The sequence below is a fragment of the Ylistrum balloti genome, unplaced genomic scaffold, assembly GCF_031769215.1.
Source record: "Ylistrum balloti isolate Yb309-2 unplaced genomic scaffold, AGI_CSIRO_Ybal_v1 Utg370874, whole genome shotgun sequence".
NCBI lineage: Eukaryota > Metazoa > Mollusca > Bivalvia > Pectinida > Pectinidae > Ylistrum > Ylistrum balloti.
The window spans coordinates 23,222-161,955 of NW_026782499.1; the positions used below are offsets into that span (position 1 = coordinate 23,222).

General features: G+C 38.8%; 3 protein-coding genes across 4 annotated transcripts; 2 read left to right on the forward strand and 1 right to left on the reverse strand.

Moving 5' to 3' along the window:
* The first annotated feature begins 283 nt into the window (after positions 1–283).
* On the forward strand, positions 284–24,098 carry LOC132559205 (stimulator of interferon genes protein-like). The gene is made up of 6 exons (XM_060223824.1): positions 284–486; positions 1,112–1,344; positions 1,748–1,878; positions 2,451–2,654; positions 18,078–18,264; positions 23,606–24,098. The coding sequence occupies exons 1-6, from the start codon at positions 284–286 to the stop codon at positions 24,019–24,021; spliced, it is 1,374 nt and encodes a 457-aa protein (XP_060079807.1). The 3' UTR covers positions 24,022–24,098.
* Positions 24,099–42,281: 18,183 nt separating this feature from the next.
* On the forward strand, positions 42,282–110,154 carry LOC132559195 (uncharacterized). Of its 2 annotated transcripts, none has more exons than XM_060223811.1 (13): positions 42,282–42,352; positions 48,617–48,679; positions 64,764–68,414; positions 69,953–70,045; positions 75,627–75,693; positions 76,804–76,917; positions 77,195–77,739; positions 78,107–78,325; positions 78,694–78,860; positions 92,204–92,349; positions 93,923–93,994; positions 99,565–99,709; positions 106,797–110,154. In XM_060223811.1, the coding sequence occupies exons 2-13, from the start codon at positions 48,671–48,673 to the stop codon at positions 107,449–107,451; spliced, it is 5,883 nt and encodes a 1,960-aa protein (XP_060079794.1). In that variant the 5' UTR covers positions 42,282–42,352; positions 48,617–48,670; the 3' UTR covers positions 107,452–110,154. The 2 variants fall into 2 exon arrangements, with proteins under 2 accessions (XP_060079794.1, XP_060079795.1); XM_060223812.1 differs by lacking the exon at positions 42,282–42,352 and adding an exon at positions 43,183–43,249.
* An 8,769-nt stretch (positions 110,155–118,923) lies between these two features.
* LOC132559203 (dynactin subunit 1-like) lies at positions 118,924–128,302 on the reverse strand. The gene is made up of 6 exons (XM_060223822.1): positions 128,247–128,302; positions 124,444–124,653; positions 123,867–123,975; positions 122,540–122,610; positions 121,630–121,701; positions 118,924–119,294 (listed from the first exon to the last, which is right to left on the reverse strand). Exons 2-6 carry the CDS (start codon positions 124,583–124,585, stop codon positions 118,984–118,986), a joined length of 705 nt encoding a protein of 234 aa, XP_060079805.1. The 5' UTR covers positions 124,586–124,653; positions 128,247–128,302; the 3' UTR covers positions 118,924–118,983.
* Between the last annotated feature and the right edge of the window lie 10,432 nt (positions 128,303–138,734).

Sequence of the window (138,734 nt, forward strand, 5' to 3'; positions counted from 1 at the left end):
TCAGCACAATACACACTTCTCTGAGATAAATCAAAGTGACTTTCACTTTGGTATTCATTAATTATGTTTTTGTTGGGAGTCTGAAGTTCGTTCCCAGTTCCAATTTTCTGAATCGTGGTTATAAGGATCGGAAAATACAACGGACTGAGATGTCACGTCAAATTCACGTCTTATAAGAATATAGTTTCTTGACTTGTATTACAGTGTATATGTGTCATATTTTTGAATGAAAATCCTTATCTGTTTTAGCTTTACTTATTGGCAAAGAGGTAGGAACCTAGATATGGCAACAGAGAGTTATGACATTCCTGTCCTTAAAAATCACTTGATGTATCATGCCTTCATTACGCACTGTGAAAATGACCTCGGGTTTGCCAAGGACCTATTGGAAAAGATTGAGCAACATCACTTCCGGTGTATTTTTGCCAAGCGAGATTTCGACGTAGGTGCAGCCGTGGTGGACAACATAGCTAGCGCGATCCACAGGTAACGGTTCTTGTACCAGTCATCTGCCAAATTCTCGGGTATGCGCCTTTGGAATTTGTATCATACAGTATAAAAAGTATGTCTTACATATTGTTTCATTTACTTCCGGTCATCTATATTTCTTCAACTTTCTTCCGGTCATATATATTGTTACACTTACTTCCGGTCATATATATTGTTACTCTTACTTCCGGTCATATATATTGTTACTCTTACTTCCGGTCGTATATATAGTTACACTTTCGGTCATTTATATTGCTTCATGTGATTCCTTTGCCTATTGTTTATCTACGTTTATCACGTGACTTTTACAGATTTTGCTTTATCATATATGTTTTAAAAATAAGCACGGGTTTGATTAGTCCTTGTTTCTATTGAACTTGAGTTGGGGTTTATGTTGACACTTTGATATTTCCGTATTATCTAATTTATTATGTTTTCTTTAGTTATGAATTAACATATAAATTATGTTTTCTTTAGTTATGAATTAACATATAAATTATGTTTTCACATTTTTCATTTACTCAGCAAAAACATGTTCGTTAGAGTTTTTGAAAATCTCTGTATTGCTTTAATCTGTGAGAAGTAAGTTTTGCTAACGCTTTTATCTGTGTATTTTGTGCAGATCTAGGCGGACAGTGCTGGTGATATCTAAAACATCTCTTCAGAGTCAGTGGTGTAAATACGAGATGTTGGCGGCCATTGACGATACAAATCGACATAATCGTATTTCTTTCATTCCCGTCCTTCGTGATGACGTCAGTGATGACGATCTACCACATCCCCTCCGTTTTGTCACCTATATCCACACTGGACGGGACTCTGATTTCCTCCACAAACTGTTAAAGGCGCTAGCAGGTAACACTCACGTGTTGTGTTTTATGCCAGTATGATTGTTACACGAACACGTCGGCTATGATTCGGGTTGGACGTGTGATTCAGTACAATATGAATTTCAGCATAATATTTTTTTTTTTTTTTAATTTTTATAAACTTTGTCATATATGGTTTTATTTATTTGTAAGATGGGGTATATTTCTGTAAGTTTTTGGTTTATATCTTATTTTGTGACAGCGTTGTTTACGTCCTAATTCATAGTGTCAACAATATCATATCCCATTGCTGTGTGTGCCGAGACAGACGGAGTGCCACGGATAACATACATTATCGTATCATTAAGCTTATAACTCATATAATATGTAGAGGACATATATATGTACATACGATTCAGGAAATATTTTGAAATCTCTTGGTATTTCAGCCCCAGACGAAGACTGGGAGGACCACATACCTGTCGGAAATCTGGTCCATGGTCTTGCCTGGAATTATTACTTTGGTTATCTGAAGTTCCTGTTACCGGGTAGTCAAATTAATAAGTACACACTGTCCGCTGTTTAATTTTTGTGTTTGCTTGTTTTTTGTTTCGTTTTTATTTTCATTTTATATATAATTCAATAACTGAGGCCTTACGTATTTCATATCGCTGACATACACAATTTACGACCGTCTTGTTCTACAAATGAACACTACCTCCTATATTCCTATAACCAAACTTCTGTCTGTAGTAATCTCTACCACCCTGCCAGCTGGAACGTGTTTGGTAAAGTCTTCTACACCCTATTTTCCCTGTTACAACTTCCTGTCCATATTTCATCCATCATAGAGGTCTTTTTCTTGGCTCTACCCAAATTCAAACCATTTACCTAAATACTCAAGCCTTTACGAGACATTGAAAGAATAGAGTTATCTCCCTTTTGAAATACCTCTTTGGGTCCAGTTTCTGTAACATAAATGTGTCCCTAGTAGCATTGATTTGCGTTAAAGAAACATTTAGGATCACTTTATCTCTGTAATATTTTGAGGTGGAAATTAAAAAGTGTGAAGGAACATTTGTGGAGTCTGTATAAGCTCAGTCTATTTTTTTAGGTATGAACAAGCGTATAGCTGAGTGTAAATACTTAAAGGCTGATTACATGAACGGACAGATCTGCAGCAAGGTTTTACTGCTGTTCCCGGCCAGTTGTCAGTGTCGACTGAGACGCCTTGACGAGGATCCCTCCGGCCGTATTACGTACAGAGGGGAGATAGAGTTACTCCGCGACAGTGCCGGAGTGGTCGGCAGGGTCTACAAAAACACAGTTTACAGTGTGGTCAGCAAAGAAGGACGGGTATTTCACCTAAATATATTGTTAACTGAAATCAGACTCAATTGGAATTGCGAAAGTGTAGAGTATGTGGAGTGTAGAGAGATGTGGAGTGTAGAGATGTGGAGTGTAGAGATGTGGAGTGTAGAGATGTGGAGTGCAGAGGATGTGGAGTGTAGACGATGTGGAGTGTAGAGAGTGTGGAGTGTAGTGTAGAGATGTGGAGTGTAGAGTGTAGAGAGTAGATGTGGAGTGTAGAGTATGTGGAGTGTAGAGGATGTGGAGTGTAGAGATTGTGGAGTGTAGAGGATGTGGAGTGTAGAGTATGTGGAGTGTAGAGTATGTGGAGTGTAGAGTATGTGGGGTGTAGAGTATGTGGAGTGTAGAGATTGTGTAGTGTAGAGTTTGGAGTGTAGAGGATATGGAGTGTAGAGAATGTGGAGTGTAGAGATTGTGAGTGTAGAGATTGTGGAGTGTAGAGATGTGGAGTGTAGAGAGATGTGTAGAGATGTGTAGAGTATGTGGAGTGTAGAGTATGTGGAGTGTAGAGGATGTGGAGTGTAGAGATTGTGGAGTGTAGAGTATGTGGAGTGTAGAGTATGTGGAGTGTAGAGATTGTAGAGTGTAAAGATTGTGGAGTGTAGAGTTTGTTGAGTGTAGAGATTGTGGATTGTAGAGATTGTGGAGTTGAGAGTATGTGGAGTGTAGAGTATGTGGAGTGTAGAGATTGTGGAGTGTAGAGTTTGGAGAGGTGAGGATGTGGAGTGTAGAGATTGTGGAGTGTAGAACTATGTGGAGTGTAGAGGGTGTGGAGTGTAGAGGATGTGGAGTGTAGAGATTGTGGAGTGTAGAGTATGTGGAGTGTAGAGAATACGGAGTGTAGAGGATGTGGAGTGTAGAGATTATGAAGTGTAGAGTTTGGAGTGTAGAGGATGTGGAGTGTAGAGATTGTGGAGTGTAGAGGATGTGGAGTGTAGAGTATGTGGAGTGTAGAGATTGTGGAGTATAAAGATTGCGGAGTGTAGAGTGTGTTGAGTGTAGAGATTCTGGAGTGTAGAGTATGTGGAGTGTAGAGTATGTGGAGTGTAGAGATTGTGGAGTGTAGGGTATGTGGAGTTTAGAGTATGTGGATTGTAGAGATCGTGGAGTGTAGAGTGTAGAGATTGTGGAGTGTAGAGAATGTGGAGTGTAGAGATTGTGGAGTGTAGAGGATGTGGAGTGTAAAGGAAGTGGCGAAAAGAGGATATGGAGTGTAAAGATTGTGGAGTGTAGAGTATGTGGAGTGTAGAGTATGTGGAGTGTAGAGATTGTGGAGTGTAGAGTATGTGGAGTGTAGAGATTGTGGAGTGTAGAGATTGTGGAGTGTAGAGATTGTGGAGTGTAGAGTATGTGGAGTGTAGAGATGTGTAGAGATTGTGGAGTGTATTGTGGAGTGTAGATTGTGGAGTGTAGAGATTGTGGAGTGTAGAGATGTGGAGTGTAGAGATGTGGAGTAGAGATTGTGGAGTGTAGAGATATGTGGAGTGTAGAGATATGTGGAGTGTAGAGATTGTGTAGAGAGAGTGTAGAGGATGTGAGTGTAGAGATGTGTAGAGAAGTGTAGAGATTGTGGAGTGTAGAGATTGTGGAGTGTAGAGTATGTGGAGTGTAGAGTATGTGGAGTGTAGAGATTGTGGAGTGTACAGTATGTGGAGTGTAGAGATTGTAGAGTGTAAAGATTGTGGAGTGTAGAGTGTGTTGAGTGTAGAGATTGTGGAGTGTAGAGATTGTGGAGTGTAGAGTATGTGGAGTGTAGAGATTGTGGAGTGTAGAGATTGTGGAGTGTAGAGTTTGGAGTGGAGAGGCTGTGGAGTGTAGAGATTGTGGGGTGTAGAGATTGTGGAGCGTAGAGGATGCCGAGTGTAGAGTATGTGGAGTGTAGAGATTGTGGAGTGTAGAGATTGTGGAGTGTAGAGTATGTGGAGTGTAGAGATTGTGGAGTGTAGAGTATGTGGAGTGTAGAGGATGTGGATTTTACAGATTGTGGAGTGTAGAGATTGTGGAGTGTAGAGATTGTGGAGTGTAGAGATTGTGGAGTGTAGAGATTGTGGGGTGTAGAGATTGTGGAGTGTAGAGGATGTGGATTGTACAGATTGTGGAGTGTACAGATTGTGGAGTGTAGAGTATATGGAGTGTACAGATTGTGAAGTGTGGAATTTGTGGAGTATAGAGATTGTAGAGTGTAGAGATTGTGGAGTGTAGAGGATAGGGTGATTACAGTGGAGTGTAGAGTTTGGAGTGTAGAGGATGTTGAGTGTAGAGATTGTGGAGTGTAGAGATTGTGAAGTGTAGATTATGTGGAGTGTAGAGGTTGCTGAGTGTAGAGGATGTGGAGTGTAGAGGATGTGGAGTGTAGAGATTGTGGAGTGTAGAGTATGTGGAGTGTAGAGATTGTGGAGTGTAGAATATGTGGAGTGTAGAGATTGTGGAGTGTAGAGATTGTGGAGTGTAGAGTATGTGGAGTGTAGAGATTGTGGAGTGTAGAGATTGTGGAGTGTAGAGATTGTGGAGTGTAGAGATTGTGGAGTGTAGAGATTGTGGAGTGTAGAGATTGTGGAGTGTAGAGTATGTGGAGTGTAGAGTATGTGGAGTGTAGAGATTGTGGAGTGTAGAGATTGTGGAGTGTAGAGTATGTGGAGTGTAGAGATTGTGGAGTGTAGAGATTGTGGAGTGTAGAGAATATGGAGTGTAGAGATTGTGGAATGTAGAGATTGTGGAGTATAGATTATGTGGAGTGTAGAGATTGTGGAGTGTAGAGATTGTGGAGTGTAGAGATTGGAGTGTAGAGGATGTGGGGTATTGAGATTGTAGAGTGTAGAGATTGTGGAGTGTAGAGTATGTGGAGTGTAGAGATTGTGGAGTGTAGAGATTGTGGAGTGTAGAGATTGTGGAGTGTTTAGTGTAGAGATTGTGGAGTGTAGAGATTGTGGAGTGTAGAGAATGTGGAGTGTATAGATTGTGGAGTGTAGAGATTGTGGAGTGTAGAGATTGTGGAGTGTAGAGATTGTGGAGTGTAGAGTATGTGGAGTGTAGAGATTGTGGAGTGTAGAGATTGTGGAGTGTAGAGTATGTGGAGTGTAGAGATTGTGGAGTGTAGAGATTGTGGAGTGTAGAGTATGTGGAGTGTAGAGATTGTGGAGTGTAGAGATTGTGGAGTGTAGAGTGTGTGGAGTGTAGAAATTGTGGAGTGTAGAGGATGTTGAGTGTAGAGGATGTGGAATGTAGAGATTGTGGAGTGTAGAGATTGTGGAGTGTAGAGTATGTGGAGTGTAGAGATTGTAGAGTGTAAAGATTGTAGAGTGTAGAGATTGTGGAGTGTAGAGATTGTGGAGTGTAGAGATTGTGGAGTGTAGAGATTGTGGAGTGTAGAGATTGTGGAGTGTAGAGTTTGGAGTGTAGAGGATGTGGAGTGTAGAGATTGTGGAGTGTAGAGATGTGTGTAGAGTGGAGTGTAGAGATTGTGGAGTGTAGAGATTGTAGAGTGTAGAGATTGTAGAGTGTAGAGATTGTGGAGTGTAGAGATTGTGGAGTGTAGAGATTGTGGAGTGTAGAGATTGTACAGTATAGAGGATGTTGAGTGTAGAGGATGTGGAGTGTAGAGATTGTGGAGTGTAGAGTATGTGGAGTGTAGAGATTGTGGAGTGTAGAGATTGTGGAGTGTAGAGATTGTGGAGTGTAGAGGATGTGGAGTGTAGAGATTGTGGAGTGTAGAGTATGTGGAGTGTTGAGATTGTGGAGTGAAGAATATGTGGAGTGTAGAGATTGTGGAGTGTAGAGTATGTGGAGTGTAGAGATTGTGGAGTGTAGAGATTGTGGAGTGTAGAGATTGTGGATTGTAGAGTATGTGGAGTGTAAAGATTGTGGAGTGTGGAGTATGTGGAGTATAGAGATTGTGGAGTGTAGAGATTGTGGAGTGTAGAGTATGTGGAGTGTAGAGATTGTGGAGTGTAGAGATTGTGGAGTGTAGAGGTTGTGGAGTGTAGAGATTGTGGAGTGTAGAGGATAAGGAGTGTAGAGATTGTGGAGTGTAGAGATTGTGGAGTGTAGAGGATGTGGAGTGTAGATTGTGGAGTGTAGAGATTGTGGAGTGTAGAGATTGTGGAGTGTAGAGATTGTTGAGAGTAGAGATTGTGGGGTGTAGAGATTGTGGAGTGTAGAATATGTGAAGTGTATAGTATGTGGAGTGTAGAGATTGTGGAGTGTAGAGATTGTGGAGTGTAGAGTATGTGGAGTGTAGAGATTGTGGAGTGTGGAGTATGTGGAGTGTAGAGATTGTGGAGTGTAGAGGATGTGGAGTAGAGATGTGGAGTGTAGAGATTGTGGAGTGTAGAGATTGTGGAGTGTAGAGATGTGGAGTGTAGAGATTGTGGAGTGTAGAGATTATGGAGTGTAGAGTATGTGGAGTGTAGAGTATGTGGAGTGTAGAGGATGTTGATTGTAGAGATTGTGGAGTGTAGAGATTGTGGATTGTAGAGTATGTGGAGTGTAAAGATTGTGGAGTGTGGAGTAGGTGGAGTATAGAGATTGTGGAGTGTAGAGATTGTGGAGTGTAAAGATTGTGGAGTGTAGAGATTGTGGAGTGTAGAGATTGTGGAGTGTAGAGATTGTGGAGTGTAGAGAGTGTAGAGATATAGATATGTGGAGTGTAGAGATTGTGGAGTGTAGAATATGTGGAGTGTAGAGATTGTGGAGTGTAGAGATTGTGGAGTGTAGAGTATGTGGAGTGTAGAGATTGTGGAGTGTAGAGATTGTGGAGTGTAGAGTATGTGGAGTGTAGAGTGTAGAGATTGTGGAGTGTAGAGATTGTGGAGTGTAGAGATTGTGGAGTGTAGAGTATGTGGAGTGTAGAGATTGTAGAGTGTAGAGATTGTAGAGTGTAGTGTATGTGGAGTGTAGAGGATATGGAGTGTAGAGAATGTGGAGTGTAGAGATTGTGGAGTGTAGAGTATGTGGAGTGTAGAGGATGAGGAGTGTAGAGATTGTGGAGTGTAGAGATTGTGGAGTGTAGAGTATGTGGAGTGTAGAGATTGTGGAGTGTAGAGATTGTGAAGTGTAGAGTTTGGAGTGTAGAGGATGTTGAGTGTAGAGATTGTGGAGTGTAGAGTATGTGGAGTGTAGAGTATGTGGAGTGTAGAGGTTGTAGAGTGTAGAGATTGTGGAGTGTAGAGGATGAGGAGTGTAGAGATTGTGGAGTGTAGAGATTGTGGAGTGTAGAGATTGTGGAGTGTAGAGTATGTGGAGTGTAGAGATTGTGAAGTGTGGAGTATGTAAAGTGTAGAGATTGTTGATTGTAGAGTATACGGAGTGTAGAGGATGTGGTGTGTATAGATTGTGGAGTGTAGAGATTGTGGAGTGTAGAGTATGTGGAGTGTAGAGATTTGGAGTGTAGAGAGTAGAGTTGAGTTGTGGAGTGTTGAGTATGTGGAGTGTAGAGATTGTATTGTAGAGATTGTGGAGTGTATAGATTGTGGAGTGTAGAGTATGTGGAGTGTAGAGATTGTGGAGTGTAGAGATTGTGGAGTGTAGAGATGTGGAGTGTAGAGATGTGGAGTGTGGAGTGTAGAGATTGTGGAGTGTAGAGATGTGGAGTGTAGAGATTGTGGAGTGTAGAGATTGTGGAGTGTAGAGTATGTGGAGTGTAGAGATTGTGGAGTGTAGAGATGTGGAGTGTAGAGAGTAGAGTGATGTGTGGAGTGTAGAAATTGTGGAGTGTAGAGGATGTTGAGTGTAGAGGATGTGGAATGTAGAGATTGTGGAGTGTAGAGATCATGGAGTGTAAAGTATGTGGAGTGTAGAGATTGTAGAGTGTAGAGATTGTGGAGTGTAAAGATTGTAGAGTGTAGAGTATGTGGAGTGTAGAGATTATGGAGTGTAGAGATTGTGGAGTGTTAAGTGTAGAGATTGTGGAGTGTAGAGATTGTGGAGTGTAGAGTATGTGGAGTGTAGAGATCATGGAGTGTAGAGTATGTGGAGTGTAGAGTATGTGGAGTGTAGAGATGTGGAGTGTAGAGATGTGGAATGTAGAGTATGTGGAGTGTAGAGATTGTGTAGTGTAGAGTTTGGAGTGTAGAGGATATGGAGTGTAGAGAATGTGGAGTGTAGAGATTGTGGAGTGTAGAGATTGTGGAGTGTATGTGGAGTGTAGAGATTGTGGAGTGTAGAGTATGTGGAGTGTAGAGGATGTGGAGTGTAGAGGATGTGGAGTGTAGATATTCTGGAGTGTAGAGATTGTGGAGTGTTAAGTGTAGAGATTGTGGAGTGTAGAGATTATGGAGTGTAGAGATTATGGAGTGTAGAGATTATGGAGTGTAGAGTATGTGGAGTGTAGAGTATGTGGAGTGTAGAGTATGTGGAGTGTAGATTGTGGAGTGTAGAGATTGTGGAGTGTAGAGATTGTGGAGTGTAGAGATTGTGGAGTGTAGAGATTGTGGAGTGTAGAGTATGTGGAGTGTAGAGTATGTGGAATGTAGAGATTGTAGAGTGTAAAGATTGTGGAGTGTAGAGTGTGTTGAGTGTAGAGTATGTGGAGTAAAGAGGATGTGGAGTGTAGAGATTGTGGAGTGTAGAGTATGTGGAGTGTAGAGTATGTGGAGTGTAGAGATTGTGGAGTGTAGAGATTGTGGAGTGTAGAGTATGTGGAGTGTAGAGTATGTGGAGTGTAGAGATTGTGGAGTGTAGAGATTGTGGAGTGTAGAGATTGTGGAGTGTAGAGATTGTGGAGTGTAGAGATTGTGGAGTGTAGAGTATGTGGAGTGTAGAGGATGTGGAGTGTAGAGATTTTGGAGTGTAGAGATTGTGGAGTGTAGAGAGTGTAGAGATTGTGGAGTGTAGAGTATGTGGAGTGTAGAGATTGTGGAGTGTAGAGATTGTGGAGTGTAGAGATTGTGGAGTGTAGAGTATGTGGAGTTTATATATTTTGGAGTGTAGAGGATGTGGAGTGTAGAGTATGTGGAGTGTAGAGATTCTGGAGTGTAGAGATTGTGGAGTGTAGAGATTGTGGAGTGTAGAGTATGTGGAGTGTAGAGATTGTGGAGTGTAGAGATTGTGGAGTGTAGAGATTGTGGAGTGTAAAGATTGTGGAGTGTAGAGTGTGTTGAGTGTAGAGATTGTGGAGTGTAGAGATTGTGGAGTGTAGAGTATGTGGAGTGTAGAGTATGTGGAGTAAAGAGGATGTGGAGTGTAGAGATTGTGGAGTGTAGAGATTGTGGAGTGTAGAGATTGTGGGGTGTAGAGATTGTGGAGTGTAGAATATGTGGAGTGTAGAGTATGTGGAGTGTAGAGATTGTGGTGTGTAGAGATTGTGGAGTGTAGAGTATGTGGAGTGTAGAGATTGTGGAGTGTAGAGTTTGGTGTGTAGAGTTTTTGGAGTGTAGAGATTTTTTTGGTGTAGAGATTGTGGAGTGTAGAGATTGTGGAGTGTAGAGGATGTGGAGTGTAGAGTATGTGGAGTGTAGAGATTGTGGAGTGTAGAGTATGTTAAGTGTAGAGTATGTGGAGTGTAGAGGATGTGGATTGTACAGATTGTGGAGTGTAGAGATTGTGGAGTGTAGAGATTGTGGAGTGTAGAGATTGTGGAGTGTAGAGATTGTGGAGTGTAGAGTTTGTGGAGTGTAGAGATTGTGGAGTGTAGAGATTTTGAGTGTAGAGATTGTGGAGTGTAGAGTATATGGAGTGTAGAGTATGTGGAGTGTAGAGGATGTGGAGTGTAGAGTATGTGGAGTGTAGAGGATGTAGATTGTAGAGATGGATTGTAGAGATTGTGGAGTGTAGAGATTATGGAGTGTAGAGTATGTGGAGTGTAGAGGATGTGGAGTGTAGAGATTGTGGAGTGTAGAGATTGTGGAGTGTAGAGATTGTGGAGTGTAGAGATTGTGGAGTGTAGAGTATGTGGAGTGTAGAGATTGTGGAGTGTGGAATATGTGGAGTATAGAGATTGTGGAGTGTAGAGATTGTGGAGTGTAGAGTATGTGGAGTGTAGAGATTGTGGAGTGTAGAGTTTGGAGTGTAGAGAATGTGGAGTGTAGAGATTGTGGAGTGTAGAGTATGTGGAGTGTATAGATTTTGGAGTGTAGAGGATGTGGAGTGTAGAGATTGTGGAGTGTAGAGATTGTGGAGTGTAGAGATTGTGGAGTGTAGAGTATGTGGAGTGTAGAGATTGTGCAGTGTAGAGATTGTGGAGTGTAGAGTTTGGATTGTAGAGGATGTGGAGTATTGAGATTGTAGAGTGTAGAGATTGTGGAGTGTAAAGATTGTGGAGTGTGGAGTATGTGGAGTATAGAGATTGTGGAGTGTAGAGATTGTGGAGTGTAGAGATTGTGGAGTGTAGAGTATGTGGAGTGTAGAGATTGTGGAGTGTAGAGTATGTGGAGTGTAGAGATTGTGGAGTGTAGAGATTGTGGAGTGTAAAGATTGTGGAGTGTAGAGTTTATGGAGTGTAGAGATTGTGGAGTGTAGAGATTGTGGAGTGTAGAGTTTGTGGAGTGTAGAGTATGTGGAGTGGAGTGTAGAGATGTGGAGTGTAGAGATGTGGAGTGTAGAGATTGTGGAGTGTAGAGATTGTGGAGTGTAGAGTATGTGGAGTGTAGAGATTGTGGAGTGTGGAGTATGTGGAGTGTAGAGATTGTGGAGTGTAGAGGATGTGGAGTGTAGAGATTGTGGAGTGTAGAGATTGTGGAGTGTAGAGATTGTGGATTGTAGAGATTGTGGAGTGTAGAGATTGTGGAGTGTAGAGTATGTGGAGTGTAGAGATTGTGGAGTGTAGAGTTTGTGTAGTCTAGATTATGTTGAGTGTAGAGATTATGGAGTGTAGAGTTTGGAGTGTAGAGATTGTGGAGTGTAGAGATTGTGGAGTGTTGAGTGTAGAGATTGTGGAGTGTAGAGATTATGGAGTGTAGAGTATGTGGAGTGTAGAGATTGTGGAGTGTAGAGTATGTGGAGTGTAGAGATTGTGGAGTGTAGAGATTGTGGAGTGTAGAGATTGTGGAGTGTAGAGTATGTGGAGTGTAGAGATTGTGGAGTTTAGGGTGTAGAGATTGTGGAGTGTAGAATATGTGGAGTGTAGAGTATGTGGAGTGTAGAGATTGTGGAGTGTAGAGATTGTGGAGTGTAGAGTATGTGGAGTGTAGAGATTGTGGAGTGTAGAGATTGTGGAGTGTAGAGTATGTGGAGTGTAGAGATTGTGGAGTGTAGAGATTGTAGAGTGTAGAGATTGTAGAGTGTAGAGATTGTGGAGTGTAGAGTATGTGGAGTGTAGAGTATGTGGAATGTAGAGATTGTAGAGTGTAGAGATTGTGGAATGTAGAGATTGTGGAGTGTAAAGATTGTGGAGTGTAGAGTATGTGGAGTGTAGAGATTGTAGAGTGTAGAGATTGTAGAGTGTAGAGATTGTGGAGTGTAGAGTATGTGGAGTGTAGAGATTGTGGAGTGTAGAGATTGTGGAGTGTAGAGTTTAGAGTGTAGAGAATGTGGAGTGTAGAGATTGTGGAGTGTAGAGTATGTGGAGTGTAGAGATTGTGGATTGTAGAGATTGTGGAGTTGAGAGTATGTGGAGTGTAGAGTATGTGGAGTGTAGAGTACATGGAGTGTAGAGTATGTGGGGTGTAGAGTATGTGGAGTGTAGAGATTGTGTAGTGTAGAGATTGTGGAGTGTAGAGTATGTGGAGTGTAGAGAGTGGAGTGTAGAGTATGTGGAGTGTAGAGATTGTGGAGTGTAGAGATTGTGGAGTGTAGAGTATGTGGAGTGTAGATGATGTGGAGTGTAGAGGATGTGGAGTGTAGAGATTGTGGAGTGTAGAGTATGTGGAGTGTAGAGATTGTGGAGTGTAGAGATTGTGGAGTGTAGAGATTGTGGAGTGTAGAGATTGTGGAGTGTAGAGATTGTGGAGTGTAGAGATTGTGGAGTGTAGAGTATGTGGAGTGTAGAGATTGTGGAGTGTAGAGATTGTGGAGTGTAGAGTATGTGGAGTGTAGAGATTGTGGAGTGTAGAGATTGTGGAGTGTAGAGTTTGGAGTGTAGAGAATGTGGAGTGTAGAGATTGTGGAGTGTAGAGTATGTGGAGTGTAGAGATTGTGGAGTGTATGTGGAGTGTAGAGGTTGTAGAGTGTAGAGATTGTGGAGTGTAGAGGATGAGGAGTGTAGAGATTGTGGAGTGTAGAGATTGTGGAGTGTAGAGTATGTGGAGTGTAGAGATTGTGGAGTGTAGAGGATGTTTAGTGTAGAGGATGTGGAGAAAAGAGGATGTGGAGTGTAGAGATTGTACAGTGTAGAGATCATGGAGTGTAGAGTATGTGGAGTGTAGAGATTTTGCAGTGTAGAGATTGTGGAGTGTAAAGATTGTAGAGTGTAGAGTATGTGGAGTGTAGAGATTGTAAAGTGTAGAGATTGTGGAGTGTAGAGTATGTGGAGTGTAGAGATTGTGGAGTGTAGAGGATGTGGAGTGTAGAGATTGTGGAGTGTTGAGTGTAGAGATTGTGGAGTGTAGAGATTTGGAGTGTAGATATATGTGGAGTGTAGAGATTTGTGTAGTGTAGAGATTGTGGAGTGTAGAGTATGTGGAGTGTAGAGATTGTGGAGTGTAGAGATTGTGGAGTGTAGAGATTGTGGAGTGTAGAGTTTGTTGAGTGTAGAGTGGAGTGTGGAATATGTGGGGTATAGAGATAGTGGAGTGTACATGATGCGGAGTGTAGAGGGTTTGGAGTGTAGAGATTGTGCAGTGTAGAGGATGTTGAGTGTAGATGATGTGGAGTGTAGAGATTGTGGAGTATGTGGAGTATAGAGATTGTGGAGTGTAGAGATTGTGGAATGTAGAGTATGTGGAGTGTAGAGATTGTGGAGTGTAGAGGTTGTGGAGTGTAGAGGATTTGCAGTGTAGAGGATGTGGAGTGTAGAGATTGTGGAGTGTAGAGTTTGGAGTGTAGAGGAAGTGAAGTGTAGAGATTTTTTTGGTGTAGAGATTGTGGAGTGTAGAGATTGTGGAGTGTAGAGATTGTGGAGTGTAGAGATTGTGGAGTGTAGAGTATGTGGAGTGTAGAGATTGTGGAGTGTAGAGATTGTGGAGTGTAGAGATTGTGGAGTGTAGAGTATGTGGAGTGTAGAGTATGTGGAGTAAAGAGGATGTGGAGTGTAGAGATTGTGGAGTGTAGAGATTGTGGAGTGTAGAGATTGTGGAGTGTAGAGATTGTGGAGTGTAGAGATTGTGGAGTGTAGAGATTGTGGAGTGTAGAGTATGTGGAGTGTAGAGATTGTGGAGTGTAGAGATTGTGGAGTGTAGAGGATATGGAGTGTAGAGAATGTGGAGTGTAGAGATTGTGGAGTGTAGAGATTGTGGAGTGTAGAGTATGTGGATTGCACAGATTGTGAAGTGTACAGATTGTGGAGTGTAGAGTATGTGGAGTGTAGAGATTGTGTAGTGTAGAGTTTGGAGTGTAGAGGATATGGAGTGTAGAGAATGTGGAGTTTAGAGATTGTGGAGTGTAGAGATTGTGAAGTGTAGATTATGTGGAGTATAGAGATTGTGGAGTGTACAGGCTGTGGAGTGTAGAGTATGTGGAGTGTAGAGTATGTGGAGTGTAGAGATCGTGGAGTGTAGAGGATATGGAGTGTAGAGAATGTGGAGTGTAGAGATTGTGGAGTGTAGAGATTGTGGAGTGTAGAGATTGTGGAGTGTAGAGATTGTGGAGTGTAGAGGATGTTGAGTGTAGAGGATGTGGAGTGTAGAGATTGTGGAGTGTAGAGATCATGGAGTGTAAAGTATGTGGAGTGTAGAGATTGTGCAGTGTAGAGATTGTGGAGTGTAGAGTATGTGGAGTGTAGAGATTGTGGAGTGTGGAGTATGTGGAGTGTAGAGATTGTTGAGTGTAGAGATGTAGATTGTGGAGTGTAGAGATTTGGAGTAGAGGAGAGTACGTGGAGTGTAGAGTATGTGGGGTGTAGAGTATGTGGAGTGTAGAGATTGTGTAGTGTAGAGTTTGGAGTGTAGAGGATATGGAGTGTAGAGAATGTGGAGTTTAGAGATTGTGGAGTGTAGAGATTGTGAAGTGTGGAGTGTAGAGATTGTGGAGTGTACATGATGTGGAGTGTAGAGGATGTGGAGTGTAGAGGATATGGAATGTAGAGGATGTGGAGTGTAGAGGATGTGGATTGTAGAGATTGTGCAGTGTAGAGATTGTGGAGTGTAGAGATTGTGGAGTGTAGAGATTGTGGGGTGTAGAGATTGTGGAGTGTAGAATATGTGGAGTGTAGAGTATGTGGAGTGTAGAGATTGTGGAGTGTAGAGTATGTGGAGTGTAGAGGATGTTGAGTGTAGAGATTGTGGAGTGTAAAGATTGTGGAGTGTAGAGAATGTGGAGTGTAGAGATTGTAGAGTGTAGAGATTGTGGAGTGTAGAGTATGTGGAGTGTAGGGTATGTGGAGTGTAGAGGTTGTAGAGTGTAGAGATTGTGGAGTGTAGAGTGTGGAGTGTAGAGGATGTTGAGTGTAGAGATTGTGGAGTGTAGGGTATGTGGAGTTTAGAGTATGTGGATTGTAGAGATCGTGGAGTGTAGAGGATATGGAGTGTAGAGAATGTGGAGTGTAGAGAATGTGGAGTGTAGAGATTGTGGAGTGTAGAGATTGTGGAGTGTAGAGTATGTGGAGTGTAGAGATTGTGGAGTGTAGAGATTGTGGAGTGTAGAGATTGTGGAGTGTAGAGTATGTGGAGTGTAGAGATTGTGGAGTGTAGAGATTGTGGAGTGTAGAGTATGTGGAGTGTAGAGATTGTGCAGTGTAGAGATTGTGGAGTGTAGAGTTTGGATTGTAGAGGATGTGGAGTATTGAGAGTTTGGATTGTAGAGGAAGTGGAGTGTTGAGATTGTGGAGTGTAGAGAGAGTTTGAGATTGTAGAGTGTAGAGATTGTGGAGTGTAAAGATTGTAGAGTGTAGAGTATGTGGAGTGTAGAGATTGTAAAGTGTAGAGATTGTGGAGTGTAGAGTATGTGGATTGTAGAGTATGTGGAGTGTAAAGATTGTGGAGTGTGGAGTATGTGGAGTATAGAGATTGTGGAGTGTAGAGATTGTGGAGTGTAGAGTATGTGGAGTGTAGAGATTGTGGAGTGTAGAGTATGTGGAGTGTAGAGATTTTGGATTGTAGAGGATGTTGAGTGTAGAGGATGTGGAGTGTAGAGATTGTGGAGTGTAGAGATTGTGGAGTGTAGAGTATGTGGAGTGTAGAGATTGTGCAGTGTAGAGATTGTGGAGTGTAGAGATTGTGGATTGTAGAGTATGTGGAGTGTAAAGAGTGTGGAGTATGTGGAGTATAGAGATTGTGGAGTGTAGAGTTTGTGGAGTGTAGAATATGTGGAGTGTAGAGATTGTGCAGTGTAGAGGATGTTGAGTGTAGAGTATGTGGAGTGTAGAGATTGTGGAGTGTAGAGATTGTGGAGTGTAGAGATTGTGGAGTGTAGAGTATGTGGAGTGTAGAGTATGTGGAGTGTAGAGTATATGGAGTGTTGAGATTGTGGAGTGTAGAGGATGTAGAGTGTAGAGATTGTGGAGTGTAGAGATTGTGGAGTGTAGAGATTGTGGAGTGTAGAGTATGTGGAGTGTAGAGTATGTGGAGTGTAGAGATTGTGGAGTGTAGAGGATGTGGAGTGTAGAGGATGTGGATTGTACAGATTGTGGAGTGTACAGATTGTGGAGTATGTGGAGTGTAGAGGATGTGGAGTGTAGAGATTGTGCAGTGTAGAGATTGTGCAGTGTAGAAATTGTGGAGTGTAGAGATTGTGGGGTGTAGAGATTGTGGAGTGTAGAATATGTGGAGTGTAGAGTATGTGGAGTGTAGAGATTGTGGAGTGTAGAGATTGTGGAGTGTAGAGATTGTGGAGTGTAGAGGATGTGGAGTGTAGAGTATTGTGGAGTGTAGAGATATGTGGAGTGTGTAGAGATTGTGGAGTGTAGATATTGTGGAGTGTAGAGTTTGTGGTGGTGATGTTGAGTGTAGAGGATGTGGAGTGTAGAGATTGTGGAGTGTAGAGATCATGGAGTGTAGAGTATGTGGAGTGTAGAGATTGTGCAGTGTAGAGATTGTGGAGTGTAGAGTTTGGAGTGTAGAGGATGTGGAGTATTGAGATTGTAGAGTGTAGAGATTGTGGAGTGTAGAGATTGTGGAGTGTAGAGTATGTGGAGTGTAGAGTATGTGGAGTGTAGAGTATTTGGAGTGTAGAGATTGTGGAATGCAGAGTATGTGGAGTGTAGAGTATGTGGAGTGTTGAGATTGTGGAGTGTAGAGATTGTGGAGTGTAGGAGTGTAGAGTATGTGGAGTGTAGAGATTGTGGAGTGTAGAGATTGTGGAGTGTAGAGGATGTGGAGTGTAGAGATTGTGGAGTGTAGAGTATGTGGAGTGTAGAGTATGTGGAGTGTAGAGATTGTGGAGTGTAGAGTTTGGAGTGGTGAGGATGTGGAGTGTAGAGATTGTGGAGTGTAGAGATTGTGGAGTGTAGAGGATGTTGAGTGTAGAGGATGTGGAGTGTAGAGATTGTGGAGTGTAGAGATCATGGAGTGTAGAGTATTTGGAGTGTAGAGGATGTGGAGTGTAGAGATTGTGGAGTGTAGAGGATGTGGAGTGTAGAGTATGTGGAGTGTAGAGATTGTGGAGTGTAGAGATTGTGGAGTGTAGAGATTGTGGAGTGTAGAGTATGTGGAGTGTAGAGTATGTGGAGTGTAGAGTATGTGGAGTGTAGAGATTGTGGAGTGTAGAGTATGTGGAGTGTAGAGATTATGAAGTGTAGAGTTTGGAGTGTAGAGGATGTTGAGTGTAGAGATTGTGGAGTGTAGAGTATGTGGAGTGTAGAGTATGTGGAGTGTAGAGTTTGGAGTGGTGAGGATGTGGAGTGTAGAGATTGTGGAGTGTAGAGGATGTGGAGTGTAGAGGATGTGGAGTGTAGAGATTGTGGAGTGTAGAGATTGTGAAGTGTAGAGTTTGGAGTGTGGAGGATGTGGAGTGTACAGATTTTGGAGTGTAGAGTATGTGGAGTGTAGAGTATGTGGAGTGTAGAGATTGTAGAGTGTAGAGATTGTAGAGTGTAGTGTATGTGGAGTGTAGAGGATATGGAGTGTAGAGAATGTGGAGTGTAGAGATTGTGGAGTGTAGAGTATGTGGAGTGTATAGATTTTGGAGTGTAGAGGATGTGGAGTGTAGAGGATGTGGAGTGTAGAGATTCTGGAGTGTAGAGATTGTGGAGTGTAGAGATTGTGGAGTGTAGAGATTGTGGAGTGTAGAGTATGTGGAGTGTAGAGGATGTGGAGTGTAGAGATTGTGGAGTGTATAGTATGTGGAGTGTAGAGATTGTGGAGTGTAGAATAGTTTTCTTCCTTTTTATTATTTGATATCCTTATAGACGTACCCTGATTCGTGGTTCTGTTTCTCCATCAGGAATTCTTCTTTGTGGGAGAGTATGTGACGTGTATTCGAACTATGTATGAGATGGAACAGTCCGGGATCGCTGGCATGAAATATGACGACACAAGATTGCTCTCCACGAAATTCCTTATTACCATCAAGAGCATTTTGGACCGTGACAAAAACTGTACAAATATGTACAGAATTATATTTTACGAAGGTATCTATTCCTAATTTTTCTGCACATAATCACACTGAAAAGAAACCTATGACCTGAATGACCAACCCATATTTAAACACACCTTCTGAACTTGTATAATAGTTCTCAATATATTTATATACAAACATGGACATGTACGTATCTCAGGTATTGAACAATAGACTGTATGTGTCTCAGGTATTGAACAATAGACTGTATGTGTCTCAGGTATTAGAACAATAGACTGTATGTGTCTCAGGTATTGAACAAAAGACTATGTATCTCAGGTATTGAACAATAGACTATATGTATCTCAAGTATTAGAACAATAGACTATATGTATCTCAGGTATAAGTACAAAAGACTGTATGTATCTCAGGTATTAGAACAATAGACTATATGTATCTCAGGTATTAGAACAATAGACTGTAGGTATCTCAGGTATTAGAACAATAGACTGTATGTATCTCATGTATTGAACAATAGACTGTATGTGTCTCAGGTATTAGAACAATATCTGTATGTATCTCAGGTATTAGAACAATAGACTCTATGTATCTCAGGTATTAAAACCATAGACTGTATGTATCTCAGGTATTGAACAATAGACTGTATGTATCTCAGGTATTAGAACAATAGACTGTATGTGTCTCAGGTATTAGAACAATAGACTGTATGTGTCTCATGTATTGAACAATAGACTATATGTATCTCAGGTATTAGAACAATGGACTGTATGTATCTCATGTATAGAACACTAGACTGTATGTATCTCAGATATTAGAAAAATAGACTGTATTTAGCTCAGGTATTGAACAATAGACTATATGTATCTCAGGTATTAGAACAATAGACTGTATGTATCTCATGTATAGAACAATAGGCTGTATGTATCTAAGGTATTAGAACAAAAGACTGTATTTAGCTCAGGTATTGAACAATAGACTATATGTATCTCAGGTATTAGAACAATAGACTGTATGTATCTCAGGTATTAGAACAATAGACTGTAGGTATCTCAGGTATTAGAACAATAGACTGTATGTATCTCATGTATTGAACAATAGACTGTATGTGTCTCAGGTATTAGAACAATATCTGTATGTATCTCAGGTATTAGAACAATAGACTCTATGTATCTCAGGTATTAAAACCATAGACTGTATGTATCTCAGGTATTGAACAATAGACTGTATGTATCTCAGGTATTAGAACAATAGACTGTATGTGTCTCAGGTATTAGAACAATAGACTGTATGTGTCTCATGTATTGAACAATAGACTATATGTATCTCAGGTATTAGAACAATGGACTGTATGTATCTCATGTATAGAACACTAGACTGTATGTATCTCAGATATTAGAAAAATAGACTGTATTTAGCTCAGGTATTGAACAATAGACTATATGTATCTCAGGTATTAGAACAATAGACTGTATGTATCTCATGTATAGAACAATAGGCTGTATGTATCTAAGGTATTAGAACAAAAGACTGTATTTAGCTCAGGTATTGAACAATAGACTATATGTATCTCAGGTATTAGAACAATAGACTGTATGTATCTCAGGTATTAGAACAATAGACTGTATTTAGCTCAGGTATTGAACAATAGACTCTATGTATCTCAGGTATTAGAACAATAGAATGTATGTTTCTCAGGTATTAGAACAATATACTATATGTTTCTCAGGTATTAGAACAATAGACTGTATGTATCTCAGGTATTAGAACAATAGACTGTATGTATCTCAGGTATTAGAACAATAGACTGTATTTAGCTCAGGTATTGAACAATAGACTATATGTATCTCAGGTATGAGAACAATATCTGTATGTATTGAACAATAGACTGTATGTATCTCAGGTATTGAACAATGGATCATATGTATCTCAGATATTAGAACAATAGACTGTATGTATCTCAGGTATTAGAACAATAGACTGTATGTATGTCAGGCATTATAACAATATCTGTAGGTATTGAACAATAGACTGTATGTATCTCAGGTATTGGAAAATAGACTGTATTTGTCTCAGGTATTAGAACAATATCTGTATGTATCTCAGGTAGTGAACAATGGACCATATGTATCTCAGATATTAGAACAATAGACTGTATGTGTCTCAGGTATTAGAACAATAGACTGTATGTATCTCAGGTATTAGAACAATGGACCATATGTATCTCAGATATTAGAACAATAGACTGTATGTATCTCAGGTATTAGAACAATAGACTGTATGTATGTCAGGTATTAGAACAACAGACTGTATGTGTCTCAGGTATTAGAACAATAGACTGTATGTGTCTCAGGTATTAGAACAATAGACTGTATGTATCTCAGGTATTGAAGAATAGACTGTATGTGTCTCAGGTATTAGAACAATATCTGTATGTATCTCAGGTATTGAACAATAGACTGTATGTGTCTCAGGTATTAGAACAATAGACTGTGTGTGTCTCAGGTATTAGAACAATAGACTGTATGTATCTCAGGTATTAGAACAATAGACTGTATGTATCTCAGGTATTAGGACAATAGGCTGTATGTATCTCAGGTATTAGAACAATAGACTGTATGTATCTCAGGTATTAGAACAATAGACTGTAGGTATCTCAGGTATTAGAACAATAACCTCTATGTATCTCAGGTATTAGAACAATAGACTGTGTATGTCTCAGGTATTAGAACAATAGACTGTATGTATCTCAGGTATTAGAACAATAGACTGTATGTATCTCAGGTATTAGAACAATAGACTGTATGTATCTCAGGTAATAGAACAATAGACTGTATGTATCTCAGGTATTAGGACAATAGGCTGTATGTATCTCAGGTATTAGAACAATAGACTGTATGTATCTCAGGTATTAGAACAATAGACTGTATGTATCTCAGGTATTAGAACAATAACCTCTATGTATCTCAGGTATTAGAACAATAGACTGTGTATGTCTCAGGTATTAGAACAATAGACTGTATGTATCTCAGGTATTAGAACAATAGACTGTATGTATCTCAGGTATTAGAACAATAGACTGTAGGTATCTCAGGTATTAGAACAATAGGCTGTATGTATCTCAGGTATTAGAACAATAACCTCTATGTATCTCAGGTATAAGTACAAAAGACTGTATGTATCTCAGGTATTAGAACAATAGACTATATGTATCTCAGGTATTAGAACAATAGACTGTAGGTATCTCAGGTATTAGAACAATAGACTGTATGTATCTCATGTATTGAACAATAGACTGTATGTGTGTCAGGTATTAGAACAATATCTGTATGTATCTCAGGTATTAGAACAATAGACTCTATGTATCTCAGGTATTAAAACCATAGACTGTATGTATCTCAGGTATTGAACAATAGACTGTATGTATCTCAGGTATTAGAACAATAGACTGTATGTGTCTCAGGTATTAGAACAATAGACTGTATGTGTCTCATGTATTGAACAATAGACTATATGTATCTCAGGTATTAGAACAATGGACTGTATGTATCTCATGTATAGAACACTAGACTGTATGTATCTCAGATATTAGAACAATAGACTGTATTTAGCTCAGGTATTGAACAATAGACTATATGTATCTCAGGTATTAGAACAATAGACTGTATGTTTCTCATGTATAGAACAATAGGCTGTATGTATCTAAGGTATTAGAACAAAAGACTGTATTTAGCTCAGGTATTGAACAATAGACTATATGTATCTCAGGTATTAGAACAATAGACTGTATGTATCTCAGGTATTAGAACAATAGACTGTATTTAGCTCAGGTATTGAACAATAGACTCTATGTATCTCAGGTATTAGAACAATAGAATGTATGTTTCTCAGGTATTAGAACAATATACTATATGTTTCTCAGGTATTAGAACAATAGACTGTATGTATCTCAGGTATTAGAACAATAGACTGTATGTATCTCAGGTATTAGAACAATAGACTGTAGGTGTCTCAGGTATTAGAACAATATCTGTATGTATTGAACAATACACTGTATTTAGCTCAGGTATTGAACAATAGACTATATGTATCTCAGGTATGAGAACAATATCTGTATGTATTGAACAATAGACTGTATGTATCTCAGGTATTGAACAATGGACCATATGTATCTCAGATATTAGAACAATAGACTGTATGTGTCTCAGGTATTAGAACAATAGACTGTATGTATCTCAGGTATTAGAACAATGGACCATATGTATCTCAGATATTAGAACAATAGACTGTATGTATCTCAGGTATTAGAACAATAGACTGTATGTATGTCAGGCATTAGAACAATATCTGTAGGTATTGAACAATAGACTGTATGTATCTCAGGTATTGGAAAATAGACTGTATTTGTCTCAGGTATTAGAACAATATCTGTATGTATCTCAGGTAGTGAACAATGGACCATATGTATCTCAGATATTAGAACAATAGACTGTATGTGTCTCAGGTATTAGAACAATAGACTGTATGTATCTCAGGTATTAGAACAATGGACCATATGTATCTCAGATATTAGAACAATAGACTGTATGTATCTCAGGTATTAGAACAATAGACTGTATGTATGTCAGGTATTAGAACAACAGACTGTATGTGTCTCAGGTATTAGAACAATAGACTGTATGTGTCTCAGGTATTAGAACAATAGACTGTATGTATCTCAGGTATTGAAGAATAGACTGTATGTGTCTCAGGTATTAGAACAATATCTGTATGTATCTCAGGTATTGAACAATAGACTGTATGTGTCTCAGGTATTAGAACAATAGACTGTGTGTGTCTCAGGTATTAGAACAATAGACTGTATGTATCTCAGGTATTAGAACAATAGACTGTATGTATCTCAGGTAATAGAACAATAGACTGTATGTATCTCAGGTATTAGGACAATAGGCTGTATGTATCTCAGGTATTAGAACAATAGACTGTATGTATCTCAGGTATTAGAACAATAGACTGTATGTATCTCAGGTATTAGAACAATAACCTCTATGTATCTCAGGTATTAGAACAATAGACTGTGTATGTCTCAGGTATTAGAACAATAGACTGTATGTATCTCAGGTATTAGAACAATAGACTGTATGTATCTCAGGTATTAGAACAATAGACTGTATGTATCTCAGGTATTAGAACAATAGGCTGTATGTATCTCAGGTATTAGAACAATAGACTGTATGTATCTCAGGTATTAGAACAATAGACTGTATGTATCTCAGGTATTAGAACAATAACCTCTATGTATCTCAGGTATTAGAACAATAGACTGTATGTATCTCAGGTATTAGAACAATAGACATATATACTCGCAAAAGTCATTTACTGATGTGAACTTTCAGATATACAAGACAATAAAACAGAGACATTACCGGATCATATTGTTAAAGCCATACAAGAGGAAATGGTCTCGTCAGGAAAAAACGACTTAACATCGAATGATATTGTCTCGACGATCCACAATTCAAGGGAAACAACTCTGACTCCCTTCTCTGAAGCTAGACCGACTTCGGATGCTTCAATCGAAGGTATTTCAAATTGTGACACCAATGAACCAAATACAGAAGATTCAACGTCACAGACGACAGAACATCTTGTTTGTGCTAAAACATGCAATACGGACAGGGATGATGTATGTGATGATCATTCAAGCCATCTTCGGCAACAGACTAGAGATTCTAGGATCGGTGCGGAGAAGGATTTACACGGACAAACACGAACTTTACAAGTTGGAAATGAAGTGATCAACATTTTTTAGCCACGAGGAATCAAATTTTACACCAATATTACGTCTTTTAGACGCGTGACAATGTATCGTCTGAGACGAGAACAATATCTTTGGCCTGAATACGGTTAGAGCATGAATATTAAAAAAAGAACAATGCAATTTTCCATGGAATATCCTTTCTGTATTATAGTTTTCGCCTATTACTAAATTATACCAACATTTAGACACTTCGTGATTGTACCTCCGGCGTTGAGAGGACTTTTGTCTGCTCTAGACCGAATGAAGAACTGGTATCTGCTGCAGTGTCGTGAAGAACTTTTATAAGCTGTGGTATTAGGGGTACATGTTTCTACTACAGTGTCAAGAGATCTCGTGTCTTGCAGATTTAGCGAGGAAACTTCTATCTTTTGTTGATGAAACTACATATTTCAAATGTGTGACATAAAGTCATGTTGGCGGTCATTTGACATGAATATGGTTGACCTAGAATGTGATGTGCCAAATAAATATTGTATAAAAGGCACAACAGTGGCAAGTACCTAAGATGTTTCGTTCTTCCAGGACTCGTCAATGATGGGCCCGAAGTTTGAAACCTAAAAGGCAACTCAGGAGAATAAAAAGTGATCGAAAGAAATGTCAACATCTTGTTATGAAGGTGTGCTATCCCCATAAACAGATCAATTACACAGTTTACATTTTGTCATGAATACATTTATATGCAATAAGATTCCATCCTCTACTCCATGGATACGGGTGTAAAATAACTATATAAAGAAAACGTTTCTAGTTGTGCCAATGTCAACTGTTCGCCAAATGAACGGCTTTCGTATTGGTCTTCATTCCGTTGAGACACACGATGTTTAGACAGAAGACGCCAATTCAGGCAAGAATCTGTCGTATGTGACAAACATGCGTGCCTCTGGTGATATCAGTAGGATTCTAAAGAGTTTATCCAAGGTCATGACCGAGCTCTTTAACAACCAATCAGAGAGAATAAATAAAACCTGTCGTGAAAAACAAACAAAATTTGTCATCAACGATTGAATCTAACATGTCTACAAAATCTGCTTCAACACATGTACAGTGCAATGCTTAAAATTATATCACAAAGACCTCGAAATTTCCTGCGTTAAGGCCAAGTTGAAGAAAGCTGAGGAGGAAAAATGTATCACATAAGTCAAAGAGTTATATTTCGATAGGAATAAGTTGGCAATGAAAATATCGTTAAAGCCGTTTAGTTGAGCGTCTTCCTCTGTGAGATAGGTTTTGGGTTCTGCCCCCTGGTCGAGGCATACTAGAGTCTTTAAAATCAGTGTGGTAGTGTAACGACTAGTTCATCCGTTGTCAGTATAATGTGACCGGGTGGGGTGTCCTGCTGGGGACATTCGACAGTATGCTTCAGTGTGATTGCACTATAAAGTCGGTTTCAGTACCGCACTATCATAAGGAAGGTTACAAGATAAAATTAAAGCCTGTCAAATATACCAAACTCGAACCATGCATTCCCCTCAGCTATAATCAACAGACTGGAGACTCTACATATACTGAGAGGAAAAAGGAACGCAATTAGCAGATAGTTAATATTGTAAATTAAATCCTTGACGTACATCCTTGAAACTTGACAAATGTGCGCATTTGAGTTAGGACCCTATGGTACCGTATTAAAATCACTGATGCATAACTAAACTGCGCACGCCGCTTGTACAAAAGAATAAGAGACAAAAGCACGATATCTCGAACCAGCATAAAGGATTGGTTCAAAATCTGTGTGTGCGAATCTTCAGACACATTCGTCTTGATTTTCCCACATTTTAAGCATCAACAGTTCACCGTAAAAAATGCCACGACTGTCCGAAGTTGACAGGGGCCGTGTCATAACACTTCTTATGCAAGGTACCCCGAAAAATCAGGTCGCTAATCAATTTGGGGTCCATCCATTGACGACGCGTCGGCAGGATAGGGCAATGCGACTTTCGCACCTACGCAATCGCTTTCTGACGGCCACGGAAACAGCAAGGAACAAAATTGGGCGTCATCATATGTTGGACCATAGCTTAATGCGCAGCGACGTGCCAGACGAATGCAATGGCTGAACGCACATTCCGTAAGACGCTTCCCAATGCAACGTTGGAGAAGGGTCCTGTTATCAGATGAGTCCAGGTTTTCGCTTTACCGGGCAGACGGCCGATGTCGTGCCTATAGACGTACCCACGAGCGCTATGCAGATGCTTGCGTGATAGAGAATGACCGCTTTGGAGGAGGATCGGTCATGGTATGGGGAGGGATTGCGCATGGTATCAAGACTCCTCTGGTCGTTATTCAGGGAAATCTCACGGCTATAGAGATCAAGTCCTAGCGCCACATGTTGTTCCGCTAGTACAGCAGCGTCAACTGACGTTACAGCAGGACAACGCCCGGTTGCATGTAGCGAGGGTTTGCCGTGGTTATCTCGCAGCAAACAATGTCCCCACCCTAGACTGGCCCCCGTACAGCCCTGACTTCTCCCCAATGGAATATTATGGGACGAGTTGGACAGAAGGATAAGACGTAGGCCGAATCCTCCAATCAACGTCGCTCAGTTGGCGTTGGCGTTGGCGCTGGACGAGGAATGGAATCATATACCAATGAGGAGGGTTAATACCCCGATCAATTCAATGCACAAGAGTACGTGCAGTTGCTGCAGCTCACGGCGGGCACACACGATATTTATGGGTCCAGAACGCACTTCATTTTGAGTGGGGTACTCTTGAATCAACGTCAAATTTGAAAGGTTAACTTAACGTACACGAATGAAATTCTCGGAGATGACAGAGTGGTCAACTATCTTCCAGTTACACCAGTTACCGTGTTATTGTATCTACTATCCATAACTATCCTTTGTCAATCATAGTATGCATTGTCTTTTGTAACCCTGTCCCGCTTGTCAAGTTTATCGCTAGACCATTAGAGAGAGAGGGGAGAGAGAGAGAGAGAGAGAGAGAGAGAGAGAGAGAGAGAGAGAGAGAGAGAGAGAGAGAGAGAGAGAGAGAAACGAAGGGCAGTAACTCAGGGAGTACCAATAAAGCTAAGGGCGATAACTCTAATGACCTTAGTAATTATAACATAATATACCTTATGCATGTGATTTTGAACTTGAATCACATGTACATGGCTGGGACAAGATATTATCCGCTAAGACATTACAGATGCGTCCAAACGTTTATTTCACGCTCGACGAAACGTTTCCCCAAGCACAGATCACTGAACCATTAGTTTAATCAAATGTAAATTTTGACAATGGTGATATTGTAGACACAAATATTGATAAAAATGTTTTGTAAACGTTACGTAATCCCATTAGAGTTCAGATATGTTTTAATGGCGTGATAACTTTGAAACTTATATATATATAACCTGCGGGCTTTCTAACATTTGTAAAATTTTAACGATGTTTCAATCGTTTGTTCCTCGTACATAACATTACATGTGAACATCCTTAACACTCGAATATTACATGTACAATTATATTTCTTATTTTTATGTAAACATTTTGTTTCGGTATTTTTCCTCACTATATAAATCTCATTTTTAACGTTTATTGGGGTGTGTTGGCATTATCAATTTATGAAAAAATTGAAATTGAAAATATGGCTACACTGCTTGTCGTTGTCTTACCTGACAGTAATGATGAAGATGGGGTTTGTACTTTCCCGTACTAAGGTGGCGATCATTTTAACTTAATTCAAAAGCATATTATAGTTCCAACAAAACTACACCAGGGAAACTTTCATTAAATGCACGAAAGAACTTAGCCTTAAGTGTCAAAGCAATCCAGCTCATAACAGTCACAATAACCTAGAACATTTATTGTTTAATGTGTCGGACAAATTTAACAAAGGTGTTATTCGAGGGTGTCCCCTCCTTTCCCCCAACCCCCACAACATGTGGATTAAGATGTCTTCTGTTAAGAGGAGGACAACGGAGATCTTCAAACTAAAATTGAACCCCTGCATAATCGGGGTTGTCTTCATTGTGTGTTATCAAGAAGTTGATAAAGATACTAAAAAGGATCTGCTGTCACCATTGACACTTTACCTTCCTGTCTGCTCTTTCATTCTGTAGTTTCCCTCTCGTGCTGTCCTTGTTGTTACCCTTCCAATAGCTGTGGGAACACGCCATTCGAGAACTCGTTACAAGAAGAGACATATGTCATAAGTGTAACACAAAATGTTGAAGTGTAGACACAAGCAAGTTGGTCTAGCACAAAGTGTGTCAGATTTCAACTATTGGCAAATATCAAAGTCTGGGAGTTGCTGACATTCATTTCAGTTGGATAACCTACATGGTTTTTAACGCTCAAAGTAGACTTTAAAAAGAATACTAAATGTAATGAAAATCCCTTCCTCTTGATGCAGTTAACAGATTCTGAACAAATTTTTTTAAATATTTGGCGTGTAACCGCCTGATTCGAACGAAATGGGACCAGCAATAAAATCGAAAAATAAATTATTTTTTCCGGCAAATTCGGTTAGGTGAATTAATGACAGTGACAATGCTATACTATGGATGTGCGTCATCTGGTATTCTTTACATATTGTTAAAGTGTCTACATTTTAGAATATACACTGAAACAAAGGTTCAAGTGCAGTTTTGAAACACAGCGTACACACAGCATACACACACAGCGTACACACAGCATACACACAGAGTGTACACACACACCGTATACACATTATACACACACAGCGAACACACACATCGTACACACATACACACACAGCGTACACACAGCATACACACACAGCGTACACACATACACTCACAGTGTGTACACATCATACAAACACAGCGTACACACATCATACACATACAGCGTGCACACATCATACACACAGCGTGCACACATCATACACACACATACACACACAGCGTACACACACAGCAGGCACACATCATACAAACACATCATACACACTTCCTACACACAGCGTACACACACATCTTACACACATAAACACACAGCGTACACACAACATATACACACATCGTACACACATCATACACACACAGCGTGCACACATCATACACACACATCGTACACACATCATACATACACAGCATACACACAGCATACGCACACAGCATACACACACACATCGTACACACATCATACACACACAGCGTACACACACACACAGCGTACACACACAGCATACACACAATCTACACACTGGGTTCACACACAGTACACACAACGTACACACCACAGCGTTCACACAGCGTACACACACAGTGAACACACTGCGTAAACAGACAGCGTACGACCACAACATACACACAAAGCGTACACACACGTCGTACACAGCGTACACACCCGTCGTTCACACAGCGTACACACACATCATACACACACAGCATACACACAGCGTACGCACACAGCATACACACACATCGTACACACATCATACACACACAGCGTACACACATACACACACAGCATACACACAGCCTACACACTGGGTTCACACACAGTACACACAACGTACACACCACAGCGTTCACACAGCGTACACACACAGCGTACACACAGCGTACACACAGCGTAAACAGACAGCGTACAACCACAACATATACACAAAGCGTACACACCCGTCGTTCACACAGCGTACACACACAGCATACACACACAGGGTTCACACAGCGTACACACACAACGTACACACAGCGTACATAGTGTACGACCACAAAATACACACAAAGCGTACACACACAATGTACACACAGCGTACGCGCAACGTACACACCACAGAGTTCACACAGCGTAAACAGACAGCGTACGACCACAACATACAAACAAAGCGTACACACACAACGTACACACACATCGTACACAGAGCGTACACACCCGTCGTTCACACAGCTAACACACAACATATACACACAGCATACACACACAGCATACACACAAAACGTAAGCACATCGTACACACACAACGTACACACACATCGTACACACAGCATACACACACAGGGTTCACACAGCGTACACACACAACGTACACACACAACGTACACACAGCGTACGAGCACAAAATACAAACAAAACGTACACACCCAACGTACACACAACGTACGCACAACGTACACACCACAGCGTTCACACAGTATACACACACAACGATCACACAGCGTACACAGTGTACACACACAGCGTATACACAACTTACACACAGCTTACACAAAAAGTACACAATGTCCACACAGCATACAAATACAACATACACACACAACGTACACACAGCGTATACACAGCGTACAAACAACGTACACAATGTACACACAGCATACACACAACATACACACAGCGTACACACTCAGCGTACACACACATCGTACACAGAGCGTACACACCCGTCGTTCACACACCGTACACACACAGCATACACACACAGGTTTCACACAGCGTACACACACAACGTACACACCACAGCGTTCACACAGCATACACACACATCGTATACACAATGTACACACCACAGCGTACACACACAGCGTTAACACACAGCGGACACCTCGTACACACACACCGTATACACAACTTACACACAGCTTACACAAAAGGTACACAATGTTCACACACCATACAAATACAACATACACACACAACGTACACACATAGCGTACAAACAACTTACACAATGTACACACAGCATACACACACAACATACACACAGCGTACACACTCAGCGTACACACACATCGTACACAGAGCGTACCGACCCGTCGTTCATACAGCATACACACACAGCATACACACTTATCGGACACACAGCATACACCCACAGGTTTCACACAGCGTACACACACAACGTACGCACAGCGTACACACACAACGTACACACACAACGTACACACCACAACGTTCACACAGCATACACACACAGCGTACACACACAACGTACACACAGCGCACACAGTGTAAACACAGCGTACGACCACAAAATACACACAAAGCGTACACACACAACGTACACACACATCGTACACACAACATACACACACAGGGTTCACACAGCGTACACACACAACGTACGCACAGCGTACACACACAACGTACACACCACAGCGTTCACACAGCATACACACAGCGTACGCACACAACGTACACACATCGTACACAGTGTACACACAGCGTACGACCACAAAATACACACAAAACGTACACAATGTACACGCAGCGTACGCACAACGTACACACCACAGCGTTCACACAGTATACACACACAACGATCACATATCGTACACAGTGTACACACACAGCGTACGCACAACGTACACACCACAGCGTTCACACAGTATACACACACAACGATCACATATCGTACACAGCATACACACACAACATACACACAGCATACACACAATACCTGGTCTCAAAGGTCGTTATATATCCGTGTGCTCATACCATAAAAGAGAAAGATCAAACTGGATTAAACAATTGAAGCGCTTATGCTTTCAGTCTTTAATTTACGATTAAGTTGTCAATACTGCCAACTTCAGCATCTATACCATAGAGGTACTAAGTTACCATTATGTCATCCGTACTCATGAGGGTCGCACGTGTTATCTCAGTTACTCTGACATCAGGATATTGTTTCATTGTTACTTTCAACACATCTTTTTTATTTACTCAATCCTGGTAGCGAATGTTGTTTTAATTTAATTATTCAGATTCATCTGCATTACAGCAGTTACAGATCAAATCCCGCCCTATTATCTCAGGGCGTGACAGGAAAATCTTGTTGAGGATTATGTAACATTTGTTTCACCTCTGCCGGAATCCGAAGAATGTTGAACAAAAGACGAACAACTTAAAAAAACTTGGTAATGCAAATTTCGAAATAGGTGTAGTGTAGCCATTTGTTGAATTAAACTTGATCGTACAACTGTTTAGTCCTTCTAAATCTCCTCAATGATGCTACATCATACAGCTGTTTCGTCCCTCCAGGTCTCCTCAATGATACTACATCATACAGTTGTTTCGTCCCTCCAGGTCTCCTCAATGATACTACATCATACAGCTGTTTGGTCCCTCCAGGTCTCCTCAATGATACTACATCATACAGCTGTTTCGTCCCTCGAGGTCTCCTCAATGATACTACATCATACAGTTGTTTCGTCCCTCCAGATCTCCTCAATGATACTACATCATACAGCTGTTTGGTCGCTCCAGGTCTCCTCAGTGATACTACATCGTACAGTTGTTTGGTCCCTCCAGGTCTCCTCAGTGATACTACATCATACAGCTGTTTCGTCCCTCCAGGACTCGTCAGTGATACTACATCATACAGCTATTTCGTCCCTTCAGGTCTTCTCAGTGATACTACATCATACAGCTGTTTCGTCCCTCTGGGACTCCTTAGTGATACTACATCGTACAGTTGTTTGGTCCCTCCAGGTCTCCTAAGTGATACTACATCATACAGCTGTTTCGTCCCTCCAGGACTCGTCAGTGATACTACATCGTACAGCTATTTCGTCCCTTCAGGTCTCCTCAGTGATACTACATCATACAGCTGTTTCATCCCTCTGGGACTCGTCAGTGATACTACATCGTACAGCTGTTTCGTCCCTTCAGGTCTCCTCAGTTATACTACATCGTACAGCTGTTTGGTCCCTCCAGGTCTCCTCAATGATACTACATCATACAGCTGTTTGGTCCCTCCAGGTCTCCTCAGTGATACTACATCGAACAGCTGTTTGGTCTCTCCAGGTCTCCTCAGTGATACTACATCATACAGCTGTTTGGTCCCTCCAGGACTCGTCAGTGATACTACATCATACAGCTGTTTCGTCCCTCCAGGACTCCTCAATGATACTACATCGTACAGCTATTTCGTCCCTTCAGGTCTCCTCAGTAATACTACATCATACAGCTGTTTGGTGCCTCCAGGACTCCTCAATGATACTACATCATACAGCTGTTTGGTCCCTCCCGGACTCCACAATGATACTACTTCGTACAGCTGTTTGGTCCCTCCAGGACTCCTCAATGATACTACATCGTACAGCTGTTTGGTCCCTCCAGGACTCCTCAATGATACTACATCATACAGCTGTTTCGCCCCTCCAGGTCTCCTCAGTGATACTACATCATACAGCTGTTTGGTCCCTCCAGGTCTCCTCAGTGATACTACATCATACAGCTGTTTGGTCCATCCAGGTTTCCTAAATGATACTACATCATACAGCTGTTTCGTCCCTCCAGGTCTCCTCAGTGATACTACATCATACAGCTGTTTGGTCCATCCAGGTTTCCTAAACGATACTACATCATACAGCTGTTTCGTCCCTCCAGGACTTCGTCAGTGATACTACATCATACACCTGTTTGGTCCCTCCAGGTCTCCTCAGTTATACTACATCGTACATCTGTTTGGTCCCTCCAGGACTCGTCAGTGATACTACATCATACAGCTGTTTGGTCCTTCAAAATCTCCTCAATGATACTACATCATACAGCTGTTTCGTCCCTCCAGGTTTCCTCAATGATACTACACCATACAGCTGTTTCGTCCCTATAGGTCTCCTCAATGATACTACATCATACAACTGCTTCGTCCCTCCAGGTTTCCTCAATGATACTACACCATACAGCTGTTTCGTCCCTATAGGTCTCCTCAATGATACTACATCATACAGCTGTTTCGTCCCTCCAGGTCTCCTCAATGATACTACATCATACAGTTGTTTCGTCCCTCCAGGTCTCCTCAATGATACTACATCATACAGCTGTTTGGTCCCTCCAGGACTCCTCAATGATACTACATCATACAGTTGTTTCGTCCCTCCAGGTCTCCTCAGTGATACTACATCATACAGCTGTTTCGTCCCTCCAGGTCTCCTCAATGATACTACATCATACAGTTGTTTCGTCCCTCCAGGTCTCCTCAATGATACTACATCATACAGTTGTTTCGTCCCTCCAGGTCTCCTCAATGATACTACATCGTACTGCTGTTTGGTCCCTCCAGGTCTCCTTATTGATACTACATCGTACAGCTGTTTGGTCCCTCCAGGTCTCCTCCATGATATTACATCGTACAGCTATTTGGTCCCTGCAGGTCTCCTCAGTGATACTACATCATACAGCTGTTTCGTCCCTCTGGGACTCCTCAATGATACTATATCGTACAGCTGTTTGGTCCCTCCAGGTCTCCTCCATGATACTACATCGTACAGCTGTTTCATCCCTCTGGGACTCGTCAGTGATACTACATCGTACAGCTGTTTGGTCCCTCCAGGACTCGTCAGTGATACTACATCATACAGCTATTTCGTCCCTTCAGGTCTCCTCAGTGATACTACATCATACAGCTGTTTCATCCCTTTGGGACTCGTCAGTGATACTACATCGTACAGCTGTTTCGTCCCTTCAGGTCTCCTCAGTGATACTACATCATACAGCTGTTTGGTCCATCCAGGTTTCCTAAATGATACTACATCATACAGCTGTTTGGTCCCTCCAGGACTCCTCAATGATACTACATCATACAGCTGTTTCGTCCCTCCAGGTCTCCTCAGTGATACTACATCATACAGCTGTTTGGTCCTTCAAAATCTCCTCAATGATACTACATCATACAGCTGTTTCGTCCCTCCAGGTTTCCTCAATGATACTACATCATACACCTGTTTGGTCCCTCCAGGTCTCCTCAGTTATACTACATCGTACATCTGTTTGGTCCCTCCAGGACTCGTCAGTGATACTAAATCATACAGCTGTTTGGTCCTTCAAAATCTCCTCAATGATACTACATCATACAGCTGTTTCGTCCCTCCAGGTTTCCTCAATGATACTACACCATACAGCTGTTTCGTCCCTATAGGTCTCCTCAATGATACTACATCATACAACTGCTTCGTCCCTCCAGGTTTCCTCAATGATACTACACCATACAGCTGTTTCGTCCCTATAGGTCTCCTCAATGATACTACATCATACAGCTGTTTCGTCCCTCCAGGTCTCCTCAATGATACTACATCATACAGCTGTTTGGTCCCTCCAGGACTCCTCAATGATACTACATCATACAGCTGTTTGGTCCCTCCAGGACTCCTCAATGATACTACATCATACAGTTGTTTCGTCCCTCCAGGTCTCCTCAATGATACTACATCATACAGCTGTTTCGTCCCTCCAGGTCTCCTCAATGATACTACATCATACAGTTGTTTCGTCCCTCCAGGTCTCCTCAATGATACTACATCATACAGTTGTTTCGTCCCTCCAGGTCTCCTCAATGATACTACATCATACAGCTGTTTCGTCCCTCCAGGTCTCCTCAATGATACTACATCGTACTGCTGTTTGGTCCCTCCAGGTCTCCTTATTGATACTACATCGTACAGCTGTTTGGTCCCTCCAGGTCTCCTCCATGATACTACATCGTACAGCTATTTGATCCCTCCACAGTCTTCTCAGTGATACTACATCATACAGCTGTTTCGTCCCTCTGGGACTCCTCAATGATACTACATCGTACAGTTGTTTGGTCCCTCCAGGACTCGTCAGTGATACTACATCATACAGCTATTTCGTCCCTTCAGGTCTCCTCAGTGATACTACATCATACAGCTGTTTCATCCCTCTGGGACTCGTCAGTGTTACTACATCGTACAGCTGTTTCGTCCCTTCAGGTCTCCTCAGTTATACTACATCGTACAGCTGTTTGGTCCCTCCAGGTCTCCTCAATGATACTACATCATACAGCTGTTTGGTCCCTCCAGGTCTCCTCAGTGATACTACATCGTACAGCTGTTTGGTCCCTCCAGGACTCGTCAGTGATACTACATCATACAGCTGTTTGGTCCTTCAAAATCTCCTCAATGATACTACATCATACAGCTGTTTCGTCCCTCCAGGTCTCCTCAATGGTACTACATCATACAGTTGTTTCGTCCCTCCAGATCTCCTCCATGATACTACATCATACAGCTGTTTCGTCCCTCCAGGTCTCCTCAATGATACTACATCATACAGCTGTTTCGTCCCTTCAGGACTCCTCAATGATACTACATCATACAGCTGTTTGGTCCCTCCAGGTCTCCTCAGTGATACTACATCGAACAGCTGTTTGGTCTCTCCAGGTCTCCTCAGTGATACTACATCGTACAGCTCTTTGGTCCCTCCAGGACTCGTCAGTGATACTACATCATACAGCTGTTTGGTCCTTCCAGGTCTCCTCAATGATACTACATCATACAGCTGTTTGGGCACTCCAGGTCTCCTCATTGATGCTACATCGTACAGCTGTTTGGTCCCTCCAGGTCTCCTCAGTGATACTACATCGTACAGTTGTTTCGTCCCTCCAGGTCTCCTCAGTGATACTACATCATACAGCTGTTACGTCCTTCCAGGATTCGTCAGTGATACTACATCGTACAGCTATTTCGTCCCTCCAGGTCTCCTCAGTGATACTACATCATACAGCTGTTTCGTCCCTCCAGGACTCGTTAGTGATACTACATCGTACAGCTATTTCGTCCCTTCAGGTCTCCTCAGTGATACTACATCATACAGCTGTTTCGTCCCTCTAGGACTCGTCAGTGATACTATATCATACAGCTGTTTCGTCCCTTCAGGTCTCTTCAGTGATACTACATCGTACAACTGTTTCGTCCCTCTAGGACTCGTCAGTGATACTATATCATACAGCTGTTTCGTCCCTTCAGGTCTCTTCAGTGATACTACATCGTACAACTGTTTCGTCCCTCCAGAACTCGTCAGTGATACTACATCGTACAACTGTTTCGTCCCTCCAGAACTCGTCAGTGATACTACATCATACAGCTGTTTCGTCCCTCCAGGACTCGTCAGTGATACTACATCATACAGCTGTTTCGTCCATCCAGGACTCGGCAGTGAAGATGATAGCTAGGGGGCGACCGAGGAATGTAAAAATGAGTTAAAATCGAAACTTGGGGAGGTACATTATCCCCAAAACTCTATAAATGTTATAAGTTTCAATATTAAATTATTTCAACAGCACATGTGTATATTTTAAACAGTGCCAGTGTCTAACACCTGTAATCTCGAAGATTGTACAAATGGGGGAATAAAGTCAGTTTGCGAAAAATATTAAACAAACCGCGTCGCCATTTGTATGGAATCTACAGTAGATCTACAGTATGGAATCTACAGTATGGAATCTACAGTATGGAATCTCCAGTAGATCTACAGTATGGAATCTAAAGTATGGAATCTACAGTAGATCTACAGTATGGAATCTACAGTATGGAATCTACAGTAGATCTACAGTATGGAATCTACATTAGATTTACAGTATGGAATCTACAGTATGGAATCTACAGTATTGAATCTACAGTAGATCTACAGTATGGAATCTACAGTAGATCTACAGCATGGAATCTACAGTAGATCTACAGTATGGAATCTACAGTATGGAATCTACAGTATGTAATCTACAGTAGATCTACAGTATGGAATCTACAGTATGGAATCTACAGTATGGAATCTACAATAGATCTACAGTATGGAATCTACAGTATGGAATCTACATTAGATTTACAGTATGGAATCTACAGTAGATCTACAGTATGGAATCTACAGTATGGAATCTACAGTAGATCTACAGTATGGAATCTACAGTATGGAATCTACAATATGGAATCTACAGTAGATCTACAGTATGGAATCTACAGTATGGAATCTACAGTATGGAATCTACAGTATGGAATCTACAATATGGACTCTACAGTATGGAATCTACAGTATGAAATCTACAGTAGATCTACAGTATGGAATCTACAGTATGGAATCTACAGGAATTCTACAGTATAAAATCTACAGTATGGAATCTACAGTATATCTACAGTATGGAATCTACAGTATGGACCCTACAGTATGGAATCTACATTAGATCTACAGTATGTAATCTACAGTAGATCTCCAGTATGGAATCTACAGTATGGAATCTACAGTAGATCTACAGTATGGAAGATACAGTAGATCTACAATATGGAATCTACAATAGATCTACAGTATGGAATCTACAGTATGGAATCTACAGTAGATATACAGTATGGAATCTACAGTAGATCTACAGTATGGAAGATACAGTAGATCTACAATATGGAATCTACTTTAGATCTACAGTATGGACCCTACAGTATGGAATCTACATTAGATCTACAGTATGTAATCTACAGTAGATCTCCAGTATGGAATCTACAGTATGGAATCTACAGTAGATCTACAGTATGGAAGATACAGTAGATCTACAATATGGAATCTACAATAGATCTACAGTATGGAATCTACAGTAGATCTGCAGTATGGAATCTACAGTATTGAATCTACAGTAGATCTACGGTATGGAATCTACAGTATGGAATCTACATTAGATCTACAGTATGGAATCTACAGTATGGAATCTACAGTAGATCTACAGTATGGAATCTACAGCATGGAATCTACAGTATGGAATCTACAGTAGATCTGCAGTATGGAATCTACAGTATTGAATCTACAGTAGATCTACGGTATGGAATCTACAGTATGGAATCTACATTAGATCTACAGTATGGAATCTACAGTATGGAATCTACAGTAGATCTACAGTATGGAATCTACAGCATGGAATCTACAGTATGGAATCTACAGTAGATGAACAGTGTGGAATCAACAATAGATCTACAGTATGAAATCTAGAGTATGGAATCTACAGTATAGAATCTACAGTAGATCTACAGTATGGAATCTACAGTATGGACTCTACAGTATGGAATCTACAGTATGGAATCTACAGTATGGAATCTACAGTAGATCTACAGTATGGAATCTACAGTATGGAATCTACAGTATGGACTCTACATTATGGAATCTACAGTAGATCTACAGTATGGAATCTACAGTATGGACTCTACAGTATGGAATCTACAGTAGATCTACAGTATGGAATCTACAGTATGGAATCTACAGTATGGACTCTACAGTATGGAATCTACATTATGGAATCTACAGTAGATCTACAGTATGGAATCTACAGTAGATCTACAGTATGGAATCTACACTATGGAATCTACAGTATGGAATCTAGAGTAGATCTACAGTATGGACTTTACAGTAGATCTACAGTATGGAATCTACAATAGATCTACAGTATTTAATCTACAGTATGGAATCTACAGTATGGAATCTACAGTAGATCTACAGTATGGAATCTACAGTATGGAATCTACAGTAGATCTACAGTATTGAACCTACAGTATGGAATCTACAGTATGGAATCTACAGTATGGAATTTACAGTATGGAATCTACAATAGATCTACAGTTTTTAATCTACAGTAGATCTACAGTATGGAATCTACAGTATGGAATCTACAGTAGATCTACAGTATGGAATCTACAGTAGATCTACAGTATGGAATCTACAGTAGATCTACAGTATGGAATCCACAGTAGATCTACAGTATGGAATCTACAGTATGGAATCTACAGTATGTAATCTACAGTAGATCTACAGTATGGAATCTACAGTATGGAATCTACAGTATGGAATCTACAATAGATCTACAGTATGGAATCTACAGTATGGAATCTCTACAGTATGGAATCTACAGTATGGAATCTACTACAGTATGGGAATCTACAGTAGATCTACAGTATGGAACCTACAGTATGGAATCTACAGTATGGAATCTACAGTATGGAATCTACAATAGATCTACAGTTTTTAATCTACAGTATGGAATCTACTACAGTATGGAATCTACAGTATGGAATCTACAGTAATCTACAGTATGGAATCTACAGTATGGAATCTACAGTATGGAATCTACAGTAGATCTACAGTATGGAATCTACAGTAGATCTACAGTATGGAATGTACATTAGATCTACAGTATGGAATCTTCAGTATGAAATCTACAGTAGATCTACAGTATGGAATCTACAGTAGATCTACAGTATGGTACATTAGATCTACAGTATGGAATCTACAGTATTGAACTAAAGTATGGAATCTACAGTAGATCTACAGTATGGAAGTACAGTAGATCTACAGTATGGAATCTACAGTATGGAATCTACAGTATGGAAGTTACATTAGATCTACAGTATGGAATCTACAGTATTGAATCTAAAGTATGGAATCTACAATAGATCTACAGTATGGAATCTATAGTAGATCTACAGTATGGAATCTACAGTATGGAATCTACAGTATGGAATCTACAGTAGATCTACAGTATTGAACCTACAGTATGGAATCTACAGTATGGAATCTACAGTATGGAATCTACAATAGATCTACAGTTTTTAATCTACAGTATGGAATCTACAGTAGATCTACAGTATGGAATCTACAGTATGGAATCTACAGTAGATCTACAGTATGGAATCTACAGTAGATATACAGTATGGAATCTACAGTATGGAATCTACAGTATGGAATCTACAGTAGATCTACAGTATGGAATCTACAGTAGATCTACAGTATGGAATGTACATTAGATCTACAGTATGGAATCTTCAGTATGAAATCTACAGTAGATCTACAGTATGGAATCTACAGTAGATCTACAGTATGGAATGTACATTAGATCTACAGTATGGAATCTACAGTATTGAATCTAAAGTATGGAATCTACAGTAGATCTACAGTATGGAATGTACATTAGATCTACAGTATGGAATCTACAGTATGGAATCTACAGTAGATCTACAGTATGGAATCTACAGTAGATCTACAGTATGGAATCTACAGTATGGAATCTACAGTAGATCTACAGTATGGAATCTACAGTAGATCTACAATATGGAATCGTTATGGCAGATAATGAAATGTTGGAACAAGTTATCATTGATTTGTCTTCCCCGGTTGACCATTACAATGTAATCAATGTGACAAAGACGGCGACAGGCATCGTCAACATATAAGGGGATGTCATTAGACCCTAAAGTATCAGTTATAGCACCAGTTATGACCAGAAGGGGGAGGTTTGTACACATGGAAAGACAGTTTTATTCTTAATTATCATTATATTGGAAATGGAAAATTTCAAAACAGGTATTAAATATCAGCAATGTTCCAGCTTGTGGAAATGAATGGTAGAATGTGTTTTAGTATACTAAATAGTATTTTGTATACTAATGAAGTTTTACCCGAGTCTGTTTGGTCATTCCCCGTGCTCTGCCCGACGTGCGAAACGGGAATATCCTTTATAAATAGGCAGAAAACGATTTTCAAGTAAGGTATCTATTTTAAACGTTCCTTTCCTCCGTTTTCACCTTTTTCTCAGTCACTCTTTGTTAGCCAGTTCTCACTAGTTCATCAACCGATATGTTGTATCGCTATTTGTGTATTTCACATTTTGAAGAAATGATAAGTATATATGATAAAAACCCGTGCCTGATTTTGTTTCAATGACTGATGTAACCCGTGATTAAAGCGAAATATGTCGGTGACTGATGTTTGACACTGGGTTATTCCATTTATTTCCTTATTTTATCCCGCTAAGCGATGTCTTTGAGTGACACGCTTATAACAAAAAACACCATGCGAATAATCGAAAGAAAAAAATGTTTACTACATGATAGAGTTTCGCCTATGTCGTTCTGTCACTCCCGCAACATTAAAAAACGATGATCTTCGTTCTATCATCGCACAGGGCGAAATAACTGTATACAAGCACGAAATATTTCGCATCGCCACGGCGTTCCGTTATTTCGTATGGTTTGTGATGGTCCTTTGTTCTTTCGCAGTGATGAGACGATATTTGATAGATCGAAAATTGTTTGATAACGAACAGACAGGTATGATTTTAAAGGACACAATAATTGTATTTTTTTATCAGAATACGACCGTTGTCACGATAGCAATGTGAAATCATTGAACAAATGTATAATGTGGTTTGTCTTCCTGTTTTGTACTTACGAAATGATTAAGAGCTGAAGCGTCACGTGCATGGTTACATTAACGTGTAGGTTGAGTGTGAGAGATACGGGAAGTAAAACACATACACCTATAAATAAAGCAGGATTTCTATCTAATCGATAAGGCGGTTTACGCGGGAATTACGCTGCAAAACTTTCTCATTAAAATCGTCTGCTTCTCGCGACTCGCCAACGCGCGCCAGCCGTGACGAACGGGGCCACGTTATACAGTATACAAGGTATCATACGATCATACATCTACGTTCACGGAGGAGAGACGGTTGTATTCATGTCGCTGGATAGTCACAATGTTTCAACATTAGTGTATTACCGACCGTCTGCGTTCCATGGATCTTTTAATGTGTTGTTGTTCTGATCGGGATGGTTTGGTTGTTTATAAACTGACAAACGCCTGTGATGTGTAAGTACAAAGAGCCCGCCATGTGTATACAGCCTTCTGTAATGTAAAATATATATATATGTTTGTATATATCTAAGATACCATGTGTGTGTGTGTGTGTGTGTGTGTATAACGTGCGTCATCGTTGTTCGGTATGTACAAGTGAATGACCCGCTATCTGGCCTGGTCTCCACTTATAGTACACACATTTGGCTTGGCTATCGTTTATAAATCGAGCAGATATTTCAGAGACGTTGATGCCAAGACCAGTACAGTTGTAAATTAATAAACTGTCGTCTGCTTCCTTGTATAGTAAATATCTTAAGGAGTAAGCATCCATATTCACCGGAATTCTTTTTACGTGACGAACAAAATGTCAACAAATAGACCATTCTTGTCGACAACAATACTTAAGGTCGACAGTGGTCTCCCTATTAAAAAAGCATTGTCAGCTTCTTGTTAAAAATGATAAATCACACTTGGTCATTAACCGACATATTTTTTTATTATTCTGTGCGACGTCGTGATTTCGGAATTAAACTACTTACTGCAAAATCGGATCTGTAATAGTTCGTCAAGTAGGTCACCCATTATTAGGTCAAACGAACGTTTATATTACCGGAGTCTTTTTATCACGTCTGTAATTGGCTTGACAGTATCCGGGTATGAAATACCTCGACTGTTATGCAAATTTCATTTCAAAGAGGTTTATTTTTAGCCGAATTATTTCATGCGTAGTGGAAAGCCGAGGTTAATGTAATCTACAACGATATAACAGGTAAAAAAAAATAGCGCTATGACGTAAGCAATGTGCAGACTAGCCGTACAACCGGATGTTTGACTAGAGGTGATATTAATGCTTGGCCTAATGTTGCCGTTATAACGTGAACACATCACTGTCGACCACTTACGTCTCGGGTGAGTCTGCGTTACCTATTCACACTTTTTATCTCTAATCTTTGTTAGTTAATGAGTAGATTTTTATTGTGATCTTACATGTCTTAACAAACTCGGTCCTTCTACACCAAGTCATGGACATATACATTTGTCTCTATATAGATACATGTCCATCTGTTTTTCTCGGTATGGACAATTGTAACCAAATGGAAGGTTCAGAAGACTATCATGTAATACCCAGCGATTTGAAGTGCTGATAGGTGTGTGGGGGAGGGAGGCGAGGCCATAGTTCTCATGTTTGTCAACGTGTCGTCAGTTATATGTTATATGTCTTTAAGTGTGAATTGGGAATATATTGTACATACATGTATACCGTGTACATCTTTATACCGTATCTATATACTGTATCTATATGTTGTGTATCTGTATACTGCGTATCTATATACTATGTATCTATATACTTTGTATCTATATACTGTGTCTTTATACTTTGTATCTGTATACTGTATCTATATACTGTGTCTATATACTGTATCTTTATACTGTGTATCTATATACTGTATCTATATACTGTGTATCTATATACTGTGTCTATATATTGTGTCTATATACTGTATCTATATACTGTGTATATATATATATATATACTGTATCTATATACTGTATATATATACTGTGTCTATATACTATGTCTATATACTGTGTATATATATATACTGTATCTATATACTGTATATATATACTGTGTCTATATACTGTATCCATATACTGTATCTATATACTGTGTATATATATACCGTGTCTATATACTGTATCTATATACTGTATCTATATACTGTGTATATATATACTGTATCTATATGTTGTGTATCTATACACTGTATCTATATACTGTATCTATATATACTCTTTATCAGATGCACGCCGTATCCGTGTATACAATAATGACTTATACATATCAAGCGGTATCTTAATGGCAGATGTGTATCTATGTTTTTATTTTTGAATTAGGTTAATATAATGTTATAAAAAATATTTTGTCTTCAGACTCTCGGACCGTCTGGACTCCGAACATTTCTTGTTTCTCTTTTGTTAATTCTTATCAGTATATACACAAAACATCTCAACCATTCAACAGATATTTTCTAATTTACAATTGACTCGGGTTAATCATATCGGTGAGGGTGACACAGCTTTTAATTGTGTAATGGGATTATACTTTTGTAACGGGACATAAAACGTGCCAACATGTTTATCTGGGACCCGGTCACGTGTCAGGTAGACACCGCTCTAGTCGATAACTACAATTGTGTAAGCTTTACGCTAACGTGTGATGGTAGAAAAATGAGTGTGATTTGAATGGACACGTAGATTGATAACTAAAAAAAGATTACAAACGATCTTCCTGTTTGAAATAACCAGTCCACGTATATATGAAATCGATACTATTTAGAAATGTTTGATAGGCGGCGTGTATAGTCACAATAGATTGTGTAGAATGTTCCTGAACAGCACGAGTATCTGTCACGAGCGGAGAATTTACATTGTGGCTATAAAACGTACACATTATTATATGTATGAGAAGCAAGCGAAAGTGCTACATGTGTATTTGTATGTGAGATGATTCGATTGACTGAAGCGATTTGATGTTAGAAATAACAGGTATTTAAAATACAATATACAGGACATATAGCTGTGTATATCTCCAATATATTGAGTCCTACTACTTACGTTAAACACTCTGAATATTCCGGAATTATACTCGGACATTCGGAACTAATGCAATGAATTTTTTTTTTTTGCAAATTTTGGACAAGATTAGAATGTGTATGTGTAATTGATGAACATTTCTGTGATGCTGTGATCACTGTTTACTGTTAAGGACCAGTGTTGGTAGTCTGGGTAGCGAAAAGATATACTGTGTAAAGTTAATGTCGGGATGGAAATTAAAATTTACAGAGATTACAACTTAAATATATGCCGAAATTCATTGTTTAATTTGAAATGACAGAAATTGGGAGAGGGGTGGAGGTAAGTATGCCACTGTATCTTCGTGAAGGGATCTGATGTTAGATCAGATGTCCCACCCACCAACTAATGGGATCCAGACCCTAATATATGGAATAAGTAGGTCAGTGATTAATTTTTATTCGTTGACGATTATGAACGAATGTCTCGCTAGGATCACCCAACTGGTGTAGGAATACCTGGAGGTTCGTATCTCTGTTTTGGTGTCGGGATATCACCAAGTTTTTTCCGGGATCGGTTTAGGTAGACTGAAAAACAGCCTCCGGTCATTTACGCCTTTTGTAAATGACAGAACATTTAAACTATGTGTTTTAAATATAGTTCGGTAATCTACCACAGCATAAATAGATACGGACGATGATTAAGCAAGTTTGTCGCGGGTCGTTAAATGGGTTTGGAGTATTTCGGTGTATAGTTCCGGTGTACGTGTGCAAGCCTATAATCCCCCACCCCCCATGATTGTGCAGGTACACATGTAAAATAAAATCAAGAAATATAATAAATGTTAAAAAAATCTTCATTTATTAATATTGATTTATTTAAACATTTGAAATGTTATATGATAAAGTAGAAATTAACCTACGTCTGACTAGCTGGTCTAAAAGACCGATTCACTGACGTCGTAACGAAGGGACGTGGCATTAAGTCCGAATCCAAGAGCCATATGTACATAAATTAACATTTTGTATTTTGCCTTCCGTTAACTCTTCTTAACCTGGATTGTTTTCTCTGGAGTACGACAATGACACAATGTCATTTTGGCGTCACACTGGCCGACGTTACATCAACGCTTTGCACGTCGCCTCAGGTAACACACATTATTACGTAAATAATTCATATGACAACTATTTTCAGTAGATAAACATATACATTGGAATCACATAATCCCTTTAAAATACTTCCATGGAACATTCGTTAGATAAAATTTATTGTCAAGGCGAATGCAGTATCAGTCAAATTGCATTGCTATTGATATTGAAGAAAACACGCCCAGTAGAACGATTGTTTTCTTATTACATACACAGACGAAGAAAAAGACGATAATCGGTAGCACGGAAAAGAGAGAAAGAAAATTTAACAATTTTACCCCGAGATGACAGAATTTGTTTAATTCAGGGAACTACAAATACACCCCTACTTATAGATGTTTTTTTTCAGAATTGCACTTGAGTATGATGAAATCAGTCTGAGTTTGCTCGAATATTCTTGAGTGGGCGACGAAGTGAGAGTCAACTGTGTGTTTCCGTTTGATTAAGAATCAGTGTTTTGCTTTGTTTTCCTGTTGTCGACACATCCGACACCAGATAAGACGCCGTTCTTCCCATTGACTTGCTATGCAGTATAATTGTTGACAGGTACTGATACCACTAGATTCGTTATCCTACTTACGTAACGTGAAAACCTATCGGCGAGGAGATTTTTAAGTGTTTACGTAAAGAGACGGATTATCGTCATAGCTCGTTATTACAACAACGTTACACACACATTCAACAATATTTTGCTGTTGTTTATAATGGAGTGTCGGGTTTGACGTAATCTCCGCACATTATCCGTGTTGTACACACGGAAGGTTAAAACCCCAATTACTGCTTATAACATTACGTCATCAATTTTGTGTAAGTAGTCACGATACATAGCTGTCCAGAATCACCCAGCATCCGATACTACAGGGAAGGTAGAGCCATCAAAAGAATTATATATCTTGTATCTGTGCCCCCCCTTGTCTTTTGAAATGGGAGGTTCATTGTACCCCTAACAAATGTATCTATATAGGAGAGCAGGTACAAATATGGAATGTCACCAATTTGGGGGGGGGGGGGGTTGAAGCCTCATTCACGGGTATGGAGGAACACCTGTTTATGTAACGTGATTTTGTCTGATTGTATGATAGTAATGCTGTATTGTATAACTGCACGAGTGTATTAATATTACAATCCGTTATATATCAGTGCACGAGTGAATTAATATTACACGAGTGCACGAATTAATATTACAATCCGTTATATATCAGTGCACGAGTGAATTAATATTACAATCCGTTATATATCAGTGCACGAGTGTATTAATATTACAATCCGTTATATATCAGTGCACGAGTGAATTAATATTACAATCCGTTATATATCAGTGCACGAGTGTATTAATATTACAATCCGTTATATATCAGTGCACGAGTGAATTAATATTACAATCCGTTATATATCAGTGCACGAGTGTATTAATATTACAATCCGTTATATATCAGTGCACGAGTGAATTAATATTACAATCCGTTATATATCAGTGCACGAGTGTATTAATATTACAATCCGTTATATATCAGTGCACGAGTGAATTAATATTACAATCCGTTATATATCAGTGCACGAGTGTATTAATATTACAATCCGTTATATATCAGTGCACGAGTGAATTAATATTACAATCCGTTATATATCAGTGCACGAGTGTATTAATATTACAATCCGTTATATGACTGTACAAGTATATTACGATAATATCGTATCGTTGTAAGAATGTAACGGTGACAATGGTGTTATTGCACATTGTATAGCTACATTGTTTATGTGAATATCTAGTTGCACACGAAATTGTGTCTTAGTGGATAATTCTTGAAGATAATATTTTTATTAATCTCCTGTCGTCTTGGTATAACAGTTGATCACCGTGCGGTAGAGACCGTCATGTGAATCAGTCCCCAGCCATTTAGATGTCATTCTACTATTTAAATCATAACTTTGATATTTTCAATGCTTCTGTGAAACGTAACATACAGACCCTATGAACTGCGATCGTCTTTTGGAAATGTCAGTTTTGATGGTGCCTAGCAGCGATCCTTGACACACGTACAACTTGAGAGACACCGGGCCCTGTATTCAACCGATTAGAAAAAAAAAGAAGTTTTTTGGGTACTGCTATCGCGTATCCGTCTATATCTACGCGCAGTTCCATCAATACGTGTGGTTTCTGAGCAAGCGTTTGGAAACCAAATAATACATTGTCGATACGAAACCAAAGTGCTTGTACAAACTAATTTCTAGCTTTTTCATTTTCGTGGAAAATGACACAGGGCATTTTTCTATCGTAACTATACGTCCGGTCTTCAAGTGTTGACGGACTTCACGTACATATAACTAATTTGTCTGGTTTCAACATTAATTTCACTTCCTGTCTTTTCCCGACTATCGATCTTTTTGGATGTAGGTAAGGAGACCGTCGATCGCCATGATGTCTGTTGACCATTGGTCGCCCATCCATCGCCATGATGTCTGTTGACCATTGGTCGCCCATCCATCGCCATGATGTCTGTTGACCAGTATAGTTGTAATTCAACTTTTCTTTCTCCTCTTTTTTCTTCAGATTCTGAAATCGAGTTAAGAATGAGAGTACACGGATTTTCATCGCAAATTATGGATGTATAGGGTGAGTACTACGCGTGATGAATGAAATTAAGAAATTGGAAATTTCGACCTGAATGTTCTGAAGTTTAAAAAGAAAAAAAAAAGTACTTGTATTCCGATTAGTTGTATTAAATTGGTTTAAACAAGTTGGTGGTGCTTTTCTAAGGCAACCTATCTATCAAACACTAAAACGTCATAGTCCTGAATCTAACTCATGTAGTCTCACGGGTGTTCCTTTGATGTTCTAGTCACTTTTAAATCCTTCACATTAAAGTTAAAACTAAGATATTGTTCGTGTTTTGTGAACAGGAATCCCAAGACTGTGTTTAACAATGTGACGATATACAAAAACTTAAGCTATAAAGTGGTAAACAAACTCGCTCGGATTTATATGTCTACCTGAGAAGACAGACGATTTGAAGAAATAGACTCAGAATTGTCATGCTAGACGGTATTCTTGATTATATTATATTTTTGTCTATATGCAAAATCATTATAACTTATTGTGGTCGCTATGACGCCAGAGTTAATGAAATTCAAACATCGTAAAAATTCGCCGAAGCCTAACAAATGATCAGGGCGGTTCTGTTTATTTTGCGATATGAATATGACGTCACTAGATGATATATTCTTATATACATATCTATATATATATTAAACATACGGTCACGAGAGAGCCACTCCTACTTTGTGTAGACTCAGGTATTTCTATGCTTGACATTCACAGACAAGAACGACGTTCTCGGTTTTGGTACCGGAAGTACGACATTCCTGTGTCGTGTATTGATTAAAATTCGCGTTGTCAGTGAATAACGAGCCCCAGGAGAAACTTCTAATTTTAAGCATTTCTAGTGTAGAACGTCTCTCTGTCGACATTAAAGAGGTACGTTGTTGCAGTTTTAGTTTATTGAACAGGAAAGCATGATCAACATAAGATCACGATACAAGTTTGGACGACTGCCAAGAATGATACGTATAGCGTGTGTAAAATAGTAAAAACCGAGTTCATACACTGTTAATGCCGGGACACGTTGTGTTGTTACTCGCGCTGGTTATTCCAGTAGAGTGTACATAGAATACCCAGGTGACGGTTAATGAACTTGGCGTACTATATAGAGAGTTACACGGACATGTCGTTTTATGATTTATTTATAACGTAGTTTTTTGGTGCCGGTGTTTCTGAGCAGGTTCACGTGCGATGAAATACGTACATGTATGTGTTACTGTGCTGATAACTGGTGTTACACGCTACACCTGTTTGTATTGGGTTGTATGTCCTATCTTTACAGCGAATGATAATAACTTCACTATGTTTTGGAATTGTGGCGGTACATCGGCGTGATCTTACGACTGAAAAGTGTTAGTCCACTATCTAAAGGAAAGGCAGTTTTCCTCTGTCCGTCCGTCCGCCCGTCCCTTCGTCTGTTAAAGTTTGTCAGCACTCTGGTGTCTTCATTCCTAGAGGGATTCTTATTAAACTTCACACACTTATAAAATATCAAGTTATTTTACATACGTTCCTCTGTTAAAGTCACGGTCATTGCCAGCGCGATTGTTGGACAGGACCGGAAGGGGACTCGTATTGGCGTCAGGAATATTCGCCATGTTTAAATCAAATTGAAGTTGTGTGATATCTGACATGAATTAGAATACCAAGAATAATAATAAAAGTTATAATAAAATGTTTCGGACGTTTCATATGACAGCCTCAACCATCGAAATGTAAACTCTCAGGATATCGGCGACTATGAAATCGAGATTGTTGGGAAAACAAATGAGTGACTGTATTTAGCTAGCGACCGCTAATGGGTTTTACACGTTGCACGTGGATTGGTAGAAAAATGCTATATTCCTGTCGACGTAGCTGTTGATAAGACTTAACACCATGAGACTATAGAGCAAGCCACTGATGTATCGTTATATAAAACATCAGCTTAACGCTGGTACTCCCATACGTACATTGTTAAAATTTCCAGGACCAGGAACTTTAACTGTCAACAGCGACAACTTCAATCGCACATTGACAATCATCTATATTTTGAAATTGTGAAGATTTGATGTATAGATTAGTAATATCAAAAAAAATGTTGACTGTAATCTCTGTGAAATTATTTATTTTCGTTTTGTTTTTCGGCTGTCTAAATCCATCTAATTTATATGTTCACGATAAGGATTGTAGTACACGTATAAGTGAATTTTGTGACCAAAATTTACCACCGAAATCCAGAGTCAACGAAGACGTATATTTTTGGAAAACAACGAAATTTGATCCACACGAAAATAACATATCTTACAGTAGCTTATACATTTCAATTACAACTAATGTTACAGCCCGCTGGTAAAATGATCACCCAGTTAATACGTCACTGTAACAACTCGTGGTCGGAGTACATAGCGTGCGGTGCACGCATAGCACCACGCGAGCTCCATGGCAAACGACTATGCTTTCGTTTTCCGAACGATTAAATATGTGTAATGTAATCTTCCTTATAATTGTTGTTGATCACGTGATGCTGGTTTTGACGCCATTACGGCTAAAAGTGCACGAGCGAATGCCGTAAACGTGACACTATAGGATGTGTCCTCGGGGAGTTCATTAAGATTGTCAGTACTGACTTTTACATGTATATCTATATATATTTACGGAACACATTCAGACAAAGATTTTTAATTAACGTAAAAGCTGACAGTGTCCATCAATACACTTTCAAATCAAACATATTTATGGCCCTGTTCTGCTGAATTTTTGTGGCTTTCGCCACGAAGGTCAAGTCATGCATATTCCAGTGTCATTAACGGACATTGTAATACTTATTTATATAGGTTAGGGGAAGTATACATTATCCATTCGGAACATCACAAAAAACTCCCTTGATCTTTTCAAAGTCTCTATTCGAAGTCCACATTATCGAAAACCCCATAGATGATTTGAAAAGGTCAACGACGACTTTCTGTATCCAAACATTAAAGACATGACAAAACTTTTTTTTCATCGCATGTAACTTTCGTATTTCTCCAGACATGTTTTGGTGACGTCTTATACAAACGATATCTTTAAAAAAAAAATCGATAACAAACTTGAGTTTTTTGGCTCACTGTGGATGTTTGTTGTGATTAATATAAAGACACAATAACTAATGTTTCTTGTAAATTTCACGCAGGAGATGCGAAAAATTACCAGAAATTAAATTGAATGTCAGACTCGTATCTTATATATTTAAAAGTTGAACTCTGGTCAGTGTCGAAAGCAATACTTCCTTAAAGATATTTCATAAACGGTGATGTAGCGAGTGGCTCTTTCACTTTGACCAACCTTGACTAAACAAAGAATTCAATGTCCTCTGGACTTGTCGCGACATATTAAAACGAGTTCGATGTTCCCCTGAACTGACCTCGACATATTAAAACGAGTTCGACGTTCCCCTGAACTGACCTCGACATATTAAAACGAGTTCGACGTTCCCCTAACTGACCTCGACATATTAAAACGAGTTCGACGTTCCCCTGGACTGACCTCGACATATTAAAACGAGTTCGACGTTCCCCTGGACTGACCTCGACATATTAAAACGAGTTCGATGTTCCCCTAACTGACCTCGACATATTAAAACGAGTTCGATGTTCCCCTGGACTGACCTCGACATATTAAAACGAGTTCGATGTTCCCCTAACTGACCTCGACATATTAAAACGAGTTCGATGTTTCCCTGGACTGACCTCGACATATTAAAACGAGTTCGATGTTCCCCTGGACTGGTTGCGTCATGTTTTGTTAACGGCCGGCCTTCCGGATGGCGTTTGAACGAGTTTGGTTTCCCTTCGGCCGGCCTTCCGGATGGCGTTTGAACGAGTTTGGTTTCCCTTCGGCCGGCCATCCGGATGGCGTTTGAACGAGTTTGGTGTACCCTTCGGCTGGCCTTCAGGATGGCGTTTGAACGAGTTTGGTGTTCCCTTCGGCCGGCCTGTCAGATTGAGTTTGAACGAGTTTGGTGTTCCCTTCGGCCGGCCTCCCGGATTGAGTTTGAACGAGTTTGGTGTTCCCTTCGGCCGGCCTCTCGGATTGAGCTTAAACGAGTTTGGTGTTGCCTTCGGCCGGCCTGTCAGATTGAGTTTGAACGAGTTCAGTGTTCCCTTCGGCCGGCCTCTCGGATTGAGTTTGAACGAGTTTGGTGTTCCCTCCGACCGGCCTCTCAGATTGAGTTTGAACGAGTTTGGTGTTCCCTTCGGCCGGCCTCTCGGATTGAGTTTAAACGAGTTTGGTGTTCCCTCCGGCCGGCCTGTCAGATTGAGTTTGAACGAGTTCAGTGTTCCCTTCGGCCGGCCTCCCGGATTGAGTTTGAACGAGTTTGGTGTTCCCTCCGACCGGCCTCTCAGATTGAGTTTGAACGAGTTTGGTGTTCCCTTCGGCCGGCCTCTCGGATTGAGTTTAAACGAGTTTGGTGTTCCCTCCGGCCGGCCTCTCAGATTGAGTTTGAACGAGTTTGGTGTTCCCTTTGGCCGGCCTCCCGGACGATATGTGACACAATCGTGTTATGTTATACAAGAAATGTTAGGTTTTCGGCTATCGATTTCTACTTGTTTGGTCGCTTATCTAAAATCATTTCGGGATAAACTCCGATATTGCATGAGATCATATCCTGTTTGTATATTCAATACGTCTGTCTGTCAGTCTGGCTCTGTACACGTAAATCTCGTGCATTGATATTGGCGTTCGACCGTCATCCTATCTCCGCTCGCTGTCTGCCTTCCTGTTTCAAACCCTGTAATGCTGACGTTTCATGTTGGCTGTTGATGCAAACGCACTTCTACACTGAAATGTAGCGTTCGAGATCCTGTCGTTTTCTGTAATTGATGCATCTGGATAGTTATTACATGTATACTCAGATTTATGGCTGAATTTATTTTTTCGGCTCATATCATGAAGTGCACATTAAAATTTCGATTCAAGGAAGATAAGTTTTGAAGGTGTTATGAAGTCCTTCAGATAATTCTTAACAAAATTATGAGAATATCCAAAGTTTTCTTGATATTTTAAAGCAATTACAAAGATATCCCTAAATGTATGGTTGGACGCTTAGTGTCTGTTTACAAATGCATAATTGTAGATGCAAAATTATACTTAAAACGCGGTTGAAATTAACACTTAAGTCATCTTACTCAAATTAAATAAGTTTTCTTACTACAATTTATTTACTTCAGGAATAATTTGTCTTTTTCTGTTTGACATAAATATACTGTGTGTTCTATGATCACAAGTACATTTTTGCGTTGGCTACCAAGGTGCAAAAATGTACGATTCTCCTTGTTGGAAGACCCTAAAACTGTTGTGTAGTAACCCATCGGGTACAGTGACTTGACAAATAGAAACTCGTTTATTCAAATAGGAATTTAATGACATTTATGTCAGTACATAGTAATATAATAGTAATTACCTAATGTATATCTATAGAAACGCGATACATTTAACTACATCTTACACATATATGAACGACATAGACATACACGCGTCGTATTAGGTTTAGGCTGCACGCACCAGTCAGCCTCACGATCGTGACAGCTGTGTCTTTCCTCGCTAGATTTAATGAACCTGTGTCTCATTAGTGTGAACTTTCCATAAATGACATCCATATATTACTATGTCTCCAGGAAGAGTTGTTTAAAATTCACAGTGATACTTTATATATATATTGACTGGAACGGAGGTTTGGTTACATATTGCAAGATATTGAATTCGATAGAAACAATGATAAAGATCTACATAGGAAAGCGCCATGTTGAGAATAAGAAATATTTAACTGCCCATTAAACAAATAAATTATTTTTCAGTGTTTGCAAAATGTTGAAATATCTCGCTGAATCTCATTACATTCTGTAATCAAGTTTTGTATTATTATTTTTTTTCATTTTTATGGGATTCATTGAAATCTTTGACACATTGGTTAATTGACAAATTTCCGTTGTAAATGTAGTGGGTTTTGTCAGTTATGGTACAGTCAGTGACTTCCTCACTGAACATATTGCGAGAAGCTCGTCGCTTGTTATTTAGAGCAGATAGGGTTAAAGTGTCGTGCTGAAGAACATAGCTTCATGAGAAGACAATAGTAGGACCAAACCACACCGGCACAAATGACTTAAAAGTCTCATCATTCTGAAAACGTGACCTGAGGAGTGTACACTTTCTTGCATGCACGTGGTTAGTTTACATTCTCGAGAAATAGAACACATCCGGTAAGGTAGTTGCCTATGTCTTTAGGGAACACAATGTTGACATTGGTCTTACCGGTGGAGCTACATCATTACCAGTGAAATCTCGATCATTATCTTAAAACACAGAATAACGATTTTCTAACTTAGAAATCTGACCAAATGAGTATGATTGTTAGAAGGATGACAGCATAGAGGCTACTGGAAAGTTGGGAAGTGGTGAGATGGTCAAGGAGTATTACCGAGAAATAAACGTCATAGAAATATATATATACATTTATAAATACTTTAAGTCGATCATGTTTGTGTCATGAACAAATGTATATTTATTTATAAGGCAGCGTCATTAATAATTGGAGATTATTTATCACTTACGGTCACAACTAAGTGTGAAACAAAGGTCACACATTTAGCATACGTCAGACATGGTATAAATTAAACAGAATGAAATGTCATCCAGCGTGTGACCATTGCAACGTCATCAATGTTGTCATGGAAACGGTGACAGCTCGTCGTCAAAATGGTTGTTTTAACCTGTCAATAATGGAGAACCTTTCTTAGTTGATTTCATCACTATGGGACAGCAACTTGTACAGGTGGCATGTAGATTCAAAATGTATAAGCATTAGGTCGTCTTGTGAGATATTTATGGCTGGTAAATGTACTATATTTTGTTAATGCACAATAAACGATGTTTACCTTCAAATCTTTCATTTATATCGGCCGTAAATGCTATATCAGGATCTTTCAGTGCTCAATGACCGACTTACATGTACAAGCAATGGTCAATTGAAGTCACGTTTGTTTTGTGTTTGGGTGGTAGTAAACTATGTTCGATTATTATGAAATTTAGCAGGATTATTGTCCGGAAATGTCTAGGGATCGTCTGATTGGTTCCTACTAGGTGGTTAGAGAAAAGAAATTAGACGAAAAAGTCTTCTCCGAAAAGTCTCCAACTGTACAACAAACATGGTTTCTAGACTTTTTCATTATTCTGTCAAAACATCACCTTTTCTTTTTACGCAGTGTCTTCCAATTCACTCGTCATTGACATCGGAAACATGTATTATGTCATAACTACGTTTTATATTTCATAATATACCAGAAATATAACGGAGCTTTCTAGATGATTAACAGACACAGCTGACGTACTAGGCGCGTAGTCCGTGGCTTTGTTTATCCAGAGACAATGGCCGTTCTAGGGTTTGAATAAATGATCTAACTGCATGCTAATAAAACCGATGTATACATGTGATCATTTTACGACCATTAAATGCTTTCCTAGAAATAATTGCTACGTCGCCGATGAATACATTCGCTCATGCGCAGTCCGTTGTGTTATTTTTTGTCATTAGGTTTTTCAAGGCTGTGACGGTTTGTTGCGTGCATTTTATTCTCATTAATCATTTTTCTAGTTTGTACAATATGGAAATACGTCACATGGATAAGTTAGATAAAATGACCTGTTAAGTGTTATCGTGTTTCTTATGGTTACGGTAAGGATTCGGTGTGTATTGACACGGAATTTAGACCTTCTTTAGATGAAGAAATGATACAGAACATTTGCCATACTTAGTAACTGGGTGTCAGATTTTACATATATACAGAACATTTGCCATACTTAGTAACTGGGTGTCAGATTTTACATATATACAGAACATTTGCCATACTTAGTATCTGGGTGTCAGATTTTACATATATACAGAACATTTGCCATATTTAGTATCTGGGTGTCAGATTTTACATATATACAGAACATTTGCCATACTTAGTAACTGGGTGTCAGATTTTACATATATACAGAACATTTGCCATACTTAGTACAAACAAGAATGCTTTAGATCATGATCACAAAAGTTTTTCGAGGCAAGTGATTGAATACCATCAATAATTTTGTGTAAAACTGAAACCATGACGAAAATTTGAAATTGGTTCCCAATGGGCATTTATGACATGGAAACATTACAACTATGTAATTCTCGCACAAAATGTCAGCTCTGGATTTGATATCACAGAAAAAATCGTCATATATTATGAAAAGTCAGGCTGTAAGTGTAGCAGTGAATAGAATGTCGTATACGTAATCAAATTAACCACACAATTAGTGACGTAATCCGCGTACTTCTGTTAGATGTTATTCAATAATAGTTAACATATTCTGATGACATGAACCACACAATTAGTGACGTAATCCGCGTACTTCTGTTAGATGTTATTAAATAATAGTTAACATATTCTGATGACATTAACCACAAAATTCCTGATTTGATCTGGATGTACTCTACATAAACTTATATTGACGTAGTTTGCATGCTCTTACACGTAATAATACATACCATTCTGGACAACATAGGCGATAGACACCGAATAAAGTGTTGAATTAGCGACAAAGAACTCCCCAAGGATTGGGCGCGCACCGTGCTGTAGAGAATGGAGAAAAATCTATGTACTGGGTACAGTGTCCTAGATATCACGGTACATTCACTAGAAATCACGGTACATACACTTAATATCACGGTACAAACACTAGATATCTCGGTACATAAACTAGGTATCACGGTACAAACACTAGATATCTCGGTACATACACAAGGTATCACGGTACAAACACTAGATATCACGATACATACACTAGATATCACGATACAAACACTAGATATTTCGGTATATACACTAGATATCAAGATACATACACTAGATATCACGGTTCATACACTAGATATCACGGTACATACACTAGATATCTCGATACATAACACTAGATATCACGGTACATACATTAGATATCACGGTACGTACACTAGATATCACGGTACATACACTAGATATCTCGGTTCATACACTAGATATCTCGGTTCATACACTAGATATCACGATACATACACTAGATATCTCAGTACATAACTAGATATCTCGGTACATAACTAGATATCACGATACATACACTAGATATCACGATACATACACTAGATATCACGGTACATACACTAGATATCAGGATACATACACTAGATATCTCGGTACATAACTAGATATCTCGGTACATAACTAGATATCACGATACATACACTAGATATCTCGGTACATACACTAAATATCACGGTACATACACTAAATATCACGATACATACACTAGATATCTCGGTATATAACTAGATATCTCGGTACATTCACTAGATATCTCGGTACATAACTAGATATCACGATACATACACTAGATATCACGGTACATACACTAGATATCACGGTACGCACACTAGATATCACGGTTCATACACTAAATATCACGATACATACACTAGATATCTCAGTACATAACTAGATATCTCGGTACATAACTAGATATCACGATACATACACTAGATATCACGATACATACACTAGATATCACGATACATACACTAGATATCACGGTACATACACTAGATATCACGATACATACACTAGATATCTCGGTACATAACTAGATATCTCGGTACATAACTAGATATCACGATACATACACTAGATATCTCGGTACATACACTAAATATCACGGTACATACACTAAATATCACGATACATACACTAGATATCTCGGTATATAACTAGATATCTCGGAACATTCACTAGATATCTCGGTACATAACTAGATATCACGATACATACACTAGATATCACGATACATACACTAGATATCACGGTACGTACACTAGATATCACGGTACGTACACTAGATATTATGGTACATACACTAGATATCTCGGTACATAACTAGATATCACGATACATACACTAGATATCACTGTACATACATTAGATATCACGATACATACACTAGATATCACGGTACATACACTAGATAGCTCGGTACATAACTAGATATCACGGTACATACACTAGATATCACGATACATACACTAGATATCACGGTACATACACTAGATATCACGATACATACACTAGATATCACGGTACATACACTAGATATCACGATACATACACTAGATATCTCGATACATACACTAGATATCTCGGTACATAACTAGATATCACGGTACATACACTAGATATCGCGGTATATACACTAGATATCACGATACATACACTAGATATCTCGGTACATAACTAGATATCACGGTACATACACTAGATATCGCGGTATATACACTAGATATCACGATACATACACTAGATATCTCGGTACATAACTAGATATCACGGTACATACACTAGATATCGCGGTATATACACTAGATATCACGATACATACACTAGATATCTCGGTACATAACTAGATATCACGATACATATACTAGATATCTCGGTACATACACTAGATATCACGGTACATACACTAGATATCGCGGTATATACACTAGATATCACGATACATACACTAGATATCTCGGTACATAACTAGATATCACGATACATATACTAGTTATCTCGGTACATACACTAGATATCACGGTACATACACTAGATATGTCGGTACATACACTAGATATCACGATACATACACTAGATATCACGGTTCATACACTAGATATATCGGTACATAACTAGATATCTTTCTACATTCACTAGATATCACGATACATAACTAGATATCACGATACATACACTAGATATCACGGTACATACACTAGATATCTCGGTACATAACTAGATATCTCGGTACATTCACTAGATATCTCGGTACATAACTAGATATCACGATTCATACACTAGATATCACGGTACATACACTCGATATCACGATACATACACTAGATATCACGATACATACACTAGATATCACGGTACATACACTAGATATCACGGTTCATACACTAGATATCTCGATATATACAATGTTTAAAGCGTACCAGAGAACATGGTTACGTAATGTGTACAATATATCACGGGTACATAGATAGAAATTGTTGGTATTTTATGGAATTCACGGTGGACTGGTAGTTTAAGACGTGGTCATGCTCTTTTTTTTCTTTTTTTCACCGAGTGAAGTGATGTGAAGTCGTGTTTGTGTATTGTGTTAATCGGCTATCGAGTGCACGCTACACGGAGTCCTCATGCACTCAGTACGGACATTATAGTGTGTACCCACACATACTTCATTAGTATTCAGAAATGTAGGTCGGGTTGAATTACCTCGGGCTTTTCATATTGGTGTTACTTGTGTCATCGACAGGTATAATAAATTGGCTGTCTTACGGACAAATTCTGAATTTTATCATTTTCGGACAGTTCGCTTAGCGAAAATGTATGGGGATTGTAGTGTAGTGAACTCTATAGAACTCTGTAGCTACGCAGATGTTGTAGGTCGTTGACCGGAAGTGACTACTTTTATCCTGGGTGATTGACCACTTGAGTTGAACTTGACCTTTAGCTGGCGATTGTCCAGCAAGCGCCACAATGGGACCGCACCTGTCTTACTTCAGGTAACGTATATGTCCCTGTATTGTTTTCTTGACTACCTTCTCATGGCGAGAGTGTTTTGATTCGTTATTGTAACACGTATGATATTTGTTGTACACGAATAAACCGGATTCGGTGCCGTAATCCGGAAATTCTACGTGTTTGGCAGTAAAAACTCGAGAACGTTGTTGAGATTAGGATTTCTACTGTTGAAGAAGTCGTAACTATTAATGTTTAAAAATTCATTTAAAACTTTCCTGTGGCTTCGTTATGAAAAAGCTCGTATTGATTATCTTGGTCGTTTCAGTGGGATTGCACTATAATTCGACATTTATCTTCTCTCTGGGCAGACAATATTGACGTAAACAGTTGGTATTTATCACCAGATTCCAATAGATAAATCGACACACTAAACTGATTCACCTGTCACAGTAGTCTAAGTTAAGTAACACTATGGGTACCAAAACCAGAGGGAGGTAAAGTTGCTTGTTTCGATGTTGTCACCAAATATTGTCATTCGCTAAATGTTTACTGGTTATTTTTATACAAAAGTTATACGTTTTGTAGGAATAGTGATGACCTAATCGGCTTGTACACTGATTTGTTTGTTTATTTGTTGACATTTGTATTGCAAGAAATAATGTTAAAAACATGGGAATGGGTTTATTTTCAATTTTGTCTTGTTTTTGTTTTCTTTTAGTGAGACGGCGTAAACATTAAAGATTAATGTCGTATTTGTGTATTGGAATAAAGATCAATGCCGTTTAGCTCCACACAATGGTTTAACGTGATGGAGCGATCCGTTTATCGATTGTGTGCTGTTTTAAACGTGTGCTCAAGTTACACATCGGCTGCTCGGGATGTACGTTGTTGCTTTACTCTAATCGCACGTCGACACGACATGCTGAAGATTAATTGAAATATTCTGAAACTCGGTGAAGTTGAGGATTAAAAGGCTATCATCTACTTATTTGAAGATGTAACGTTTTTACGATCCGGACCAATTAATATTGGGTTGAAATGGGCATTCTGGAAGCTTTACGCTCACCCGTGTAATCACAAACGTAAAAAATAGATCGTTTTGTTTGTGATATGAGATATGTCTGAGCGATGGATAGCCGAGTTACTGTTTATAACGATACAACGAAGCACGGCAGTTTTTTTTTATATGTTCACGTGCGAAAAATACATGCGCTGTATCCCACTTTTCAGTTTTGTCATTTTGTCATGACAATGAGCAGCCATTTTCGCTGAAACAGTGCAGTAATTGCATCCTACATTCCAACCTGAAACTCTAGCGTGCCGTTATATAAACTGAATTTTCTGTGATGTCGTGATACACATTTTGTTACTAAGGAAGACTAGATCACATGATGTCAATAGTGGCTGTGTAATTTGGTAAGAAACTTGCCCCAAATTGGTATGGATGGTTTGTCGCGAGCCTCCTGCATTTTGTTCAGTGAGGTAGCCGTCAGCAATTCCAGTTTGTCTCAAAATCTAATGACGGGGCGATACACCTCACGAACAAACGGGAAACAAAACGTTTTCATTAATTGGAAACGAAACGAAATTTAGGGAAATTATCTCAATTGCTTTGTTGAAGTGGCCAGGTCCATGTTACTCTGACACCTTGTATTCATTACCTTTTCTTTGATATTTAGAAATACCATGTAAAATATGTCATTGTTATACTTTTCCCTACCATAAAATTAAATATTAGATGATATATAGATATGTGGATTATTGGCACGAGGGAGAAAGCTTAATATCTTACTGAAATTTGACAGTTTGCATCCAAATTTGAATTGGTTCTTACGCTCCGCTTGACTTCGCCGTGAAAAAAACATCAACGACTGAAGCCAAGCGGACAGGAACGATAGCAGGTTAATGTATGAAAGTCTTGTATCTAATTCTGGGGAGCGTAAAAAGAACCGAAATATAGGATTAGTAATATCATATCAAAAGTTATTTATTGAAGACCCCGTATACACCGCGACCAACTAAGGGAATTAGGGCTGGTCCGATGAAGAGCACGTTAGGGGACGTAAATAATTTTGGAGATTTATTGCCCGCGGCGGGAGGTTTATAGTTTACGCTAGTGTACGAGTTCCGGTTTAGAAATCAAAACAGATATTACACTTTCAGACTTGGCAGTTTAACATATAACCACCAACACATATGGTCTCCTTCCGTTGTAGGAAAGAAATGAGCGTAGGAGCGAGTCGTATACACAAACAACTTCCCAGACTTTTTTTAGTGATGTCACTTATCCGGATACAACATTAAAATGTAAAGGTGACATGAATGCCTATTTGTGTTGGACAAGTTCCGTTGTTTATATTCCTGCACTGGTATGTTTGAACGTCTCGTGCGCCCCGACTTCCATCATGTACGATGAAATTGTGATCGGTTTTGTATAGTTCAAGGATTACTATTACGCAAGTAAACGTGTCAAGCATGGAATTCGATCGTTCACGATTTCGTGGTGTTTCGTCGTAACAGGTGCGACATGTTATATGACTTCAGCTGATTATAGTTATCACGTATTGTATGAGCTGTGTTACGTAATCCCATAACGCATTAAAGCTGAATGGGCATGAAAAATCGTCTAGAACATAGTTTGCGTGGGCATAGTAAATTCTAATGGTGAGCGGAGTAGTTCTTGAAGATGTTGTTCATGACCGACATAGACCTGTAAACATCTATTATTTATGATCGCCGATATTTCTGTATTCGTTGATATTGTAGCTTCTCGTTTACCTAAAGAAAGAGTATGATAGATTTAAATTACAAATAATAATCCTATACGGATTTTTCCATTACGGGATGAGTTTTTTCGCCAGTTGACTGACATTCATTCTAAACTTTACACCAAATCACTGTGAATTTCTCATATTACTCACATGTAAAATACTACAGGAACCTAGGCGTTATTCTCTCCTGTATATAGTGTTGAATAAAAAACATGGATGTCATAATTGATTTTTCGCTGAAACATTGAACCAGTAACGAATCGTGGGGAAGTTTTTTGGTGGATGATCTTAGCTTATCAGTCATGCTTGCCCGAATGGGGGTGAGAAAAAGGGGTTTTATGCAGCAGGAATACTCGGCGCTACATGTCTTACACTAAAGTGCAACATCATTCTTTCCCGCAGCGGTTTGTGTTCATAGGAGAAATGAATCTGTCTGTGTTGTCGTGGTTGTGCCTTGGACAAGACACTTAACCTAAATACGCTTTAGATGACATGCGACGGGACTTCCGTATGGTGTTAAATGAGGCAGCAACCTAATACTGTTTCTAAGAGATCTCGTCTCAAAATGACCCTTTCTGTTCATTGTACGATTAAGTTACAATATACACTTTGATGAAAAACATGGCAACGAAACTGACGAGATCGCCAGAATATTCACAAAACTTAAAAGTCAACAATAAGATATTTCGAAATTACATACTGAACGTACGTAGAATGTATATATATGATATCGTGAATGAAATGTTATATCGATATACAGGTAAGTTGATAAAGCGATGTCAATACGAAATTTGATCCAAACCAAGACAACCGAGACTTTTTCATGTGCAAATTTCCCCTGAATACAACAATAATATTACCGAACTAACTTGGTGAGAGGAGACATGAAATGTAATATCTTAGACAGTGTTTGAGAAGAAAGTTTCTGGACAATTTTGAAAAACACGAGAACGTAATTTATCCTTCGGGAGATCTGCTTGTGTTGCGTCACCAGCGACTGTATTAGTTAAATGCCGATAGAAGATACAGCACCCAGTTAACAAGTATATTCATGATGTTATATATCATTAAATTCACACTTTATTGTACTTTGCAATTTAAACAACGTTATACATATTGATTTCTTGCCACAATATATGTATTATGAAATATAAAATTTGGTATCTGTTACAGTGTACATGTAAACAAACGTGAACAACAGACAGCAAGGACAAGCGTGTTTATTCAGACCTGCTAACAATTGATATTACCGGCCATACTGGCGTGCGTCAGGTTCGATCTAAACCGAGGCTCTGAGCCTGGTTAACTTCCCTTTTTGTATAACATTTCCTCAATCAATATTGAAAATATATATTTTATTAAAGGAAGCTGTTCTGCATGATTAATTTAGCGATATCAATGACAATCTTTCACGACTGTGACCGAAATTTAATAAATTACTTGCCGCTCGTCAAGGCGTGAAGTAAACTAATACAGTGGTCTTACGTTGACGAAAATTATCGACTGCGTGTATACGTATATATATATATCTACCGTGGTACACCAGACACACAGCTGAGCGTCAGGAAGCAAGTTCTGTAAGGCTCGCGGACTCGTGTCATTCAGGGCAAGTTTGTGTATTTCTGTGTTCGTTTTGTAATTACATTTGGTGAGTTGTCAGCTGCGTAAACCTCGTTCACGACTTAGGATGATTAAGGTGAATTCGCTGTAAATTCACGCATACTAATGTTGGATTTTCCCCTTTTTTAGATGTTTAAAGAAATAAAAACAAACAGTATGCCTGGTGGTGGAGAGTGGGCCTCTTCCGGAACTCCTCGGCCTGGACAGAAATCTCCGAGGACGTTTGTAATTCCGGAACACCTGAACGGGGAGCAGCTGGAGGAAATGATTGCAACGGCCCCTCTTGATTTATCGGTGTTCAGTGTGCAATCAAAGCCGACTCGTAATGCCGAAAGTCCTCTAGATTTATCGTTAAAAACTAGGAAAAGAACAGCGGATTCTACGGATGAAAACCATATACAAATGTGTGTCTTGTCTGGTTCTAAGAGGGTTTGCCAAGGGGTTGCGGGAACACCCGAAACACCGGATAGATCCTTCGGTTTCCGCCAAAGTCTATCTAGATACGAGGATACAAGTAACTCGTGTAAGGGGGACACTTATAAAAGACAGCTAAGTACCGACTTTGAAGGAAAGCCAACCGTGATCAAAAATGGATTTCCATTGGACAAATCTCCTGCTACTTCACAAATTCAGGAACATCAGTATCATTTTTTCCAACAAAAGCAACATCAGCCACAACAACATCAGCATCAGCAACATTTGCAACAGTTGAAAATCCGTCAACAAGCCATGCAGTCCCCACAGCCGGATCTAACTCCACAACAGCTCTTGTCTCAGAAACATCAACTCATACAACAAAGACAACAAGCTTCCACACAACAGATACAACATTTAACGAAACATCAGTTGTCTTCACAGCAACAGATGTCAAAGCATCAGTTTCCACAACAACCACCGTTGTCAACACAGCAACAACATTCATCATTGCAACAGCATATAAGCAAACACCAACTTTCACCTCAACAACAACAGCAGCAGAAGTTGAATCAACAGCAACTACAACAGCAGCAACAGCAGCAGCAACAACAGCAACAACAAAAGCTCCAACAACAACTTCACGGATTCCAAAATCATTCCCAATATATCAAACAGGAACAGAAGGCGATAGGTCAGACCACATCACATGAGCAAATTCATTCCAATACTTTATTTCAACATGAGCTGAAACGCCAAATCATGCGACAACATCACCATCAACAACAACAACATCACCATCAACAACATCAACAACAGCAGCAACGTCATCTCCGTGACGATATAGTTCCAGAGAGATGTATTCAATCTAAACTATCTGAAAAAGCCTCTCCTGTACTTCAAGGTTACACTCCACAGCGACCCAGAAAACAGGAACCATCAAGTCAGCAGGGTCTCCAAGGCTGTGCATTACGTGACAACACAAGGACAGATAACTCTTCCCAAAACACGGACAACAGTCGACATTTCAGTAAACAGATGGAATCACGTGGTTCTCATGGACAAACATTCACTATCAAGCAAAATTCGATAGATGCTACGGGGTTTACAAATGAACTTACAAGAACTTCAATTGAGAAACAAACAAATGCGACATATTCCACAAGTGTTGATAATTCTGGATACACGTGTCTCTCCGTTACTTCCGGTAATCATTCGGGCGGTATTGTGCACGCTGGTCCAATTGGTCCTGCTGGTTATTCGAGCTACACCGGCCAGTCCAGCCGGACAAATGTTCCTGGGTTCAGTCCGTCCACTAATCTTCAGTATTACAATATGAGCGGGGGTAGTATGTCCAGACGACAGTCCCCGCACTTTGAAGCCATTCAGCGATGTAGTCCTGATAGTACAATATCTGCAAATTCTCCAAAGCATTTCCATAGCGACGCGGAGATTTACAACGACAGAATAAAGCAGCATAGGGCCATGATGGCGACGGATCCATCGCGACGACTGGAACAGGGTTCAGGGTTCAATTCTCACCTCACCCCTGCTACACATACATTCACCGAACCTCATTCGCCGGCTGGTACTAATAATGGACATATATACACACGCGAAAACTCTCCTGGAGTTCTTTCACGGGGCTCGGCTTCATCGTATAGAGGACATTCGCCCTCCGCCATTCGCCAACTTTCTGTGCAGTCAAAGACTGGATCACGTGGTAGTTCGCCATCAGGTGGGCGTAATATATTACCTTATCTATCGCACTCACTGAGTCCCCTTGTACACAGTGCCATGTCTTCTCCCGTGGTTCCCGTGTCTCGTGTCGAGAGATCTATCATCAGGGGCACGAGTGGTGTGTGTAAAACTCCGTCTAGCGACAATCAAGATATTCATTCCAACACAAATGTCTGTGATACTAAAACGAATTTACAAAATTCGGTTTTGAAACATTCTTCAGTGCAGCGAACTATTCCAGACCGCCCTGGTACCGTTGCCTCTTCACCGTCCGATTCGTTAGATCCTGTTGTGTGTATTAAAGAAGAGAAAGCGTTCTCCGTACCCAAACAACTTCCGGTACATAGACCTGTCACCAATAGCGAGAAAACTCTACAATGTGATATAAAAAAGGAAAAAGACAACCAGTGCCAAACAGCTAGTGGTAGCGATGCTCGGAAGACGGAAGAGCCCGAAATTGAGAGATATACATACCCTCTCACGATAGCTATTCCAGGAAGTGTGGCTACAACCTCGGTAAATCAATCTGTCCAGTCGTGTGCAAAGGAAACCAAGTCAGAGACCGTCGTAGTAAAAGCTCCACGGCCATATTCCAAGAAGCAGATCATCATGAACGCTGTAAATAATGATGAATGTTTGAAAAAAATCGTGAACACAATTTCTACTCCTAAAACTAAACCTGTCCAATATGCAACAACGGACACTCATTTAAATCAGAGCAGTTTCCAGAATTCTTCCCCTACTTTCCCCGAGTCCCCAAAGATGCCAACTCTGAGTCCACAACAGAAGTTGTCGCCTGCCATGGTATCGCCACTTATAGGTGAACCCCCAACACTTGATCCACCAGACGTGTCTTCACAGCGCATGCGTCTAGAACAAGGCTCGAAAATATCATTGATACGGAAGTTTTCTGTGGGAGGATTAAATGATAAGTCGGAAAGTCGGTTAGAGGATAGTCCTGCTTTTAATGAAGGCGATAATCGTCAAAATCGTACAGACCACTCTATTATGGGAGGTAACTCGTTTAACAAATGGAATTCTTGTTATAGTAAAAATATCCCCGTGGCGAACGTATCACCAATGGTACACGGTCACAGTACTATGCGGGCAAAAACGAAAGCAGAAATTACTAGATCGCAGTCATGTGAAAGTCCTAAATGTGACGTCGATTCAAACAAATCTGTTGACCGGAAACCGTCCAGTATCAGTGTTAGTGAGACGTTTGGTGATCTGAAGTTTGATGAGCGTTTCATTGACGACGATGTGCTAGTGTTGGATAAAGACGACATCTCAAGTTTTTCAAGATCGCGCAACAAAGTCAAAAGTTTAAATCGACAGAAGCAAATATCAAGTGAAAATAAAGTGGAACGTAAAACATTGCTGTCCGACTGTCCTTTAAAGTCGGCCGATAACGAGGCTGATATATTCCGCGGACGGAAGTCGTCCGCATCTAGACCTGTATCGGCAGACAAATCTCGGTCGTCTTCGGCTGAGAAATCTCGATCCTTGCTAGCGGAAATCGCAAACTCAGAAGGTTACGTTGCAGAGACCAAAGTCAAGGCCAAGACCGATGACCTTTTGACCGATGACCCTGCAAATCTTGGTCGTGAAGAGAGGGCTTTGTTGGTAAGTATGTTATTTAAGATAACAAATTTTCTAATCCCAAGAGGTCAATGTCCGTGAAATTGCCTCCCTTTGGTCTTAACTTTTACGTTCGCATGACTGAGGACTTCTGATTTTGTCCCCGTGCCAAGACATACAAAAGTTGTTTTTTTTAAATGGTAGTTACTGTTCCGTGATTAGTGTGTAGTATCGTGGTAGTGTAGTGTCTAGGATGTCTCGATGAGTTCCGGCTCCAGTGGGAAGGATCTCTAGATTCGAGGAGACGTAAACACGCGCATTCGACACATACAATTACGTAGTTCTTAGCATACATAGGGAGGACGCCCAGACTCCTTATTAAGGTATTCACGTTTTAGAATTTAATTATTTAAAGAATAAATGTAACGTCATATGAGATATTCTTCATAAATAGTGATATACGTTACTTTTACAGATGAGACATTTCTGTGTAAGCGCGAGTTTGGATATTTCCGAGAATTTTATCATCGACGCGAAATGATTTCTACGAAGAATACTCGGAAGGATTTGTGTTGTGAATTTTGCTAACATTTGATCACGGAAACAGGTCAACAACAATTCTCCAGGTTTAAATGATCCTTAACACAACAATCGTCAGAAGTCCGGTTCAAAGAATAAATATAACTAGATGATTATTTTATAAGACGATGACTGTTTATTTGTAATGACGGGTCAGTTCGAGTTCTGATGGAACGAACTCTTGTGTTCGTCAGCCTGGAAAAATCATTACCATCCCCAAACTTTATGCCGGGGAAAGTCACCGCTTTACGAGATGAGCGCTGCGCGAGACGTGATCTCCAGCTCCTCGCATCAATCTTGAAATACGTGTAGGTGGAGCCTCTGAACAAATAACACACTGATTATTTTGTTGATAGAAGTATCAAGGCCGTAGAGCAAGTGATGCATAACAGTATTTCATGTTTTATCCACATCCCCACCCCAACCCAAAATCCCACCCCAACTCAAACCCTCATCCTCAGCCAAACCCTCATCCCCAACCAAACCCTCATCCCCACCCAAACCCCCACCCCAACCCAAAACCCCACCCCAATCCAAACTCTCATCCCACCCAAACCCCCACCGCACCCCAAAATCCCACCCCAACCCAAACCCTCATCCTCACCCAAACCCTCATCCCCACCCAAACCCTCATCCTCAGCCAAACCCTCATCCCCAACCAAACCCTCATCCCCACCCAAATCCCCACCCCAACCCAAACCCCCACCCAAACCCAAACATTCATCCCCACCTAAACCCTCATCCCCAGCCAAACCCCCACCCCAACCCAATCCCCCACCCCAACCCAAACCCTCATCCCCACCCAAACCCCCACCCCACTGTGAACAATATTAATATTATCATAGGCATCTAATATACCTTGAAAAACAAATTTCTCAAATAAAATTATTTTCGTCCTATCAATGTGTTATATATATCATCCTACTGAAAGCGTCGTTACATTTTCAATTTTAAAGAATATTTGTCCAAAATACTGAATACCATTTGTTGTGTTTCGATTTTAGAGAGCTATCAAACGTTTTGAAGAAATGGAAGAACGAACAGAACAATCCCCGTCATCACCAAAACCTGCCAAGCAATCAAACACTAAACTCAAGGTAAGTGTAACAAACACAATCTCGCTAATCACTTCACAATTCAAGTCTGGTCAATTGTGAAATTATCACCGACAGAGGAACAACTAGAAATACATCCAACTCGAGGTTAAATCTAGGTGTAACAAAACACCGACAAAGTCTTGTCATTTCATTTAACTCACCGATCAATCAATCATCAAATTGAAGATATGTATAACTAAATACCGACTAATCCACGCCATTCTCTTAAAACTGCAAATTAATCAAACACCAAACTCGAGACATGTATAAGTAAACACCAGTCAAACCACGCCATTCTCTTAAAACTGCAAATTAATCAAACACCAAACTCGAGACATGTATAAGTAAACACCAGTCAAACCACGCCATTCTCTTAAAACTGCAAATTAATCAAACACCAAACTCGAGACATGTATAAGTAAACACCAGTCAAACCACGCCATTCTCTTAAAACTGCAAATTAATCAAACACCAAACTCGAGACATGTATAAGTAAACACCAGTCAAACCACGCCATTCTCTTAAAACTGCAAATTAATCAAACACCAAACTCGAGACATGTATAAGTAAACACCAGTCAAACCACGCCATTCTCTTAAAACTGCAAATTAATCAAACACCAAACTCGAGACATGTATAAGTAAACACCAGTCAAACCACGCCAGTCACGTAAAAATGCAAATTAATCAAACACCAAACTCGAGACATGTATAAGTAAACACCAGTCAAACCACGCCATTCTCTTAAAACTGCAAATTAATCAAACACCAAACTCGAGACATGTATAAGTAAACACCAGTCAAACCACGCCATTCTCTTAAAACTGCAAATTAATCAAACACCAAACTCGAGACATGTATAAGTAAACACCAGTCAAACCACGCCATTCTCTTAAAACTGCAAATTAATCAAACACCAAACTCGAGACATGTATAAGTAAACACCAGTCAAACCACGCCATTCTCTTAAAACTGCAAATTAATCAAACACCAAACTCGAGACATGTATAAGTAAACACCAGTCAAACCACGCCATTCTCTTAAAACTGCAAATTAATCAAACACCAAACTCGAGACATGTATAAGTAAACACCAGTCAAACCACGCCATTCTCTTAAAACTGCAAATTAATCAAACACCAAACTCGAGACATGTATAAGTAAACACCAGTCAAACCACGCCATTCTCTTAAAACTGCAAATTAATCAAACACTCAAACCGAGACATGTATAAGTAAAACTCAAACCACGCCATTCTCTTAAAACTGCAAATTAATCAAACACCAAACTCGAGACATGTATAAGTAAACACCAGTCAAACCACGCCATTCTCTTAAAACTGCAAATTAATCAAACACCAAACTCGAGACATGTATAAGTAAACACCAGTCAAACCACGCCATTCTCTTAAAACTGCAAATTAATCAAACACCAAACTCGAGACATGTATAAGTAAACACCAGTCAAACCACGCCATTCTCTTAAAACTGCAAATTAATCAAACACCAAACTCGAGACATGTATAAGTAAACACCAGTCAAACCACGCCATTCTCTTAAAACTGCAAATTAATCAAACACCAAACTCGAGACATGTATAAGTAAACACCAGTCAAACCACGCCATTCTCTTAAAACTGCCAAGTAATCAAACTCTCTCCGGTAGGTATAACTAAACGCCACGCTATATGAAAGAATTATGGTCAAATACAGACGCCTGATAATATAACTGAACTGTTGTCGGTAACAGACATCTGATGATATAACAGAACTGTTGTCGGTAACAGACATCTGATGATATAACAGAACTGTTGTCGGTAACAGACATCTGATGATATAACAGAACTGTTGTCGGTAACAGACATCTGATGATATAACCGAACTGTTGTCGGTAACAGACATCTGATGATATAACAGAACTGTTGTCGGTAACAGACATCTGATGATATAACCGAACTGTTGTCGGTAACAGACATCTGATGATATAACAGAACTGTTGTCGGTAACAGACATCTGATGATATAACAGAACTGTTGTCGGTAACAGACATCTGATGATATAACAGAACTGTTGTCGGTAACAGACATCTGATGATATAACAGAACTGTTGTCGGTAACAGACATCTGATGATATAACAGAACTGTTGTCGGTAACAGACATCTGATGATATAACAGAACTGTTGTCGGTAACAGACATCTGATGATATAACAGAACTGTTGTCGGTAACAGACATCTGATGATATAACAGAACTGTTGTCGGTAACAGACATCTGATGATATAACAGAACTGTTGTCGGTAACAGACATCTGATGATATAACCGAACTGTTGTCGGTAACAGACATCTGATGATATAACAGAACTGCTGTCGGTGACAGACATCTGATGATATAACAGAACTGTTGTCGGTGACAGACATCTGATGATATAACAGAACTGTTGTCGGTAACAGACATCTGATGATATAACAGAACTGTTGTCGGTAACAGACATCTGATGATATAACCGAACTGTTGTCGGTAACAGACATCTGATGATATAACAGAACTGCTGTCGGTGACAGACATCTGATGATATAACAGAACTGTTGTCGGTGACAGACATCTGATGATATAACAGAACTGTTGTCGGTGACAGACATCTGATGATATAACAGAACTGTTGTCGGTGACAGACATCTGATGATATAACCGAACTGTTGTCGGTGACAGACATCTGATGATATAACAGAACTGTTGTCGGTGACAGACATCTGATGATATAACAGAACTGTTGTCGGTGACAGACATCTGATGATATAACCGAACTGTTGTCGGTGACAGACATCTGATGATATAACAGAACTGTTGTCGGTGACAGACATCTGATGATATAACAGAACTGTTGTCGGTAACAGACATCTGATGATATAACCGAACTGTTGTCGGTAACAGACATCTGATGATATAACAGAACTGTTGTCGGTAACAGACATCTGATGATATAACCGAACTGTTGTCGGTAACAGACATCTGATGATATAACAGAACTGTTGTCGGTAACAGACATCTGATGATATAACAGAACTGCTGTCGGTAACAGACATCTGATGATATAACAGAACTGTTGTCGGTAACAGACATCTGATGATATAACAGAACTGTTGTCAGTGACAGACATCTGATGATATCACCGTCTGGTATTATTTACACACGCTTGCGTAATTATGACACACAATTTCGCGTACAGGAGGTAGACGGGTTTGATCAATTTAATGTCATATACTGTTTAAATGGGATTCATATTTACAAAGCTACAGAATATATTTGCATTTTTAAAACTCGTTAGCCTAGCTTATAGTAATATTTGTCGAATAATTTTGATCCAGTTTTCTTAAGAGATGCCGTTTCGGAAACTGAATAAGATCACTAACGTTTGTCGTTACACGACACTGTTGTTGACTCAGCATCAGTTTCTTCCTAGTGTCGTCTCCACTTCGAGCAGTCTGAATCACCGGTAAAGCACGGAAGTGGCACTCACGCTTTCATCTTTAACTTCGACTTGCAAAAAAAATATTTCAAGGGAAAAAGATTTGCAAAAAAAAAAAAAAAATCATTTCAAGAAAAAAGAACAATTTGTAATTTTATTTGATTGAAACACTTTTTAAAAACTTATCGATCACATATACATACAATACAAATATAATACAATAGATATTTAGAAACACGTTTGTAGCTATCAATGTGTGACTAGAGTTTTGACAAGTGGGATGATTAACGATGGTTTGAAACCAAGGACAGGTGCTTGGTCAATAAGGAAAGCGACAGAATAAATTTAAATGTCATCTTTAGTAAATGTCATATATTCGTCCTATATAAATATGTTGATAAAGACCTCTTGAAATGTGAGTGACACGTTGGTATCGCTTTGACGTACGATGTGTTATACATTAATGTATCACCGCCATTGACGTGACAAATTCTGTGATGGATGAAGGTTGTCCTGTTATTTATTGTAAAACTACAGGAATATTTCGTTACAGTTTTTTAAACTAATTTAAACTAATGCAGAATTATTCCAGTTATGTTGCATTTGAATATTATTTATGAAAGCATTTTCATCTCGCTCGTAAGACATCTATACACACACGTGTATTATACTATAAGCTGTTTCGGCTTGTTTTCGGATACGCCGTCTTTTCTGTCCTAATGTTGGATAACCAATCTTATACGGGAATTTAACATAACCTTCTCCATAAAGGATTTCGTCTTTCGGAAATATCAAAGGCATGACAATGATTCTGAGTTGAATTAAAATATTTGATAATTGGGTTTAGACGAATTCACTGAACCGAAACTACAGAGAAATTAGTAAGTCCATGTCGTCATGCTTAAAAATGCCAACATATTAATATTTTTATGCAAAGTTAATGAGGGGTCTCTTTCTTGCATGCTATAGCTGAATAGTGAAAGCGTCTGTCAGCCTTTATCATGCGTCCTTCACCACTGGGTCGCGACGAGGCCTAGTTGGAACAGCTGACCGAAAGTCACTAGCCTTAGGTCGGTGATTTCCCCAGGAAGTTTCGGCTTTCCTCCAACACCCAAGCCTGGCTAAACTATTAACGACAGTAAAAGAACACGACTGAAGATTCTGTTTTATCCCATCCCGTCATTCCTTGATCTGTAAATGTTTTTTGATAAAAGAAAACTGGCTCTATAGTTAGGTTTTTATCTGAGGTTTTTTTCCCCGGAATCCATCAATGGCCTTACCGATGAAGCTTGCTCGTAGTTTTTCTCGAATCCACAACAACATGTCGACCAAGGACACCCGAAACCCCCGAACCGTTCCTATTCTGGCACCTAAACTACTGTAAACTGTAGAAAATGGTTTATATATCTTAATTATATGTAACAGATGATATTAAATAGGACAAACTACCTCTGTTAAAGCGATACTATGTTTAAATTCTGCATTAAAATCGGTGGAATGGAAATTGATATCAGGGTTGAATATATTTTTCGGTCCACTTTTGTGACAGGTACAATGTCTCTTATAGTATGTCGACGGTTACAGACAGTTGCACAAATATATTTTTCTGTAACTTTACGCCAGGTCTGTGCTATGTTGATAATACATTTGCATACTGCATGTATAATTGGGTTTGTATCTATATATACACGCGCCGTATCTACGGTACATGTAATGGGATAAATACAACACTTTATCTGACAGTTATTTACGGGAAACATGCTCCGTATCTAAAGGTAGATGACGCTATAAGTAGTATCGAAGGTCTGGGTAAGATAACTTTTAGTCCATAGTTCGAATAACCTCAAATCCTGTTCAGATATAGATTTACGGAGCAGACACCGTCATATTACCCCCCCCCCCCCCCCCCCCCCACACACACACACCATACTACGCTTCTCAATAATTATTACAAAACAGATGCAACTTCAGATTGATGAACCAAAAAGATAGTTACGCCCAGGAATCAATTTGATTTTGCCTGGGAATTTTTTGAAACTATCTTATTATGTTTGTAAAATATTCTGCAAATGAGAAAATAAAGAGAAGGATAATTCGTGGTTATTTGTTTTACTAGGCTGATGAAATACGGAGAAAAGCGAGAGGAAATAAACAGCGTATGAGCAGGACAGATCGCTTACTGGGTAAGTATACACAAGTTTACATATCAGGCCAGATAACAAAATAAAAGTCAACAACATCATTACTTCGGGTCCGACAAAAATGCAAATAGCTGATACCGTATCACGTACAAGTATATGTACCATGTTACAAATGAAGATGTAATGGGTTGTCCACACAACAGACATACACAATCTGATAACGCTGGTCACGTATGTATTTTCATGTAAATTATTCACATGATTTACATAACATTAAAATGTCGCGGAGGCGGCGAGTCGTGTAATCGGGACTCGAATTACACCGCAAACAGCTCATAATAAACCGGAAATGTAGCGACTTACGTCATCCTACCAGACAGGCGCTACATGGAATATGTCAATTTCGTATATCGCCTGTGTACAGTTTAAACAGAACGGAAATGACATTTTCCAATTTGATCAATTCTGTCACACAGGCTAAGCATTGACAAATTTTCGGGATGCCATGATATGCAGGCACCATAGCCGGAATTTCAGTCTCTTCTCAGTGTCAGCTGAATTATCTAGTCATTGTCACTTTATTTCAGGAAATGAATGTACAACGACAGGGCGATTGCTCCCAACAAATTCCTCATCCGACTCCCATTTTACATTATCAAAAACATAGTAGGATATTTTTTAGAAGTATTTAATTGAGGTTGCTGCTTTTAAATGAACGTCTTTGACGAGGACAAGAAGATGGAAAAAAAGATGACGTGACCCTGTGAACTGGTGAATTCATTTCAAAATCTCTTGCTTGATAACGCGTGCAAAGTTTTCGTCAGAGGAAAAGAGGCGCGTGCAATAGGTTATCATATCAGTTAAACATTGTCGGGGTTCTTGTTAAAAACTGTTTTTTTTCCGTTGGTAATGTTTCACTCGCAATTAGGCGTGACAATATGATTTTAATCACTAAACTGCTTTCGACATCTGGTCGTTTACGTTGTGTATAAACCGAGTTCTTGTACTTTACAGAATGTTCATATTGTACATATGACCCTGTTCTGAACGAAGCTTAATGTTTGATATTTTGTTTGTCGAACCACTTCTAAGATTTCTTTAAGTAAGTAGTATAATATTTCAATTCAATTGCTGTTTATTGGGTGATTGTAGGGAGACAAAAATGGATTGGAAGGAGAAAGAAGAAAAAGAAGATCGCCAAACCGAAAGGATTCATAGACTTCAAACCAAAGGTGCTTGAGCCTCGGACTCGAACCCAGGCAGCTGGTAAGTAGTGCGCTGTGATATAAAGCATATCTGTATTAAACTTCAGATTAAATATAATGTCTTGCGGGTAACCTGATCTTTCTGAACTTAACTAACGTATGTAGAAAAAAACCTACACCCACTGAAATTCCTAACTGTTTTATTCCTATTTCCAGAAATTTTACCTGAAAGAGTCCACAACAACATTACACAATAAAATACCACTATAATATATAGAAATAACGAACCTTCAGCGGTCAACATATTCAGGTTTATACGATTTTAACATTTTTTTCAGGTAAAAAGCCCATATACGATCGTAATGCCGCTTATGACAGAGAACTCTCGCGCGAGGAATGCCGAAAGGCGCTCAAACGACGGGAGCGATTGCGCCAGACGGCACGCCGAATTTGTCGTCGGATGAGTGAAAAACAAGAAAAGTTGGCACAAGAGCGACGTTTATCGACAGACTCTGTGACGGAGCATGATTCGACTGAACCCGGGAAGGATGAAAACGGAAATAAAGATTCGAAGACGGCTAATTCCGGGACGTGGGAGGTTGGAGACACCAGTTCTGCCCTTAAACAAACCCTTCGAAGTGGAAAAAGTAAAGGCGGGTTGATGATGACTTTGTTGTTCAAGCCGAAACATCTGAGGTTTGGGCGCAGACATAGTCCAAGGCGCGGCGGATACCAGTTGAGGACCACGACGCTGGTGGGCGCCACCGGCGCACGATCAAAGCGCCTAGAGCTGGGTAACAGGCTTGAAGGTGCCAGGCGGCGGGGACAGGCAGCTAGACGGAAACTGAACGACCAACGAAGACAGCATAGCATTGAGCAACAGGTGAGACAAAATTGATCTTGTTTTTAAGGTATGAGTTTGGAAACAACTCTTACGTCATCTTAAATTTTCATAATTAGGATTTAAAGTTGTAGTTCATCATTTTCGATCAATTGAATATTGAATGTTGTGGGCGTACTTTAGGTTTAATTTAGCGCTATTCAAGTTTAGCACATCATCGATCTTTTGACAGATTATCGATCTTTTGACAGATAAACACAACTAACAATTACTTTTTAAGCAGAATTAGCGCAATGTTATTTTAGCGCAACATTTTCAGTGCGGAGATCACTAAAATAGAATTACCAATAAATCAAGCAGGTTAACAGTATAATGATGATGAGGTTTAATAACCTTTCCTTTATGTCAGGAACAACAGGTTCCTCCTATAACCAGCGATATGGTGGAGGATGGTGTCAACGATTCTCTCTCATTCGACGAGAGGGATTTAGAAGACTCCTCGTTTTCTACTAAGACTGAATTCCCGTCCGATGGATCTTCTCAATTTCCTGTCGAAGTGAAGAAGCTAGCTGTGTGTCGAGACACAGGGGAAACCATTCTTCACAGGGCGGCTAGAATGGGGCACACGGTGAGTGATTTTGTTGCGCCCTCCGTCGATTTGTTCAGATCAGGTAGAATTCTAACTGAAATTTATCTGCGGTATAAAATGCTTGTGTTTTATGTGACATGACTAAATTGCGTGAAACTCGACTGTTCAGTATTCATAAATAGTGGTCTGAAGTTAATTGGAAGGATGAAGTGTTCGGGCAGACCTCGTGTCTTATCAGACTGAACTTAAAGTAGATGAATTACAACACTTTAACTCGCCAATGAACACATCACTCAAAAATGGAGTGAGAAACCTTATTTGGGTCTTGCAGTTATACGAGAAATTCAATATTGATGAACCGTTGGTTTTGTTACACTTGAATTATATGTAGATATTTTTGTTGTCAGGAGATCGCTCTTCATTGTGTGCAGTCAGGACGTGTTGACGTGAACGTGCGAGACAACGCCGGATACACGCCCCTACACGAGAGCTGTGTGAGCGGTCACAGGGGAATAGCTCATCTTCTTCTGTCTCATGGTGCAAGCGTCAACTGTTCCTCCCAGGACGGTATCAGGTAAAGAAAGATTATCCTTTATACATACAAAAATACAACGCTTTTGCCTTTCGTACTAAACACGCAAACTTGGTTGGTTGCCTACATCGGATTCTTCAAAGTACTTAGAACATGGATTCCAGACGCACTGGCTGCGTTGTATGATGCATGGAAGGATAACTTCCACACCGATGGTAAATTTTTACCTTCCTTTCCCCATAGCATTTACTCCGACATTCAAATTAAATTTTCCCTTAACGGCATCGAAATAAAATTTCTACAGAGCTCATGTTGATTGTTGAACTCGTGAACGACGTAAAATAAAAATTCCGATGATAAAACTCGGTTGAAAAAAATGGGATCTCGAAGCTGTAACTCCCACTAGGTACCTGGTACATGTTATACATTGATTACAATACTTGTTTTTCTGTCGCTGTATTGATTGCACCAGACCTTAAACCTGACAAGTGCCTTTTTTACCCCACAGCCCGAAAGGGTGTGGGGTATTGCGAACACGCACGGCATCCGTCCGTCTGTCTGTCCGCAATTGCATTCCGCTTATTATCTCAAAAACTACATCACCGGTCATCACCATTTTCACTGGGGATGTTGGGCCTTTGGACCTATACAACCCTATCGGTTTTCGTTGCCGCCCGATATCCAATATGGCGGTTACGGGCGCCATCTTGAATTTGCATTCCGCTTATTATCTCAAGAACGACAACACCGGTGGTCACCGTTTTCACTTGGGATGTTGGGCCTATTGACCAATACAACCCTATTGTTTTTCGTCGCCGCCCGATATCCAATATGGCGGTTACGGGCGCCATCTTGAATTTGCATTCCGCTTATTATCTCAAGAACGACAACACCGGTGGTCACCGTTTTCACTGAGGATGTTGGGCCTATTGACCTATACAACCCTATTGTTTTTCGTCGCCGCCCGATATCCAATATGGCGGTTACGGGCGCCATCTTGAATTTGCATTCCGCTTATTATCTCAAGAACGACAACACCGGTGGTCACCGTTTTCACTGAGGATGTTGGGCCTATTGACCTATACAACCCTATTGTTTTTCGTCGCCGCCCGATATCCAATATGGCGGTTATGGCCGCCATCTTTAATTTGCCTTCCACTCATTATCTCAAGAACGACATCACCGGTGACCACCATTTTCACTGAGGATGTTGGGCCTATGGATCTACACAACCCTATTGTTTTTTTCGTTGTCGCTCGATATCTAATATGGCGGATACGGGCGCCATCTTGAATTTGCATTCCGCGTATTATCTTAAGAACGACATCACCTGCGATCACCATTTTCGCTGGGCATGTTGGGTCTATGAACTTACACAACCCTATTGTTTTTCGTCGTCGCCCGATATCCAATATGGCGGTTACGGCCGCCATCTTGAATTTGCATTCCGCTCATTATATCAAGAACGACATCACCAGCGATCACCATTTTCACTGGGCATGTTGGGCCTATGGACCTACACAGTTTATTGAGGTTCTTCACAACCTCAGCTCTGCACCCAACTTTATAATAAGGCTGTAGGGTATTGCCCGGGTATGCGGAGCTATTTTTTGAAATCGTTACATTCCTCATGGATTTTCCAAACCTACCTTTTACAATTCAATTCAAAGTACAAAGATATCGCTCTACCAGTACAAACGTTTTACTGATTAAAGTCGTTTGTAAGACCGGAAGTCGTTATCAGTATTTCCGGATTTGATTTGTTAATCGAAGGTCAGGGACTACTTGTTATAACAGGTACATATAGCTAATTAATTGATAGATGAGGTTGATGACGAAGCCGATGTTCGATAAAGGCCCGTCATCGATCTTTCAGTTCAAAAGAGAGAGTTCAGGAAGATATCGAACTTGTCATAATTTGTAGGTTCTTCAACGCAAAGGTCTTGCGTCCTGCGAGAATTGAAAGGGATGCATTGTTTTGAATGCATCCCGTTGAAGAATTTGTAAACAGCAAATTACAACGTAAACACGAACGATAAACCTTTAGTTCGGAACTCATCAATCACCTCATAAAACCTCTATCTGTTATCGAACTAGGTTAACACTGCCAAATATTGATAATTTATTATCAGTTCGCGCAACGAACGGCACAGCCAGGGTAAAGTACAACAGGCCGAGGAGGCCACCTGTTAACAGGACTTGTAGATATACAATCCGTCAACTCCAGCACAAACACAGTTTACAAAGTTTGCTCGGCAATCGTAATATGTCGAACAACGGTTGTTCTCAAATTATTGAAGAAACGGAAAAAACATCTTTTATTGAACAAATCTCGTTATGATTGACCATTCACATACCGGGTTTTGCCTATAGGTTGGTATTTTTGATAACAACAGATGGTAGCCGTGGTTGACATGCTTTTGTATTGTATGAAGTGTTACCAGATCAATATTTTCACACCAGAAGTGTTATATGGTTTTTTTTTTCGGAACATTTAAAGATATATATCGCTGGCGGACTATATGGATTGTTAAATCAGATACGTAATCCGGCACACGTGATATGGATAGGTAGGAGTATACACCAAAGACGTGCCTCTGGTAGGGCACGTGATCGTGGAGGAAGTCTCTTAGGTGTAGCACGTGTAGCTTAACCGATATAGTGTACACGTGTTGATGTTAGGTTTTATCTAGTATAGTGTCTCGTTCAGGTGGAACTAGTCTTTATTGTTTTTAGACAAAAATGACCACCATCACATTTGGAGAAAACTCTACTCTTTTTTCTCTCTCATATATGCCACGCAATCGGATTATGTAGAAAGCATTTGAACCATGTGACATGACGTCAAGAAATTAATCAGCAATTGTTTCATTAAATTTGATTCGTCTAGAAAGCATCTCGAGACTTTTTACATTGAGGAAGTCTCTCGATGAAAACTGTACATCAATTTTGTTTTAACTAAAAACTGAACAACCCTCTAGAGGACAATTACTATAGGACAGACATGCTCGTATGTATATTTTATCGTCTACTGTTAAACAGACGTTAGGGTAACAACAGGATTATATACATATCGATCTTGGAGTCACCAGGTACCACCTTAATGTTTGCTTCTTACGATTATATTAAAGCGAGTGGAGAAGAATCGAAATGACGTAGACCAGACCGTGGTCTTAAATAACGTGTACGCCTAGAGGACTTTGGGTCGGAAAAGTTGGTCCCATGACGCTGATAAAAGGGCCATAGTGTGATAAGATATATCCGCTTTATAACATTTTCTGTCATGAAAAAAGTAACAACAAAAATTACTTCAATAGAATGTAAAGTATATTGTTCTAATTCATGGTTAGTAGTAAGGATTTGAGGTTAAGAATACGTGTGTTTAGTGTGTACAACTCGGTATTCCGGTGTGTTATATTAAGTGTGTACAACTCGGTATTCCGGTGTTTTATATTAAGTGTGTACAACTCGGTATTCCGGTGTTTTATATAAAGTGTGTACAACTCCGTATTCCGGTGTGTTATATTAAGTGTGTACAACTCGGTATTCCGGTGTTTTATATTAAGTGTGTACAACTCCGTATTCCGGTGTGTGATATTAAGTGTGTACAACTCGGTATTCCGGTGTTTTATATTTAGTGTGTACAACTCGGTATTCCGGTGTGTTATATTAAGTGTGTACAACTCGGTATTCCGGTGTTTTATATTAAGTGTGTACAACTCCGTATTCGGTGTGTTATATTTAGTGTGTACAACTCCGTATTCCGGTGTGTGATATTAAGTGTGTACAACTCGGTATTCCGGTGTTTTATATTTAGTGTGTACAACTCGGTATTCCGGTGTGTTATATTAAGTGTGTACAACTCGGTATTCCGGTGTTTTATATTAAGTGTGTACAACTCCGTATTCGGTGTGTTATATTTAGTGTGTACAACTCGGTATTCCGGTGTGTTATATTTAGTGTGTACAACACCGTATTCCGGTGTGTTATATTTAGTGTGTACAACTCCGTATTCCGGTGTTTTATATTAAGTGTGTACAACTCGGTATTCCGGTGTGTTATATTTAGTGTGTACAACTCCGTATTCCGGTGTTTTATATTTAGTGTGTACAACTCGGTATTCCGGTGTGTTATATTTAGTGTGTACAACTCCGTATTCCAGTGTGTTATATTTAGTGTGTACAACTCCGTATTCCGGTGTGTTATATTTAGTGTGTACAATTCCGTATTCGGTGTGTTATATTTAGTGTGTACAACTCCGTATTCCAGTGTGTCCGTATTCCAGTGTGTTATATTTAGTGTGTACAACTCGGTATTCCGGTGTGTTATATTTAGTGTGTACAACTCCGTATTCCAGTGTGTTATATTTAGTGTGTACAACTCGGTATTCCGGTGTGTTATATTTAGTGTGTACAACTCCGTATTCCAGTGTGTTATATTTAGTGTGTACAACTCCGTATTCCGGTGTGTTATATTTAGTGTGTACAATTCCGTATTCGGTGTGTTATATTTAGTGTGTACAACTCGGTATTCCGGTGTGTTATATTTAGTGTGTACTCGGTATTCCGGTGTGTTATATTAGTGTGTTCCGGTGTGTTATATTTAGTGTGTACAATTCCGTATTCGGTGTGTTATATTTAGTGTGTACAACTCGGTATTCCGGTGTGTTATATTTAGTGTGTACAACTCCGTATTCCGGTGTGTTATATTTAGTGTGTACAACTCCGTATTCCGGTGTGTTATATTTAGTGTGTACAACTCGGTATTCCGGTGTGTTATATTTAGTGTGTACAACTCCGTATTCCGGTGTGTTATATTAAGTGTGTACAATTCCGTATTCGGTGTGTTATATTTAGTGTGTACAACTCGGTATTCCGGTGTGTTATATTTAGTGTGTACAACTCGGTATTCCGGTGGTGTGTTATATTCCGGTGTTTTAGTGTGTACAATTCCGTATTCGGTGTGTTATATTAGTGTGTACAACTCGGTATTCCGGTGTGTTATATTTAGTGTGTACAACTCCGTATTCCAGTGTGTTATATTTAGTGTGTACAACTCGGTATTCCGGTGTGTTATATTTAGTGTGTACAACTCGGTATTCCGGTGTGTTATATTTAGTGTGTACAAGTCGGTATTCCGGTGTGTTCCAGTGTGTTATATTAGTGTGTACAACTCCGTATTCCGGTGTGTTATATTAAGTGTGTACAATTCCGTATTCGGTGTGTTATATTTAGTGTGTACAACTCGGTATTCTTGTGTGTTATATTAAGTGTGTACAACTCGGTATTCCGGTGTTTTATATTAAGTGTGTACAACTCGGTATTCCGGTGTTTTATATTAAGTGTGTACAACTCCGTATTCCGGTGTGTTATATTTAGTGTGTACAACTCCGTATTCCGGTGTTTTATATTTAGTGTGTACAACTCGGTATTCCGGTGTGTTATATTTAGTGTGTACAACTCGGTATTCCGGTGTGTTATATTTAGTGTGTACAATTCCGTATTCCGGTGTGTTATATTTAGTGTGTACAACTCGGTATTCCAGTGTGTTATATTAAGTGTGTACAACTCCGTACTCCGGTGTGTTATATTAAGTGTGTACAACTCGGTATTCGGTGTGTTATATTTAGTGTGTACAACTCGGTATTCCGGTGTGTTATATTTAGTGTGTACAACTCCGTATTCCGGTGTGTTATATTAAGTGTGTACAATTCCGTATTCGGTGTGTTATATTTAGTGTGTACAACGGTGTGTTATATTTAGTGTGTACAATTCCGTATTCGGTGTGTTATATTAGTGTGTACAACTCGGTATTCCGGTGTGTTATATTTAGTGTGTACAACTCCGTATTCCGGTGTGTTATATTTAGTGTGTACAATTCCGTATTCCGGTGTGTTATATTTAGTGTGTACAATTCCGTATTCGGTGTGTTATATTTAGTGTGTACAACTCCGTATTCCAGTGTATTATATTAAGTGTGTACAACTCGGTATTCCAGTGTGTTATATTTAGTGTGTACAACTCCGTATTCCGGTGTGTTATATTTAGTGTGTACAATTCCGTATTCGGTGTGTTATATTTAGTGTGTACAACTCGGTATTCCAGTGTGTTATATTAAGTGTGTACAACTCCGTATTCCGGTGTGTTATATTTAGTGTGTACAATTCCGTGTTCGGTGTGTTATATTTAGTGTGTACAACTCGGTATTCCGGTGTGTTATATTTAGTGTGTACAACTCGGTATTCCGGTGTGTTATATTAAGTGTGTACAATTCCGTATTCGGTGTGTTATATTTAGTGTGTACAACTCGGTATTCCGGTGTGTTATATTTAGTGTGTACAACTCCGTATTCCAGTGTGTTATATTTAGTGTGTACAACTCGGTATTCCGGTGTGTTATATTTAGTGTGTACAACTCCGTATTCCGGTGTGTTATATTAAGTGTGTACAATTCCGTATTCGGTGTGTTATATTTAGTGTGTACAACTCGGTATTCCGGTGTGTTATATTTAGTGTGTACAATTCCGTATTCCGGTGTGTTATATTTAGTGTGTACAACTCCGTATTCCATTTATCTGAATATGTTATGAGAATTGAAGATTTTGAAAAAGCTTAAATATATACCGTTTCAGTTTTCCCATGAACGTGTTGTTTATCTCCACATGCTATGTATCGCCGTGCCTCTGTTCACTTTTAGCCTGGACTGATTTCTGTTTACAAATACTTAACTGTGCCTTAGCACAGTACGATGATATTATGACTGGTACTATACGTGTTTCTGAGCCACACGGAGATGTTACGTCTTATGATAAATCCATTAATGTTCTTCCATACCATTGGCGAGGGTGACCTTTGTTACGCTAACACACAAAATGCAATTTAATCGCGGGTGTTGACGCACGAAGTGCCAATTTATGACGTCATAACTGTATGGGCTGATTAGTCACTTTATGGGCGGGTGTACGTCGATACAATATTGTTGGAGATTTATAAATACAATGACAAACATCATAATTTATGGAGTAACACCGTTTTTTTTTCGTGATGTTACGTAGACATCTGATGAAATGTGTAAAAACACAACTTACGAAATATAAGATATAACATTGTGTACGATATGTTTACAATCATATCGGGTTAGTTAATACTCAACTATTTTGTCGTCCGTCTCGGTTTTAACAACATTCAAGTGGGGCCCTAGCTTACTTACCATTGAAATATGTACGTATTGAACTTGGATGTGTAAGTATCGAACGGTTTACCACGCGTGGTTTTAATATAGCTGTTGTGAAGAAATAAAAAACACAGACAATAAAACACTTCTTTTCACAATTAAATTCCAAATCAATTTATTTTAGCATTGGAGACGGTGCTGTATTGATTGTTACTGGTAGTTAACAGTATGGCCACATTTCCGAGCTATAGTAATGATGATACGTCTCGTTCCTACCAAACTGTTTTAAGACTATAGAAAACTTGTCTGATGACTTTGAGCCAGCAGTATCCTGGATGTATCGTCGATACACAGACACTTTCATGTAAATATATGCAAATGTAAATGACGCGTGTTTACACGAAATTTAGTTAAGGAAATAAATTGCCAGTCATGCTGTTGGTATTGTAATATTCTCGTCGTATTTACACTATACAAATATTTCCCTGTTTCAATATATCAATGTTCTCAAACTAGGGTCTTCCGTCGGCAACCGATGTATGTTTAGTTTTATTTTCAATTAATATTAAACTTGAAACACATAGACTCCATAACAGGTTGTAAAACAGGCACGTATGTATTTTTTCTTTGGTATTGAAGTCACGTGTCTGTGACACTGTCATCATATATTCCGGTTTGCCAAGACCAACGAAGTGAAAGATGAGATAGGAATAACTGGATGGTTAACGATACACATTAAATATATGTTGACTCGTTTTCGCTATTTGACTGTAATCAGCTGTGTTAGATGTAATATCGATCCTTTTGTCTGTTGTATCAAATTACCATATTTCCATAAATCAGTTTTATTGTGGTACAACCGGGAGTTGGTTTTCAGTCTGTTTCGCCAGAAACATCCGTGTTGCCGGTTTGACTCCGTATACTATTCTGACTCTATTTTGTATATCCGTACCACTAGATGTGGTATGACGCAGGTAGTAGACCTTGCCATCTTCTCTCGAGATCTTCACGAACTGAACGATATTTTTTAACATTACGTGCACTGGGTAATTTTGAAGAGATGGTATTTTGTACCCCAGACGTTTCTGTACGTTGTCCTATTTGATTGTAATTCTAGTTGTGTGTTGTTGACTTGCATCTGTCACGTGACCATGTCAGAAACGTCACTGTTTATCAACATCTTCCTCTAAAAAAAGGCAGCTGACTGATATTGTGAAGTTTGAAATACAGATGATCTCCTATTTTAGTTGCTTGTGTAAAAGATACATCATATACCAATTAGCAGATTTAGTTCATATTATCACACCATCAACGTCTACACCTGTTTACATTGTTTATGGTCAGTCGTAACGTTAAAAGGCACAGTTGAAATAAAAGATGAAGTCGCTTGCGTGGTGTTGAGGCTTGTGTTGTGACATAACAAGTCTGTGTGGTGTGGAGGCTTGTGTTGTTACATAAAAAGACTGAGTTGTGTTGAGGCTTGTGTTGTGACATAACAAGTCTGTGTGGTGTGGAGGCTTGTGTTGTGACATAACAAGTCGGTGTGTGTTGAGGCTTGTGTTGTGACATAACAAGTCTGTGTGTGTTGAGGCTCGTGTTGTGAAATAAAAAGACTGAGTTGTGTTGAGGTTCGTGTTGTGACATAAAAAGACTGAGTTGTGTTGAGGTTCGTGTTGTGACATAACAAGTCTGTGTGGTGTGGAGGCTTGTGTTGTGACATAACAAGTCTGTGTGTTGAGGCTCGTGTTGTGACATAAAAAGACTGTGTTGTGTTGAGGTTCGTGTTGTGACATAACAAGTCTGTGTGGTGTGGAGGCTTGTGTTGTGACATAACAAGTCTGTGTGTGTTGAGGCTTGTGTTGTGACATAACAAGTCTGTGTGTGTTGAGGCTCGTGTTGTGACATAAAAAGACTGAGTTGTGTTGAGGTTCGTGTTGTGACATAAAAAGACTGAGTTGTGTTGAGGCTCGTGTTGTGACATAAAAAGACTGTGTTGTGGTTCGTGTTGTGACATAACAAGTCGGTGTGTTGAGGCTCGTGTTGTGACATAACAAGTCTGTGTGTGTTGAGATTCGTGTTGTGACATAAAAAGACTGTGTTGTGTTGAGGTTCGTGTTGTGACATAACAAGTCTGTGTGTGATGAGGTTCGTGTTGTGACATAAAAAGACTGTGTGTGTTGAGGCTCGTGTTGTGACATAACAAGTCTGTGTGGTGTTGAGGTTCATGTTGTGACATAACAAGTCTGTGTGTGTTGAGGTTCATGTTGTGACATAACAAGTCTGTGTTGTGTTGAGGTTCGTGTTGTGACATAACAAGTCTGTGTGTGTTGAGGTTCGTGTTGTGATATAACAAGTCTGTGTTGTGTTGAGGTTCGTGTTGTGACATAACAAGTCTGTGTGTGATGAGGTTCGTGTTGTGACATAAAAAGACTGTGTGTGTTGAGGCTCGTGTTGTGACATAACAAGTCTGTGTGGTGTTGAGGTTCATGTTGTGACATAACAAGTCTGTGTGTGTTGAGGTTCATGTTGTGACATAACAAGTCTGTGTTGTGTTGAGGTTCGTGTTGTGACATAACAAGTCTGTGTGTGTTGAGGTTCGTGTTGTGATATAACAAGTCTGTGTTGTGTTGAGGTTCGTTTTGTGACATAACAAGTCTGTGTTGTGTTGAGGTTCATGTTGTGACATAACAAGTCTGTGTGTGTTGAGGTTCATGTTGTGACATAACAAGTCTGTGTTGTGTTGAGGTTCGTGTTGTGACATAACAAGTCTGTGTGTGTTGAGGTTCGTGTTGTGATATAACAAGTCTGTGTTGTGTTGAGGTTCGTGTTGTGACATAACAAGTCTGTGTTGTGTTGAGGTTCATGTTGTGACATAACAAGTCTGTGTGTGTTGAGGTTTGTGTTGTGACATAACAAGTCTGTGTTGTGTTGAGGCTTTTGTTGTGACATAACAAGTCCGTGTTGTGTTGAGGTTCGTGTTGTGACATATATAACACTCTATGTCCAGGGTCTTGTCGCATAATAATTGTTACTGTTTATGTTCAGACTCGTGTCGTAAATACCACTGTTTATGTTCACACTCGTGTCATAAGTACTACTTTATGTTCAGACTCGTGTCATAAGTACCACTGTTTATGTTCAGACTCGTGTCATAAGTACCATTGTTTATGTTCAGACTCGTGTCATAAGTACTACTTTATGTTCAGACTCGTGTCATAAGTACCATTGTTTATGTTCAGACTCGTGTCATAAGTACTACTTTATGTTCAGACTCGTGTCATAAGTACCACTGTTTATGTTCACACTCGTGTCATAAGTACTACTTTATGTTCAGACTCGTGTCATAAGTACCATCGTTTATGTTCACACTCGTGTCATAAGTACCATTGTTAAGTACCACTGTTTATGTTCACACTCGTGTTATGTTCACACTCGTGTCATAAGTACCATTGTTTATGTTCACACTCGTGTCATAAGTACTACTTTATGTTCAGACTCGTGTCATAAGTACCATTGTTTATGTTCAGACTCGTGTCATAAGTACTACTTTATGTTCAGACTCGTGTCATAAGTACCATTGTTTATGTTCAGACTCGTGTCATAAGTACTACTTTATGTTCAGACTCGTGTCATAAGTACCATTGTTTATGTTCAGACTCGTGTCATAAGTACTACTTTATGTTCAGACTCGTGTCATAAGTACCATTGTTTATGTTCAGACTCGTGTCATAAGTACTACTTTATGTTCAGACTCGTGTCATAAGTACCACTGTTTATGTTCACACTCGTGTCATAAGTACTACTTTATGTTCAGACTCGTGTCATAAGTACCATTGTTTATGTTCAGACTCATGTCATAAGTACTACTTTATGTTCAGACTACCATTGTTTATGTGTCATAAGTACTACCACTGTCATTACCACTGTTTATGTTCACACTCGTGTCATAAGTACTACTTTATGTTCAGACTCGTGTCATAAGTACCATTGTTTATGTTCAGACTCGTGTCATAAGTACCATTGTTTATGTTCAGACTCGTGTCTTAAGTACCATTGTTTATGTGTCTTGACTTACATAACACTGTTTATATGGAGGCTAGCTGTATTTCACTTTGTACATGTTAATGACACTTCTGCACAGAAGGCTGAGTTTAAGACACTTATCTGTCAAGTATTAGGTACTCTGCTGGTGTGAAGATTAATTGGATATTATATATGGTAATTATTACATGTAACAGGGTCGGTGTACCGAATCCGAGGCGCGGTTGTCGCGAGACGAAGATATGCACCTCTTTATATATATTGAGACGCATTGTTACACAAATAGAACATGCTGGTACAATATATACACATTTAGTGGAATTGAGTCGCCAGCATTATCATACTCCTTCGACAGATTGTCGGCGATACATACATGTAGGTACAGATGTACTTTCTACTTATGTCGTCTGTAAACCTCTCGTATTGAATGTGTTCTAAAACCTTGTCATATGTTGCCAAAATAGGTCACTGCTACAAAAGTATATTTTTGGGGTCATCATGCAGCACAATTTAGTTTCTCATAAAAAATATCGTACAAAAGTTTAAAAACTCACTGTTTCAAAACTAGGTCAAGTTAACCATTTCTTCATTTTCCTACCTGATTATCCAGAAATTCACCTCTTGTACAAATTTGAGTAATGACTTTCCGTAGTCAAAATCAAGGTCAACGTCACAAGAGAGAATATTGATGTCATTGTTATACTGATTCGTGTCACGAAATTGCTCATTTCTGAATTTATGCATGGCGCACCATTAACCGTACATCTACATAAACATTTTAGAGGAATGTCGTCTGTAAACGTGCATTTCTTGGCACCAATGCACGAGGCATGCATATTAAAAGTATTGCTGTGGTCGACAGATCCCGTAATCCATCACTTCCTGGCCAGACACACTTCCTGTTTGCCGACGTCTTCGGAATGACGTGACATGAAGTGTTACTAGCACAGACAAACGATAAGTGCGATTCCTATGTATGCAGCTCCGTTCAGCAGCAATCTCCTTTTTGCTAGATAAATGAGTCTGCAAAAGTCGATGGATTTTTTTTTATTTACGTGTCTATTGTAAGTTAGTCAAACCAATTACACGGTGAGTCCCGCACGGGTTGTTTATACGTCGTACGATTCCGTAACTTGCGGTTGATGTTTAAAAGATCAGTCTTGTATATACAATTACAAATGTTTTCATGAAATATTCAGATTTCAGATTCCTTATCTCGATTTGTCGATTTGTTTTAAGCATCAAAACATGACCCTGTTTTAACGTTAGCGATATTTTTTTGTACACCGTGATTTTAGGGACCGGAGGACATTGCGGAGACTGGCCTGGTAGACACGTGGGCTAATTCTAAAGAACAGATGATCAAGCCCATTTCATTTTCAATACTCATTTAGAATACTATACATTAAAGTCAAACAATGAAAAAATCTACTGCTGTATTCGTCAGGATGACGTTGATTAATTTCAATATTATGCAATTCGGCGGAGCTCTCCATGTTGTTGGTGTAACAGTGTTGATGTTTCCTATCATTTAAAATTCCATTCTCAAAAAAAGAGTCTATACCAAGCTAAACAAAACGATTAATTATGAAAACCGTTCGTCGGTGACATTTCCAAGCATGTGATTTGTCGCTCTGTCGTTCACCCTTGATTAAAACTAGCGACACGTCAATCTGTTGGTCGAACTCAAACGTCACACACAATATGGCGATTACACAACAGATTGTCTCATTACTTTCGCGACTCTCAATAAATCTAACGTACATTAGATTGCGTAAAAATTACAACCATATATCATGCAATGTGAAATGTTTACCTCAATCAGAAACCCAACAGTAGTCTGTTTACTATCTCTTAAGAGTATGTTGACGTTGATAAAGAAACCTGTTATATGTATTTCATCACACTTTAGTTTCATGCTGATTGGACGATGTCATTGGTACATATACCGGCATGCATTCATATCTTTCTTCCGGCGTTCTTACGAAACCAAAACGAGGCATGACTTGTCTTAACGTCCGATTTGAATGAAATACTTTAGATAATTACTAGCTAAATAGTTTCCGAATTTTCACTAATAGAAATAAAATGAAATAACGTGAATAATAAAGTAAATAAATCAATAAGTATTTTCAATTTTTAAATGAAAAATGACCTTTTTTTAAATTTCAGGCCAATCCATGATGCTGTTGAAAATGACAATGTCGAACTTGTACGCATGTTGCTTGCTTTCGGTGCCGACCCGACGTTGTCGACCTATGGCGGTAAAACTCCGTTAACGATAGCCCGAACAGAAAGGATGAAACACCTCTTAGAAGGTAATATATACACAAACATGGTCAATATCACTCGGAATATTCTCGTTAGGTTGTTCTGTTTTAAAAGGAAACTCATAATTGTTAAAAGTATTGAATATAAGGCTAACCATCATTTCAAGGTCAAATGTTATGTTAAAAAGCGACGGAAAAGTCAAAAGTAACGTGTTACATAGAAATGCATTTCAAGCAGAATCAAAGCACAAGTAAAATTTGAGCGGAAGTTTAAGAGGAGTATGGACATTCATAGCTAGAACTGACAACACCAGACATATTGAAAAAGTCTTCAGACACGAGGGAAAATGGGATTTCACTGATGAATATCGTGACTTGAGAAAGGAAATGTAAATCCCTTCTGACGAGAAATAATGAGATTTCATTGGTGGATATCACATGACTTACGAAACGATGGTCAAACCTCTTGTGAGGAGAAGTATCGGTGGATATGATTACTTGCGATGACCAAGTAGGTTAAATAGGTTAAAGTCCGGATATTTGGTACATTTGTTTCTAAAATTACAATATCCGCCAATCCGGATGTGATGTTGGTTTTTTTTGTATGTTAGTCTTTAGAAAAAATAATAAAATGGAAGCACCTGGTCATGATCAACAAATGTATCTCCTGGATTATCTACAATATCAGTCTGTTGTGACGAGAACCAGAACATCTTATATGTTGGAATGATAACCTCTACATGTAAAACAAACTTATCATAATTTGTTTTCAAAATGGTTAGAAATCCATTAAAGATGCTCACCTGCATGTACGCTAAACTTGTTTTGAGTACTACAAACACTTATAGAGAACTTTCCCCCTGTGACACTAGCTGGTCCTGACATTTATCATCTTCTGTATGCATCTTGGCGTAAAGTCCACAGAACCTTTACCCGACACTCATTTCCAATGTTTTCTCAGCTGCCAAGTGCTGTGTTTATTTCGCCAACGTTAGATGACCTTTCGAATATTAGCGTGGAATTTTAGTCGACAATTTAATGTTTTTGGTATGCACAGCCACGATAGAGGTCGTAAGAAACATGAAGATAATTTCATAAAGAAAGTGCCTCCTCGAATTTATGTAAAAACAACGGAAACGTTTGATCTTAGAATGATTAAAGGTCAAGCCAGCGAAAGTTGTGACACGGAAGTGGAACTCACGATAATGCTTTATACTAATAGTGGGTAGCAACATGGCAGACATAGCAACACATAATCTAGATGACCCAGACGCTTCCTCACGCGTGAAAACAACATGAGTTTGGTTGACCGAAACTAAGCGAACTAAACTTTCCAAGATTGTCCGAAATAATAATAAGGCTCGAACTAACAAGGATAATCGAAACATCAAGCGTCTTCCGGATTTCGAAATATACTGAATGAAGCGTCTCCGTGACATGACCTGATACTGAATTAAACGGCTGCTTGATTTAGTTCGATACTGAAGGTAGCGTCTCCATTGTCTTAACTTATGTTGAAATTTGATCTCAAACGAAAGAAATATATACCTTTATGAATTATGCTTTGTCTATCGTCGATCTTGTGTTTCAAATATTACACTGTGTTGCTTTTCTCGTACAGGTCACCTTGGAGATTTAAATGGGTTTTCAAGCGACGCGGATCGAACCATATGGACGTGTCCAGCTTTTGGAGGTACGCGTCACAAAAGCCCCAACCTCTCATGCACACTCTCTCCAACACAAACTAGTGGTATAAACCCATGCACACTCTCTCCAACTCAAACTAGTTATATAAACCCATGCACACTCTCTCCAACACAAACTAGTTATATAAACCCATGCACACTCTCTCCAACACAAGCTTGTTATATAAACTCATGCACACTCTCTCCAACACAAACTAGTTATATAAACCCATACACACACTCTCCAACACAAACTTGTTATATAAACTCATGTACACTCTCTCCAACACAAACTTGTTATATAAACTCATTCTCACTCTTTCCAACACAAACTAGTTATATAAACCCATACACACACTCTCCAACACAAACTTGTTATATAAACTCATGTACACTCTCTCCAACACAAACTAGTGCTATAAACTCATGCACACTCTCTCCAACACAAACTTGTTATATAAACTCATGCACACTCTTTCCAACACAAACTAGTGCTATAAACTCATACACACTCTCTCCAACACAAACTTGTTATATAAACTCATGCACACTCTCTCCAACAAAAACTTGTTATATAAACTCATGCACACTCTCTCCAACACAAACTAGTGATATAAACTCATATACACTCTCTCCAACACAAACTAGTTATATAAACCCACGCACACACTCTCCAACACAAACTAGTGCTATAAACCCACGCACACTCTCTCCAACACAAACTAGTGATATAAACTCATGCACACTCTTTCCAACACAAACTAGTGCTATAAACTCATACACACTCTCTCCAACACAAACTAGTGCTATAAACTCATACACACTCTCTCCAACACAAACTTGTTATATAAACTCATGTACACTCTCTCCAACACAAACTTGTTATATAAACTCATGCACACTCTCTCCAACACAAACTTGTTATATAAACTCATGCACACTCTCTCCAACACAAACTAGTGATATAAACTCATGTACACTCTCTCCAACACAAACTTGTTATATAAACTCATGTACACTCTCTCCAACACAAACTTGTTATATAAACTCATGCACACTCTTTCCAACACAAACTAGTGCTATAAACTCATACACACTCTCTCCAACACAAACTAGTGCTATAAACTCATACACACTCTCTCCATCACAAACTTGTTATATAAACTCATGTACACTCTCTCCAACACAAACATGTTATATAAACTCATGCACACTCTCTCCAACACAAACTTGTTATATAAACTCATGCACACTCTCTCCAACACAAACTAGTGATATAAACTCATGTACACTCTCTCCAACACAAACTTGTTATATAAACTCATGTACACTCTCTCCAACACAAACTTGTTATATAAACTCATGCACACTCTTTCCAACACAAACTTGTTATATAAACCCACGCACACACTCTCCAACACAAACTAGTTATATAAACCCACGCACACACTCTCCAACACAAACTAGTGCTATAAACCCACGCACACTCTCTCCAACACAAACTAGTGATATAAACTCATACACACACTCTCCAACACAAACTAGTGATATAAACTCATGTACACTCTCTCCAACACAAACTAGTGCTATAAACTCATACACACTCTCTCCAACACAAACTAGTGATATAAACTCATGTACACTCTCTCCAACACAAACTAGTGCTATAAACTCATACACACTCTCTCCAACACAAACTAGTGATATAAACTCATGTACAATCTCTCCAACACAAACTAGTGCTATAAACTCATACACACTCTCTCCAACACAAACTAGTGCTATAAACTCATACACACACTCTCCAACACAAACTAGTTATATAAACCCATGTACACTCTCTCCAACACAAACTAGTGCTATAAACCCACGCACACTCTCTCCAACACAAACTAGTTATATAAACCCATGTACACTCTCTCCAACACAAACTAGTGCTATAAACTCATACACACTCTCTCCAACACAAATTAGTGCTATAAACCCACGCACACTCTCTCCAACACAAACTAGTGCTATAAACTCATACACACTCTCTCCAACACAAATTAGTGATATAAACTCATGTACACTCTCTCCAACACAAACTAGTGCTATAAACCCACGCACACTCTCTCCAACACAAACTAGTGCTATAAACTCATACACACTCTCTCCAACACAAACTAGTGCTATAAACTCATACACACACTCTCCAACACAAATTAGTGATATAAACTCATGTACACTCTCTCCAACACAAACTAGTTATATAAACCCACGCACACACTCTCCAACACAAACTAGTGCTATAAACCCTCCAACACAAACTAGTGCTATAAACTCATACACACTCTCTCCAACACAAACTAGTGCTATAAACTCATACACACTCTCTCCAACACAAACTAGTAATATAAACCCATGTACACTCTCTCCAACACAAACTAGTGATATAAAAATTCTACTGTTGGATGATGGCATTTTTGTTTTTCCGTCAAAATTGTAAAACTGAAAATGTGTTTTTCACAGAAATCACGGTACGGACTTTGAATTTCTCTTTAATATGTTTTAGTCTCAGTTTTTTGGTAGCAAGTTTCCACGATTTTACAAATAATTCTGAAATAAAGATAGCTAAAAAGAAACGTTATGAAGAACTGCGGTATATCTCATCATCACAATATATATACTCAAATCTCGCTATCTCGAAGTCTGAGGGACTGTCGTGAAACTTTGAGCTATGCGAGTATTCCAGTTAACCAAGTTTGAATGTTTGGTATGGAATTTAAAAAGAATGAGTAAAATTATGAGATATTATATATGATGAATTTGTACAGTGTAATTAACTGTCGCATATATTGTATAACTGGTCACGTGATAGCAAAATTGTATATATGCTGCCAACCAGTCATATGATCTACCACGTGGTGTATCATAAGTCACGTAATAAAAAAAGATACGATATTGCAAAGACATTTCATGGAGTCGCTTGAAGCCGTATTTCTGACACGACAAGAGACTGGTGTCGTCGAAATCGATAGTTCATCCGAGTTGTCAGTATTCTTTGTCGATAACGAGCTGTAATTGTATACCTTGTTCGTAATTAAATGGGATGTCATGTCGTCTTGTCTTGGTAATAATGCCATATTATCCGATATCACCGTTAGATCTACAAAACAACACGTATAGTTTTCTATACAAAAAACTTCATCCTTCATTCGCTCGAAAACAGTGAAAATCACAATAACGAGAGCATAATCCGAGTTGTCTAAATCCCCTCCCGTTTCAAAATAACGTGAAAACGGCTAGGATTTCTATAAACGGCAAAAATGATAAACAATAAATGGTCAGAATTGAAGAAAAGAGAATAAAACAGTATGTGACAGATATACAATGGCTTCTAGACATGCGATAAACACATAACACTTTTATGTTACGTCAGGACTCTCTCAGGAGTCATTATTCTATACAGATTCGATGACTAATTCATTTTGACAGGATTGGCGTGCAGTCAATGTTCTCCGCGTGAAAACCGCGCTATCTTCGTTGCAAATACGGTAGACCGTCATACATTACACCGCGTGCCTTTTACAATTCCAGCAATCCCTAGTGGCAGTTGGCGATCAATGTCTGATTTTTGTTGTTTTTTTTTTGTTTTTGTTTTTTCTCTCTCTTCGATTACTAATCTAAAATCTACGTATTTGTCACAGTTCGTTAGGTATTGAAGAAAACAAATTTACAATATTCAGTTTTATACATATGCAAGCACATATTTTATGTACTTTTTTGGTACATAACAGTGACAACTGATCAAACCTCCTCCCGTCACAGGCTGGGTGAAATGGAAAAAAAGTCTCGTTCCATAGACATCATATGGAAAAGAAAGTTATAAAGGATTCTCTTTTAACATGGTTCGTGACTTTCAAGCTCCACTTACAGGTCTGCAAGCTAAGAAATTTGTTCACTGAGAGTCCCCATAGTCCATTTAGAGCTAGGTCTAACAGAACTAACGAAAAAAACGACGTTAGTAAATGTCTGCAAATCCGGATCAGTCAGAAAATTCTGTCCTTGATCGGGTGCGAAAAGTTCCGTGGTTCTTTTTAGAATTTCCTCTTAAATTACATGTAATGTTAAAAACTGAAAAACAGAATGGAAATCATCTTGTCACGAAGACTTTATGTTTGCCCTCTATGCTTTCGTGTTTCTCACGAAATTTCCGGAGTTATGACTCTCTTTAAACTTAAATTCCGTATTCCCGTTGTAATAATTCAGGTTCGTGTAATGTTTTTTTTAACTTTACTTCTAACTATGCAGTCGAACCTTGCTATCTTGAACTGAATAAACTCGTTTAATTCGTCAGCTGCGGTCAAATTTCTAAACTCCCTCAAATCGAATACTTCGATAATTCAATGCCCCACCGACTTCGAGATAATAAGGTTTGACTGTATATTGTGATTGTGGTCTTGTATGATTTATGAAGTATACGTAAGATATAATAAGGAAAAATAAAAGGTCGTATGGATTTATTGATAGATAAATAAATAAATCAAGAAATAATTATATAACGATAAATAATGTAATATTAATTTTCTCCGCGCGTGCTTATCAGACCTATAGTAGACACAGGTGAACCACAATCTGTAAATACGTTTGTTTGTCTTAAAGCTGTGATAAACTTGAAACAGGTATCAGATGTTAATTTCCTTATCATGCCTCCTACATATACTATCCTCCACAACTTACATAAACCTACTGTACCCACACATCCTCGCACTCCCACATATCTAAACCGTGACCCAAACTCCCTCGTTTTCATACCATGTCCGAGTTCTATCATGTCCATTCTGTGACTCCCATTCCCTCTTGTCAATACCGTGGCCCCCGCCCTCTCGTGTCCATACCGTGAACCCCGTTTCCTCGTGTCCATACCGTGGCCCCCATTCCCTTGTGTCCGTACCGTGGCCCCCATTCCCTCGTGTCCATAACGTGGCCCCCATCATCTCGTGTCCATACCGTGGCCCCCATTCCCTTGTGTCCGTACCGTGGCCCCCATTCCCTCGTGTCCATACCGTGGCCCCCACCCTCTCGTGTCCATACCGTGAACCCCGTTCCCTCGTGTCCATACCGTGGCCCCCATTCCCTTGTGTCCGTACCGTGGCCCCCATTCCCTCATGTCCATACCGTGGCCCCCACCCTCTCGTGTCCATACCGTGAATCCCGTTCCCTCGTGTCCATACCGTGGCCCCCATTACCTCGTGTCCATACCGTGGCCCCCACCCTCTCGTGTCCATACCGTAAACCCCGTTCTCTCGTGTCCATACCGTGGACCCCATTCCCTCCTGTCCATACCGTGGCCCCCATTCCCTCCTGTCCATACCGTGGCCCCCACCTTCTCGTGTCCATACCGTGGCCCCTATTCTCACGTGTCCATACCCTAACTCCCATTCCCTCGTGTCCATGCCGTGGCCCCCGTTCCCTCTGTCCATACCGTGGCCCCAACCCTCTCATGTCCATACCGTGGCCCCTACTTCCCAAGACATTCCCTGTAATAGACATCTACATTTATGTATACACAAGCATGTTTTATTTCTGGTTACAGGAGATGATAAGACATTCCCTGTAATAGACATCTACGCTGACATTCCTGCTGATCCTACGGAGGAAGACGAAGGGGATTATATCGTCGACTCACGTGACCCCGAATTCACGTGTTTTAAACTCGCCAAAACAGAAAACAAAAACACGTAAGTGGTGAAGTGTACTTGGATGACAAAAATATTGAATCTCAATAGACATTTTATTAAAATTTAAGTGTACTAAACATTTTGAATATTTGAGTAGACTTTGAAATGTTCACACATACATTATTTGTATATAAGACGATGCCCTTATAGTTGTACCAGCTTTGAGTCTGATAACAATACGTATAGATATATATATGTAATAAGAAAAGGTTGCATATCTTGACTTTCTCTCTGTAAATCCGCCCCGCGAATATCGTTGAACGTCGGGTACTTTTGTACGTGCAAGTCGATAAAAACAGATGCTTATTGTGGCCATAACTTAAGATATTGATATACATAAATATATCTGTATATATACTGGATTCCATATTTGGATACACTTAATTGCCGTAATCCGTTACGATGACGTCATCGAATCATTGTCTCTGAATACACCTGGTACAGCACACAGGTATTTACTATGGCCAGCCAGTAAACATCTTAGGCTAAACTATATTTTAATAACAGTATCAGTATTAGCGCTCTTCTTCTGTTATTCTTTTGAAACCAACGTTGTCAACAACTGTACAGCAAAACCGTTTTCTATTGCATTCTTGGAATATAAATATGTTTTTGAATCGATATCTGTGAACAGGCGCCGAGGATGAGATACAAATAGTCGAGCGTTCGCTTAGATTTCCGAGTGGTCCGAATGTGATTGCTGTCTGGCATCACATGTCAAAATGATAATCGAAGAAACCATGATCCACAGAATTGGTAATGTGGATTGACCGACCAGTCTGAACCTTGGTTGTTTATTACTTGTACACGGAATATAGGTACCCTTAAACCAAGATGCACATCTCACAGTCGTTTGTAAGAAACGGGAATGAACATTAACATCTTGTTGTGGTCAGAACGGATAACACAACTGTCTCCCTTTACCGAATGTTACCATTTTTGCTTCAACGAGTAACAGGCAATTTGAGATACATTTGCTTCCAATAAATATATCCGGTGTTCGTACATGTACGAAATCGATATTAATTTGGAGAAAAACTCCAGATTCAAGAAATACACAAATTAAGAACCTAACTTTACATAGTAAACTCTACACTCTGTAGACGCTATACAACGCTGTCCTCAAATCTTTGTTTTGTTTTGCTGTATACACGTCTCGATCTGCAAAAGATGTTCCTTTAGTAATTAAGAACACTATTTTTATAAAATGTAACCATAAACTTCTTTAGATGATATGATCGAAAGGAATCGAACCCATGCCTACCGACACACCGCGGGTCAAAGCTGTCAAATGCTCTAGAACTCGACGTCATTGAGCTCGAATGTTAGCTGCATGTTTGGCGAAAGCTTGGGTCACGTGTGAGTGAAATATTTGTACAAATGAATTACTTTTTGTGATTACCAAGTCTCACACTGTGTTGGATGGATTCCTGTCGCGTGCGGTATAATATACGAAATGTGATAATGTGCGCGTTTTTGGGTAACTTTATCAGGGACGTGACCAGACACAAGTCGTCTTCAAACGCTTAAACAGATTATGTATCAAGACGAAGCGTTTAATTTCTGCGAGATGTTTCCGTACTAGGTCACCCCTGAAGAATACGGTAGTAATCCGCTTTCAACTTGCTTGGCATCGATTCCATCCGGAGACAATGCACGGGAACGATATTGATTTTATGTTTAACACGATACTTCCGGCGTTAATGTTTACATCGTCACAATCTGCTGAAGACTGTCGTCTTGTCTCTGAAATGTTTTACGAGCAAAATGGCTATACTTACAAATGAAGCGGCAGCACGTGCCGAAGTCGACACGGTGTATTTCAACCATCGATCGCGAGAGATGTTGAAAGATAATACATATTTTGTATTGATTGTACATTATTACATTCCAGCGCTTCGGCGCTCTGTAACTGTAAGTGTTAAAAATGACGAGGAAAATATGTTTGATTTTATTCTATTTCCTGCTATATAGTACAGTGTAGTGATACAATTTACTACTGTAACGTGCTGGATCAGTTGATAGAATGTCGCTTCCGTTGGTAAAGGTACAAATTATAGCAGTTTAATGCAATACATTAAGTTAGAGACATTTATCGCAAAAATCAAGCGCGTTTACTGTAGCAGTGACCAGTGTTACATTACTGTAGCAACAACTGACGATATAATATACAATTTCGAGTCATAGGCGGAAATCCAAGAAGAAATATTAAAGTTATTTTACATGTAGCTGAAAAATTATGCTAATTTCTTCTTTTCTTTCATGGTTTCTTTCTGTAATAAATAATCTGCTATCCTCCTCCATGACCGTCTTTAACTACAAATGTACTTATACTTCCGTCTAGGTTATCTGTTGCGCTATTTCCCAACGAGTTCGATCAGTAATGTTTAATAAATAAACTTCATGAGTTCCGCCAGTAAGAAATCTTATGCAATTCTCCAAAACTTCCACCACAGTGTTTTCAGCCGTCAAGCAGTTCTGTGATAGCGTTGAATTTATAATAGAATCAGTAATAACAGAAAATACGTATAGAAAAAAAAAACAATATACACGCGAGGCCGAACTTAGCCAGTTTATATGAATTTGTATAAACACACAGCTGTTACCATGGTGATGGTAGAAGGGATGTGAAGTCATTGGCCGAGGGATCGCTATTTGAGCGAACGATACGTTTGGTAAATTAACGTTGAATTATTGGATGTTAAAATTACAACAGTACGACCGAATTAATTTATCTCGGAGGAAAAAAGACAGAGTACACGTGACCCAATTAGATATAACGAGTTTAACTCTAATTAGATACGGATAACTAACGACACGAAGCAATGGCGAAATGACAAAAATTAAAGAAGCGTTCGAAATATATTGGATGTAGTAGAAATCAATATCCTAATGGCCATATGTACTTGTGGTTCTGTTGGTGATCCCGCACGAGACTATCCTTTTAGTATTGGTGATCCCGCCCGAGGCTATCCCTTTTACTATTGGTGATCCCGCACTTTGCTAACCCTGTTACTATTGGTGATCCCGCACGAGGCTAACCCTTTTACTATTGGTGATCCCGCACGAGGCTAACCCTTTTAATATTGGTGATCCCGCACGAGGCTAACCCTTTTACTATTGGTGATCCCGCACGTTGCTAACCCTGTTACTATTGGTGATCCTGCACGAGGCTAACCCTTTTACTATTGGTGATCCCGCACGTTGCTAACCCTGTTACTATTGATGATCCCGCACGAGGCTATCCTTTTAGTATTGGTGATCCCGCACGTTGCTAACCCTGTTACTATTGGTGATCCAGCACGAGGCTAACCCTAGTTCTGTTGCTGATCCTGCACGAGACTAATCCTAGTTCTGTTGGTGAACCTGCACGAGGCTAATCCTAGTTCTGTTGGTGATCCCGCACGAGGCTAACCCTAGTTCTGTTGCTGATCCCGCACGAGGCTAACCCTAGTTCTGTTGGTGATCCTGCACGAGGCTAACCCTAGTTCTGTTGGTGATCCTGCACGAGGCTAACCCTAGTTCTGTTAGTGATCCTGCACGAGGCTAACCCTAGTTCTGTTGGTGATCCTGCACGAGGCTAATCCTAGTTCTGTTGGTGATCCCGCACGAGGCTAACCCTAGTTCTGTTGGTGATCCCGCACGAGGCTAACCCTAGTTCTGTTGGTGATCCTGCACGAGGCTAATCCTAGTTCTGTTGGTGATCCCGCACGAGGCTAACCCTAGTTCTGTTGCTGATCCTGCACGAGGCTAACCCTAGTTCTGTTGGTGGTCCCGCATGAGGCTAACCCTTTTTCTATTGGTGATACCGCACGAGGGCAATCTGGTACTACTGGTGATACCACACGAGGGTAACCATAGTTCCACTGGCGATCCCCTCCGAGGGTATCTGTGGGGATCTTGTCCAAAAGTAACCCTGTTTATGCTGGTCCGAGTGTACTGTCATTTGACCGTACGTTATATAAATAGATAGTATAACGTATTGTAGGAAGCACCCCATGACTCAACATTTACATTGGAAGGGATATATATTTAACAGCTGCAGGGAATTATCAGGTACTGATAGATTTGCGAATGTCACATCATGTCCGTTACAAGATGTAGTCCGTGCGGAGCTCGCATTGTCAGTAATGAATAATCAGGAGCCAGCGTGAAATGGCGGATCGATGTTTAGTTTGTGGATCACTTAGAAGTCGGTCGATACCGGATTCGCTGTCCGTTTATAGGGTGAATGCCCGATAGATACGAGGTATGGATACAGGGGTTCTACCATAAAAACGCTCTCATTTAAAGCAGTTGAACGACATTCTTTTTTTGATATATGTACGTTATTACCTCAGTGTGGTACTTGACTTCAACGACAACACAAAATGGTAATACATGCAGACAGCGCGTGGTACCATGTACCTTATAAAGGTAATACGTGGTAAAAGAGACGGTATGTGATAACAAATGTACATGGTAAAACAGAGATAGTTCGTGGTAACAGAGATAGTACGTGGTAACACAGAGATAGTACGTGGTAACACAGAGATAGTACGTGGTAACAGAGATAGTACGTGGTAACACAGAGATAGTACGTGGTAACACAGAGATAGTACGTGGTAACACATAGATAGTACGTGGTAACACAGAGATAGTACGTGGTAACACATAGATAGTACGTGGTAACACAGAGATAGTACGTGGTAACAGAGATAGTACGTGGTAACAGAGATAGTACGTGGTAACAGAGAGATAGTACGTGGTAACAGAGATAGTACGTGGTAACAGAGATAACAGAGAGATAAGATAGTACGTGGTAAACAGAGATAGTACGTGGTAACACAGAGATACGTGGTACGTGGTAACACAGAGATAGAGAGATAGTACGTGGTAACACAGAGATAGTACGTGGTAACAGAGATAGTACGTGGTAACACAGAGAGATAGTACGTGGTAAACAGAGATAGTACGTGGTAACACAGATAGATGGAAACACATAGTACGTGGTAACAGAGATAGTACGTGGTAACACAGAGATAGTACGTGGTAACAGAGATAGTACGTGGTAACACAGAGATAGTACGTGGTAACAGAGATAGTACGTGGTAACACAGAGATAGTACGTGGTAACAGAGATAGTACGTGGTAACAGAGATAGTACGTGGTAACACAGAGATAGTACGTGGTAACACAGAGATAGTACGTGGTAACAGAGAGATACGTGGTAAGTACGTGGTAACACAGAGATAGTACGTGGTAACACAGAGATAGTACGTGGTAACAGAGATAGTACGTGGTAACACAGAGATAGTACGTGGTAACACAGAGATAGTACGTGGTAACAGAGATAGTACGTGGTAACACAGAGATAGTACGTGGTAACACAGAGATAGAACGTGGTAACAGAGATAGTACGTGGTAACACATAGATAGTACGTGGTAACACAGAGATAGTACGTGGTAACACAGAGATAGTACGTGGTAACAGAGATAGTACGTGGTAACAGAGATAGTACGTGGTAACAGAGATAGTACGTGGTAACACAGAGATAGTACGTGGTAACACAGAGATAGTACGTGGTAACAGAGATAGTACGTGGTAACACAGAGATAGTACGTGGTAACACAGAGATAGTACGTGGTAACACAGAGATAGTACGTGGTAACAGAGATAGTACGTGGTAACAGAGATAGTACGTGGTAACAGAGATAGTACGTGGTAACACAGAGATAGTACGTGGTAACACAGAGATAGTACGTGGTAACAGAGATAGTACATGGTAACAGAGATAGTACGTGGTAACACATAGATAGTACGTGGTAACAGACATTCTTTGTTTGATATATGTACGTTATTACCTCAGTGTGGTACTTGACTTCAACGACAACACAAAATGGTAATACATGCAGACAGCGCGTGGTACCATGTACCTTATAAAGGTAATACGTGGTAAAAGAGACGGTATGTGATAACAAATGTACATGGTAAAACAGAGATAGTTCGTGGTAACACAGATAGTACGTGGTAACAGAGATAGTACGTGGTAACAGAGATAGTACGTGGTAACACATAAACGCATCATGTGGTAAAAATAGTAATATCAAGGACAGGGTTACCCGTTATATCCAGGACAGGGTTACCCGTAATATCAAGGACAGGGTAACACATGATATCAAGAATAGGGTTACCCGTAATATCAAGGATAGGGTTACCAGTAATATCAAGGATAGGGTTACCAGTAATATCAAGGACAGGGTAACACATAATATCATGGACAGGGTTACCCGTTATATCAAGAAAATATTGTATAGTAATGACAGCCCTGTAGAGCTGAGATAACCCTTTAAGATTTTGATAACCCTTCAGAGATTTTGTAACTCTATATTGTGATGATAACTAAGTACAGTTACGATAACCCTACAGAGTTACGATAACCCTACAGAGTAACGATAAATCTACAAAGTTACGATAACCCTACAGAGTAACGATAAATCTACAGAGTTACGATAAACCTACAGAGTAACGATAGCCCTACGGAGTTACGATAACCCTACATCGTAACGATAAAACCTTCAGAGTTACGATAAACCTACAGAATAACGATAGCCCTACAGAGTAACGATACACCTACAGAGTTACGATAACCCTACAGAGTAACGATACACCTACAGAGTTACGATAACCCTACAGAGTAACGATACACCTACAGAGTTACGATAACCCTACAGAGTAACGATACACCTACAGAGTTACGATAACCCTACAGAGTAACGATACACCTACAGAGTTACGATAACACTACAGAGTAACGATAAACCTACAGAGTTACGATAAACCTACAGAGTTACTATAACCCAACAGAGTTACGATAAACCTATAGGGTAACGATAGACCTACAGAGTTACGATAACCCTACAGAGTTACGATAACCCTACAGAGTTACGATAACCCTACAGAGTAACGATAACCCTTTTGACTGATGTTAACCCTTTTGATATTGATAAACTACATAGTGCCTGCGATCATGTTTGTTATGATTTTATCATTTAGATAAAAATAAATTCTTTGACATAGTTCTGTATTAATTTGCTTCTTTTGCAGGACTGGGAATCACGTGTTGTTGAATGACGTCACAGATTTTCTGCAGTTAAGGTTGGACGATGTTCTGACTGATAATAGTCTGAAACCTATGGTTTCAAACGTTTCTAAAACGAAGCTAGCGTCGACATCTTACGGCCAAATCCATCCGGAGCGCGTATCGCGTTTACCTGGGACCTCTGGAAAAGCCATCCTCTCGCGAGATTTAAAGGAAGTGTTTGATATCTGTTCAAATAAAAAAGCAGCTGTAAAAAGTGCCCTAGCCCAGTCAAACTTCCCCCATAAATTCAAACATTACAAGTTACAAAAAGGATTCGACTCTCGAATCGATGTTCCTTCTACAAGTGGGCATGCGCGAGAGACAACTCGATTTCAACAAGTCGGTATAACAAAGTGCAATTTTGAAGAAGTCAGTTCCAGAAATGCTATTGTAACGTCACGTGGGTGTAACATTAACATTCCAGCCCCTGCCACAACCTCTGATTGTGTCAACGTTTCCGAAAGTGTTTACGATTTTGATGACGTCAATGACGGTTTTTCTGACGTCGTCGATAATTTTACTATGAGGATTGGGGCAGTGCCCGAAGACTTCCGAGTATTCAACGGTCATCCGAATGTCACGGATAGTGGTAAACAGAATTTCGATTCCAGTCGATAGCCCCCTTGAACCGCCTCTTTGATTAGGCGAAAAAAAAACGATTGGACAAGACCAATCTGTCGGACATTTATGCCAGAGATCCGATTCAGAAACATATCATGTGGAAGATTAAAATCGTCTCCTTCAACACAAAACTTTGGGGGGAAATCCGTACGTGAGAAGGGATGTCCAGACCTGATACTAAAAACTGCGTTTAAGATCATGCGTTAAACTTAGTTCAAATAGCATGTTCTCCATACTGCATGAATGTTATCGTTATCACGATGAATATACATCGAGCAGATAAGTCAAAGAGCGATGTTTTTAAATGATAATATAACAAATATTTCTATTGGACGATGTTACGAATGTTTTTATTGGCTGGTATAGCGCACATAAGATAATTGTTATTGTTAACAACGCTGTTATTGGATAATGTTACGAAGGCGTCTATTGGGTGATGTAACAATATGCATGATAATGTGTGTGTGTCGTTTTAAGATTTCGGATTTGCACTAATGACGAAATTAAGTTCAATGAGAGATTGAGTGCTTCGACAACTTTGCATGTGTGCATTTTCCCATCCCATTGATATAGTTAAAGTAGTATCATGTTGTTTCCTTTTTTGTTTTTTTTTTAAATAACGGATATCTAAAAAAACTTTTACCATTGAATGGGTTATAACATGTATGGTGAAACTTAATTGGATGATCAGATATGGTCAGTTATAAACAGATACTGTACTTACGTTTTAGTTTTACAAGAACGGATATTGTGTATGTGAGTTGAGCGTGTTAAAAAGTTTTTACAAGAATGATCTCAGATATATTAAGTGCTTGTGTCGGACTGCCCGCAGAAGGGAAGGTCTGCTTTGTAAAGATTATGTTACGACATGGTGGATCTCTTATTATGTATATACATGTATAATATAGTGTTTGCTCGCTATTATTTTCTGATTTTGTCCCATCTTATGGAAATATACCCAGATTGATTATCAACAATCTTCATACCGGAATCATCAAAATGAATCCTTCTCCCGGGAAATGATTTCATCTGAATGAAAATATCTTTATAATATTTGTGGAATATCGATGGAGATTTTTTAAAAAGATTTAGTTGAAATTGAAGTCAGGACCTTCTTATATTTTATTTATCATTAGAAAACAACGACACCTTTATCAGTGCCTACTGGATCGCGCCATTATAATTTCAAGCAGTAGTGAATTAGATAGCAATGTTTCAGGTGCAATGAAGGACCGGAAATACCAGAACAGAGGAGTTCCCTTATATACCTCCAGTAGTCTCCCTTAAAGCATTAGATGAATCAGTTCTGAAAGTCTGGAAGAAATGCGTTTAGTCAGGAGGCTAATCTATTAACTTTAGTCAGGAGGCTAATCTATTAGTTTTAGTCCATAAAGACATGATAGATAAAGTCACTACATTATGAACCAAGTCCGCGGTGTCTATATTACTACAATCATTTAAACATTTCAAGGATCGAACGTTCCGAAACGATAATGCCAACAAAAATTGTATATTTATCAGATCCGAAATACACAGACGCATTTCCATATGTAAAATATGTTCAATTCTTATGTAATATTACAGAAACGACTACAGTGGTAGATCTGTGTTACGACAGAATACACGGACGGGGCAGTGGATTTATTGGTAGGGTAACTTGTGTCAATTTTAAAATGTGACCGTTGTGATATTATTGTATATTAAATATACTTCGTACCTTAGAGTAACAGTATATTGTTGTTGAAAATCGTGAATTCAAAATTGTTAAATACTAGTTATGTTCCTTGTTTTATTGTATCCGCTCGGGGGCGCTAGTAGTGACGCTAGATTATATTGAGAACGAGGCATTTTGTTTTAGTATGATTTCGACAAAAGTCGTTTAGTATTACATACCCATGTGTGATACGTTTATTTTATAAATAGTTAATCGTTAAAAGTTGAAGAAAGATAAATGTTTGTTTTCTTTTCTGATTGTCAATTCTGTACCAGAGTTATTGTTCCTTACAGTCAGTATGGTACCGCAATGCACTCTGGGAGAGATGGGTGATTACCTACAGTAAACAGCACCTGTGATGTTTGATATCAATATGTTTTATGATTAAGCTGTGTCAGTGCTATGTAATTGTTTATGATATATGTACATACATTACTTATCCGGGATGTGAAACAATCAATAATTAACTCAGTGAAAAAAATAATATATAAAGCAGTCTTTACATTTTTGTTACTTTATTTTACTTAGATAAGTTTGTTACCGAAAACATCAGATCATGTCTATCGACATTGAATGACGAAGTGATGACGTCAGAAATCTCAAGTTTTAATAGAAAAAAAAATAATGGTGCATAAAATTCAAACGAAATTATTTGTATGACTTAAAGAAGTATAGCATTCTGTTGTGTTTAACAAATATGGATTCACTTCTGAAGGTGCTCAAAACATTACGTTGTTGCAGAAGGTTAATTGACGTCATCGAAATGTTTCTAGGTTGTTTCACGATGGCGCTAGACTTTCGCGAGACAAAGACGTCACAAAGAATTTTTATATAATGGTTGGTACATATGTAGCATAGTTAAACAGATGTGATAGGGAAATGTGATGTGTGCTTGTTCCGTTGGGTATGTATTGTATATTGTTTACAAAATGGTTAATTATAGTATGTTCAGGACGTAATTTTAAATAAATAACGTTATAAAATAATCTCTTTGTTAATCTTCATTTATTCATAAATCATTTATGGACACCACTGAGAAAATGGAATGTTTTGTACGATCAGACATTTCAGAATTATACTCGACGACATCGCTAGCAACCATGTTTGTCCCCTCCAATCAGTGCGGGTCCTGGTGGCTTCTTCCAGAACAAAAGTAAAAACAGATTATGTAATATTTACGGAGAGTTCTCGGGTACCGGGATTTTGGAGGTTGAATTCATATTGCCAAATAAAGCTTGTTAGTGATGATTTTATTTGTTTACGGAAATATTGGTTCTATTGCATAATATTTACATGCACCGAAGTTCGGCTCATTCACTTTTCCTGAGATAGCCATGACGACTGTTCTACACCCCCACTGTCCGAGATCTGAAGGGTTTCATACCGTACAGTGTATTGACCCTCGGTGCCTCTTGAGTATTCTCGTCCCTAGATAATTATATCCGCAGAATGTTTTCATTTGGCTAAAATACCGATATTATACACTCAATGTACTCCATAAGCCATATTTCCGACCGAAACTCATTTTCAATAAAACGTATTGTTGTTTACTGATTTTTTTTTACATTTTCATAGTAGATGCCAAGTCAATGGACAGCGGTTCAAATTTGTTTATATTAATAATTTTAAAATTGAGACAATCATAATAATCAGACATCAAAATAGATACAAACATGCATTTTCTAGCATTTGAAACAACTAAAAAAGTAGAAATACGTTTCTGATTTTACCACACATAGTTGACTTTCTAGACTTGGTTAAAAAGATTTAATTATGTTGGCGTGCTAGTATCGCATTTAGTACATTGTATATCATTATATTGGACTTAAAAAATCACGGACTTGTTGTTTTAAAATTAAAAACATGGATTGATGTTGCTACAAGTAAGCAAATGGATTACATAAATAAATTGACTTATTGACTGCTATTTATAAATGTAAGTCATAAATGTACAGGTTAAATGAATTCGAGATTTGCTCTGTACTATGTATTTTTATTGGATAAAAGCATTGCCACAGTAGAAAAAAGTCCTTTTAAATGTAGCGGTTAATCAATTCCTAATCATTGTCTTTCTTTCCTAAGTAATAGGTTACTTTAAGATATAGTTAACGGTAGAAGTCTCGTACAATCCGAATCCTTGATCAAGAGTTTTTAGTTGTCAATCTTCATATTTTAATTTCTACAGTCATAATCAATTGTTCTGTTCAAATGTATTTTCAAATTCTAGATTTTCTCGCAGTTTAATTTTAAACCAAATCCAGGGGTGTCTTCATCATACGACCCTGAACAAGTCAGATGATTTCTTCGTATATTGACTATAGTAATGTGAGAAATCATATAGGACATAAAGTGAGACGATGAGAAATGACTATAGTTCACACTGTCCAGTAAACCACAGGGGTTCTCAGTTGTGGTTTTACTGGCGCGTCCTTCCAAATAACTGACCATATGCACTCATTTAATAAAATGATGTTTTTATTCAGAAAATATTGTTGACCTAAATAATAACGCTATGATATTTATACTATCTCGCATTTAAATTCAAAATGTACCATACTATTTCGAACAGAGTGTAATTTGATAAAATCACTTATCCATGACTGATCCCCCACCACCCAAATTCTACCTGTGGGCTCTCGTGCCTACGACTCGATACGGGTTAAGGGGAGGTAACCTGTGGTATCCCGTAGAAAAAGTGATGTCTCTCTTGTAACAATTATCAACCTATTATACGGAACTATTTGTGCATGCAATTTCCTTCGCCTAAAGGCAGCTATGCCCCCGGTAAATTATATGAAAGTGCTTGACTGGTTGGATGGGATATTTGGCTACAGCTTTTTGTCTCCGTGACGTCATATTGCTAATTTTAAGCGTTTTCTTGCCAAAGAACGTCATGATGTCAAATTGTTCTGGTGACGTTGATCTCCATCCTCCTTTATAGGGTTGGACCGTCTTTATTGGTGACTGAATACAAATATTTAAAATGTTATTAGAAGAAACTAATTTATAATTTGAATTTCAACTTTATTTAATTCAATGTTAAATGTTCACAGGGAACTAAATAATGAAACAGACAAATTGTGATGTGTGCTTTTGTGCTTCATCAGGGATGGCCCTGGTTTCAGTAATGTGCGCTAAGGGAAATAACTCTAGTTTTTTAATGAAACGTATCTATCATTCTGCAGTGGAACATTTTCTGGCTATTTAAGTTCATTGAAATGTTTACAATTAAGTAAATCAGCAAATGATTCTCTCTTAACCAGTATACAACCACAGGAATGTATTTCTTTGTATAATTTTAATAATTAGAACACAGCATTATGACTTCAGACACCGCAAAAAGATATGTTCCTGGTTTGTATATCACAAGACACATAATAAACATAGCAATTCATGCTAATGATAAGATACTTTTTTCACGACTTTTTGCTTGTTTTTACCAATCTGCAACGATTCAGGGTAGACAGACAACATGCACCGCACTTCTCATTGTTAGGGAAAAAGGATTATGATACAAATTTCCGTTTGACCATCCATACATTGTAACATGCAGTTCTGGAACCAACTGAACACCTACATCAACTTTTGCAGAATCTATTTCGGTTCATCATAGGCCTGACACCGTCATGGGCCTCGGTTTATCAAAGGCCTGACACCGTCATGGGCCTCGGTTTATCACAGTCCTGACACCGCCATGGGCCTCGGTTTATCAAAGTCCCGACACCGTCCTGGGCCTCGGTTTATCAAAGGCCCGACACCGCCATGGGCCTCGGTTTATCAAAGGCCCGACACCGCCATGGGCCTCGGTTTATCAAAGGCCCGACACCGTCATGGGCCTCGGTTTATCAAAGGCCCGACACCGCCATGGGCCTCGGTTTATCAAAGGCCCGACACCGCCATGGGCCTCGGTTTATCAAAGGCCCGACACCGCCACGGGCCTCGGTTTATCAAAGGCCCGACACCGTCACGGGCCTCGGTTTATCAAAGGCCCGACACCGTCACGGGCCTCAGTTAATCAAAGGCCCGACATCATCATGGACCTCGGTTTATCAAAGGCCCGACACCGTCATGGGCCTCGGTTTATCAAAGTCGTGACACCGTCCTGGGCCTCGGGTTTATCAAAGGCCTGACACCGTCATGGGCCTCGGTTTATCAAAGGCCTGACACCGTAATGGGCCTCGGTTTATCAAAGGCCTGACACCGCCATGGGCCTCGGTTTATCAAAGTCCTGACACCGTCATGGGCCTCGATTTATCAAAGGCCTGACACCGTCATGGGCCTCGGTTTATCATAGGCCTCGGTTTATCATAGGCCTGACACCATCACGGGCCTCGGTTTATCATAGGCCTGACACCGTCATGGGCCTCGGTTTACCATAGGCCTGACACAGTCACGAGCCTCGGATTATCAAAGGCCTGACACCGTCACGGGCCTTGGTTTACCATAGGCCAGTCACCGTCACGGGCCTCGGTTTATTATAGGCCTGACACCGTCACAGGCCTAAGTTTACCATAGGCCTGACACCGTCACTGGCCTCGATTTACCAAAGGCCTGACACCGTCATGGGCCTCGGTTTATCATAGGCCTGACACTGTCATGGGCCTCGGTTTATCATAGGCCTGACACCGCCATGGGCCTTGGTTATCAAAGGCTTGACACCATTATGGGCCTCGGTTTATCAAAGTCCTGACACCGTCATGGGCCTCGGTTTATCAAGGCCTGACACTGCTATGCGGACGCATATACATGTATATGCAATGTGAATGCAGCCAACATAGGTGTGCTGCAAATAAAAGACATTAGAATGTTCCTTAGAAATAGATTGACAGAGAGAGAGAGAGAGATCCTAAATCTGGTCGCCTATTACAATGCTAGTGAAGTATTCAAACATAACAAAATAGTTGTAGAGAAAACCTTATTTGATTAATCTGGGTACAAGCTCTCAAGCCAATCTTTCCCATTTCTAGACATCATGTATGAACAATCAAGACTGGAATAAAAATTAAGGATCATCAGTATAAGTGATTATTTCGTTGAACAACATGTGAGAGGTCCATCAAGCACCATTCAAAGCAAAGTTGACACTATAGAAAATCAAAACGTAACTATTTGTTAGAATAAACAATATTTATTTAAAACAAATTGACCCTTTACCTTTCACCAATGGCAATCAATGTCTACTTCAACCTGATAATGCTGTGTTCACATATATACAGAAAATATAATCATGATAACCCTTGTTACAAATGTGAACTGAAGGGATAGTATACACAATATCAATTACATACTGTAGTGACAAAACAACTTCATTTTTTTTATAAAATCAAATTAAAATTCCATGTTAAAAAATAATTCTGACATAAATCCCTATTTCTCTTCTTTTCCAAAAAAGGGATATGGTGGTGATATTCATTGGAGTGAATATTTCGAGACAAAAGTTTCTCGGAGAGTGATTTGATAATCAATTTGGTCAATTCAACTGAAAAAATGTTAAAAACTAATTACAAGCCATTTGCCAGAACTTCCTGTAACCTTGGCAAATTTTAGTCACAATAAAAGGCTCAACTAGTAGAGATCTCTCTAAGCATAAGACCTGTTAACCAAAGATCCTGGGTTCGAATCCAAGTGGACGCATTGAAATAATTACAGCTATTTCATAAATAAAGTCAATTTAACACTATTGTGTAATAGAGTATGATATCTTGCTGTGTAGAAACAAAACAACTAAATGGATTACTGTCTATAAACAACAAGCAGATAGATAAACAATAATTTAACAGGATCACAGATACAGTTTGTGTATGGAAGTGTATATAGATAATATAGAGTATAAAATATTGTGTATATAACAACATTGAAACAGATAATAAATTAAGGAAGCTTCGTTAGTAAATTAATTAAATTATCATATTGTAATTATCCAACAATAAGCCTAGAGCTAACCTGTTATATCTGACTCAAATGCAGAGGGTGGGCTTATTTCAAGATACTATTAAAGTAGTTATGTTGATATGGTATGGCTCAATACATTACACCATATTAAAAATAGCATTTTGTTAGTAAAGCTGCTGAAAAGCTGAAGATATGGTTGGGCTTATAACAAGACAATGAAATATCATTTGTTTGTACTGCTGCTGAACAGCTAAGGATGGGCTTATTACAGGACATATTTGTATATTTGTTATGTTATACAAAATACAGATATACAAAATAGGTGGGCTTATTACCAGGCCTTGGCTTATTGACAGATAAATACAGCATGCTGAATGATCTTTACGACAACAAGGAAATGACGCACAGATCAAAAGTTCGGTGTAGGACACATGAAACATGGCATCTGGATATAAAATAAATAATTAATAAGTTTGTAAAATATATCTGTATCTATTACAAACTTCAGTCGAGATGAACTACTCTTACTCACAAAGCTAAAATACATATATAACTTATGTCTTCAATAATATCCTCTCTTACTATGACAAACATACACCTAATATACATGTGAGACTTTCTGTTCTCCTTACATATCTATGTGTGTACAGTATTTCTATCATCTACTCAAACAGTCACTGAATATACACAGAACAGCTTAATATATCAATTTGTACATGTACACAAATATGTAGGATACAAACATAGCTTGTTTTGATATGTTAAATTAATTTTTTTTATTCATAACTATAAAACACTAAATAAATTCTCTTGTCATTTTTATCTGTATCTGGATCTTCATGCCAAACTATTTTGGATTTCATTCTTTAACTTTGTGCTATCATTTTATCATGAGTGACATTAAATGAAGATAATGAAGACAAATTTCATTTTTCCCTCACAAGATCACCTTCGTTTCAAATCATGATGAATAAAAATATATATTGAAGTTCATCAGATCACCTTTGTCAGAATGAAATACAATTGCATATAAGTTGGTACTGAACTATAATGTCCTGTATACATTTAACATGTTGCAGATTTAGGGCAATATTTACATGGTTATACAATGTGGATTTATCCAATGTAATGGAGACAAAAATGAAAATCAAACATGTTCCTAAATTTAAGTACAGCAGATCTTAAATTTTTCAAAAAATAGAATATCAGGGTAGCAGTGATCAAATGTAAATTTATTTTCTATCTATAATATTCACATATATCACAGACATTTATGATTAAAAAATGGATTTTACAAATTAAAATTACTCAAAATTATAATCAACCTTATGAAGATTAGTAAAGTATGATAAAAAAGTTTCTTTAAATTTTTGTTGCATTTAACTAGAATTAAAACTCAAAAATCACAGTTTGCATAGATTACCAGTGAATGAATTATGAATAAATCAAAAACATTGTAAAACATTTCTGTTGAATATATATTCAACAGAAAATATAACAGCTACAGTGTAGTTGTCTCCCTTTACCCACACACGCACTATTGTACACAACTAAATGTCAACCATAATAAATAAGACTATTCATTTATCATTTTACTTATATTTGTCTACATATATCATTTTACTTATATTTGTCTACATATATAAGTCTATTTTCATTACTAAGGCCTGTGTCCACTATTACTCTAATTAACTACTATCAATTAACAGATTTCATAACCATTCTTTTCTGAACTTTCCCCTCCACACAATACTAAAATTTCACATCATGTATTTCGTAAACTAAGACTGATAATTGAATGTTTTGCTTACAATAAAATAAACTGCTCACATTTAAATTCAATAATATACCTGTTGGTTTTGTTAAATTTATTGTCCTGTGAACAGTCAGGGCCATTTTGAGGCAATGTCTCCTTAAAATGTCTGCAGATATCCTAACTGAACAACAAAACAGAAGGTCCAATTGCATCCAGAGCAAAAAGGGTGAAGTGCCTAAGGGTACAACCATAACAGCACAGAAGGGTTCATTTCTCAGCTTCGAGAACCATGCCGCTTGTATTTGCACCTGAGGTTATGTAGGTACACGCTCCAGTAAGTTATGTAATAGAGAAGCATAAATCTCCAGTAGATAATGCAAACATTTGTATTTGTTACTTATATACCCAGATGTTTCTACAGCATACAAATTCACTTCTTTTCAGATCTTTCTGAATTTTTCAATTCATAATGTTTCATTGGGACTCACACACACAAATGGTGATTTGAACCCAAATAATTTGTAAGTAATGAGATGAGTGATAGACTGAAAATAATGTTAATGAATTGCATTAAAAATCACATAAAATACAAAAAAAAGGAAAATTATCACAGACAATATTCATATTCATCATCAGAAGTGGCAGCTCTCAGCTCCATTGTTATTTTAATTATACCTCTCACTCTGTCTGTGCATAGTACATATAATATTTGTATATCACCAGGGGTAGGCTTACTGACATATTGATGTGGTATGGTAACTACTGTGAGACGACTGAAAGTTCCAGGAAGTAATTTCCAAGTACAGGAAGTGTCTGTTCAACAACACCTATACTTACTAAACAGTTTTTCTATATTTTGGTATTGTATGACTTCCAGGAATTGATCACCTATGAACACTCAGAGACATTTTGAGGCAGGCTTTCCTTCGAGAAGGTGGTGGCTACTTCACCGAACAACAAACAGGAGGCCTGTTGCATGCCATCCAGAGCAATAGAGGTAAATCCCAAAGCCAAAAGACACAACCACATAAGCAAAGACCATTCCACTTCCAAGCTTACTGAGAAAAACAAAGCACTACGGGTAAGGAATATTGAACCACACACCTCAGACCTGAGGGTTTAGAGGCACAACATTCTACTCACAGCTGTCATAACCACCGTCTACCAGGAAAAATAGTCCATACTTTAAGACCTTCTGTATAGGAATATTTCATTGTTGTACATTCTAATTTAAAAGAAAGAAATAACATTATAACATTATAGAGGTAAACAACAATGAAAAGTTGTGTAAATGTTATTAAGTATATGTTCTTTACAACAATAACATATGCAATATTTCAATAAATGTATTTTTAAATCCACAAGGGGTATAACTCTATTTTACTTGAATCTCTGCGTACATTTGACCACTTCGTACATACAGTCATTCCATATTAACAGAACATGATATTGGTTTGTTCTGTAGGTATATCTCAACCTGTAACAGTTTGGCTGGTAAGAACGAGGTTCCTCGAATGCTTGTGAGCTAAACTATTACACAATGGTTGAGAATTTTTTGTCCAGATAACAGACTGATCATTGATAATTTATTCTCATATCCTTGGAATAAAATTGTAACATATTAAATGTTTTTATTACAATGTGCCATAATCAATGGCTGATGAAAAATGTGTCTAAATTCATGCCATTATCTCATGATATGGTTTAATTTCTTATTCAACAAAAGGACGCAATCCTGAGGACAGAATTATCTCATCCTAAGCAAAAACAGGATCACCCTGTTTGTAAGAAAAAATTAACTAGCAAACTACAACATGAAAAAGTACTTTAAAGATTTTTTTTGTAACAGTGACATTTTTTTGCAGTAAGTAAAATTCATATTTCATGACTCATCAATATTTTTTATGACATAAAAGAGATTGTATTCATGATATTTTGTTCTGATTACGAACCAATTTTATATCTTAAAACCAGTGAGACTGTTAGAATGTTGATAAAATATTGATTACGAACCAATTTTATATCTTAAAACCAGTGAGACTGTTAGAATGTTGATAAATATCTAAAAAACATAAAAAAAAACAGAATATGTTAGCAGTTTGCATTATATAGGTCTCTGATTTTCCAACAAAATCTCTCTATGATAACTAAGTATCAATCATCAGGTTTAGTAGGATATATCATTCCACTGGGACAGCTTCATGGAGTCTCTCCCCGTCCCAACAGACATCTCACGTACATAGTGAGAACCGTCCCAACCACGTTGAACCTGGTTACGAAGAGCCGAATGCGGCATGTGAGTTTTTGGAATGGTTGGCGTGGAGATAAACTCGCCTTCAGGTGCATATTCACGGTGAATTGGCGAAGAAAGGTAGGAGAATTGAGACATGGCAGTTTTGGGACGACGCATGGTGGCAGCTGGGATTTTGTTACCTACGGAGTGAAGCAGTGGGTGGGTTTTTGGACCAGTCATTAGATCTGTAAACAATAGGACACAAAATTAGAAATGACAATTAAATGAAAACAAAAGAATAAACAAGGTTTGTAAGTCTTGAAAGCATAAGATTCTTAACAGCAAAACTGTTTGTAAGAATTGTAACAATTTGATTTCTATATTCTTAACATCAAATAAACACAGGAAAAGCCATTACATAACAAGCTTACAGTTAGTGTTGCATGCAACACATGTCCACTGCCGTAAATTACTGTATTTATCAGCAAATAAGCCCATATCTGCTAATAAGCCCACCAATATTCTGTTGTAAAGCAAATGGAAGCAAATGCTACTTAACTGTTTGCAATAAGCTTAACCCTTTACTATGGATCCGAGTTTATATGTTGGCCCCATGATCTAATTGCAGTATAAATACATTATATTTTCAAGTAATGTAGAACTTGTTCTGTATCAGAAGTGTCTTGTTTTATTATCTATAAGCTTCCAGTGTATCAAGTTTCAACCAAATCCATCAATCCATTCTCAAATTAATGTCTGAAAACTAAATTGTGACAAGATTCTATTTTTAGTAACAGTTACCTTTGTAGTTGACCTTTTGACCCCAAACAATATCCTACACTATATTGTCTCATAAACTACCATTGTATGAAGTTTCATCCAAATCCATCAATCCATTCTCAAGTTATTGTCCGGAAACTAAAATGTGATAACAATTTCTATTTTTAGTAACAGTGACCTTTGTAGTTGACCTTTTGACCCCAAACTAAATCCCACACTATATTGCCTTATAAACTACCATTGTATGAAGTTTGATCCAAATCTATCAATCTGTTCTCAAGTTATCGTCTGGAAACAAACATCCGGACAGACAGACGAACAGACGGAGACAAACACTATAGTCCCCTCCGGTTTCACCAGCAGGGGACTAATAAGGGCAATTTTACACAAGGAGGAAAAAAAGCTCTTAAAGGAATAACATAAATAAAAAACAACGAAAGTGTCAGAGATAAGATTGTTTAAAACTGGACAAAACGAGTGTTACCACATTCCTGCTTTTTTCATGGGTCAAAATATTTGTAATTAGGGCTTTTCACCCATCACCCCTATTGTTTTTGTTAAGTTTCTTCTTCAAAGAATATCAATTCCACCATCTGGATTTAAAAGGAAAATGGAATACACACGTCACATTATTTTATGCTTAAAATGTTCAAGATCATGTTAATATTTTGCAACATAGTGAAAATATTTGTATGAAAATAATCAACTCTTTGGTAACACAGTGACAATATTACATCAGAAAGATCAAAGGAAGGCTACTAATTTCTTTATTTTACGGAACTAAGCAATCACTCGAATTATAAGGAAAGCTAGAATTTTGGCATGTTAACAGCAGATTTAACCTTTGCTATATTCATGTAGAGATTGGATTTTACTATGCTTTTATGGAACGGTTCCTCAAAGAATATATTCTACGGGGCGCTAACATAGTCTTAACGGAACTGCTACATCTTTAACATAACAGTGAAATCTAATCCCTATGTTTACACGTCAGTGTCTTGTCATCAAAATTTGTTGTAGAACAATCCTTGTTAGTATGTGACATAATAACTCCGGAAACATTGGTCTTTGGTGGGTAATATACATGTAATATATATATAGAACAGCCAATGTGACTTTTCAGAATAAATTGATCATTTTCCTCTGTGGCCATAAAAAGTTCCCTTTATAAGTGTGATAGTAATATAAAAAATGTTTACAGATTATTGAATCCTGGGCCCTATCTGATAAATATAATTAAACAAAATTTCATTATATATTCTTGTGTTTGGTATCAAAAGATTTCTGTAACATATGCACAAGTTTTAAAGGTTTCCATGCTAGAATGGTAAATACTTTAATCTGGTTATGTTGTATAGTGATCAAACTTTGCAAGTGTAAATATATAAAAATATCTTGTGTAAGGTTAACACAATAAAATGTGTTTTATTGTAAATTATTCACTGTATGTTATGTACTCCAAGGCAGGACATCATGCTTTCATAGAGAGGAGTATTTTGAGTATTTGATAACAATCAAGTCCAACTTCCATCTGACTGAAAACATTTTCATAACAAATAAAGAAAGATATGCTGTACAGGTGTAATTTTTACAACAATTGATTATGAAAATGAACCAACAAAAAACTATCATACCTATATCACTTTAGACTTATCCTGCAAAAGCCCTAGAAACATGGCAAATCTTGTATTTACTCTGACTAAGAGTCGAGCTAATAGTATTTGTTTGTCTTTTCAAATAGATATTGGTGAGCTTATCAATACAGAATTCAAAGGCAGAAACTGATGTAAGATGCCTTACCATCAAATGAATGACGAGATTGTAGCTGGTCTTGGTAACGATTTGAAATTCTTGGAGGTTCCTGGCAGGCAACTGAAAGAGATTTCTCAAGTGTGATGTCTTATTGATAAACATATGTTAAGTGACAACAGCACACTTGGATTAAAGGAAAAAAGAAATTTCCAAAATGTCATGCTTTGTACCATGATTGAAACAAGAGAAACACAGATTTCTGAAGTTAAATGTGATATTACTATATCCCTTGAAATTAAACAATAGTGTAAAAATAAACACACAACAGTTAAAAGACCAGGACATGAAAATCAAGATAGAAAAAAAAACATCCAAACTCACTGTAAATTGCATGCTTTTTAACAGTTATCAACAGAAATCAAAATGCAAACAAAACTTATGCACTTTGAATTTCGATATGTAACCAGTGTAGATATAAACAATATTTTCTTCTGTTTAATACACAGATGTATGTAGCCTCTTCACCAATGCTAATCCTAACAGTAATGGTTCAACTTTCACAACCTTGACCTTTCTTAATCAAAAAAATGATACTGTCACCACATCTATTCATAGTAAGTGGAACTCTATTTGGTTACTGTACAGAACAGGTAAATATAAACTGGCTGCAGTCTCTCAAGAGAATCATTCATCAGGATCATTGTTCATAAAATTAGAAGAACTGATTAAAATCTTTTATTTGCCGCTGTTGTAAATTTTGAACAACTGTAATTATGATCGATGAGTGTTTCTGGTGCCCTGATTTCTCATACAGCATATGAAAGGTTTGCGAGAAATCTGTATCTTAAACACATGTAAAACCATTTACACACATTCCTGTTAATGTTTACAATCTGACAAAATTATTTTGAAAATTCAATCTGTACTGGATATCTGAATCTATAAAATAAATACCAACCTGGAGCTGAACCAAAGAGGGGCTCTTCAACATAAGAATTCTCTCGTACTCGATGGTATTTGTTAAACAATCTAAAATGAAAATTCATTCATATTAAGATGCTAAAAACAGAAAATAAAGCTTTACAAACAGATTTAAAGTTACTGTAGAGAAAACTAAATACTATATTCTAGCAGTTGGCAGATTTGTCACCAAAATGTAATTCCGCTTATATTTTTTCAAGTTATGCATCAAAGGACAATATTTGATTTCTTTTATGAGAATAATCGGAAGTTTTCATAAATGTTGTACAGGTAAATGTTTTCATACAAACATGTACAGCATTATCAATTACATAAATACTTAGTGAAGTTGGTTCCACTGACACATGTGATGTGTGTCCTGGTAGTCAGATTACATTCTGTAGAATGGTGACATCCAAAGTTTAGATAGTTTCTATTCATAGTAAAGTTGACCTAGTTTTTTCACTACTGAAGGTCAAAACTTTGACTTGTACAAAAGGTGATCTTTCTTAAAATATGTCTGTAGTTTGGCATGATTTGTAGAAGCAATGAAGTCTTTGAGCAACGATGTGAAAACAGTGTTAGTTTCTAATTAGAGTAACAATGACCTAGTATTTGACTGCAAAAGATTGATGTGAAACTGTTAACAAGAAGTGATGTCTGTGATCTTCTTTGTGGAATTTCGTACCAACCAGTTTAGAAATGCATCCTTTAGAGCGATGACGTATACATTTCTGTTTACTTCTATTTAAAGTATCAGCAACCCAATTTTTGACTGCACAAGGTTGAAAGTTGAAATCGTACAAGAAGTGATGTTTGTGATCATGTGTGAAATTTTGTATCAATCAGTTTCAATATGCAGTCTGTAGAGCAGTGACATATAAATTCTCATTTCTACTTATAGTAACCATGACCTTGTTTTTGCTCACACATGGTTAGTAATCAAAGTTGTTCCAGAACAGATGTTTGCAATCAGATGTGTGGAGTTTTGTGACATTTAGATGAGAAATGCATCCTGTAGAGCAATGATGTTGTTTTTTACATACAAACATATGTATGCATATATGACGACTGATAGCAAGGATATAATTAGGATTGTTAAACCATTTAATCTTGTATCTGTGTTGGCATCTTAGGTTATGTGACTCACTTAAAAACAAACCATCTTTCAGGTCTAATTTTTGTTTTCTCTTTTATCATTTAATTGACATTTTTTTTTGGGTTCATTCCAATTCATTTTGGACGTGGATGTGAAATGTTCTGGGAGTGAAATATACAGCATTCTACATTTTCTGTTATGGATCAAGTCACATTTTCTTACTTACCTCCGTACTACAGGGATAAAGCGAACACAGTTGGCACGGACAAAGACACCTTGATCTTTATTGCATGAGAAATATCTTCGTCCTAATACCATTCCATCATTGTCTCCAGCTGTCAGAGATATCAGTTCAACATTCAATTGGTTACATTTCAATCTTTGATGCGATGCTTGATAACACAAATATAAATGATTAATTAATTAATGGTTGTATGTTGTGGCCTGGACAATTAAAGCTGATGATAAAAGTTAAAATGAAATCATTCTGAGATAGATACATAGTTTCTGTTTCCTAAATGCTTCAGCGTTGCCCTGCTTTGATTACAATTTTTTTTCTCCACATGAAAGTTTTTTAACTTGCATTGTCAGATTTAACCTCAACAGTCCAAATCAGTTGTTTCTCAACCTCCTGAAAACACACAAACCTATACAGGCAGCAAAGCATCAAACCACGCACCTGACTACATTTCACAAGCTATGTACATACTGCAGCATCATAATATTGCCTGCACAATGAAAATTTCTCCATCCCAAATAGTTTAAAGACAAAGCGTAAAAGTTTTCACTTAATATTAACTTACCTGGAACATCTAGACTGACTCCGACCCATTCACCTTTCCGTCCCACCACTGTCCCCTTATACTTGACCATTCCCCTGAACACAGAATAGCCAATCTTGACCTCAACTCGCTGACCAAGGTTTATGTTATGATGAAGCACCATGGCAGTGATCTGTCCTTTCTTGGATGTTGATGTAAATGTTGTTGTTTCTCACTAAACTCTTATCATCTCTGACGTATGAAATAAAAAAAGATCAGGATACAAACAATGCCTTAACCAAAGGTCAAGGGAACACTTGGTTAATAATGCCTTAACCAAAGGTCAAGGGAACACTTGGTTAATAATGCCTTAACCAAAGGTCAAGGGAACACTTGGTTAATAATGCCTTAACCAAAGGTCAAGGGAACACTTGGTTAATAATGCCTTAACCAAAGGTCAAGGGAACACTTGGTTAATAATGCCTTAACCAAAGGTCAAGGGAACACTTGGTTAATAATGCCTTAACCAAAGGTCAAGGGAACACTTGGTTAATAATGCCTTAACCAAAGGTCAAGGGAACACTTGATTAATAATTTACATCACTACTTCAAAAATAAATTGAGGAAATTTCAAAAATCAAAAAATCTGAATTTGAGTTTTTGGTTTTAAACAAAAGTATTCAATGACCAAATCAAAAAATAAAACTTCTTCTCTAAAACAAAATTTCTGTACTACACAAATCACAAGAAATGGACCATGTAGATTTTAAACTACTAATAAATTGATTATTTCTATAAATCTTTGATGGAAAATTGTTTCAGCCTTGAAAACTATATTGTAGTAATAATAATAATAAATAAAGTAATAAAACATAAAGATAATAATAAATAAAAAAAAAGTTCCTTGAGCTGACATAAATTACTATGTGATACACATATATTTTGTTCTAAAAATATAGAAGATAATGAAAGCTCAAAAAAATTAATAATAATGAATAGTTCACCATGGAATTTAGGATATATGGCAGAACCAATATTGTTCAAAGGTTAGTTACACTTCACCAGTTATAGATATAAGTGACAATTCAGATTGTAGCCATTGAAAAAACAAGAGCATGAAAATGACACAAAAATACATCAATCTGACCTGTCTTAACAAATCTACAATGATATCAATTTTGTTTGATTTATATTTGTAAATTTTGAACAACCAGGGTCTGGTGGACAAATAGAGGGGGACAACAGATGGACCATACCAAAATTTGACGGTCAAATAAAAAGAATCATCACTTATTATTATTATTATTATATGTTTAAGCTGAGACCGAGATTTCAGTGCCTCGGCTCATGAGGATGATAACAAAAATAATATAAATGATGTAAAACATCGTAATTTTCTCTGAAGAAGATCAAACATCTTCTGTTAACATCAAATCATGGGCATATGTAGACCTACGTTAAGTAGTGTATACTTTGTGTCAAACAAATAAGTTTGTCACGCTCCAGTACACAGAAAGAGTCAGAGTGTGAATAAAAGACTGGAATTTAAAGCCAAGATCTATTTGTAGATTACAATCTTCCTCATCAGACCCTGAAGATACACATTTTTGATAGCTAAACAAATATATTATTCACTGTGGTATGTACAAAAGAATAAATAAACTATGAACTTTTAATAGATATAATGCTTCAGTATTTTATTCATTAACTGTGAATTCATAAATTGTACTGTTGGAATATCTACTGTTTTTGAACAAAACACAATTCAGCAAGCAACACCATTTTATCTTACTTCAAACTCCAGGGTAAACCAGCATTATTGAAATTTATGATTAAAATTGATAACCATTACCCTTTTTATTTTGTTTTCAATACAATGTACAGTAGATTTCTCTGATTTAACTGAGAATTGATTGTAATGGTGACAAAAACACTGGACCACTCCCAAACATCTAGCACAGCTCTTTGATGTGTCTCATCACATTGGTGTTTTCCATGATGAATATTTTTAAAACTGAGTCAGAATAAAACTACAGGGACTTGGCACAAATTACTAGCCAATAGTCCATATATGTGTGTTATATAGTGTCACTATCACTTTATGGACTGTTAGTTGGAGAATTCATGCCACTAAAACTCTCTCCAAGGAGACATAATGTGTCGCATTTTACCTCAGTCTTTTACTGTCACAAGTGTTTACTAGCACAGTTATCTGACATTTCAAACTATAAATATTTTTCAGCTGGCCCCAGTTGCTCAAAAGTTATTCAGAGTTGTTTAGTGAAAAATTCAAATTGTTGCCACTGAACAAAGAAGGATGTTAAATGCACAATGAGCACTTAAAATATAAAGCAATCTGACCAGTCACAATAAACCTACATCTGTAAAATTATAAAATATGTTTCCAAATTTGTTAAATTCTTTTTTGAACATTTTCACTTACCACTGGTTATCTGTAACGAGCCTTTGAACAACAGTGGCCTGAGTATTAGATATAAATTTCAAGTTTAGTTTTGAAATAAATGCTACTTTTATACCCAAAATTCTCCAGGAGAATGAAATATTCCATGAACAATAGATTGTTTTTTACTGATCCAAAGAAAGTGTTTCATTGAATATATCCACTTAGCAGTTTCATCCCACCTAAATACTGGACTTACTTTCAACATCATTCTTTTTCTGTCTGATGTGAAGCATCTGTCTTTATCTAGAAACAGCTATAGTGGTATTGCACAGAAAGCAATTTAATCATTGATGTATTGATGTGTGTAGATGTACCATTTCAGAAAGTGCTCTTTTGAATGCAACATTTTCACACCATTCTATGTTGATGTATCAGTTTCAGTAAAGACATGACTTTCAGGACAACAGTTATTGCTTCAAAAAGATTCTTTAAAATCAATAGATGCAGATTCACTTGTTTAGTTTGTACAGGCTAAAACAAACATATTTGGATTTGTGAGGAAGCACTGAAATTCTAGCACATCATTTCATTGTAAAAATCCTTCGACTCCTGACACTTTGGTGTACAGGTAGATCATAAAGTTCTTTTAACAGACAATATGGCATATCTTTATTCACAGTTTGAGATATTTATATCATAAGTTACATTTGCAAACAAAACTTTTGAAAGTATGTTGCCTATATCTTACACAAATTGAGAAACCATACCACTAAGCAATATTGCCATTGATAATATTGAAACTTTATCAGAAAATCATACATTTGTATATTTTAAAAAATCCATAATTTACCTTTGTTATAGTTCCTTGTGGCTGGCCATTACATTAAGTATAACCTACACTGTGCATTGTATGGTGTATTGAAATGTAAATACCACACAGAAAACATATATTTGTCAGTTATTGTTCACAGGGTTTTTTAATCCTCTGTAATGAGAGGTTGTATTTGGAGGAGGGGTTGGGGTGATCAGTGTATCCTCGCCAAATCGAGAAGGATGTTTCCAACCAATGAAAATACAATGTGTCATTTTAAGAAATGCATGAAATCAATACTACATATGAATCATACATTTGTATCAGAATGAGAATTGTACAGGATAACTTTTATAACAAATTACCCAACGTAAGTGTGGATGGATTATAGTGTTCAAAAACTAGTGGAGCATGGGAAATATTGAATAAACAAGTATTCGTGATGAAGAAAACAACCCTTTGTTCTAGTGAAAGTGTTTGGTATATTTCATTTGTTTGGGCTTGGTCTGGTAATAAATTAATAATTAATCCGTGATTTGACGTTTATAAGGAAAATAAATATTCCAACTAAAACCATACCATAATAGTATCAATATACAATGATGTACGGAATTTCATTGATATAATTACCTGGAGAGATAGTACGATTTACAATCCAAGTGATTCCGACGCCATATTGTTTAAAGGGTTATCATCCATTCGGGATATCTTTGACTTCATGCAAGTAATACAACGAAAAAGTAAGAGAGTTGTGTGTAGCTTTCGTTTCTATGAAGGATCCGTGTCTTCTACGTGTTTGATTCATAAGCGCATACATACGACTATTGAACAGATCAGGGTTATACTGACGCTTCGTGCACCTGTCGAGGTTAAAACCACTTAAGCTGTCAGCGCGTCTAACATAAGTGTAATCAACAAAATGTCGGGCACATGTACAGAATTACAAATAGTGTGTGTTGGAAGTTAATGAACCACAGAGCTTAGGAATATCAGGCGTGTGGGATCATTCATATTGCCACAATAACACTGAATAAGATAAAAAACAGTTTAGGGCTTAACTATGTTGATAAAAATAAGTATATTTTGAGCCTATACAATAAACGTATATACACCAGGCAAGTTGTACGATACAAATCTTTCCTCGGTTATTTACCTGTAAATGTAGGTCCGTTGGTTATCAACATGTCATTGTTTGCACAAAAATTCCTAGATGTCACATCTTTATATCGTGTGTAGTCTGGAAACGGCACGTGCGAAATGTCTTTATATCCCTAGAAAAACATTTACGTGTACAATGTAATATATATATATACATACATATATATTAACCCCCGGTATTTTTTTGAAACTCTAATTGGGACTTGAATGTAAAGTAATTAATTGCTTACTGGACCAATTTTTGAAATGTATCGGCTACATATTACATTGTGTTACACAACATGAAACACACAGGAAAAGTATTTAAAAAAAAATAACTTTAAAATTTCTTTTCGATCATTTCTTACGATACAAGATTCAAAACTTCAGATGTCAACAGCCACTACCTAGCCAACGGGAGATGCGTAAAGGAGTATGATGGTGTTCCATTCCTGCTGTCGGTGTTCCGTGGTCAACTTGTCATCACATGACCCCTGTTGTTGGTGTCCCATCCCTGCTGTCGGTGTCCCGTTGTCAACTTGTCATCACATGACCCCTGTTGTTGGTGTCCCATCCCTGCTGTCGGTGTCCCGTGGTCACCTTGTCATCACATGACCCCTGCTGTTGATGGGCCATCTCTGCTGTCGGTGTCCCGTGGTCAACTTGTCATCACATGACCCCTGCTGTCGGTGTCCCATTCCTGCTGTCGGTGTCCCATCCCTGCTGTCGGTGTCCCGTGGTCACCTTGTCATTACATGACCCCTGCTGGTGTCCAATCCCTGCTGTCGGTGTCCCGTGGTCACCTTGTCAGTGTCCCATTCCTGCTGTCGGTGTCCCGTGGTCACCTTGTCATTACATTACCCCTGCTGTCGGTGTCCAATCCCTGCTGTCGGTGTCCCGTGGTCACCTTGTCATCACATGACCCCTGTTGTTGGTGTCCCATCCCTGCTGTCGGTGTCCCGTGGTCACCTTGTCATTACATGACCCCTGTTGTTGGTGTCCCATCCCTGCTGTCGGTGTTCTCTGGCACTTGTCATCACATGACCCCTGCTGTCGATGTCCCATCCCTGCTGTCGGTGTCCCGTGGTCACCTTGTCATCACATTACCCCTGTTGTTGTTGTCCCATCCCTGCTGTCGGTGTTCCCTGGCACTTGTCATCACATGACCCCTGCTGTCGGTGTCCCATCCCTGCTGTTGGTGTCCTGTGGTCAACTTGTCATCACATGGCCCCTGCTGTCGGTGTCCCGTGGTCATCTTTTCATCACATCACCCCTGCTGTCGGTGTCCCATCCCTGCTGTCGGTGTCCCGTGGTCACCTTGTCATTACATGACCCCTGCTGTCGGTGTCCCGTGGTCACCTTGTCATTACATGACCCCTGCTGATGTCCAATCCGTGCTGTCGGTGTCCTGTGGTCACCTTGTCATCACATGACCCCTGCTGTTGGTGTCCCATCCCTGCTGTCGGTGTCCCGTGGTCACCTTGTCATTATATGACCCCTGCTGGTGTCCAATCCCTGCTGTCGGTGTCCCGTGGTCACCTTGTCATTACATGACCACTGCTGGTGTCCAATCCCTGCTGTCGGTGTCCCGTGGTCATCTTGTAATCACATGACCCCTGTTGTTGGTGTCCCATCCCTGCTGTCGGTGTTCTCTGGCACTAGTCATCACATGACCCCTGCTGTCGTTGTCCCATCCCTGCTGTCGGTGTCCCGTGGTCACCTTGTCATTACATGACCCCTGCTGTCGGTGTCCCGTGGTCACCTTGTCATTACATGGCCCCTGCTGGTGTCCAATCCCTGCTGTCGGTGTCCTGTGGTCACCTTGTCATCACATGACCCCTGCTGTTGGTGTCCCATCCCTGCTGTCGGTGTCCCGTGGTCAACTTGTCATTATATGACCCCTGCTGGTGTCCAATCCCTGCTGTCGGTGTCCCGTGGTCACCTTGTCATTACATGACCCCTGCTGGTGTCCAATCCCTGCTGTCGGTGTCCCGTGGTCACCTTGTGATCACATGACCCCTGTTGTTGGTGTCCCATCCCTGCTGTCGGTGTCCCGTGGTCACCTTGTCATTACATGACCCCTGCTGGTGTCCAATCCCTGCTGTCGGTGTCCCGTGGTCACCTTGTGATCACATGACCCCTGTTGTTGGTGTCCCATCCCTGCTGTCGGTGTCCCGTGGTCACCTGGTCATCACATGACCCCTGCCGTTGATGTGCCATCTCTGCTGTCGGTGTCCCGTGGTCACCTTGTCATTACATGACCCCTGTTGTTGGTGTCCCATCCCTGCTGTCGGTGTTCCCTGGCACTTGTCATCACATGACATCCCTGCTGTCGGTGTCCCATCCCTGCTGTTGGTGTCCTGTGGTCAACTTGTCATCACATGACCCCTGCTGTCGGTGTCCCATCCCTGCCGTTGGTGTCCTGTGGTCAACTTGTCACCACATGACCCCTGCTGTCGGTGTCCCGTTGTCATCTTTTCATCACATCACCCCTGCTGTCGGTGTCCCATCCCTGCTGTCGGTGTCCCGTGGTCACCTTGTCATTTCATGACCCCTGTTGGTGTTCCATCCCTGCTGTCGGTGTCCCGTGGTCACCTTGTCATTATATGACCCCTGCTGGTGTCCCACCCCTGCTGTCGGTGTCCCGTGGTCACCTTGTCATCACATGACCCCTGCTGTTGTTGTCCCACCCCTGCTGTCGGTGTCCCGTGGTCAACTTGTCATTCTTGCGGCCTTAGCAATCTCCAACCGAAGGCCCTCCAGTGACGTATAATCATCATTGAGTGCGTGACCTCGTCGTCTTTTCTTTTCATCGTTTTTGTTTATTTTGAACGACGGGTTGGTTTTGATGACGTCATTGATGCATTTAGCTATATTAAAGTACGTGTTTCGACTGACGGATTGGATTCAGATAAAGGTTTTACAAATGTTGAAGGTTTGGATTTTCTGTGTCATCGACTCAACATCATCATCAAAATCTCTGTCATACATATTCTCAAGCTCCTCATCAAACGCAGAAGGAATTGATTCAGTTTCCTCACGACACAGCTTCCTGACGTTGTTGAGGAAAACAAAAAACAGCCACACATACGGTATCTCCTGGATGGTAATTGTTTGTGAACGTCACAGGGACGTTGTTCAGTGTGGTCACTGTTGCTGGACACTGGCGATCTACACATTTCCAATAATATCTGTCATTACATCTAGTCTTAAGTGAATAGTTGAATCCGTCTTAGACTACATAGTGGACACCTCTGCCATTTCCCAGAAAATGTACTCTTACCTGTGCATTAGCCATATCAAATGGATAGTTGTATACAGTTCAAAGGTCAAATATCTTATAACTTCATACAAATAGTAGTGAAAAATAAACAAAGGAAATGATTGATGCAAAATAAATAATCATTTAATCACATCTAGAGTGAACAATAATGAATTGGTTTTATATCGATAACAATTTTATTTTATTTTTATAATCAATGCTTTGATAACCCAGTATAATGACATTCAAACTCACAGATGAAAAAAAAACTTATAAAGGTTTGTTTATGTTGAAACAACATAATGAAGAATAGTGATAAAATGTAGTTATTGTTTCTGTTTTATAAACCACTAGTTCTCTTCATGTCTTCATACATACGGTATACATATATTTATGTCTATAAAATATTAATTCAAACATTTTTATTTCCTTGCCTTTACCTTTTCCTGAGTTCCTAACAGCATGTTTATAGTTGACCAGGTGAATTATATTTGTACGTATTGAAATAGACTCATTTTCGTCCAGGTAAATACAATTATACATGACCGTCGTGAGGGCAAGCTAGTTGGACCGTTTATTAATATATAAATGACGAACTTGAAACATAAGAGTTTCAAGCATGAACAACAAATTTTACATGAGAAGACATTTGGTCCTAGGTGGGGATCAAAAACGCCACCATGGTGTTCTAACAAATTATAAATGATTTTTAGAACAACATACCCCACCCGTGTACGTATTGAAATAGACTCATTTTCGTCCAGGTAAATACAAGTATATTGAAACAAGTTAAACATAGATAGCATGAAATCATTTGTTGGGTTTTTTGGGGTTAAAATAGACAAGAGTATATTTAGGACTAGTAGGCGAAGGTGTGTCATTTATCATTTAAACGTGGTTCGTAACAGAGGGTATTTAAATATATTTGTGATTGTTTTGTTACAAATGGACAACAGGATTGATATGGAGTGTATACCTAACGGGACAAATAGAGAGACATCAAGTGGTGTAACGGAGTACAAATTAAAAGGTGCCTTGGAAAAGGTCTGCCTAATCGTGACTTTGGTGTTAGCAGTTATCCTTGCAGCCATCGGTGTGTACTTGTCAATCGCAGCAAAAAGGAATGGAAAATTGTCCGAGGAACGAAACCAGGACACAAATGGTTTTTACCAGGTATATAGTTATTACATTTCATACAGTTGAATTGTTAAACCAAGATATTGTTACATGGGCGATTTAAAGATGATTTAAAGATTTAAAAACTATATTTTTGTAGTAATATTTCAAAACATCCCTTAAAATCAAATGTTCTTCGACCATTAAATGATAACAACAATGGGTAAAGGATAACAACAATGGGTAAAGGATAACAACAATGGGTAAAGGATAACAACAATGGGTACAGGATAACAACAATGGGTAAATGATAACAACAATGGGTACAGGATAACAACAATGGGATCAGGATAACAACAATGGGTAAATGATAACAACAATGGGTACAGGATAACAACAATGGGTAAATGATAACAACAATGGGTACAGGATAACAACAATGGGATCAGGATAACAACAATGGGTACAGGATAACAACAATGGGTAAAGGATAACAACAATGGGATCAGGATAATAACAATGGGATCAGGATAACAACAATGGGATCAGGATAACAACAATGGGTAAATGATAACAACAATGGGTACAGGATAACAACAATGGGTACAGGATAACAACAATGGGTACAGGATAACAACAATGGGTAAATGATAACAACAATGGGTACAGGATAACAACAATGGGTACAGGATAACAACAATGGGTAAAGGATAACAACAATGGGTACAGGATAACAACAATGGGTACAGGATAACAACAATGGGTACAGGATAACAACAATGGGTAAAGGATAACAACAATGGGTACAGGATAACAACAATGGGTACAGGATAACAACAATGGGTAAAGGATAATAACAATGGGTAAAGGATAACAACAATGGGTAAAGGATAACAACAATGGGTAAAGGATAACAACAATGGGTAAAGGATAACAACAATGGATAAAGGATAACAACAATGGGTACAGGATAACAACAATGGGTACAGGATAACAACAATGGGTAAAGGATAACAACAATGGGTAAAGGATAACAACAATGGGTACAGGATAACAACAATGGGTACAGGATAACAACAATGGGTAAAGGATAACAACAATGGGTACAGGATAACAACAATGGGTAAATGATAACAACAATGGGTACAGGATAACAACAATGGGTAAAGGATAACAACAATGGGTAAAGGATAACAACAATGGGTACAGGATAACAACAATGGGTACAGGATAACAACAATGGGTACAGGATAACAACAATGGGTACAGGATAACAACAATGGGTACAGGATAACAACAATGGGTAAAGGATAACAACAATGGGTACAGGATAACAACAATGGGTAAAGGATAACAACAATGGGTACAGGATAACAACAATGGATAAAGGATAACAACAATGGGTAAATGATAACAACAATGGGTAAAGGATAACAACAATGGGTACAGGATAACAACAATGGGTACAGGATAACAACAATGGGTAAAGGATAACAACAATGGGTAAAGGATAACAACAATGGGTACAGGATAACAACAATGGGTACAGGATAACAACAATGGGTAAAGGATAACAACAATGGGTACAGGATAACAACAATGGGTAAAGGATAATAACAATGGATGTTCTATAACTTTGTCCGGATTAAAAAAACAAGTTAACACTATATCATATCTAACTTCATAGGTGGTAAGTACTCAACAGCCCTCCGATGTTACTTACTTCGAGCCTGTGATGAAGTACATACGACTTAATCCGAAGGCGTTTGTGGGCGTGTCCTACAGGGAACCGTTACCCACGTTGATGTTTGATGAGCCAGGGGTATACAACATTACTCTGTCTGTGGCCTATGATGAAAACCACTGCAGACGAGACATGCCATCCACAGGAAATATTCACTTGGCTTTAGAGAGAGCCGAAGACCATTCCAGGATCGGCAAAGTGTATCGAGAGCGGCACAGGAGCGTTAAGGGCAGGAAATGGATGATTTATGTATCAATTTCCACCAATGTCACACGGGAACGTGGACAAGGACTTCGGATCAGTACAGACTTTCCAGATTGTATTAGAGGGGACATGACGTATTTCAGCGTAGCTAAACTCCGGTAATTTATATACCTCTTTTTAAAATAAATGATGAGCAATACTACATTACGCTTAAACATTCAATAGTGTCAGACAGTAAAACTGTGTTTTACAGGAAATGAGGAGATAGTATGACTGCCTATAACAAAACCACATACTGTGGATTCATTTATTTTCGTTCAAATTTCGTTGTTTCTACATGGAAACTACATTTTTCGCCAGCAATGATATCAATCTGGAGGAATTGAGGAAATTGAGAATCCTAACCAGTCACGTGGTCGTGTCAACGCGTGCCTTAATACACAATCGACAGGATGGTCCGACCAAGCCTAGAGACCACAGTGTCGCTAACGACTGCGAGAATAGACAATTGATCCCATCATACGTAGTATCACCATGAGTAATTGCCCTGATTTGTTATATACACAACAGGAAATGCTAGCTCATTTAATTATATATCGTTGTCACCAATCTAGCGTTTCCACGTCGAGCCTCAGACTGCCCGTTTCCCGACTGATTACGGGGCTTCTGTTCACTTGAAAGAGACGGAGATATGAGATGGAGTCTGTATCAAAAACAGAATATATCATCGTATTTTAAAAAAATATAATTCTGGAACAATTTACACATCATTTTATTCACCAGCAAGGAAAACAAATACAGTGGATATGTATACTCACATTACCGGTGGACGTTTTCGGTGTCGGCAAAGATTACTTGGTCAAATTCCAAAATTACTTTAGTATGTAGTTCATATTTCGTTGTGTTTTTAAATAAGATTCTTCAATAGTCATAAAAATAAAAAGCAACAAATGCTTACGTCATGATGACGTCATAGTAACTCTTAGTACGACTTAATTCATCAGGATTTGCTACGTTTCCCAGTTTAATCCATCCGATCAGTGACATCAAAACATTTGACGCTCCCCCATGAATCAATAAATCAATGATGAAAAGAAATAAAGTACTATAAGTTTTATAGAGACAGAGTCGTTTTTTATTTTGTTTTTATATAAAGATGTTACCTTGTAACCTGTTATTTCCGAGGATATGTTGTTTTCGCTATTTCGCAATACAGTTAAGTGATCGCGAATATTATTCAATGAAATAATAAGAAATGTGTGTATTTAACGTCATTTTAAATCCAGATCACAAATTTTTAATTCATTGAAATTTGATCGTCTTAAAATGAAATCGCGAAAATTTCCACATTGAAAACTGCCGGCTATACGTTATGAACGTAGGCATGCACCTAGAAATAACAATGGGTCGAAACAGAGACAAAACTAACTTATCTTCCATTAAATAATGTGTTCTTCTCAGTTACTAATTAACAACTCGGAAGTGGTGACTATTTATATTCATACTGGTCATCTTTAACTACGAGGCATGTTAATATAAAGAAATGTACCAGTACAATGGGACATTCTACTAGGCCTGTTAATGTGAGTTAGTGTACCAGTCGGAGAGAATTCTACTAGGCCTGTTAACGTGAGTTAGTGTACTAGTCGGAGGGACATTCTACAAGGCCTGTTAATGTGAGGTAGTGTACCAGTCGGAGTGACATTCTACTAGGCCTGTTAATGTGAGGTAGTGTTCCTGTACAGAGTGATATTCTACTAGGCCTGTTAATGTGAGGTAGTGTATCAGTACAGGGTGACATTCTACTAGGCCTGTTAATGTGAGTTAGAGTACCAGTCGGAGTGACATTCTACTATGCCTGCTAATATGAGGTAGTGTACCTGTACAGAGGGACATTCTATTAGGCTTGTTGATGTGAGTTAGTGTACCAGTAGAAGGTGACATTCTACTAGGTTTGTTAATGTGAGATAGTATACCAGGACAGAGTGACATTCTACTAGGCTTTTTAATGTGAGGTAGTGTACCTGTAGGCCCTACAGGGTGACATTCTACTAGGTTTGTTAATGTGAGGTAGTGTACCAGGACAGAGTGACATTCTACTAGGCCTGTTAATGTGAGTTAATGTACCAGTCGGAGGGACATTCTACTATGCCTGTTTGTAGTGAAACGCTGGTTTTATATTGTTCGTCTGCTCTGGTAGTCAGGTCAGGGTTCAGAATTCATCGTGGAAAAATGCATCATGGGATATGTTTACGTGAAAGTCCAAAGGAAACAGACTTGCGGATTTAGCAAGGCTTAGGTGACCCATGAGGTAACTTTAATACGGTTTAAACGTTTGAAGTTTGATTAATTTTGTTGAAACATGTCCTAAGGACAGGTTAATTTCAGTATTTTTCAGTTTTTTACCGCAGGTTGGGGCGCGAGCTAGGTGCAACCAAGAACCCCTACACTGTGTTTGTGATGATTGTGAACTATGGCTATAGGAACTGGGAACTTTGTATATGTAATAAAGGAACTCATTAAAGGCGTTTAGTTTGTATTTCTTTGGACTCACTCGACATCACAGTAAAAAACTCATGGCTGAAAACCCGGGAAAAAGAACCATCAAAATGACGGAAAAGGCACGTCAGGCATTTGAGGCCACAGTCGGCAAGTATAAACATAGACTGTTAAATTTATACAGAAATTTAGATTGTCTCATAACTGATATTGAGTATGAAAATATGAACTTGGATGAATTAAAATCCTTGGCATCAGACATTACCCAATCATATGAATCCTATGAACAAGTTTCAACCAAATTCAGTAAATATTTGGAAGAAAGTAGAACGGAACAAGGCCAGGAAGAATTATTATCTCATATGACAGCTGTGGAAACATTAAAATCCCAGTGTGACACGGTTTTGGACCAAATTCAATCATTTATTGACAAAATAAACCCAGTTCAAACTGTATCTGTGGTCGATAACATTTCACAGGGGTTTGTAGTCGAGGAAAAACCTCGGCATAGTGTAAGTGAATATAAAAACGGCGTTTCGGATATTATGTCAATAAAGTCGAAAACAAGTAAAACCTCGGTGCGTTCTAGCATAACTAACATCTCCAGGGTCAGTTCAGTATATATGAAACAACGAGCGAAATTGGAAGCGGCCAAAGTGAGGCTAAAATTTGCTGAGAAAGAGACCGAATTGCAAAAATCCCTTCAGCTGTTAAAATCACAAAGAGAACTGGACGAGGCAGCAGCCGAGCTTAAGGCTATGGATGACGTTATTGACACTGGTAGCCCTGTCAGACATTGTTCACAAGAACCGTCGGATGATGAGGAGTTACACAGGAAGTCTAGGACAGTTGAATTTGTGCAAAGTCAAGCCGAAAATTTGAACACCGGTTATGAAACATCCGACCCCTATTCACATAAAGTGCCGTTAAACGTTGAGGCTCGAGAATTCACCCCAGGTCAGTGTGTAACTGGACTGAATGATTTGACCAAATTTATGCTAAAGAAAGACTCGCTTATGGGTAGACTCACTCAGTTTACTGATAAACCCGAGGAGTATCGTGTCTGGAAAATGTCATTCCTAAATGTTGTAAAGGAACTTGATGTAAGCCCTCAAGAACAATTAGACTTATTATCGAAATGGTTGGGACCAGAATC

Bases quoted from the DNA above. Each gene is read 5' to 3' on its own strand.
- LOC132559195 (XM_060223811.1), top strand. The intron at 78,861-92,203 runs GTAAAGAAAGAT...TTTAAATTTCAG, and splicing joins TCCTCCCAGGACGGTATCAG to GCCAATCCATGATGCTGTTG. The intron at 93,995-99,564 runs GTACGCGTCACA...TTCTGGTTACAG, and splicing joins GACGTGTCCAGCTTTTGGAG to GAGATGATAAGACATTCCCT.
- LOC132559205 (XM_060223824.1), top strand. From the start codon at position 284: ATGGCAACAGAGAGTTATGACATTCCTGTCCTTAAAAATCACTTGATG. The intron at 487-1,111 runs GTAACGGTTCTT...TATTTTGTGCAG, and splicing joins ATAGCTAGCGCGATCCACAG to ATCTAGGCGGACAGTGCTGG. The intron at 1,345-1,747 runs GTAACACTCACG...TTGGTATTTCAG, and splicing joins ACTGTTAAAGGCGCTAGCAG to CCCCAGACGAAGACTGGGAG.
- LOC132559203 (XM_060223822.1), bottom strand. From the start codon at position 124,585: ATGGTGCTTCATCATAACATAAACCTTGGTCAGCGAGTTGAGGTCAAG. The intron at 122,611-123,866 runs GTAAGTAAGAAA...TTTTCATTTTAG, and splicing joins TTTATCCCTGTAGTACGGAG to ATTGTTTAACAAATACCATC. The intron at 121,702-122,539 runs GTTGGTATTTAT...AATCTCTTTCAG, and splicing joins CCTCTTTGGTTCAGCTCCAG to TTGCCTGCCAGGAACCTCCA.